At 40.3% G+C, this 144,179-nt stretch overlaps 3 protein-coding genes across 7 annotated transcripts in view; 2 read left to right on the plus strand and 1 right to left on the minus strand.

Moving 5' to 3' along the window:
- Positions 1-12,783: 12,783 nt before the first annotated feature.
- Positions 12,784-48,689, plus strand: EXPH5 (exophilin 5). The gene is made up of 6 exons (XM_074155505.1): positions 12,784-12,902; positions 32,477-32,634; positions 34,992-35,136; positions 39,645-39,693; positions 41,276-41,402; positions 43,390-48,689. The coding sequence occupies exons 1-6, from the start codon at positions 12,784-12,786 to the stop codon at positions 48,687-48,689; spliced, it is 5,898 nt and encodes a 1,965-aa protein (XP_074011606.1).
- Positions 48,690-55,315: 6,626 nt separating this feature from the next.
- Positions 55,316-70,941, plus strand: POGLUT3 (protein O-glucosyltransferase 3). The gene is made up of 8 exons (XM_074144849.1): positions 55,316-55,543; positions 61,287-61,484; positions 62,905-63,191; positions 63,610-63,826; positions 65,224-65,420; positions 66,381-66,575; positions 67,591-67,695; positions 68,550-70,941. Exons 1-8 carry the CDS (start codon positions 55,348-55,350, stop codon positions 68,673-68,675), a joined length of 1,521 nt encoding a protein of 506 aa, XP_074000950.1. The 5' UTR covers positions 55,316-55,347; the 3' UTR covers positions 68,676-70,941.
- A 25,064-nt stretch (positions 70,942-96,005) lies between these two features.
- Positions 96,006-144,179, minus strand: part of ATM (ATM serine/threonine kinase) — a 72,010-nt gene continuing 23,836 nt past the window's right edge. The window contains exons 20-62 of one of the 5 annotated variants that reach the window (XM_074162277.1): positions 143,932-144,007; positions 143,646-143,778; positions 142,152-142,273; positions 141,514-141,690; positions 140,572-140,741; positions 140,017-140,263; positions 139,387-139,505; positions 137,971-138,097; positions 136,562-136,761; positions 134,647-134,821; positions 132,516-132,680; positions 132,104-132,236; positions 129,928-130,023; positions 128,356-128,527; positions 127,801-127,942; positions 127,511-127,687; positions 126,952-127,126; positions 123,249-123,336; positions 122,729-122,884; positions 121,683-121,791; positions 121,194-121,282; positions 120,996-121,098; positions 119,774-119,922; positions 118,200-118,304; positions 117,567-117,686; positions 116,255-116,489; positions 114,130-114,297; positions 112,874-112,993; positions 111,632-111,849; positions 110,666-110,873; positions 108,458-108,571; positions 107,913-108,071; positions 106,618-106,756; positions 106,166-106,248; positions 105,221-105,361; positions 104,071-104,187; positions 102,491-102,640; positions 101,619-101,784; positions 100,151-100,237; positions 99,958-100,072; positions 98,333-98,396; positions 97,542-97,678; positions 96,006-97,412 (exon numbers count right to left, since the gene is read on the minus strand). In XM_074162277.1, coding sequence (XP_074018378.1) covers positions 97,232-97,412; positions 97,542-97,678; positions 98,333-98,396; positions 99,958-100,072; positions 100,151-100,237; positions 101,619-101,784; positions 102,491-102,640; positions 104,071-104,187; positions 105,221-105,361; positions 106,166-106,248; positions 106,618-106,756; positions 107,913-108,071; positions 108,458-108,571; positions 110,666-110,873; positions 111,632-111,849; positions 112,874-112,993; positions 114,130-114,297; positions 116,255-116,489; positions 117,567-117,686; positions 118,200-118,304; positions 119,774-119,922; positions 120,996-121,098; positions 121,194-121,282; positions 121,683-121,791; positions 122,729-122,884; positions 123,249-123,336; positions 126,952-127,126; positions 127,511-127,687; positions 127,801-127,942; positions 128,356-128,527; positions 129,928-130,023; positions 132,104-132,236; positions 132,516-132,680; positions 134,647-134,821; positions 136,562-136,761; positions 137,971-138,097; positions 139,387-139,505; positions 140,017-140,263; positions 140,572-140,741; positions 141,514-141,690; positions 142,152-142,273; positions 143,646-143,778; positions 143,932-144,007 — 6,127 coding nt within the window. In that variant the 3' untranslated portion in view covers positions 96,006-97,231. Of the gene's footprint in view, positions 97,416-97,541; positions 97,679-98,332; positions 98,397-99,957; positions 100,073-100,150; positions 100,238-101,618; positions 101,785-102,490; positions 102,641-104,070; positions 104,188-105,220; positions 105,362-106,165; positions 106,249-106,617; positions 106,757-107,912; positions 108,072-108,457; positions 108,572-110,665; positions 110,874-111,631; positions 111,850-112,873; positions 112,994-114,129; positions 114,298-116,254; positions 116,520-117,566; positions 117,687-118,199; positions 118,305-119,773; positions 119,923-120,995; positions 121,099-121,193; positions 121,283-121,682; positions 121,792-122,728; positions 122,885-123,248; positions 123,337-126,951; positions 127,127-127,510; positions 127,688-127,800; positions 127,943-128,355; positions 128,528-129,927; positions 130,024-132,103; positions 132,237-132,515; positions 132,681-134,646; positions 134,822-136,561; positions 136,762-137,970; positions 138,098-139,386; positions 139,506-140,016; positions 140,264-140,571; positions 140,742-141,513; positions 141,691-142,138; positions 142,274-143,645; positions 143,779-143,931; positions 144,008-144,179 lie in introns of all 5 variants that reach the window. The other 4 variants (XM_074162363.1, XM_074162446.1, XM_074162203.1 and 1 more) reach the window with 4 other exon arrangements.

A 144,179-nucleotide genomic window follows, 5' to 3' on the forward strand; every position in this document is an offset into this window, starting at 1 on the left:
CTTGAAGCTTCATTTTCTTGTGCATCCTGTGGTCTAGTATCAACATTAATGGTGTCCAATAATGGTTTAAATTTACTTAAAAATTAATGTCTTGGATTTACTTCATGACTTGCTTCAGCAGTAGGAGACCATTATTTAAACATAAGCATACAGTTTATTATTTTGATCACTCAACCACATCATTTTGCCTCTGCAGCATGTAAATATAGTAATAATACAAAAAAAAAAAAAGGAGAGAGAACAGATTATGACAAGAGAAGAACAAAACCCGGAAGCATTTGAGACTTTAATTTCACTACCATAATGCAGCCTTTAAAAGTAAGTTGGGAAAGTACTTTACAGCCTGTATAGTCTCCAAAAGATAGGAGGCTCCTATCAACAGCTATCAAGATAACAGTATTAAAGTAGCTTCTCCTATAGAATACAACATTAACAGTTTTTCAGTGCAGAGTACAGACGTAGGAGCTGTGTTTGTTTACATCGTATAGATATGTGTGCCTTTAGAGACCTTTCTTCTGACTCAAGGTCTGATTTTGGGACATACAAGGAGATTTGAACTGGTGACATACAAGTTCCCCTTTTCTCCCGAGTTTCAAAATAAACAAAACCAACTTTTGCTTTCTTAGAAATGGATTCTTCAAAACCAGTGGCATATGCTGGTTTGTTTCTAAATAATTTTACAAGTATTTATGCATTGATTTATTAATTTGACATTTTGGTTTTCCAAGAGCTTCCAAGTCAGGGAATAAAGTTGCACTATAATTTCTAAGATACCACTGTAGTTTTTTGCCTCATTGCTGCTTATACTATCCATAGCGTAGCTACATACTAATTGTTATATAGAAGCTCTACAGCTGTTGAAGTTACATCATTTGCAAATGTTTAAATGGATACCAGCATTGATATTACATTTAGTGAGATAAATTGATGTCATTAGTCTTCTGCAAAGGCTTCTACATGTAATAGTGACAGAGAAACAAACTCTTCCTACAGATAGACATAAACAATACCCAAAAAAAGGTCACCAGCAATTTCACTCAAAGAACACTGAATAAAGAGATTCAAATCGTCTAGAAATGCAGCATTACAGTAAAATCATAGGCAGTTGCACTGGAAATACAGGGTTTATCTTTTTATCGGGAAGACAACTTAGGAGGAGTGGGTGGAAAATAACAGTAATATTCAGGAGACTGAACAATATACAGAAGATAAGAAATATCCTCGATGGCTCCATCGCATCGTACTTTGAACAGTAGTTTCTGTTATCACCACATGATACATATGTGGTGATAACATATGCATACATAATAATACGCTACTATTATTATTAACAATGCCTCCAATTTATAGTCACTTTGCACTGGAGCAAGATCTTATTTCATAAAGTTACTAACAAATTATTGATATTAAGTGTATGGTTAAGTAGATCCGCATTTAACAAAGTTACTCAGCCAGTTTGCAAATATCTCAGTATATATAAACTGCATTTACCCTTAACCCAAGCACCTAGACAGTATTCGGGACTACTTTGTTGCATCGTTTTCACTGAAAGAAAAATACCTGTTGTCTCTCTGTCTATCCTGGCTGTGCAAATCATCGATCCAAAGTCCTGTTTCCTAACTACAGTGACAACACAGGACAGCAGGAGGGTAACTCCCAGGATTACTCCAGTAATTCAGGAGCCTGGCTCTGTTTCCAGATAGGTCCGAGTTCAGAATTTCTGATTCATGTAGAATTACAAGTACTGGATTTTACTGTTTGTTTTATTCCTCCAGTGGAATACAGGCACGAACACGAATTTGATATTTACTATTTTCTGTTAAATAAGAATTATATAATTTTATGACAGTGATAATGGAGAGTTATATGTTATTAAGTAATGTGAATGAAAAGTCCAACAGAAGATTTGAAGAAGGCTGCAAGCCAGTGACTAAGGCTTACCCCTTCTTTTGGGTTCCCCTTCAGGCCACAGTACTAGTGCTCTCCAATGCTCTTTCTAGCCTCCTGGCTGCTTCCATACAGTCACACGCTCTGATTCTCATGCAACCAAATCAACATCCTTCCCCCTCCCCATTCTCGGAGTCACTCTGGTTTGATCATTCACTAGAGTGGAGCTGAAGCCTCCCTCAACTAGGTCAATACTACTTTACCTTCATGACACCAAACGATGACCTAGTCAAAAGTATTCTCCCAGTTAGAAGTTATTCCAAATATGCTGCTGGGTCAGCTATGCACAAGGAGGCTTTGTCAGCTTAGGCATTGCCTCTCTGTGCAAGTGATCTGTGAGACTCTCCACAGCTGTCTTACCATCCTTTTCACCAGTTTCTCCTACCTTCCTAGTCTTCAGTGCTGGTGGTTTTTGGGTACGGATGCTGCAGGTTCCAATTTAGCATTTTGCTTTATCTTCAGACTCTAAACTCAGTCGGAATTTTCCTAATCTTTTACGCAATTTCTCCACACATTTGCCTTCCCCAGAGCCTGCTTTGTTCCACCTTTGGCGCTTGCTGTTGCTTCCACCATTTCGTGCACCAGCAAGGTATCGCCACAGCCCACGCTGGAGCCAAAATTAGGTTTTCCAGGTAAGAAGGTCATTTGGTAGGTCCTTTCCTTGTTTCCTCTTTTATCATTTTCTGGGCACAGAGCCAGGATGTGGGCATTTTTCCAGCACGCATGCTGCTCTCCCACCCCACCCTGGACCTCATGTCTTCTTGCCTACCTCACTTCTGGAGCCGTGCCTGGGGCCGCACCCGTCACTACACCCCTGCAGTGGAGCCACTCCTGGTCCTGGCCCAAACACCTCTGCGTCGGCCCCACCTGTGAAGCCATGATCTGGGCTGGGCTTCTCCCCACACCCTTGACCTTGTGTTTCCCTGCTGGCTTCCTCCACGTGGTTACCCAGCAGTGGAACCCAGCCTGGCTCAAATTTTGAATGCAGACGGAACATATATATAGGTACAATTATAATTTATTCTGCTTGAGAAAAGGAGAGAAAATGGGCTGTAACGGTCTGCCTCTCTCCCAGATAAGCATCAGTCAGCCATCTAGCAAGTTACAGATTTTTAGCTGATTTGTAGGTTGACATAGTGAAATGCCATCCCCAGACACATCAGGCTCCTCTCTAGGTACATCCTCCAGCACAGGTGTTCCTTTTCTCTCGTGATGACTTTTGCTGCAGCAGCAGCAGAACACGATCAGCGCTTGTCCTGGGTCTGGCTGGGAGGGAGTTCATTTTATTCGTAGCAGCCTATACCCCGCTGTGTTTTGCATTTGTGGCTACAACAGTGTTGATAATAGGAGTGTTTTGGGTGTTGCTGAGCAGGGTTTGCATAGCGTCAGGGGTTGTGTTTGCTTCCTTTCCCCACTCTGCCCCACCAGTGAGTAGGCTGGGGGTGCGCAAGAAGCTGGGAGGGGACACAACCAGGACAGCCAACCCAGACTGACCAAAGGGGTATTCCATGCCATACGACATTGTGCTCAGCAATAAAATCTCCAGGAAAGGAGGAGGAAAAGGTGATGTTTGTGGTAACCGTTACGCATGCTGAGGTCCTGCTTCCCAGGAAATGGCTGGACAGCTGCCTGCTGATGGGAAGTAGTGAATTTAATTCCTTACTTTGCTTTTCTGGCACATGCAGCTTTGTTTCACCTATGAAACCGTCTTTATCTCAACCCATGAGTTTACAGCTTTTGTTATTCCAAGTCTCTCCTGTGTCCCTCTCGGGGGAGAGTGAGGAAGAGACTGGGTAGGGGCTCAGCTGCTGGCCAGGGCCAGCCCCACCGCAGCACTCGCACTACCCTGGCCTTGGTTGACGAAGTCTTTTCTTTGTCCTGAATTAATACACATCTGTTCTTTGTCACCAGGGCTGACAGAAAGTGGGTCCAAGCGTCACCATCAGAGCATGGTGGAAGAACTGGTTTTGCCTCCTGATCTTGAATGAGGAGATGTTTGAATGAAAAAGTATCTTTGCTGCTCTGACCTAATAGCAATCATCCATGACAAGGGTTAATTGCAAAGGCGCAGAATTATTTCTGCCTCCTTTTTGAGCATCTTATGCCAAGCATCAGAGTGTCATGGAGATTAAGGAAAGAGGGGAAAAAATGGCTGTTCTGAGGAGGAGGATCCAGCTCCTCTTTAGAAACATAGACTGGTTTTTGGTTACTGTTCTTCCCATTCCCATTCCCAGGACAGCATGTCCAGCTGCTAACAGCATCATGCTTTTTAAGATTATATAAAAAGTAGCTACCATAACCACAGCTTGCCCATAGAGGGGAGAGAAGTTAAGGTTGATAGGCAGCTCCTAACTCCCTCCAGATTATTTTTCCAGCTGGGAGCCATACTACTACTTCCACTACTGCTGGCAACTGCTGTTGCTGCTGAATAACACCGTGTCACTCAGGTAATGCAACATGTTGCTTTTCAACGTGCTAAAACACTTAGGTAGTCAATCCTGCCAGATTACGGTAGTCAATCCTACCAATGCCATTTTCTATTTCCTGCGGCAGCAACTGATCTCAAAACCAGGCTGTCAGGTGTACCAGCACCACTGCTTAAGGATCCCTATAATGCAAGAGGACCAGTATCAAAGGATCTGCAGGGTAGGCAAGTTCTTGCAAATTAGTCTGTGATACTAGATAAAGTATCCGTGCTACGTGTGGCACAAAATCATTGTTGTGCAATTTTACTAATTTGGTAATGACTGTTGCCATGCTGATCACACAGCAACATTCCCACCTTCAAATCCAGCAGAGTAGATGAACATGATTGTTCACTGAACATACAAATCTCAGATAAATCCCAGCCGTTACTAAGGCTTTGCCATTTTGGTTCTGTATTTTTCATTTGCTCTTAAGAAAGCGGCTTTTATGTAGTTCATGTGAGCTGGTAAATAAAATGAGAAGCTAAAACTGAGTAAGTCATTTTGAGACCTCTTGTGCCATCAAAATGCTTTCACTAGCATTTTTGTGCTAGTAATTAAGAAAGTGAAATCCATCCTATTTTTATAGTGTTATAAAACTTGTGTGTAATTCTTTGGTCTGATGAAATAGACCTGTATAAGACAAAATTTATGGATGGTATTACAGGAAAATGAGGTCATATATAAAGTCTTCAGCGTGTCACCATACCAAAAGTTACCAGAAAATGCTGCAGTTATATCAATATATGCAGCCTCTAACACCTTCCCTGTTTATTATTGATACAATTTATCTGTTTTTCATTATTCCTCATAAAAAAAACCCTAAGTAATAAGATTACATATCACTGTCACTTTTAATGCACACAAACTTCATGTTTCTTTCGGTATGAAGTATAAAGTCTGCAAGGTAAATTAACAAAGTGATAATTTGCAGGAAAACTACAATTGTAGTTAATTCAATTGGAACAGGAAAGACTTCTTAATTCTGCATTCCTTCAGGACACAGTTTCAGTTAGCCTGCACCAAATTTTCTTAAATGCAGAGACACAATTAGAACAATTCAAGCACAAATTTATGCGGGAGGAGAGCGCCAAAGGTGCTGAAGCTACCCTACTAGCATTACATTCTATCATCCTGACCATTAAAGAGCTCTGCAGAGCACACAGTTCTCCCTTACACGCTTACACAGACCAACTATTCACAAGTGGCTGGATTTGATGCTGCAGTGAAAGGTAGCCAGGATATTGAGTGACTGAAAACTAGGGAATGGCACAGCAGAGCTACTCTACAGGAGAACTGCTTGTTTAGCAAAATTTCATGCCACAAGAATGGGGTAGGGAGAATAAAAGTATTTCATTTAGTATCATTGTTTGTTTCTAACCTCTCGAAGCTGCTTGCATTTTACTATCTAGTTAAATCCTCTTCTTTTACTACCAAGTGCACCAGAGAGTCCTTTGCCTTCAGCCACTCCCATACAGATCCAGTTCTTTTAATTTATCCCTGTTATTAATATGCAGAGTTGCTACTTCAGTTTTTAATATGTTTAAAGGAGTCCTTCCAAGCTGACCTCTCCTGCCTTCGCACCTGGGTTGTCAAACAGGGGTTGGCTGGAAAACGTGTAATGCACAGTTCATTGTGCAGAGCCAGGGAAAGGCAGCCTTCTCTCTCACACTCCTCACACAGCTCCCAGGGATGTTCTGGCTTCAGAATCTCAAACCTATATTACTCTGAAGCAGATTTGCAGATAGAAATAGAAACGGAATTAGAGAACAAAAGTTTAGAGTTTATTCTGACTCTAGAGTTTGTTAACCTCACTCAGATGCTAACTCCATCAACAGGATTCCCTCTTTCTCCTCCTTCCAGACCAGTTGCACATGCAAATCAATGAACTGTGAAGCCAGTTAGATATTTAGCATGAATTCAGCAAAGGAGAAAGAGAACACAAACCATTTGGCTTCATCTCTCCCATTAGTGCCAGCAGAGGCTCCTGGTTACATGTCTCGGTCACAGTCATGTAAGCGCATGCCTACTGTTTCCTCAGTTCCCCACACTGAAATCAGGACTGGATTACACCCCAAGCTACGCAGTAAAACTTCAGTGGTCATTTAGGTAGCCATTCATTTTCACCACCTATACTAGGCTCCTAAATTTTTTGCCAGACTTTCACACTACAACTCCATTGTACTCAACGTAAGAAGGACATGGACCTGTTGGAATGGCTCCAGTGGGGGGCCACGAAGATGATCAGAGGGATGGAGCACCTCCCCTATGAAGACAGGCTGAGAGAGTTGGGGTTGTTCAGCCTGGAGAAGAGAAGGCTACAGGGAGACCTTGTAACAACCTTCCAGTATCTGAAGGGAGCCTACGGGAGAGCCGGAGAGGGACGCTTTATCAGGGAGTGTAGCGATAGGACAAGGGGTAATGGTTTTAATTTGAAAGAGGGGAGATTTAGGCTAGATACTGGAAAGAAATTCTTTACTGTGAGTGTGTTGAGACACTGGAACAGGTTGCCCAGAGAATTTGTGGATGCCCCATCCCTGGAAGTGTTCAAGGCCAGGCTGGATGGGGCTTTGAGCAACCTGCTGTAGTGAAGGTGTCCCTGCCCATGGCAGGGGGGTTGGAACTCGATGATCTTTAAGGTCCCTTCCAACCTGAACCATTCTATGATTCTATGATTCTACTCTATGTTACAAATAGTACTATAAGCCTATTGTTATCTGAGGTCCAGCACCGAGGAGCTCTGCAAAACTGCTCTGCAAAGCAAGCTTCAGAGTCATCACTTAAAGAGAGCAATAATATCCTGCTGGACTTTGTTTAATATATTACACATATTAATTAAAGGGCTAATCATCCTGTGGAAGGAAACAACATCTGTACTTTCTGGTGTTACTTGAATTAGAATTACTAAATGCATTTATCACTAAGGATTTACCTATAGTGCTCACATATTTAATTTAAAAGATGGAAGAAAAAAACTAATTTAGAAAAAAACCCTGTTCAAAGTATAACCTGTATTTATAGAATATCCTTTCTCATTAAGCATTGGATATCTATTTCTCATTGAATTTAGTCAAGTATCCTTGATGAGAGAGTAAACAAAAATAATTGACAAGTCTCATTAAATTCCTCTTAAAACATACAGCTATTGACTTCAATGGGAGTTGAATCAAACCCTAAATTAAGAGCTGAATTGCTCAAGATTAAAACAACTTGTTTTAAAGCCTGGGGACAGTTTGTTCATTTTTATACCGTATTAGTATTCTTCTCTTATTAAGTGTACAAACAGGTGGGATGGGATTCCTGTCACCTAACTTTAGACATATACAGTGTACACTTCTAGCTTCTGGCTCGTCGTGCCAGACTCCCTTTATACTCAATGGAGAGAAAGAGCCTCTTTTAAGGCATGATTCATCTGACCTATTTTAGATGTCTACTTTAGAATGAGATAAATTGTGTACTATAAGCATTTGGTTTTCTTCATTGAAAATAAAGGTAATTAGGCAAACTCATTTAAAGGGAGCTGTCTACGCTACAAGTGTTTACATTTATTAAAATGAATACTTTCTCTGGCAGCTGAAGATATTTAGACTCGCTGTCAAGTTGTCAATGTACATAGAAGAGGATTAGCTGGTGAGTTGAACTAAAGCACGCGTGTCTTTTACCTGATCTTTCAGGTGGAACTTGCTTTCTATAAACAAAGCAAGGGTAAAATATTTTTTATTCAATAATAGTCGTTATGTTTGTTCTTCTGACATACTATATTCTTAGCTGACCAACATCAATAGCCACTTATATTTAAAAGAAGGATGTGAATGGGCTACTCCTCCAACTTTCACTGTTAGGGATATTTATGCAAATCAAGTAGAGTAAGGATTTTGCCTTATCCTAGTGATCCTCCTGCAATAAAAGCACTCTTAGAGTTAAGCGCTAAAAAGGATCACAGAATTGTCTGTGATATAATTAAGTACTAGACAATCTGCTTCTTAGCTGGAATGGAAGGCATTTTCACTCCACAATTTATATTAATTTCCATTGGTATATTCACAGAGGCATTCTGACTTTGCTATATCATAGTTGCTGTGCCTTGTCCTCCAAAACAAAAAAGTGTTGCCCTTGCACTGCTCTAAGGGAACAAGAAGTTTATTTCAGCAGAAACAACCTTGTACTGGAAAAAACTGAGGCGTTCCTATAGATGGTGTATGGGGTGGGAGGGCACTAGGACGAGGGGCAGCGGCAGCGGCAAGGAGCAGTGAGGAAATCCGCCATGTTGGTAGGGCAGAGCCTAACAGTGGGGGAAGGGAGCGGCCCACACTGGAGGGACTGGGAGGAAAAGAAAAGCAGGTGAATGAGAGGCTGGGTGAGGGGAAGTGCTTGAGGAAATTGTGAAAAGAAGCAGTCCGCAGCCACACAGGCTGCAAGATGTGACTTGTGGATGTGGTGCACCTCGAAGAGTGGCTTTCCCCGTGGGAGCCGGCCTACCGCCTGTGGCGGTTTCAGGGTGGACAACGGCTGACGCTCTGCAACCTGCTCAGCCCGGTCCCGGCTCCCTCCTTGCCCCACAAGAGGCTGCGTAGCACACAAACGGCTGTAATAACACGAGCTGCGTTTGGATGTTGACATCCAGGCAATCTTCAAAGTGCACCACTTCACAGTTAAAACGCCTAAATGAAAGTCCAAAGCCCTTTTGAAGTGGGAGTGGAGGGCCCAGTGCGAGATCCTGGAGGACACTCGTTGTTCAGTGGAAACGTCTACCTGTGGCAGTGGGAACCTTGCACCACGAGCCACTGCGTCCCCTGAAACCCAGCTGGACCTCTAGTTGTTAACTTAGTGCACATAAATCAATAATGACTATTAGACTGAACTGAGATATAAATGATGGGCTGGTTAAACAGAGGGAGAGGCACTGCTTTTGTTCTTGGATAGTATTATCAAGCTATTTTTGACCAAAGTCAGTGTTAGAAATATTTATTTCAAGTACAATAAACAAATTTAATACATTTTAAATGAAAGACGCTTCATATTTATTCTTTGCCTTGCCATGAAGACTTTTTCACTTAATACAGGGAGTTAATTAAATGAGCCCTCACTAATCTGCGTGACAATTTACACAGTAATTAGATCAACAGGAATAGACAAGACCTTACAGTTCTTCCGAGCCTGAAGGCTGATACGAGCCTCAAGGCCAATTGATACAAGATTCAACCAAGCCTCCTGCACATTCCCTCAGTTCCCTAGCTACGGATCAACTTTTAGAAACAGCCCCTCTGGCTTTCTGCAGTCCTGCACTTTGAAATCCTCCACTGAGAGCAAGTGGAGTTAACACCACCCATTAGTACAACAGCATTTGTGAAATGCAGTTTTTGAAGAATTTGCCCTATAATTAAGGTATGTGTGTCAGCATCCTCTTTAGTGGCATTAGCAATTAACATTACTAATAGACGTCTCATGTCTGCAGCCTCTCCTATGCTATTTTGGCCCTCTGTTTCAGGTTGCTAAACAAAAAAAATGCTACTTATTTGCAAGAAAATATTACTGTAGCTTCCTGGAACAGTTGTTAGCTAAAAATCATGGAAAAAATTTGAACCATGTAACCCATTTTAGGTTTGTGCAACAGAAATTAAAGTACGTAGGGTGTTAGGGAGTCTAAATACTGGAATACAGGCAGTGTTTCCTTGCCATCATCATCCATATATGAAAAAGACATAAACTTTGAAGTAAAGTGGAGTAACGAAGAGACATATGGAAAAGTGGTTATTTTTCACAAAATAAATTTCTGGCAGGAGACTCCATAGATAGCAGCTGTTTCTAGTCATGATCCAACACACATTTTGTAATGTTGATATGACATACCAAAGATGCTATGTAAAATGAAGGTCTTGTTACCACACAGGATGGCTATGCCCAAATATCTAAATGTTCTGGATAAAAGCCGTTGAAATAATAACCACTGTGATGTTTGGCAGCATCTCTCTAAAGCCACAAGTGCATGTACTTGTCACTCTTCTAAATAATCCCATCACTTTGTACAGAATGAAATATTACCTGGAAGACTATTCATTGCTCATATATTAAATGAACATCTTGTCCCTGCTCCCCTCTGCACTGAAAAAATGCTAACATACATTTTGGTGATAAAAAAAAAAAGCAATTGATCAGATTGCTAGAAACAAAGAAAAAGGATGACAGAAACCTAGAAATATGGATTCCACTCTTGACTTACATGCAGGATATGTACAATCATAGATGAAGTCACCAAATCTGGGAGCAGAAACAGCATGATGCAGTAGCACTGTGTGCAATTGCTTCCCAGGGGAGACCTTACCGCTCTCTACAACTACCTGAAAGGAAGTTGTAGCAAGGTGCGGGTCGGTCTCTTCTCCCAAGTAACAGGCAATAGAACAAGAGGAAATGGCCTCAAGTTGCACCAGGGGAGGTTTGGATTGGATACTAGGAAAAATTTCTTCACCAAAAGGGTTATCAAGCATTGGAACAGGCTGCCCAGGGAAGTGATTGAATCACCATTCCTGGAGGTATTTAAAAGACGGGTAGACGTGGTGCTTAGGGACATGGTTTAGTGGTGGTTTTGGCAGTGTTAGGTTAATGGTTGGACTTGATGATCTTAAAGGTCCCTTCCAACCTAAACAATTCTATGAGTCTGTATCCTACAGGTGCCAGGCAGAAAGGGAGAGTGATGTCTAATCCACCGCCTGGGAGAGTCCCAGGGGGAACCCTGTATGCTCAGCTTCTGCTGGTAAAGCAGTTCACTGTGCTCAGTGCAACAGAATGGGGAGGACAGGACGTTTACCATTCGGGAGAAGTTCTGGGAGCTCCTAATGCAGCAGTGATGGCTGTGGCTCTTGCACCTTTAGAAACAATGCACTTGGACTTTACCCAGAAGTATCTCCTATACCCTATTTAAAATTCCAATGTCTTTTCTCTGTGGGAGACACCTCCCCTCAACATCTTCTTAACATCATAATTCTTCATAGCTTTCATTACATTTTCATCAGTTGCCTTGTTTGGTCACCAGGAATCAGGTAGGTTCCTCTTTGGGCCAGACTAGTGATGCCAGAAGCTACATCAAAACAAGCATCTTCCTGCAACCTGTTATTCCCGCTGTCCTCTAAGGCCCTTATTTCCACTTGCACCACACAGCTTCCTAGTGGGGAAGCATTCTTCCGCGGCCTCACGTCAGCCCCCTGTGGGGTGGGAAGGTGGCTGCATGCCGCTCAGCCCCGCTCCCACTGCACACCAGTGTGTCGATGTTCCACTGACTGGCTTTTCCGTAACAATAATTGTGTTTAATTTTCTTTCTCCGTACAGCTGTGCTCACATCTGCAGTTCAGTCCTGAATAAAGCCCTTCTTTGACAGAATGTTTTCAAAGGACATTTTACTAACTATTCAACTAGTACAGTGCACTAGATAGATAGACGCATACTTTGGAAAAACACCCGTTTGTGCTGCTCCCACCAGCACCACCGCAGAGGTGAGTTGCATTGGAGCCATTAGAATGAAATCAGGATGAAATGACTTCTGAGACACGGCCATAAGGCCCAGTTCAAGAACTTCTGCTCTCTACTATTCATCATAGAATCATAGAACGGTTTGGGTTGGAAGGGACCATTAAAGGTCTCCTAGTCCAACTCCCCTGCAAAGAGTAGGGACATCTTCAACTAGATCAGGTTGCTCAGAACCCTCTCCAGCCTGACCTGGGATGTTTCCAGGGATGGGGCATCCACCATCTCTCTGGGCAACCAGTTCCAGTGTATTTCTTCGGGAAAATCTTAGAGGAAGTAAATACGAAACATCGCCCCGTCCTTCCCTCGTTGAAAAGTTATCACTTTCCAACCGCTCCGCAAGACCGCAGGCACGTCCTTCTGCATGGTCAGGACGCTGCGTGGCACGGCGGGATGCCCAGGGGCCGAGCGGAGCCGCGGTCCGGTGCCGCGGGGACCCCCTGGCCGGCGGCCTCCCGCCCCACGGCCGCGAGGGAGCCGCCGCCGCTCCGCCCGGCCGCGCCAAGGCAAACACCGCGCCAGCCGCTCGGCGAAAACTCCCGACTCAAGTGCCGGCGGGGCGCTGGCAGGGGGCGGGCGGCTGCTCCGGCCCCGGCCCCGCCGGCCCGCTCCGCCCCGCCGGGCCGAGCCGCGCTCCCTCCGGAGGGTGTTGGCCAAGGCGGGGCGGGGCGGGGCGGGGCGGGCCGGGGCGGCCGCGGCTCCGGCTCCTGCCGTCCAGAGGGGAAGCGCGTCCGGCGGGCGGCGGCGTGCGCGGTTCCTCCCGCGGCTCGGCCATGCTGGTGTGGCTCCAGGCTGCGAGGGGGTCAGCGCTGCCCGCCCGCCTCCTCCCGCCCGCCCGAAGATAAGCAAAGCCATGACCGCAGCGCCTCAGGGGCCAGATCTCAGTTTTTTAAACGAGGAGGAAGCCAGGGCGATTTTTCAGGTGCTGCAGAGGGACTCGGAGCTCCGGCGGGCTGAGAAGAAGAGAGTCAGGTACCAGGCTTAACCCCCCCCCCCCTTCCCCCGTCGCTGCCCGCCGCACCGGCCGGGCGTGGAAGGCGCGGAGCCGGGCAGCGGGGCAGCGCCCGGGCGGTGCGGGGTGGCGGCGGGGCCGGCGGCTGCTTCGCCCCGCCGAGAAGAGCGGGGAAAGGGGAAGGGGATGCGCCGGGAAAGGGGCAGCGGGGGCTGCGCGGGGAGGGAGCGCCGGGGGTGGCGGCGGCGGAGGCTGCCGTCCTGCCCGGGCTCCGGGGGGGCGCGATTCATGGGCATCTGCAGCATCGAGGTGTTTGGGAAACGCGTGTCGTGACAGAGACGGCTCTGAGTCACGGCTGCTGATCCCCTTCTTCCCCGAGGAGGAGGCCACTTCTGTCTTGCACCGTGTCGCTGGCAGGGGGTGTAGGCGGAACACTGGTACCCGGGGAGAAAACGGTGACGGGGAAGTTTCGCGGGACCTTGCAGGGAAACGTGGCAGCTCTGCCAAGCCAGGCACTCGCCTGGCCGAAAGGTTGTTCACAACCTGTTCACGCTTTCAAGTGACTTAACTGAACTCCTCCCGCATTCAGGTATGCAAGTCATAGAATCATAGAATCATAGAATGGTTAGAGTTGGAAGGGACCTTAAAGATCATCGAGTTCCAACCCCCCTGCCATGGGCAGGGACACCTCCACTACAGCAGGTTGCTCAAAGCCCCATCCAGCCTGGCCTTGAACACTTCCAGGGATGGGGCATCCACAACTTCTCTGGGCAACCTGTTCCAGTGCTTCACCACCCTCACAGGAAAGAATTTCTTTCTGGTATCTAATCTAAATCTCCCCTCTTCCAATTTAAAACCATTACCCCTTGTCCTGTCACTACATTTCCTGACAAAGAGTCCCTCTCCGGCTCTCCTGTAGGCTCCCTTCAGATACTGGAAGGCTGCTATGAGGTCTCCCCGGAGCCTTCTCTTCTCCAGGCTGAACAACCCCAGCTCTCTCAGCCTGTCTTCATAGGGGAGGTGCTCCAGCCCTCTGATCATCTTCGTGGCCCTCCGCTGGACCCGTTCCAACAGGTCCATGTCCTTGCTGTGTTGAGGACTCCAAAGCTGGACACAGTATTCCAGGTGGGGTCTCACGAGCACAGAGTAGAGGGGTAGAATCACCTCCCTTGACCTGCTGGCCACACTTCTCTTGATGCAGCCCAGGATCCGGTTTACTTTCTGGGCTGCCAGTGCGCACTGCCGGGTCATGTTGAGCTTCTCATCCACGAGCACTCCCAAATCCTTCTCCTCAGGGCTGCTCTCCAGCCATTCTCCGCCCAACCTGTATTTGTGCCTGGGATTGCCACATCCCAGGTGCAGGACCCTGCACTTGGCCTGGTTGAACTTCATGCGATTTGCACGAGCCCATCTCTCAAGTCGCAACATCTTATATGAGCCTCGACCTTGTTTCTATGATATGAAGAAATAGATCAGCCTCGACCTTGTTTCTGGCTTGTATCTCCCCTGTGTGCAATCACCACAGCTCCTTGTGTTGATAATGAAAGCAAAAGTCAAGGAATTAATAAAAGTTACACTGGAAAATGAGCTGCTTATTATTAAAGGTTATGAGGCTTGAGGTACCTCGTGGGCAGTTCGCAGGTGAGAGGCACTGTCCTCTCAGATTCACAAGCAGGCACTGTTCACAAGGAACGCGTTCGTGTAAGAAGTAGAAGGAATGTTAATGAGTAACATTTCTGTCAAGTGGATTTTTGTACTGTGTATTTTTTATTTCAGTCAAGTAGATTTTATGATGGGCATGGTTAAACATTATGTATCAACACTGACTTGCTTCCAAAACTTGTCTTAGTTTTCTGCAGCACGTGAACCCGGACTGAGTTAAGTGTGGCAGTTTCTTTCTTCCATAACTTGGCATTACCTTTCTTTGATTAATTTCTGTTCCACGTGTCCTATTATAACTCAGGGGAAAAAAAAAAAAAAAGAAGAAAGTTTTGCTGGATATGGAGAATTACATGGCTGGATAGTTGTAAGTCTGGGTAAGACTTTAAAACTGGAGCAAATGCAGTGAGACTTCCAATGCTGTAGAGGGGCTTGTGAAGCAATAGCCCGCTCTTGAACTCAAGGCTTTCACCTGCCCAAAATTTGTATTTGTTTCTCTGTTTGTGTACTTATGACTTTGTCCAGAGAAAGTGGTCACTCTTTATGGGAAAGCTGTCAAAATAAACATAGTGTAAGTGGACATTCCTGGTGATGCTTTACTGAGTTGGAGTCTACTTTAAATCTCAGTTGAAGAGGTATGCAGAAGTTGAGCAGAAGGTAGGTGAAGTGTTGATGATCAAGGCGCCATACTGAAATCTAGGTTAAACCCTGGATCTGTCAAAGGCTTTGGATGTGTCTTTGGGCAAGTTTCTTAATCTCTCTTGGGCCTAATAAAAGTACTTTCTTTCTCACTCCACTTGTCTACCTGGTCTCATTTAGACTGTAAGCTCTTCAGGCCAGGGGACTCTCATCAGGAGCAGACGGGTTCCTGTCTGTGTGGTGTTGCCCTGTGCTACTATAATCTAAGTAATAACAGTGATCACCCTGGAGGGCCAAATCTTGCAATTCATATATGACCACAGTGAGCTTCAGAGGCTCTAAACAAAATGGTATTTGCTCCTCCTGGTCCCATATGCCTGCCCTCTTGGCTTTATGTCATTCTTATTACTATTATTTTGATAATTAACTTTGTACACATTTTTTTTCAGTTCAAAAGTTTTAAAATAATGCCTGAGCACTGTGGAAGCGCACTCCTGGGATGCTTTCAAAGTGTGATTTTGAAGCTGTCCATGTAGTCAATCAAATGAGGCTTATAGGAGGGGCTGTGGAAGGGAAGGGGCAGTTTCATCAATACTACTTTTTTGCAGGAGGTCATTGAAGTGAGTTGTCCTCCAAACTGCTCTTGAGCATAGTTTTGGGAAAAGCTGGTTGGAGCTCAGCAAGGCCAAGGAACAAGTCTATAATAACCAGTGGTCTCCCTGGTCAAGTTTGTTAAGTGACCATCTTTATTTAAAATATAGCATGTCCCTGTATAGATCAACCTGGACTGGATTGGCAGAGGGAGTGAAATGTCTACTAGCAAACCACAAGTGAGGTTCTAATGACTGCACTCATCTTGTGCCTGCTGTTTGATGTCATATGAGCAAGCACACAGCTATCTGCAAATCTCTTAAAAGAGCAAGGAAAAATTGAAATCCATTCCCAGATACAATTCTGGAATCAAAAAATCAGGAACGGGCTTTTCTCTTTTTACAAGGTGCATTTGTTATATAAGCAAATGTTAATACCAGTTAATTTTGAAAGACAGCATCAGAAATAAGATCAAAAGATAAATCCTGACATCCTGCATCACTTATCTTGTCCATCAATCATGGTTTAGGGGAGTTGATTTTCACATAAACACAAGTGAATTGTAGTGCAGCGTGAAATACTGACCAGTTCCCCCTCAAATGCATTGAGCTCTCAGCTAAGTAACCATGAGTTCTCCAGATGAAAATATCTATTGTTTTTGCTTTTCTTACTGCTTACCTACACTGGAAGCTTGGTGCAACCACTGGCTGTCTCCACCCAGACAGCCCACAGCTTCGTGAAATTAAATGCATATTGGGGACATTTTGGGGGGAAAGGCTAGTTGCTTTTTACAACCCCTCTCCACCTCCCTTTCTCTTTCTCTCTGGAGCCTTTGAGTGGAGCAGGACTGTGTGACCTTTGTGAACGCTTACGCACATTTGTGTAGCTGTGGGTCCCACTTTGTGCTGTCCTTCCCTGTTCCTTCTGATGCCCCGGCATATTCTCTGGGTGCCATCAGCCCTTCCTTGGCTCCCTTGGCAAGCTTCAGACATCTGTGCCTGGCTTGGAAGAACTCTCAAGTTTTGCTTTTCCTTTTATGCAGGAATGAACTGTTGGACCTCTAGTTGTTCTTGCTGGTGACATGGAGCTGAGCTCCAGATATGCCCTGGGCTGCTGGTTCCCAGGCCTGCATTTTCTTGCCTCTTTTCTTCTTTGCAGTGCCCTCTCGTGGCTCCTCTCAGCAGTAGCTTTGACTGGCGACAGCAAACCAACCGTACCCGACTCCTGCTCCCACGAAACAGGTTAACAGAAGCAGCGACAGCCAGCTGTGGTACAACTCACGTGACTGTTCACTGTCATATACACTGAAAATAATATAGAAACTTAGTAATCACGTATTTAATAATTTAAAAGAAAAAATGCACATTAGTTTTGCACTTGGGTAACACCCAACTTCAGTACTCTTCGTAGTTCACCAAATCCAGTCTAATTCATAATACCAACTTGGAGAAAACCTCATTTATCATAAGCGTTATCATGGGAGAAAAAATGGAATATAGGGTTAGTATATCAGTCTACATGCATTCTTCTGTAATAATTGCAATGTTAAGACAGAAGTCCAACTCGGTCAAAAAAATGCTATTTTAGTAAGCCTGATTAATGAAACTGGTGATTTTCCAAATGCTTGTGGAAAACGGTTCCTCTTCCCAAGTATTTCAATATCACAGTTAGATTCCCAGGACGAGACAGGGAGGAATCCAGCATGTTCAGAGGGCAGTGTCATGTTCAGATGGCTCCCTAGCAATTCAGTTTCCATGAGGACACAGTGAATGCTTGCTGTAGGCACAGTTATTAATACCACAGGCCAGCTTTCCATACATAATGAAATAGGCCAGGAAATCATGACATAAAAACATTCCAGGTCTTATTCGACTTCTGCTTTCAAGGCTTCAGGGTGCACCCGGCTCATCTTCTCAAGCTTTGTTTTGCAGCTGCTGGGGACAGAAATTAAAAAAGAATTGGCAGCTGATATTTGCATGCAGAGCCCCAGGTCCCAAAGGCCTAACAAACCTGTAGGTGCTTCCCTTTTCTGTCCTTTCTCCAAGAAGCCGATGGGCAGGTTGACAGTGGAGGCTGGCTGCTTCCCGTCTCTTCAGGACAGCCTTTTAGAGCCTGGCAGGTAGCAGAGGGACCGGCAGTCCCCGTAGGAAGGCTCAGCAGCAAGAGGGCAAGACACTATGGGATACAGAGGTGGAGCTGCTGCCTTTTATCTGTGAGGCAGCTCCTCCCTCTGCAGAGTGTGGAGAGGCAGACGGTGCCCACGCAGGTGTCTTTCCAGTCAGCTTTGGGGCTCCGATGCCTCAGACTGATGGAGCACTGGGTGCAGAGATGCACCTCCACCGCTGAAACGAAAGCAGCTGAGACGAGGGGAGCCAGGAGACATGGAGCCATCTACTTAAAAGAGGTAGCAGGTATGGGGTTGTGGCATGGGAACAGGTAGCTGGTACCTTTGCGGGTTGTCCAAAAAATGAACAGTTGGGAGATACAGAAGAGCTACGGATAAATAGAGAATGTATTTAACAGGGCAGAAAAGTTCTGAATTCTTTAATTATTAACTTTTATTTAGGGGATTTGTCTGCTTTATATAATGCCCCTATTATGACTACATACAGTAGCCTTGTGCCATTTTAGTTTAATAATCCTTGAGAAAAAGGGAAGTACTGTTATCTTCGCTTTCAAATGAGGCACTGAAAATAACTGAGAGACTGAGCCACTGAACATAGAATTGAACCTACCTTCCTGAATAGCAGTTTACCGGCTAGATCATGTTTCGAGAATTAACTATGCCTGTATTGTGTGAGGAATATTTTCTTTTTTGGTGGAAAGAATGGGGAAAAAAATTAATTACCAGCTCCAGAACATATCTTGGGCATCAGCTGCTCTTTATGAATAGGAATAGAAAAAAAGAGGAAAAGGAAATGGAGCTTTTGAGAGAGAAGAGCACTCATTCCCTTTGCTTTATTTTGTTTTGCTTATTTCCAGGTTTGCTTATGCCTTTTATTTTATTATTTTTTATTTAGTAGTTTTATTCTCACAGATCTGTGAAATGAGAATAGATGGCAGCAAAATAGAGGTTTGTTTTAGTTTTGTCCTCAATTTTAAAGATGGAAAGCAAAATAAATTAATTGGGACATACACTCAGCACCACTCACTGCTCCTCTCAGTGACCCATTACCGGCACGTGATTCTTGTGGGAAAGATTAATCCCTTCCTTACTTTGTTCTAGACAGTCTCTACAACAAATCATTTGGACATAGTTACTTGTTACAGGAACAGAACTGTTCTTACAGCCTTAGAGCAGATCATTTACTGAGTTTGTCATTTGTTGCAAATAATTCCTTACCGTATTGTCTTGACTGACATTTGCTCTCACAGGTCTGGCAATAGGAGATGGGAATAAAACCCTGCTTAGGGAATGTATTTTTCACCTTTTTCTATACTCATAACCTTGGAAGGTATTTTTTGCAGAGGTGCTGCCATAGTGAGCACCCTCTTGGTGCTTCAATTACGTTGTCTTGCTTACAGTTTGAGGGGTCTGACATTGCAGCCTTTCTTTTTGGCTTATTTGCAGAAGTGGTCGTGTTGACCATTTTGGAACCTCTCAGAGACTAAAAATAACTTCTTGGGTGTTAGAGGTCTAGATTAGGAGCCCAACTTCTTATTATTTAAAATAATTTTTAGAATCGACCCCAAACTACCCTTAAGTTGCATGGGTGAGGAGAGCAGGCAAGGTACTAGGATAACACCACTTGCGTATATTGTTATTCCAGTGGAGCACCCTCCCTGAACAAAGCACTAATAAAGAAATTCTTTCATAAGAGATACTCCACCCGGGATGTTTCAGGGCACAAGTGCTCTATTGTTTCTTGTTTGTGGAGGAGATACTATTATTATTTACTACTGATACTGTGCCACTGGCACGTTCAGTGGTTTCTAAACACTTAGGAAAACAGGTCCTTGAAGCCCTGAAGCGCTAATATGCTAAGAAGGTGTAAATAGAAGAAAAACTGGCAAGGAAGACTGTTTACTCAGTTTGGTAAACAATTAGTGTCATAAATAATCCCACTTTGGGACTCCCCTTGTTCAAGTGGGGGCACTGTAACCAAAGGCAATTAGTTAAGTTGTGTATCAAGTTTTTTCCTTATTGCTGTTTTTCAATAATCCTATCTTGTGGTGGGGCCTGAAGTCAAGGACTGGGGCTTCATGGAGCTGAGGAAGAGCAGGTGAGCACAGCGTGTGCCGTTTTCTGTTTCGGCTTTAGCCCTGTGCACCTGGGCTAAACCAAAGTCTGTGGTGTAACTCCAGTTTACATCTACAGAGCAGGGTCCGGACGGGTATCTCTGCCAGCTCGTTGGTCTTGTCTTTTCATAGTAAACTAATTTCAGTGTTAACGCAAGGTCAACCCTTTCCTCCAAAGCTTTGCACTTCTTTGTGTTTGGGAGCAGGGGTTTTCTAGAGTCTGTGTGGTGGCAGAATGAGACCCAGAAGCACCTTTTGAGGTGTTTTATATCTGGAAGAGCCTGTCTGGTAGTGTGCACTGAATGTATTTCTTCTTTCTTCGCATAATGGGGCCACAGGGGCTCCCCACAGGGTTGGCAGGGCAGGGCCTCACCACCAGGGCCTGCCCCACCATCCCACCACCCCAGCAAGACAGCCAGGGCAGCCCCAGCCCCATCACCATGGTGGCGTGGCAGGACCAAGGCCAGGCCATGGGGCTGAGTCAGCGTCAGGATCAGGCCCGGTGAGGGTAACCAGGTCCTCCGCAGCCCAGTGATCTCAGGGCAGGGCTGTGGTGGTGGTGCAGGGCCAAGGTCAAGACCTAAAGTCACGTCAGGGTCAGGCCTGGTGACAGTGACCAGCGTCAGCCATGGCCCCAGGATGGCCGGGCAAGCCAGGATTGGGGTGGCTGGGCTGAGGCCAGGCTGGGCCCGGGGGTCAAAGCCCAGATCAGTGGGGCAGTGGCCGTGCACAGACACAGCTGAGGATGCGTCTGGGGCTGTAGCTGGGGCAAGGCCCAGCGAGACAGCCTCCATTTAAAAGCAGCTCCCAGGGGAAGGAGGGGTGGCTCCTTCAGACAGCTGAGGCCTCTGGCTGTCTTCACGGCAGCTTTCTCCCAGGCCACCAGCTCTGTTCTTTCCAAGCTGGCCCTGGGCCCAGGCGGCCAAATCCACAAGAGCGGGAAGGACATGCTCAGGGCATTTTCATCCATGCTCATTCAAACACAGGCCTTGTGCCAGAGTTCCCAGTAATGTTTGCATTCTCAAGTGACAAAATATTGTAAAAATAAAAATAATAATGATTATTATTGTTATTATTATCTACCCCACTTTCTGATGTCACTAGGGCTACCAAAAAGAAGATACTTGTTGAAACTGATGAGATTTAAGCCAAGGGTTACTGTTAAGCCTATGGGTAGGCATTTTCTAAGTCCAAACTTAATGGCGAAAGTAGAACTAATTGGGCTTTGTCTATATGGATGAATTCACCAGGCTTCAAAAGTAAATAGGTCAGGCAGAGCAGTACAAGCTAGCATTAACTACTGAGTAGACAGTCAATATGGGGAGTTATTCTGGCATAGCTGATGCAAAACAGTTTGATTTTGTTACTTTTTCTATGGAGTTTTGACCCAGTTAGGGACTTGTGCACCTTGTAGGAACCCTCTGCACTTCCCGGGTTTGACCTTTCCATAGTAATGTCTCTGTGTTCCTAACACCCTCTGTCTTTTCCACAATTCAAGTGCAGAAGTTAAAGTATAATTGACATTAGTGGGAACTGAAAATGGCCATCAGGTGGAAGAAAACAGATTACCATACTAAGCAAGCAGAGAGTCATGGAGGTGCATGGAGAAGAAAACAGTCTGAAGTGCTGAAAATATAAGCATGGTCACTCTCACTTTAGATCAGCTTCCTTATCTATGTCTATTAAAAGTTATTTGTAGTGCCAGTGGCACGAGCTGTAGAGTCACCGGGCCTCTGCAAGATGATGTCAGTGAAGTGTAACACACAATGCCTGTCATTGCTGTAAGGAAGGGAATCAGTATCAGTCCACAGTGAGCAGCCTTGGAAGGACCCCAGAAATGTTTTCAGGTGCTGACAGCTTCTACACACTGTCTGTGTCCCAACACCTTCAAGTCTCGCACATATTTCAGAAATATTAAATGGGTTATGCCCGGAAGTCAAAAAAATGTTGCACAGGAACATGTCTCACTGACGTTCAGAGTGGCTGGATATCTCTGTGTCGTGGTTTCGGCCGAATTTACCGAAACCAGACCGACAGATGGCCCTTCCCCTCCCTTCTCCCCCCCAAAAGAGGAGAGAGGAGGAGAAAGAGATAAGGAGATTCAGAAGTTTAGAATGAACTAAACTACTTTAATGAAGAATTAATATTAAAATAAAAATAAGAAAATAATGAAATAGATACAATATATACAAAACTGTATCAAGCTCCCAGGATGACAGTCACGTCACCAGCAGGCACTGGGGGAGTCCCAGGAGTCAGGAACACTCGGATCGGGATCAAAGGCAGATGAACAGACAGAGTCCTCTCTGGACATCAGCCATCGCAGGAAGGAGGCTGACCCTTTGATCCCTCAGCTTTTATACTGAGCATGGGGCAGATGGGATGGAATACCCCAGTTGGTCAGGTTTGGGTCACCTGTCCTGTCCACTCCTCCCCACCAATGTGACCCCTCCACATTGGTTCCGTTTCCGACCCTCCAAGGGGGCAAATAACGAAATGGGCTGACCTTGGTTGTCACAGCAATAAGTACAAGCAAGGGCCTCCCTGCATCCCATTCCTTGGCATGGAGCACAAACATTGGTCTTATCATTCTGAGAACGAGCAGTTTTCTCCACAATATGCCGTTAATTTCAGAGAGTTAGAGGAGGCCTAGCTAAGATGTAAAGTTACAGAACAGAGAATTGGTTTGGTTTTACTTCAAACTGGGACACTCTCCCAGTACTGACACTGCTGTGCTCCCGTGGCGTTTTCAGGTTACGGGTGTCTGGTAATTCTGTCAAAGACCGCAGCACATGCTTTCCGTGGTGAAGCCTGAAGTGCTGGAGTTTTGCTGGGTTTGGTCCTTGAGGTAGTTCAGATTCTTGGGTCCATCTAGATATGCAGCACTTGCACCTCCTGTAAACATAGCTTTTGGAGAGACCTGGCTAATGGTTGAGAGCAAAGCTTGTTGGGCTGTATGTCAAGATGTTCATTGGTTTGCATCAGATACTGTTTTGACAGCATTGGAAAAATGTTTAGCTTTGGGCACAGAGACGCCATTTTCTTCTGTGTTCCATAACTTTAACAACAGGACTATATAGACTGAGGACTAACCTCAGTTCAGCCTTTCCTGTACTTGTTTTAAATTGAAAAATGAAAATTCCCTGGAGCTGACAGTCTGAAAAGTTTCACAACTTAGAGATTTCATGTGAGAAATGTATTAAAGCAAGTAGGAAAACATTGCGAATTTTTCCTGGGGATTTGTACATCTAAATGTTCACATGAGGTGTATCTTATTATCCTTCTTTGCAGCTAGATTATTATGTTAACACTGTTAAATGTAACAAGCTGTATTTAAATGCCTGCATTTTAAACTACCAGAAACTATATTTTTTATCAATCTTGCCTCAAAAATAAACAGGTATATGTACTGGTACCATACTAACTGTGACCAAACACATCAAAACCTAGGAGTAAATGATGAAGAGTGCAGTCTGTTTGCACTTTATTGCATATAAATTACACACAGTTTAATTTGTGGTTGGAATAATCAAGAAACTCCTATAATTCTGCTTGCGATATCTGTGGATTTCTAAGTATAGGGGCCTGAACGCAACAAGCTGCAGTCAAGCAAAGCTGCAGCAGTGTGGCTGGGGGGCTCTGCAGTCTGTTTCTTTCTGCATTATAGACTTGCATGTTCTTAGATATATATTTATATGTATATAAGTATATATATAAAAAAAATACTATACATGTAAATATTATATTTTAAAGTATTATTATACTATAATATTTCTATTTCCAGTGGAAAAGTTATGATGAATTATGAGATTCTAAGCTGCTATAGCATAGGATCTGTGTCAGTATATATTATATACATATGTATAGGTATTATATTTCCAGATTAAAAATAACCACTGTGTCAACTTTTAGAACTAACGTTCCTTCTTATGACTGCTTTCTTTAATTTAAAGCAATGTAAATACAATGTTATACCAACGGGATGAGGTTTAACAAGGCCAAGTGCCAGGTCCTGCACTTCGGTCACAACAACCCCAGGCAGCGCTATAGGCTGGGGGCAGAGTGGCTGGAGAGCTGCCTGGCAGAAAAGGACCTGGGGGTGTTGGTCGACTGTCGGCTGAACATGAGCCGGCAGTGTGCCCAGGTGGCTAAGAAGGCCAACAGCATCCTGGCCTGTATCAAGAACAGTGTGGCAAGTAGGGACCGAGAGGTGATCGTCCCCCTGTACTCGGCACTGGTGAGACCCCACCTCGAGTACTGTGTCCAGTTTTGGGCCCCCTACCACAAGAGGGACATTGAGGTGCTGGAGCGGGTCCAGAGAAGGGCAACGAAGCTGGTGAGGGGTCTGGAGCACAAGTCTTATGAGGAGAGGTTGAGGGAGCTGGGGTTGTTCAGTCTGGGGAAGAGGAGACTGAGGGGAGACCTTATTGTTCTGTACAAATACCTGAAAGGAGGCTGTAGAGAGACGGGGGTCGGTCTCTTCTCCCAAGTCACAGATGATAGGACAAGGGGTAATGGCTTCAAGTTGCGCCAGGGGAAGTTCAGGTTGGATATTAGGAAACATTTCTTTACTGAAAGGGTTATCAGGCATTGGAATGGGCTGCCCAGGGAGGTGGTGGAGTCACCATCCCTGGAGGTATTTAAGAAACGTGTAGACATGGTTCTTCAGGGCATGCTCTAGTGTCCAAGATTACTGGTTTGTGGTGGGGTGCTGTGTGGGTGGGTGATGGTTTTTGGTTTGGTTGTTGTGTTGTGTGTTCAGGTGGTGGGTGGTGGTTTTGTTTGTGGTGTTTGTTTTTTTTTTTTTTGTTTTTTTGTTTTTTTTTTTTTTTACTGTTGGTTGGACTCGATGATCTCTGAGGTCCCTTCCAACCACTACGATTCTGATTCTGATTCTGATTCTGAAATGAGGCTTTTGTAGTGTTATAGTAACACATAAACTGTGTGCAGGTACGCTCTGCCCTTCTGTCTTACTTCTGTTGACCAGAATCTTGCTTCAGCTCTGTGTGAGACTCTGCACGATTATCTGAGATTGGAAAGGTTTATTTTGAGAGCCTTAGGCTCAAGCTTAGCTCTGCACAAACAAACCTCTAAGCCTGTCTGGAGCCTCTCAATTTTAGAGCTCTGTCCAGACCCATGGGCTATCATACATAAACCTGCTTGTAGAGATGGAACCTTGGTCTTCTTTTGAAATCAATTCCCCTCATTCAGAGAGTTCTCACATGGCCTGTGTCTGTTTTCTTGTCTTCCCCCTTATATTGTTCCCTAGAAAAGGTTTTGCATAAAGTCATACAGTAACATGAGGAATAGCATTTGCATTGTATGTCTTTGTAAGGCAGTTAAATTTATAATACATGGCTGAGCTGTAAATTACTTGCCTGGATGGCTGTCTCTTTGCATGCTATCAATATTTATAAAAGGTCTCACAATCAACTAGGAGCTCTACCCTGGAAGAGTAAATATGTCTGCTGTTAATCATTAGCTTCAGATGTATTGGGACACCTAAGAAGACCTGATCCCCAGCCTTCCAACCCGTCATGTGGCACACACAGTATATACATCTATATTTCCGCGTAAGATTTCCAGGACAGAAATTCGGGAGCCCGAAACTTACTCCTGTCATGCAGTGTTTTTGGATTGAGACTACATCTATCCCTGCAAACAAATGAGAATCTTTGCATGGAGAATTATATCCATTGCACCTGTTAGCATGTATTAATGCTAATAGGAATTCCTATTAATGAAGTCATCTCATTAGAGATATTAATTACTACCATTCAGAAGCTATGTGACACACTTTAAGAATGATAGGTAGCCTTCCTTTCCATTGCATCATGGATTTGCTTTGTTATTACCATATAATATTGGTAGGTAGCTTGTGGAGTATTGACATCATAATAAAGTAACACCCTTTTTTTTGACCTGTCATTTGCAGCTGGTACAGAGGGATTGTAAATCACCTGTAGAACATTCTCAGAGTGGAGTTTTCCCCTGTTTCTCACTCACTGTAGAGGAAATGGCAGAGAGTCAGCCCGAGCTGGAGTCACTGACAGTTGTGACATTACTAGCGGTATTTCACCTTGTTCACTCTTGTTGACCAGCTGCCCAAAGGACTAAAAGCTTTCATATTCTAAGTATGTATAAACTCAATTAAAAGATATATAATTACAGCCTTTTCTAGTTGTTCCAGCAGGGTTGAAATAATGTTTTCACTGTAAATTCAGGGTAGCTGCTAAAGAAATAGTTTGATGTTAAAAGTAATGTTTTGAGGCGTTGGTACAGCTTGAGATAGGTAATTAATCACCCTAGGCTCCTGTGATCTTAGTTCACAATGCTCTGTGCTTTAAAAACTTAACTTTATGAAGACAGTCATTGGAGCTCCTGATTTCTGAGCTTTAAGTGAGAACTTCTGATTCCTGAGCTGCCAGAGCAGAGAGGAGTTCTGTGGTCAGCATGAGAATGAACCTTGTCCTTGCCCTTACAACATTTCCTAGTTTTCTGTTTCAAAGGAAAGTGTCAGTCTGTGCTCTTGCCCCGGGAACAGACAAAAGCTTCAAGGAGAAATGGAGCATTGGAGGAAGGAAAACAGCAGCTAGAGTAAGTTGTCTGCAGTATATTCATTTCATATAGTTTAATATGAGACGTTAATGCTTTGGGAAAAAACAGAGGTAACTTTTAGCCACTGTACAGGGGGTACTTAAGTTAAAAAATTGTAGACACAAAAGACACCATGAGTTATAAAGTGGAAGGAAGTATTCAGTGCACAGCGGAGTCTGATGAGAATGGTTTGTGTGTGCTGATAGTCTTGCTGTCTTTGTGGATTGAGTGTAATGGATGTACCCATTGTCACCGTATTAGGCTATCTCAAAGCAGGTGATCAGTTTTAATTTCAAAGAATAAATCCGCTGAATAGAGGTAGCGCAATACTGCGCTGCATTTTTCTGTGTCTCGTGGACGTTCTGGCATCTAGATGGTGTGTGATGCTGCTGATTATGCCTCTGCTCTGAGAGTTCAGAAGCTTTGTGAAGTGTCTGAAGAATTTTACAAATATGGATATAAACACTAGTTAAAGAAACCTCAAACCAGGACATTCACTGGGTTGGATTTTGGGATTTTTCTCCTTTTAAATTAAAAAGAAAAGTGGATCTGGAAGCATTTTTCCCATAAGCAGACAAGGTAGAACTTCAGTAAGGGCAGAAAAGACATTCTGCCTTTAACTCGCATGTTCCCTGCCTGTATCCCTGACACACACGACAGGACAGAATGTGGGAATCCGATGTCCATTGTCAGAAGAGTGTTCTGGGGACTAAATTATATTTACTGTTTGCAGCTGTCTGCTTAAGTAGCCCTACTTGCTGCTTGAAAGGGTACTACGGGGTGGGGATCAAAATCATGTTCAGAAGTGCTATCTTTGTGTTTAAAGTACTTCTGCCCATTAAATGTACAGTCTGGGAGGAAAAACTAGAGAAGATTAATTGCCTTTCCAGTTTCCCCCTGCTTCTGTCTCCTGGTTTTGCACATTTACAGAATCTAAATATTTAGGTGTAATTGTGAGCTGGCAATTTGATGCGCCTGTTGAAGTGGGATTGAAAACATATCCTGTACAGTTCAGTGCTGGGCTGTGAAGTGTTTCCCCTCTCGTTCGGGTGAGTCTTCCTTGGCACTTCCAGTTACTCCTTTCCATCCAAGGGTGTCACCACTAGGTGACTCCAGCAGCCTGAACTGACAGCCTGTTCAGGGCAGTGAAAGTCCTTCCATTACGTGTGTTGGTATTTGGGTCATGGCCAGAAAGAAACACTGAACCAACATGCTCTTTGGTCTTCCTTGTTGTGGCACATCCTCTGCCCGTACACATCTTCAGTTTTATTGGTTGCATACTCAGACAAATACATTTTCAGAAGGCAACTTAGTGGGTTAGTGGGCATTATAAAATCAATACATAATAACAAAAATGACAGCAACAGTAACAATAGTGAAAAGGATGGAGACTTAGATAGAAAACTAGTATTTTGGGGAAGAGAAAATTAAATCTGGGTGGTTGATTAGCAACGACCTAGTGGGTTACATTCAAGCATTATTGCCAACAGAACATTTTGTTCATCAAATTAGAGGTGGCCTTGATTTTTCAGGGAATTACTGCAGAAATGCTTAATTTTACAAAAGCCCAAGAAAAAGTAAGTGCGTTTTCAGTTAGATCTTTTTACATTGTCTTGTAGTGTGTGCAACCAAAACACGGGAGTCAGTTTTCCTCTCTGATTCACCTACATTTGCATGATGTTTTACATGTAATAATGAAGCTGACTTGCTTTATTGTCGTTAGCCAAACAGAAAACAGTAAGAAAGAAAAATAAACAAAAGATGGTTTTAATGTGAGTAAAAATATACCAGCTACTAAGAGTAAAGACTGTGTTAGAAAATAGACCTATTGTGTGTCTGACGTGCTAGGAAAGAGTATCTTGGCTGTGTGTCATTATTTTTCTTCCTGGTAGGATTAACCTGCCACAGGAGCTTCTCTGGCACCTTGGAAACCAGAATGTTGTTGTTGTTGCCATGATATGTTTATATGAAATGGCAGATAATAATTTTTTTCAAATTACTTCAGCTGTGGTGGTCTTTGCTGTTGCCAATAATTCTTCTTTTCCCCTTTTTTTTTCAAATAAGATGACAACTTGAAAGTATGTATTTAAATTATTTTTATAAAATTAAAAGGAACTATAAGTAAGAAAATATTATTGCATATGCACCATTTTAGATCTGCCTGTGACTGTGAGCCAGAGTTTTCTAGAAGTGAACTGGCCATAGAAATGATGCACAGTTCACCATTGTGGGATAATGTATAAAGCACTGCAAAGGTGGTAAGCTGATGCAAAAAAATCAGGAAAGAACTGATTCTTCAGGCACTGTTTTTTAACATCTCTAGCCTTTTTGCATGGACAAAGTAAGGAATATAGACAGAGTAAAGACATACACTTGTTTTAGGTAACTGTTTTTGGAAATTATTTGCACTGCTGTAGTTTTTATCTAATGCTTTCGGCGATGTTTTTATCTGCAATCCTTTCAGCCTTCTCTTCTCAGGCACTGACAGTTTTGATCCAATGAGCCAATACTGGTCTGCTTATCCTGCACCTGGTGCAATTCCTCGTGCCCAGTGGTTGCTGTGTATCTGTTCTCTCATGAGGTGTGTGGTAAGAGTCCTTTAGGGCCAAATCCTGCTTCTGCTGAAATCAATAGGAATCGTAATTCCTGCTTTGGCAAAAGTGGGACTGAGTCCTCTGTCCCCTGCAAACAGCAGAGGTGTCCCCAGACATCTTATTTGGCAACCCAGTTTCTACTGCCTTACACATCTGTCTTCTGCTTTATATTCAGGATGAAGATGGTAGTGAAAATACCTTTCCTCTTACAGTAGCAATTAAAGATCCTTATAATCCTAACAGGAAGTGGCAGAGGGAGGCTGCAGCTCTTTTCACAGTATTTATGATAACCCACATGAAAGTCTAGTACATACAAACATTTTGGTTGACTTTTCCCCAGAGATGTCTGTGTAAGAAATATGGGAACATCCTTGTGCAAGGAAGAGATGTTTTTAAAAACAATGCAGGGGAACTGCTCCCGAGTGATTCATTAGTTTAGATGCTGTGTAGGATAATGGATGGGAAAAGGTAACGAGGTGTAGCGTGTGAGGTCATGTAGGATTGCTGCCTGCTCTGGTTTGTGCAGCAGTCGCCTGTAAATTGTCCTGGGAATGGAGTTACCTTTAATCCTGCAACAGCTTACAGGTACTTTTCCAAGTCACAGCGATGTTGTCTCCTCTCAGAAGGAAGTGACTCCGAGTGTCCAAAGTGGCTGTAGAGAAATGAGGAGGAAGGATGGATGGAGCAGACGGGGAAGCAGGATTAATACATTCGGTTTAGAAGGCATTAGGTGTTTTGACACTCCTACGGAGCAGTGTCTCAATATATAATTTGCAATCCAAGTAACAATAGCGCTGCCTCAAAGGCAAGTTCATTGCAATAGTGACTGCAGATACCATCTGCTGCTGTAATTGTTTCTTGAGATGTGCTTTCCTTCTAGTTCACAACCGTCGTTCATTAGTATCATGAGGGGGCATGTAGACTTGACAGAGCAGGTATATAGGGAAATGGTGTGGTTTGGCTGGCAGTCATCGCAAATGAGAAATATAGAATAGTCATGCGATATTGCAATCACATATTATCTATCATATTAATATTATTTGGTACTCACATAGCTCTCTATATAGGGGTCAGTGTATGGGCCTGCATGTGTGTGTAAATATAAATACGCACAAGCAATTTATAGGGATTATTTCCTGAGTTGGGGATGACAGCACGGTTCAAAAGCAGCACGTTCCCAGATAATGACTACAGATAATGCCAAGCACGTACCACTGAAGACTTTGCAGCGTTTAAATATTAATGTCGGTGTTTGTGCAAGATTTGTAATACATTTTTCATTGAAAGGCACGTTCGGGCAGTCCCTGATGTGGCCGAGGTTAGAGTAAGCGTGTGTGGGGGGGGGGTGTTGTAGTTTTTCTTCTCTTTGGAATGCATAAATGTAAAGCGGGTAGACGTTTATATATAAGTAGTGTGATGTTCCCCGCAGCGGGGGCGCAGGTTGCGGACCCCCCCACCCCCACCCCGGGCCGAGCCCCGGGCGGCGGCTGCCGGCGGTGCGCCGGGCTGTGGTTCTGGCCGCCGCCGCCAGGTGGCGCCCTGGCCCCACCGCGCCTGGTCCCCGGCAGCGGGCGGGCTGCGGCGGCGGGTCTCGCTGCCGGCAAAAAACAGCTCCTTCCGGCTGGTTTTTAAAAATACTGCCGGCATGGGCTGTAAGAGATGGTCTCCACCTTCGGGACTGCGGCAAAACTGCTGTGGGCTTGTTTTCCGGGCAATCGCTGTGTCTGCAGCCACTCCCAAAACGCCTCACGCCTGGCTCCCTCTGCTTTTACTCCTCCGGGTATCTTGGATCCCCTCTGCTAAGGCCACGGGAGTGAGGTCATGAAGTTGGCGCTTGAGAGCACTTTGTTCATCGCCTCCTCCTGTTTCACATTACTGCTAGGCTGTTTTCCATGCTGCAGATGGCATTTACGGTGTTTAGTCACTCCCATGGTGCGGTAATATCTGTGATGATTAACATTTTTGCCTTTGTAATAAGTTTATTCCAAATGGCTAGTACTCGTGCATGTGCCTGTGTAATCTTCTTCAAGGGATATATTCACTCATTCACCAAAAATGTCTCTCTCCTGCCCTGCTATTCTTCAGATGCCACCAGATGAACAGTAGGTGCTAGTATGGACAATATACCCTGTATCAATTCCAGATGGAAATGCATTCGTTTCCAGAGCAGATATTTAAGTGTTTTTTGTGAAGTAGTGTTGTCTCAGAGAATATGATTTTTTATTTAAATTGATAACTGAAATAATTTATGTCCTCTGAGAGCATCTGTATTCCTAGACACGGGTCTTACTACTGATTAAGGTGGAAGATTTACATGAAAGCCTTGCTAAAACATTGATATTACATCTCCGGGCTGTGCATGAAGTCTTGTTCTGCTGCCATCAGAATCAGTTGGGGCGTGAATATGCTGTGTTTGCATCTGTACGTTAGGCACTTGCGTAACATAAGTTAAAAACAAGTAACTTTGCATGTCCATTGCACTAGTCTGACTTCTTTGCAACTGTACCTTGTTCTTTTATGTCCGGATAAACAATTCATTCCTGTGACCTCTTGGTCTAAAACCTGAACTTGCTATTAAACAGCTTCTTCAGTTGCAGCCGCATGTGTGTAGCTTGTTCAAGCTTTGCCTCTGCGTGGTAGAACATTCATATTCATTATTAGTTACTTCCATATATATTAAACACAGGCGGAATCACTATGCAGCAAGGAAAGAGGAAAATGTGACAAACTCGTTGAACGTGTTGCATGAATACCTATTAGCTGAATTCACAATATATTATTCTCCTTTACATAGAAGATGTGTGGTGGGCCCCTCGCTGTCAGGGCCTCAGTGAGCTTCCTCTCAAAAATCAAAATAAACTTGTTGCTTCTGCTTAAATGAGTGAATAAATATTTCAAGAATTGCTTTGTTAGAGTATTATTTATTCTAATTCGATTATTGGCTGAACTTAATCTTACTTTCAATTAGTTTTATAATGCTTATGAATTATTACCTCATTTTTGCAAGGAAGAAGGATGCGCTTCTTCAAGGCAGAGAATAATGCAAGCATACGAGTCGTCCACTTAATCTGGTCACATAATCTCATTGTTGGAGAATTCTGCTGTCACTAAAACTTTTATATGATTTCTGTGAATGTATTATGGCCCACTATATATTTTAAAAGTCATTATATGTAGAAATATACTGTAAATACTTAAATGAACAACAGGGATAGTTCCTAGTCATGTACCTGTAATATCTAAAATGGCTTAAAAATATTTGTTTTCCTTTCTAGCAAACTTCTGAAGAGAAAGAAGTCTGAAACAGGTCTGCAGGGAGTGACTGGAGAATGGTTTGAAGAAATACAAAGAAAAAAATTTCAGAATTATACTGATGTCAACAGAATGCTAAAACCACCATTAGAGTATCAGCTAAGGAAGAGTGAAAACACCAGTGAGTTGCATTTTTCCATTTCCTTGTCTGTATGATAATGGTCATCAGACCAATGTCTTAGAGCATTTCAGAATGTAATAGCTGAGGACTTTCTGAAATTGCATTGAGTTTCTTCTCATGTCAAAGTTTTTCCAAATATATATTTTCAAAATGATGATGTTTCTTTAAGCAGATTCTGTTAAAAACACAGCTGGAAGTCACAACAGGACATCTCTGATATTTTAATCCCATAGTTAGAATCACAGAACATCCCAGGATGGAAGGACATTAGAAGATCATCTGGTCCAACCTTTCATGGGAGAGGGAGCCTGGATGAGATTATCTAACACCCTGTCCAGTCACACCTTGTAAATCTCCAGTGATGAGGAGTCCACCACCTCCCCGGGGAGGTTGTTCCAGTGATTGATTGTCCTCACTGTAAAAAATGTCTTTCTTAACCAAGATGAAGTTGCTGTAATTATAGTAAATATAGTGGTGGTTTCCCGATGAAAGCAGTAACGTTTACTTTGTACAAAAACTGTTTCAGTGTTGCCTAGTTTTCTTAAAGAAACTAGAAGCACTTAAGTGACATTTGGAATAAGTAGGTAATCTGGATTTGGGTGAGACAGGTTTGACTGTACCAGTGGAAAACTTTTCCTGGTAACACTGGGCTAAAGGCATGCCAGTGCTGATTATCAGGGCGGGTGACAAAGCCTGGAAAGTTGGGCTGACCAGGAAGGAATTTCTGGAGATCTCATTTCACAAGTTCTGTTGCCCATCCAAAATGAACATGCACAAGAAACATGGTGTGTTTATACCAAGCATGGCGTTCTGTACTGTCTTTTTCATCTTCCATCCAGATACTTTTCATGCATAATGTATGCTTTTATTCCATTCACATTTCTGCATGTTTTTCATTGAGCTCTTTCTATTTGTGCTTCATAGCAACTGGAAGCAGCATATATTTCAAAAGAAAAGTGAAACCCTAAAAATTTTCCTGAAACTACAGACCTACGCAGAAACGATCTCTGTCTTTCCTGACCATTTTTCCCCAACACCCTCTCTAGTCCACAGCTTTCTACTAGTTTTCTCTTTCAGAGATAGTCCAATTCATGTGTTAGCTAACTAAACTCTGTGTAATTGTTCTCTGGTATTTAACTTTGAAAGCTGCTGTTTCTATTTCAGATCTGAAGAAGGGGTTGTGTGCCTCAGAGGCTTATCTGGTATTTCCAACTGTATAAGTTGGTTTAATGAAAGGTACTAAGAAGGTACAAGAAGCCTTGTCCTGTCTACATCCCTAGACCATCCTGGCTATGGCACAGTGCTGTTAGGACTCTCCTGATGTCACCTTCATTGTCAAGTCAAGCAATGCCATCAAGAGGTTAGGCTCTAAAAAGGGGTAATGGATGCAGCATTTTGTAACACACGGTGGTTGTCACTGAAGTGAAAGCCGTGTATTACACACAGGATTTAAATCACATGACAGGAATTATTCACTTCATTTTGGACTAGGTCCAAAATGCTGTCCCTTGCTCTTGTTATCAGTGACACTTTGCTCCCATTTCTGGTTTTGCTTTCTCCTGCAGTCATTGCATAAGCCATTTTCAGGCTGTTGTATTGTTTCAGGCATGTGATGTTTTACATGGAAAAAAATAAAAAAAGATGCAGTGCCTTATTCCTCAGTGAAATCTTGTTTCCTCATATCCTCCAGTTTCCTGAGGCATGTTTTAATAGCAGACCCTGCAGCTTCTTTCCCTAATCTGTGAGCAATACCCATCCTGTCCATACCAATAGCCAGCTGCTTTTACAGGCAGACTGGGTTTATGTTCCATTTGAAGAAATCAAGTCATAAACTTCCCAAAGAAATCATTCATGATATTTTGCATTTAAAATATAGTACTGATATGCAGTTTGTAGCTGAAAAAATGTACTCCAGTGGCCATGGGAATCCTCCATCGTAAAGAATCGTATGATCCAGAAGACACCTTAGTCTGGATTACTGTTATGTAGTGACTAATGGTTGTGGGTGCCTCAGTTTTTAAACTTCTAATTTGCCTATATTTTGAAACAGTTCTAGTTTTCAAATAGTTGAGTGCTTATTACTTTCTGAAAATCAGCCTGATTTATCTCACGTGCATCACCGAAAACCAATACTTCTTGAAACTTTAGACCTGTTTATCTTTCTCTTAGTCTACTAGTTAGTCATTATAAACCAGCATGTCACATAGTCTGTCCAAAAATGTCAACAAAACTGGATTTTCCTGGCATAAAAGGTAAGCAAAAGAAAATTGTTTATGAAGACATAACTTTTTAATGTATATTTTAATACTGTATTTAGTAAGAACTTGAAACAAATAAATTTTTTATAATATTTTTAGATCATAAAGAATTAAAAATGTCATCTCGCACAAATACTCAAGCACAAAAGAACACTTCAGCTTCCTTTCTGGGGTTCAGATCACCTTTTGCTTGGCTTTTCTCCTTTAGAAAATCAAGGAAAAACCAGACTCAGAAGCAACCACGGTGAGCTATAATCAGAACGTATATTATTTCCAGCTTTTAAAAAGTCTATGAATTATGCTATGTTTTGCTTAGAAAACTTTGTTAAAGTTATTTTTCCAGTCTCTTGCTTTTCACTTCACTGGGAAGATGGGGATTTTGCTTGCTCATGTAATGGGAGATTATCTGTTCTGTATCAGAAGAATGAGGACGAAGTGGCAAATAATAGGTAGTCTCTTGGCTAAATCTATTTTGCTCAAGCTTTAAGCGTATGAAAGCCCCTAGACCTAGCAACGACTGTGACTTATTTCATTCCCTCTCAAGAGGACAAGGTGTAAGGCAGATGGGGATCTGGTGCCCTATGGCTGTGATATAACAGCATAGCTTTCCCAGGCCATGGCGGAGAGTACCGGCCCCGGGCAGCTCTGCTGCATCAGTTCCCACCATTTCTAGCCCAGAGGCAGCTTTGAGGCACGCCTGAAGCTTTAGCTCTAGCTGGGCAAACAGGGCAGCTCTCCAGGGCTTTTGTCTTCCGTGCTTCGTCAGGGCTTTGGTTTCAACTGGATCTGAACCAAAGATGGTCTCATACGCGGTGCTGGAGCTGCTGTTTGTAGAGCACCCTTCTCGCTTGCCATCCAGAGGCTGAAGCTGCTGTTCAGAGGGAACGTGGGGCTGCGCTCAGGCTAGTTAGGCTGACTTCTCTCCTGACTTTTGTCCTGTATGGTCCTGTCTGTCAGCAACACCTGCGTGAAATATTCCTAATTTGGTGCGCGTCTTAGGGTGGTGCTTGGGACTGGCGATCACAGGTAAAGGTGCATTGTGCTGTGCTGTGAAATCTAAGTATGAAGCTGCAAGGTCTTTGGCACGCAGAGCTGATTTTCAGTCCGTGAGTCTCAAGCTGGTATTGTGGTCCATGCCTGGGGCTCCTGCGTGGCATGACGCTAAGACAAGGAACAGCTGTAATAAACAATGGCAGGGAATGCAAGCATCTAAAGAAATGATGATTAGTCTGATACCTGCGTTTTGTAGCACAGCAGCTTGCCATTATGGAGTGCTTGTGTCAAAGCAGAAGGAGATTTAGGAGAGGTTTGAAGAGAGGCCGTGAGGTTAGCTTTGTGGAGGTTTACTGGTAACAATTCTCCTACACAGTAACACAGCATAGAAAAAAAAAAAAAATTACAAAGTTTTAACCCTGCTCCATACGTGTCATCCTCTCCCTCCTCTTTCCTGTGACATGGTAATGCCCCTTATGCTGGGACACACCAACCCCGGACCACAGCCCTCCCTGCAGAATAAAGGGGCACTTGTGTCACTGAGAATCACATTTCAAGGGCGCTTGATCCTGGTGCACGCTCAGGTAGCCAACACACAAGCGAAGGTCTAGGTTTCGCTGTAGAATCTAAGCATTGAAAGGATTTCTTAATTTAAGAAGGCAATAAAATAAACTGTGCCTACTCATTGCATCAGCTTTTCTAATATGTGTTTATCTGGCTTTTCGACAGAAAATCTATCATATCTCAGGCCCAGATGCCTTTGATTTCTTCCCGAGCACAGCTTGAAAAATAAACAAGTCAATCCTGACGTGTAACTGAGCTGATTGCTACATTTTCTAGTCACGCCTCTCTGTCGAAAACTTCCCCCACCCTCTTCTAGGTGTTGCCGTGGCATGTGGTTTGCTTTATGCATAGACAAAGCACTGAAATAATCTGCCTCTCACCAGGTAGAGTTATTTTGGAGAGCTAGTGAAATACAATAGGAGGCAGCACTGTAAATCTGTAAGTAACTCTAGCTGGCAGAAGTTTTTAAATAGCTAAATATTAATGGCTGTTTAGAGGGTCCTTTCTGTACCGGAGAGACAGTTTCATCAGCTGCGGTGGTGTTTTGCTGTGAGAATAAACTATGGATGCTGCAAAAAAGAGTATGCTTATGTGGAGATACGGAAGATGCTAATAAAAGGTTTGTAACTGTAGTCTGAAGGTAGTGAAATGTTTGATCACTTTGGGTTCAAAGGTGTTTGGTGCTCTTGAATTCATCCTTATTATTTTCTAATATGTAAGTGTGATTCATACTGGAAAAGAAATGCTGTTTGTGTTTTCAGCACATTTGAGTTATGTGGTTGTTTCTTAGCTGGCTTCTTATGTAGTACTGGTAAGAAGAGTATAGAAGAAAATGGATTAGACTCTGAAATTAGGCAACTCAGAGATGGCCTGGGGAAGACAGGTGCCTCAGTGAAAATAGTAATTCACAGCAGATTTTAATTCATGGATTTATATTGTTGTTACCAGTAGTGATAGTAAGTAGAGTCATCTTTTACTTTTCATCTTACATTTGGTTGTCATAAAAAAGATACATATGTATATAAGTGAAAATGTATAAAATACAACTTCTTGTTTTCCGTAATGAGTAGTATTTTTCTGATGGCAAATATTTCTGAACTTGAGCAGTAATTTAACTTCTTTTCTATTCAGGAATAATAGATAATGTTTACAAGTATGTGTGTATGTGCGCGGGAAATAATGTAAACATTGCTCAATATCCTTAACCAAAAAAGAAACTGAATTACTTTTTCCTAAAATTAAGCAATATTTCTGTGGAAGTAAGCAAAACTTTAATTTTGAAATGCTGAAAAACTTAAAAGAGTTGAGAAGAAATAATGAGGCAGTTAGAGAAGTGGAGGGATTGGCAGAGGGAAAAAATTAAAATAACTTTGTATAAGTTGGCAGGGAGGAAGATAAAGCAGGATGCAATGATCAGTTATTTCTGAAAGAACAGTGACAACAAAGACATGGTAGAATTTTGCCAGAGGTGCAAATGAAAAATTAATTTTTGCCTAGACTATCAGAAGACATTGCTAACTAACATGTCTACTTCATGTAGCTTCGTTGCAAGGGGCAATTAACGCAACACCAAGCACAGCACCGACCGGGGAGAACTGTAGAGCGGCTTTCCACAGTAAAGCTGAAGAAGAGAGCTTCTAACAAAGCTTTTACATTTTTATTATGCATATAATTAAAATTAAGGTAACTAGCTAAGCCACAGGATTTCTTTGAGCTTGGTTTGCAGGAAATCATTGTAAAAGCTCGGAAACTTCAGCTTCATTCTTAGTTTGTTGTAGAAGCATTAAAACTTATTCAACATTATTTTAGTTTAAAGGAAGAAGTACGTACATCTCTGAGTCCTGGTTCCGTAAACTTCTTTCAAAGGGAGCGGTAACCCACTGAATTAATGGCTGTTCAGTGCTACGAGGAAAAATTAGGAATTCCAGATTCGTATTGTCTGGCCGGATCCTTAAGCCCACTGAGGTCAACAGGCTTTGGTTTCGGTTGGATCCGATGTCAGAGAGGAATCCTGGTTTTACAGTTCACAATTACAGAAGCAAAAACAAATTGCACCTCTCAACTGTTCTTCCCTGCCTGCAAGCACATTGCAAACAAATGACAAAGCACTTCAGGAGGAAAGGCTGGGCCACAAAGAACCTGCCAACAAGCCGGTTTATACTTGCTGTTGAAGCACAATAAAGTAGTCTACCTGAGCACAAGAAGGTTTTAAAAGCCTAAGAACAAGGTCATTCAAAGAGACTTTGAGACAAACAGGACTGAGCAGAATTGTCTTTCCCTACTTCACTTTCTCTCAAGAATTAAGTTCCTGGGAAAAAAAACAGTTTCTGAGTCAAGGAAGAACTGGCAATAAGCACAAGCTGAGCAAAATTTCCTTCAGGGCTTTTGAAGGGACTGGGTTTGCTTAGTTGTAACAGAAGGACGTGCAGACTGGAATAGACTCAGTGAAGTCAAGTCCTTGTTCTTATTTCTTTATTTTGTATTTGTATGTCTGCAAGTCACCCCATAGAACAGAATACCTTTTATGTTCAGGGCTCCTCGGCTTGTTCTAACCACTGCATTACTCACAGACGCTCCAGCCAGTTCTCTGCCAAGCCCTTGCAGTCCTCGTAGCTGAGGAAAGCAGACGAGCTTTCTCCCATGTGTTAAAAATTGGTACATAAAGGCTGTTTCGTGTGAGTAGCAGCAAGTTCCAAAATTCACACCCAAAACAATCTGCTGTCTGTCTCTCCTCCTTCGCAGAGGCACAGCACAGCTCTGCCTCTGAGCAGGGTGAAATGGAAGAGAGAAACAATAGAATTACAGATGCAAACCACTTACAGATTTGCAAGTAGTTAACTTCGGCTATTTGTAGTACCTACTAAATTATTATTGTTTGGAAAAGGAAGTAATCCCATCTTATCGGATTGAAACAATTACTTTATGGCTGTTGCAGACAGCAGTGGGTTGAGTTCGTTCTTGGCTGTGCAGCTACAACATTCGCAAGATGACAAGGCCCAACTGAATGGTAGCTTTCCCCAGCATTTTTTTGTTAGCAGGATTTTTTTTTTGGGGGGGGGAGGATGGATTCTTCATAGAGCAGTCTTTTTTCAGATGTTTCTCAATAGCTGTTAAAGAGAAACTGTTGATTTTACTCCTGGTAAAATTACATCCTATTCCTTTTCAAAACCAACATTTAAATCCTTCTGCCTACAGATATGACAGTTCTCCTGGCCCATCTTCGAAAGTGGAAGAAATGGCAACGGTAAGTAGCTTATCAACTGTATTGTCGGCAATGTTTAAACTACAGGTTTTTAAAAAACTAGTCCCCTTTGTTTGGGCTGTTGATGTAACACCTGTTTAAATAGTGTTCTTGCCGTTCATGTTTTAAACATTGAGTGAAATGTCTGTGTTGTGAACCTGTTGAATACAGTAGAATGAGCTTGCTCTGTTAACTATGCAAGTCCAATGCTTTTCTAGTTCAGCTCTAAGTCTAGCTCTGATCCGGTTTCAGTTCTCTCTCTTAATGATGGAATAATTGCATGTGTAATTTCCTAGGCCAAAACCCTCACATATTTTGGCAACTGAAACCAACCTGCAAATACGTCAAAACTCACACTGAATCAATAGTCTAGTGTATTTACTTTGTTTCTTTTCACTTGTACAGGAGTGAAAAAGAGTAGTTGACTTGGGCAGGCAATAAACCAGAGCCTCTCCTGCAACATTTCCACGCGCAGAATTACTGTGTAAATGTAAATTTTGTCAGTAGGAAATTATTTTTTGGCTGAATGATCCATTCTATAAGCACAAGCTCAATTTAAGGATGAAACGACAGATTTTTTTCTAATGTAATTTAAGTGCACACTGTTGAAATAAACACATTTCCTCCAAGGATGATATTTGCTATTTTAATTGCTTTATTGCCATGTATTACTAGCATGTCTTTCCTCCTCTTCAATTGTGTGGTATAATCACAGAGGGGATTAAGAAGGTGTACAGTATATAATCAAAGGTACACAGGAGGTAAATTGGCCACCGCGGTCACCTCCCTCCTCTCATATTTCCAAAACAAAGGGATAATGTATATTAATATATGATGGAACAAATCTTATCAGAGAATCCTGCCTATTATATAAATAAACTATCACAGCTAGACAAGTAAAATATTACAAATATTGAGAACTAAAAAGTAGTAAGGGATTTTATTAGAAAAAAAAAAGAAGTCTCAGCTAAAATAAATCAGCAGTTCAGCAGTTGTCTGCACTTCTACCATCTGAGACTGTGAGCTGAGAGAAATATGGATGGGATAGGAACCTCTCCAGCTTAACATGCAAACTAAACTCAGATGGGGAATAGGATGACATTTTCTCCACTGCTAAGGTAATTTATCACAGCCCCCTAAAGTGCTGTTTTGCAATATGAAAATTGACTGTGGTGTTAAATTATTAAATCTCTGTTGGGAGGTCACTCTGTGAATTTTAAAATATGCTGGTCGAGGAAGAAGTGATTAGGAAAGCTAAATTAAGAGATACAATGCAATAAGGATGCATATGGAGAAAATAAGTAAAATAAGTATGCCCCTTATTATAAGGTCTTTATAACTTATGTATCCAAAACATGTTACAGTAGGAGGACAAACGAGCAAATGTCCTTACTACATATGTAAAAGTCTAAAATGCGTGCAACTTTACAATCCTCAGTTGCATATTTTAATAATACAGTATTTAATGGACCAACAAAGAGTTTACTGACCTCTGTGACTTGTGACATGATTTGTGATGTGACGTGAAACGTGATTTGAACCCACAGGTAGAACTAAACTCATGTTGCCTTACAATTTTTAACAGGCTGAAATTTGCAATTCCCCAATGTCAACTGAAACAAGTGGTCATTCTTTTGATGCAAACCAAAATGAAATGATGGAGAAAAGTAACCAGGAATGGAATGAACAGCTAGAGAAGGAGCTTTTCAGTGGTAAGTGTGTGTCCTTAATTTGTTCTGATATTATTGTTACCAGAAGTGACTGTGGTGACTGGTTTCAGAGAATATTCTGCAAAGGCATGGGATGTAAAGGTATGGCCCATTGTTTTCTAGCATAGGGGCTACTTTTTGCTGGCTTCGTCTGACAGCAGAATGTCTACTCTTGTCATTGACTTCAGGCATGTCTCTGGTCACTCTTAGAGTGCATTTCATCTCATACTGATCCAGATCAGAAGAATCACAGCTTAAAACCCTACATTTCTCTCTGCTGATTCTGGCAGGAACCCATACTGCATCCTTCAGATGCAGACTTACAGTTATGTGACAAAAATTTAATCCCAGTTACCTGCATGCATCATTTTGAAAGTGATGAATTGCCGGGCCTGGTTTTATGAATTGTAAAGCCTCAAACCACAGAAGCAAGAGACATGATGGCATTCAATTAGCTTTCTGGAAGCACTTATAGCACCAGTTGAAAGTTGCTAGTTCTTTTTTTCTCACTGCTGGGAAGCAAGGCAAGATCAGAGCTAGCCTGTGGAAGTACAATGGTGTTCTTCCATAAACTTTCTCAGATCTATGCAAAAAAAAATCTCCATGAATATTACTTTCTACCGCCCAGAATTACAAGAGAGCACAGGTCGAAAGCGTGATTGATCGGGAAGCAGTGGGTGAGTTGACAGTGCTGGAAGAGGAGAGCACTGCAAGGTGTACAGTGTTTCTTCTGAAACTCACATGCCTTTCACTGCTTTTGGGTGTCAGTCAGAACTGTGCACACTTGCCCACTGACAGAGAAAAACTATACATAGCTTGGATGATGTCCTCCAAATGGAAGACTTAGAAACAGTTTGTCTTTTTTCTTGTTCTAAGCTGACTCTCTCAGGAGTCTTCTCCTGTGCTGAAGAGAAATTTAGAAAAATGGAAAATTATAATACTTTTGTATCACCTTTTATTCCAACTATACATACCTAGCAATGATTTCTTAATGATTTTGTACTATTAGCACAGATCTGTAATGACTGATCAGTCAGTCTTTTTAATTTAAATGGATTAGGTAACAAAAGAGCCATATCCATTTGTGTTACAGAATCACAGAATCACAGAATCTTCTTGGTTGGAAGGGAACTTTGAGATCATCGAGTCCAACCATAAAAAAAATGTTCATATCTTATGTGTGCTATTTTCAAAATACAAAAAGAATACAATTAGCAAAGGCATAATTGTTTTTGCCAATAAAAATACTTTAAATACATTGCTGTCATTTAGTCTTATGAGTAAATATCTTGCTTAACTGAGCTATATAGTGTTTAATTCCAGTTCATGAGACTATCTATATATATATAAGTACAGCTTTGTTACTAGAAGGAATCACAGGTTCCTAACTATTTAATTACCCTTTCTATCCAGAAAATGCCATTTTCAGTGCTCATTTTAAAGTAATAAGCTACAATTTAGTGGAGAACTTCTTTTCTGAATGAAACAAACAGTGGACATGCCAGACTACTGACTATGCTTATTTGATGGTTTGCAGGATTCTGTGTTTTCTTACAGTTACATCATAACTGTGCTTTGTGAACACACAGAAAGGTCCGTGTTTGCCTTGTGAATTCTTTTCAGGGATTTTTTGTTACAAACTAGATTTGGAAAGTTTACTCACACACACACGCATATATAGCACGTGAGTAAGAATTCAGAGTTCAAATTGTTTTTCTTTTGAATAGCATAAAGACTAACATTTACATAAAGAGCAGTTTTAAGATCAGTCATGGAGCAGCGCATTTTTTAACTTGTAGTCATAATGGGTGACCGCTGAAAGGTCCAGTGGAGGAAGAACACAGGTTTGGGAAGGGTTTTGAATACTGAGAAGCTGACTCCTTTCAAAACCAGTTCTGATTATTAAGATAGTACATGAAACTTTTTAACATAAATCATCAGAAGATTATTAAAGAAAACCAAAGCAAGTATCTTTTTTTTTCCTGTGCAGTTCTAAATGATCTGGATGACCAGCTGGCCCAGGAACAAGCCCAAGACCCATTGGACAGGACAGTTTCTACTAGCAGGGCATCAAATATCCAATACAGTACTGCATTCCCTACTTCAAAGAGACAGACTGCTAGTAGGGGGCAACACAGAAATGACTGGAGTGACATGCCTAGCACATTTTTCCCCGATGGACTGAGAACAATAAGAGCCAAAGATGAACACAAGATTTTCATCAGACCAAGAAAATTACACAGTGCGTATATAAACTGGCACCAGACAGCATTTCAAGATTACAAATACGGTGATCCAGTTGATGGAAATCCTCCTCCACTAAGCAGCAGGCTGTCTTCTGTTTCTTTCGGACGGTCTTCAGAAGGTAGCTTATACCCTCCTTCTATAACACATAACAGTGGATTTAGGCACAAGAGTTGTATGAACAGGAGTACGGCCAGCAGAAGTTACTCTGTATGTTCCCTTCAGAGATGTTCATCATCAGTGTCTTCTGACCAGCTATCAGCATCTAGTTTACAACATTCGTTGGCAAGGGAGAGCAGCAATGGTTTTGTACCAAGGTTTGGTCGACAGAACCCAAAGAGAATTCCTCTGTCTTCCATTGTATGGAACAACACACCAGACTCTCCTGGACAAACACCAACTCAAGAAAAAATGTTTAGAACCCAATCACTGATGGAGGTTCATGCTACAGACCATGGTGGATATCCTAGCTCTCTGCAAGAAACGAAGAAATACGCATGTCACCACTCGAAACACCACTACAGAAGATCTATTTCAAGCAGTAATTGCTTTAGTAGAATTAGTTGCCCTGACAAAGCTACTTCTCCTTTGCCCTTTGATAACTGGGAAAATTATCCATTATACAAATCGGAAAATAATCTCTCTAGATCCTACTATAGGGATACTTCTCATGGCAAGTGGTACGCAAACCAAAAAAATTCTCATTATGGAAAAAAAGACAGCTATCCTTCTTGGGCTGATATTCCTCAGTACTACAGTGATGAAGCATTTGTTTCCCCTGATGCCAGCTTTGAAGTGATTATGGCTAATTTAAATGACCAGCAGTGGGCACATACAAAGAATGCCAAGTTTGGTTCTCAGCGCTTGCAGAACGATTTTCACATGTATTCTCCAGAAAATATGAATGTGAAAAGGATAACAAGAAGTGCAAATAGAACTTTTTCAGAATTCACTGAGGGCTGTCAGCCTTGGCTAAGTTGTAACTCTTCCGTTTCTTCATCTAGTATCAGAACTGATGACTCAGTCTTTCCTAATTTGAAGGACCAAACAAAACCTATAGGACTGAACAGGAATTCAGTCCCTGTTTCCCAAAGGTGTACTAAGGCAGACTTTACACAACTAGAAAAGATTGAAGGTATGAAGCAGCCAGATGAAGAAATGCCGTTACCGTCAGTTTCTCAACAAGCCAATACAAACTACAACACCCAGAGTTTTCCCTCTAACAGCTCTCCTTCTGCCATGCTGCAAAGCGATGCATCTCTCTTTAACACAATGAGATCAAAGAGGCAAACCCAGGTCACTGCCAGAGGAGATACTGCAAAACTACATACATCAAACGGTGATAAAAGAAATGTAAGAATGAATGAAAGCAATTGCTTCCCCAGCAGCGTGTTCCATAAGCCTCCCTGCATTTTGCCAGCTGATGAGAGCAGGAAGGAACCTTTTCTTCCAAGTCAGAAAGAATGGGAACATCTGCATTACACAACAAAAAGAGAGAGCATCAAACAGGATAATCAGAGTGCAGAAGCCATTGACCAAGCTGCTCCAAAGAGGCACTCCTCGCTGCTGAATGCTGCTTCTGCTCCACCCACTGAAAAACTGGCTAACTGTCAAGGCATGTTGTCCTGTCCTCCCGAACGTTCATCTAGCTCCTCACAAAGCTCTCCACAAGCACTTTCTCATAAAGACAATTCTAAGCGTTTAGGAACACTAACTTCAGTAAATTGCATGGTTACTGAATCTCAAGCAGAAGGTGGAAAAATAGCTCAAGCGAGCAGAATAGGTGTTACCAAAAAGATTTCACAGAAAACACCGCAAAATGCAAGCACTTTATTTACTAAGAACTGTAATGGACAGTTCACTACCAGTTCTCCACAAAATGGAAATTCTGGAAATATTTATATGCATAACTTTGATGGAGAACCCAAGACCTCTGAACATAGTTTAAGTTATTTTTGCCTTGAAAAAGAAAGGAATAATTCGCCTTGTATTGAAAGGCTTCACAAGCAAGACAGCTTGCTGAGACATACCAGTAGCTGCAGCATTACTGGCTCCCCTAGCAGAAACAGCCCCAAATCTCCTGACCCACTTGTTATTTATTACACTTTGCCTAGGAAATCAGCCAGCATTGCTGGTAGTATTATGTCAGATACGCCCATCTCTTTACCTAGAGAAGGCAGAACAGCATACAATTGCTTAAGGTCTGAAACTCCATGTAGAGCTGGTGCCTTTTGTTCTAATCAAAGAGATGTGTCTTGTTTAGGTTCAAAACATTCCTTTTATAAGTCAGCATCATTAAATGCTGCTGCAAGTAACAAAGAGAAAGATTACCCCAGTCCTTTAACCAGAAGTCCTAATGATTCAGTAAGTAGTAGTACATCAGTTGAACTGACAGACAGATGTAAACATCTAAGCAGAAGAGAATCCTCTGTGTTTTCAGATTGTAAGGAGAGGGGAAATTTTTTGCAGAAATATAAAACTACAAGCACATTTACAGTTTGTGTTGATGAAGATCATGTAAAGTATCACGAACTAGTTTCAATTTATTACACGTTACCACGGAGACATTCAAGAACATTTTGTAACCTCTTTAGAGATAATCCAGAGGATGCAGATTTACCTTGTCCCAAAGAAAATACTCAGTCACCAAGCATACGAAACAAGAAAAATGAAGGTCATCTGAGTTTAGCAAATGTTTTTTTCCCCAGTACTTTGGAAAAAGAGGTGCCTTCATATTCTTCTGACCAAGTATCTTCAGCTTTGGTCACACCTCAGGATATAGGAACTGCTGTTGATAGTGAAGCTCCTAGCTCTGAGAAGAGATGTACTTCAAAGTCAGTGAGTATGGTACATAACAGGACAGATAGCTCAGCAGATCTTTCAGTCGCAGAAAATGGGCTTTCTGACACGGTGACAAAAGAAATTTCTTTTGGTGGTCCACAATCCACTGCAGTAGTGGCTAAGTCAGGCAAGGCCATTTCTGATGCTTCAAGCAGCCAAAATACAGAAATGTGTCTAAAAGAAAAGAAGGACATTTTACAAACAGCCACACCACTACTGTCCACTTTATCAGCCCCTCCCAAGCCAGGCAGACGTTTAGAGAATCCTTTGTATTCTACTTCAACAAATAAAAATACTATACAGAAGGGAAACTCTGAAAACTGCTGTCAGCCCCCTAAAGTGAACATCAATAAAAATCTGAATAGCTCACTCCTCTACCCAGGAGAGAAGGAACCATTCCTTGGAAGGAACGGTAACACAGAGCGTGCTCACGTGCCACTTCCTCCTGCAGAAGACACATGCAGGGATAGTACCCGAGTCAACCAGAGAGTAAATTTCCTACACCAAACCACCCCTCTGTATAATAATAAGTGTAGTGGAGTGCAATTAAGGGCTGACAGTTCAAGAAAAAAAGCAAATTATTTAAACTCTTGTAGCAAAGTGCTTTCAGAGTCTCAGAAGAAAGCGTGTGAGGTAAGCACTGCTTCCAGTGCTGATCTGTTACTTCAGCTAGATGAAGCAGTTAGCACAGATACAGATGAATTAAAGAATTCAAAAACCAAAAAAGAACAAAACTCACAGAGTACTCAGAAGGGTAGAGATTGTAGCAGTTTGCAGGAATCAGAGAGGCACACTGAAGGCAGCCTGAACATTAACTGTAAAGATGAAGTTCTCAGGGTTACACAAGATCAGAAGATAACACAGAGTGCAGACGAGAACAAGCTTCTCTCTGACTGCACAAGAGACAAAGTCAAAGATATAGAAAAAAGGAAAAACAGACCTTCAATTAAAAATAAACTGGCAGCTGTTTGCAAGACAAGTCGAAAATTTTCAAGTAAAAATTTACCCCCCAAACCGCACATAAGTAACATTTTTTCACAGAATGGTGGAAATGCCACTTCTGTAGAGCTCGAGATGTCCCTTGACTCATTGATTTCAACAGATTCCCATCAGCCATTCCTGCAGTTGGACAATGAAAATCAGAATCACAGTCTGGACCCTGATAAGAATACGCCAAGAACAGCTGAGAAGGCGGCAACTGAAAATCAGAATGATCCTTTGCTTGTTAATAACACCAGTTGGAGGTCTTTTACAAGCTCATACACCCAGAAGGAAGCCATCAGTCCCAAAAAAGCTACAGTGAAAGTGGAAAATAGGCCAAGTCTTACAACCATGTTTCCAGACAAAACAGTAACCACAAGAAATAGGAATTCCCAAACACTTGATCTCAGGTTAGAAAGCAAAACCCAGCCCGTCTCTCCCAGTGCTACTGCATCGGACCCACTGGATGGTGAGAAAAGAAGAGCTAGCAGTCGTGCCTGCACTCCTCCCTTGCCACTTTTAACTGACAAAAACTCAAACACGTATGTAAATAGCTGCTTGCAGGCAGAGGTATGTCCAGAGCGAAACTTGACTTCCCAGCCGGTGCTTGGTCAGTGTCAAAACACCTCTCAGTTTGCTAGCGTAAAAAATGCCAACTTGCATGGCTATCAGTTGCGCAAGAGCCATGCCAGAAGCCAGCGTGAGCGTCACCTTTCTGAGAGTGTTTGTGCTCGAGATTCTCAGGAGACCTTTGCCTTGGGAAGCAATGTTCTACCAAAAGATGGTATACATGGGAAGAGATTTAAATCTTACTCGGAGCTGTTGTCTTGCGATGAAAATGAAAACTGGGCCTCGGATGATGAAAAAAGTTACAGCACCAGAAATTTGATGTATCCTTCTGTTGAATTTGGTATATTTGGCAAAGAACAACAGTTGGCTTTCCTGGAAAATATCAAGAGGTCACTCACAGAAGGGCGATTATGGAGACCTTGTCTTCTTAACAACCCTGGTGCTCTCAGAGATGGAGAGAGCTCTTCTATCAACAGGGCTGAGCTTTTGAGCTCAAGTTCTGCTGGGAGCAAGATGTCATCGGCTGCTTCATCCCCTCAAGAGCCAATTGATATCTATCAGGAAGACCCAGCAGCTTATTCAGATTCAGACAGTGATACCACCACCGATGATGAATACTACCTAGATGAGATCGATAAAGAATCGGAGCTATGAAGGGGCCGTGGGACTAAGATGGCAACATAGCTCGGTAGTTTCTGGGCAGGCAAAACCATGTAAAATACTTCGAGCCAGTTCTTGTGCTGCTATAAATTGGTACAACTTCATTAGTTTTAAAGAAGTTAGTATGTTACATTGGCTGAGCATTTGACTTTTGTATTAAATGAGGCTTCACCATTGTTGTTTCCCCTAGCAGGGAAAAAGAATGTTAAAAAATCTCTTCCCAACATAACAGAAAGTAAACAACTGTGGAGCTTTGGGCAGCGTAACTCCAGAGATGGCTTTCCTCTGAGTCAGCAAGCAGTGGCTTAGGCTCCTGCCAGCTATGCAGTGCTGGAATGGATAAATTCTAGCTTGAGCTACTTTTTGTTACGAGACTTAACAGAAAAACAAGAGTTTTCTTTGCTGATAAAGTTTCCTCATTTACCAGATCAAGTGTGATAATGCCAATCCATCCCACCCAACAAACATCCCCACAAAACAAAACCTGTTCAATTTTTGCGGCATATTCTGTATAAAGGTTCTTTTTCTGCATTCCTGGGAGGCGCAGCAGCAGTGTCCCTGGTGGCCTTTGTTCTGCCGTGCAGTTGAGGCGGATTCCACACCGGGATGTTTCTCCTCAGTGTTGCAAGAGCAGTGAGCAGTGTGAGTTACGGAAGTGCTGCAGTGGATGGGAAACAGCTCGGCAGAGGACACAGCACTGGAAAACCCACCACAATTCCTGAGGATGTTAAGAAACACGGCTGAGCATGGGAATCTGCTTTTCAGACATGGGAGGTTCATAACTGGCAGAGCTTTGGTTACAGTCAAGATGAATGGCCAGGTTTCTGCCTTTGACTTAGGAACAGGTTAATTTGGATTAATAATCCGACATTTTAAACCATGGAAAATGTAAAAAGATTTACTCTATGTAAACCTCATAGGTTGAATCCTAAGTTGTCCTAATATTGGGAAGACAACCCTCGCCAGTACAACTCCTTACGTCCCTGAGTTCTGCTGCTGCCTCTGTGCCGGGCCGGTCCCGGGGTGAGGCACCGGCAGCCGCTGGGCTCCTTCAGGGCAGCACCACCCGAAGCGGCCTGAGAGGACACTTGGCCAGGTCACAACTGCACCGTACAGACTGGCTGGTTTTTACATACTAAGTAAATAAAACCAGTAAGAGATGCTCTTTCCCTTTTTGATATTTTTCAGCCATTCGCGCTGTCACTGTGGTACTTTTTATCCTTCGAACTGAACAGCTGTAAACGTTTTCCAGTGGCTTTTCTTCAGCCATGCTAATAATGTAGTAGTATTACTCAGTAGCCAAAACTCATCCCTGGCCATTAAATTTATGACTAAGTTTTGATCTCTTTTTATACAAAATCAGGAGTGGCTCACTGAACCAGCAGATAGTATTTTTAAATAATTATACATTTACTTCTACTTTATTTCTAATTTCACATATGGTCTAAAATGATGATCCATATTTTTGATAAACTTTTTAATTCCATAAAATTTCTGTAGGACATAATTATATTTTTGTAACTAGAAGGACAGTATACTGGTATTTTAAAATAATATATTTTACACAAAACAAGCAATGCTTGTATCTCTGACTACTCCACAAGAAACTAAAATATGAAAATATTATAGTAGGTAACTGGTATCCTTATTTTTTTATACTGTAAACTTCGTTAAAGAAGTGGCTCTGTAGTTCAAATCTGCACCGATATATAAGTATTTTTACTGGGGTGATTTGTCTTTTGTTGTACATAGAAGGACTAACATAAACTATGTATTTATAGTCAAAATTGAGCTCTACGACATGCCTGGTTTGGAAGGATGTAAGCGTATGCTGACATATACAATGCTGGAAGGAAATCACTACCATATAATTGCAATCTTGTAAAATGCGGTATTCTAAGGAGAAAATGTGTTTCTCTGTAAATGGCTGTATTCTGTGTATTCTGGTGGCCAGCCCACCCCAAACCACAACAGCACAGGATTCTGTAGAGTGAGACAATAAAACCAGCTGAGTATCGGTGAGGAATTTCTGCTGCTGTACATTTCTGCAAAATATGTTAATCCAAAAGCTAGGAATACCAGCCTAGATAAGGTAAAGAATAATAAAATAAATGTTTACAAGGGAAGTAAATGGTCATACAGTTTCTCTTGACTAGAAGCGGATGGTTTAGAACATTTTTATTTGTAAATATTTTATACCTGTTCAACAGAAGTTGGATTAAGTTCTCACCTTGTTGGCGTAATTTTTTTTTTCATTTGCTATGCTGTGTATGTACAGGAAATCAGGTGGCTTGATTTAATGTAAGCTTTTGGTCCTAAATCAGTTGTGGAAGACTGCAGCCTATTGAGGATCTGTAAACTAATATTTACACCAAATAATGGTATTCTGTAAAACAAGCAATTGGCATGAAAACATAGGGAGAAATACCCTTTGAATAGCGATCTGCTCCATTCAGTTTAGTAGAGCCAGGTTTTGACATCTTCACTCTTCCAAGTTTTTTCTTTGGCAAAAGTGTATTCTATAAATGTTCATAATTTATAGGATTTTCATATTTAAAATTATTTGTTTGAAATAAATTCTGCATTCAAATGAAAAAAAAAAATTTACTGGCACTGTGTTTATTTTTCACTTACTGTGAATGCCGTAGATCTAAGAGGGGGCACCCAGCCGTGGTCCATCAGCAGCTGCAGGCAGGGGTCATGCCGATACTCCATGTGGGGGCCAAGGGTAGTATTTGATGAGTAATTTTACAAGGTGATGAGCTCCAGCTGGAATTAGGCCTGAGTGGGGCCTGGCTGCCACGTGCAGTGACAGGGTGTGAGATTCACCACTGTCTTTCAACCTTAATTACTACAGCCACGGTATGTGGTACCTGAGTTCAGTGATGCAGTCCCTCAGCCTGGTTTCAGAAGGAAACATGGTTTATGGACGAAGGTGGTGTTTGTGCCTATCGCTGTCCACCCATTAGGTCACTTGTGTCCCCAGATGATCTTTGACCTTTCTAACATCTCAATGACATTTGAAAAAGGGACAGGAATCTCGTGGTTTCATCACAGGGTAGCTCACACTGGGAAGGACCTCGGGAGGTTCTGCTCCAACCTCCTGCTCACAGCAGGTCAGCTCTGAGGTCAGGCCAAGTCATTCGAGGAATGAAGACTGGAGAGCCTCTCTGGGCAACCTGGCCTGACTGTCCTCATGGAAGAAATGTGTTCCAGGCTGAGCCTCTCTTTCAGCTTATGCCAGGGTTCTCTTGTCCTTCCACCCTGCACCATCTCCTCAATGATCTCCCCAGAGGCATTGGGGGCTTCTGTAAAGTCCATCCCCTCCCCGAAGCCATCCCTGCTCCAGGCTGAACAAGCCCAGCTTCCCCAGCCTCTCTTCACAGGGCCAGTGCTCCAGCCCCACCGCCTCAGTGGCCTCCCCTGCAGCTGATCCAGTTTATCCATGTCTTGTACTGGGGAGCCCAAAGCTGGATGCAGTATCTAGACCACGTGGTCTAACAAGTACTGCAGGGAGGGCGATAACGACTCCCCTCAACCTCTGGCTCTGCTCTGGTTTGTACAGCCCAGGCTGCCGTTGGCCATCATTGCTGACAGGACCTGCTGATGGCCCATGTCCTCCTCACCACCCACTGGGACCCCCAGGGCTGTTCCCTCAGAGCTGCTCCCAGTCTGTACAGTGCAGGGGTGGCTCCTCCCCGGAGACAGGGCCCCAAGAGCACCAACAGACCCTGACCCCCCTCCCCAGGGCTCCACCTGCCCTGCCCGTGGCCCAGGACACCATTTCAGCCCCGCCCCTGCGATGTTGGAGGACCTTGGTCTTCACAGCCCTGCCTGGCTGGCCATGGGCCCTGCTGAGCCTGGCCCCACCTCCAGGCTGAGGTCCTCAGGGCCGTGCAGCCACCCCAGAGCCATGCTTAACTCTGCTTCCCCTTGCAGGGCCTGATCCTGATCTGCAGATTGATGTCCCTGCTTGACCTCAGCCCTGCCCTGTCCCCACAAGCCTGCTGGGTGATGTGGCCTCTCGGCTGCCCCAGATGCTCTTGCCACGTGCAGGCCAAGCCCTGGTGAAGCCCTGCCGCCAGCCATGGTGCTGTGCTCCTCAGCCCCATTCCCCAGGGAGCAGCCCGCCCTCGCCGCTCCCTGGCACCCAAGTGCGAGACTTTCTGTTGAATTTCATGGCCCATTCCTCCACCCTGTCCAGGTCCCTCAGGATGGTAGCCCTGCCCCCAAGCGCACCGACTAGTCCCCCTGTTTGGTGTCATCTGCAAACCCAATGATGGAACTCTCCATCTCCTCATCCCAGGCTAGGTCCCTGTGGTGCTCCCATTCTTACCAGCTGCTGGGTAGAGGTGACCCATCAACCAGCCCCCTCTAAGCCCACACAACCATCCTGATGGTTTTTTTACCCATCTGGTTGTTCCCCATCCAGACCACAACATCCTAACTTGGATACAAGAGCGTTGTGGGAGACAGTGACATCTGTGCTAAATTCAAGGTAAATGCCGTTCCCTGCTCTCCCCTCATCCCCAGGGCACGTTTATCGCCAGGCATGGTTGGCCCCCGGTCAATCCACGCTGACGGCTCTCACTCACCACCTTCTCCAAATGTGCTCCCAGCTGGTGCAGAGGGAGAGGAAACCCACCCTTGCTGACCCCTGCGCTGAGAGCTGTGGCGGGGGATGTACTGCCTGGCCGAGGAACACATTCCTAACTCCAGACTAACACTACACGTTTCCTCCTGCCTGTTGGGAGCATCACACGTGGTATGTCAGTGGAGATCTGTGGTTATCTGAGGTGAGGGAGTTTGGGAGACTAAAGACAAAAGCAAGGAGGAAACCAGACTTGATAATTTCACTTTCAAGGAACCTGTTTTTCATGGTCTGTATGCACAGAGACTTGAAGTTCATGTTATTCAAACCCACGCAGCACTTATTTGTGCTGCCATTGTTTTGCATGTGAAAATCCAGGCTTGCACAGAAGCTTGTTTTAATTCTCCTACAGCCTCGTGCAGCCCCACCACCACCACCACCACCTACCAACACCCTGAAATATTTCCTAGTAGCAGCAAATGCTTCTGATAAAAAAGATACAACAACCTTAGGAGAGAAATAACTGGAGGTATTCCATCATTTTTAAATCCATGAAATTACTTCGTTGTTACATTTGCTAGAGAAAAATACCACAGGCCCTCTTTCCCCATCACCAAGCATGACCGCACTGAGGAGGGCAACCTGCAGTCCCTCACCCCCAGCCCAAGGCCTTTGGCTGTCAAAGGTGGGTGCTTGCCCATGCCGTGCCGGACCAGAGGCGTGATGCTCCCTGGTATGGGAAGGAGCGGCAGGGAAAAACCTGCCAGTACATCCCCACAGGGCCCATGCTCTGTCCTTCACTTTAAATAGTCACGGTGGGAAATCTTAGAAACAGCGAGGAGGAATTTTAAATTATGTATTATTTCTTTCTTTTACAGCAACCTCTGTCTGTACATAAGCTAATACAGGCAGTAACAATTAATACATTTTAGAGACATATGAAACGTCAAAACAAGAGAGAAATATGAAACATCAAAAGCAGCGTGGCCAGCAGGTCAAGGCAGGTGATTCTGCCCCTCTACTCTGCTCTCCTGAGACCCCACCAGGGGTACTGCATCCACCTCTGGAGCCCCCAGCATAAGAAGGACATGGACCTGCTGGAGCAGGTCCAGAGGAGGGACACAAAGATGATCAGAGGGCTGGAGCACCTCTCCTATGAGGACAGGCTGAGAGAGTTGGGGTTGTTCAGCCTGGAGAAGAGAAAGCTCCAGAGACACCATATATTACCTTTCCAGTATCTGAAGGGGGCCTACAAGAAAGCTGGAGAGGGACTTTTTACAGGGGCATGTAGTGATGGGGACAAGGGATAATGGCTTTAAACTGAAAGACAGGAGATTTAGATTAGATACCAGAAATGAATTTTTCACTTTGAGGCAGGTGAGACAGTGGAACAGGTTGCCCGGAGAAGCTGTGGATGCCCCATCCCTGGAAGTGTTTAAGGCCAGGCTGGCTGGGGCTTGGAGCAACCTGCTCTAGTGGAGGTGTCCCTGCCCATGGCAGGGGGGTTGGAACTGATGATCTTTAAGGTCCCTTCCAACCCAAGCCATTCTATGATTCCATGATTTTTCCCTCTTAGAACTCCAGACCAGCTGTTCAGATGCCAGCTGACTTGTAGCCTAACACACAGGTGAGGTGTTGTTTGGAGGAGACACACACGCATCCGCTCTTCGGTTTGGCTCAGCGCCCGTAGACGAGGGAAGGGGAACCTCCTGGGACACGAACGGGGGGGGCTCCGCCACGACAGGTGGGTCCGAGCCTCCCCCTCCCTCTCCCCGCAGCTGCACCGTCTTTTCCCCGAAAGTGCTCGGGCCCGGGACGCGGAGACCGCTCCCCTCCACGGCCCCAGCCCGGCGGGGACCGCAACGCTCGTTACTTCCCGGCCCTTCCCGCGCCTCCCCCGGCGCTGCCCGGCCCCGGCGGGGCGGGGAGCGGGCGGCGGCCGCCGGCGGGGAGCGGGCCCGGGGCCGCGCAGGCCCGGAGGAGGCCCCGGCCCCCCGCTCCCAGCGGGCGCGGCCAGCGGGGCTCGGCGGCGGCGGCGGGGCGACGGGGAGCCTCGGGGCGATGGGGAGCCGGGGGCTGCTGCCGCTGCTGCTGGTCGCCGCCTGGCCGCCGCTGCTGAGCTCGGCGGAGCCCGTTAGCCCCGAGCGGAGCCTGGCCTGGGGCCCCGGGCTGGACGCGGGGCCGGCCCTGCCCGTGCGGTACTTCTACATCCAGGCGGCCAGCGCCGCCGGACGCAACTTCTCCCGCTCGCCGCCAGGTACCGGGGGTGGGACGGGGGGGCGCGGGGTGCAGACCCTGCCCGCGGCCGCGATCCCCTCGGAGGAGCTGGTCGGAGCCGCCCACCCCTTTCCCCTTCCCCTTTCTGTCTTTCCTTCTTCCCCTTTCCCTCTTCCCCTCTTTACCTTTCCCTATTCCTCTCTTCCCCTCTTTCCTTTCCGCTCTTCCCCTTCCCCTGTTCCTTCCTTCCCCCCTCCCGAGCGCTCACTGTGCCGTCGCCGGTTCCTGGCCTCCCCCCCCGCGTCCCTCTCCGCGTCCCGCCCGGTCCCGCATCGCCCGGGACACGCAGGTCCGGTGGAGAGCGGAGCGCATGGTCGATCCCCTCCTTCCTCCTTTCCTTCCGCTCTCCCTTCCCTCTGGGGCAGCCGAGTGCCTCCCCCCGCGGGGCTCTGCCTCTCACCCACCGCCTCCTCTCAACCCTTCGTGGGTTACAGCAACAGACCAGCAAGCTCCAAACAAACCAGTGCTGCTGGAGCTAGCGGATGTACAGAAATCCCAGTACCCTGCTCAGAAGTGCTAATGGAATTATCTTGAATGCTGCACACACACCAGTTGCTTAAAATGTCTGTCTCGGTAAGCACGGCACTCCGGGCTCCGTTATCCTCCTGCTGCTTCGTTAAGAAGGAGTCTTTTTCATCTCTTGTTTGCTCAGCACAAGCACAAACCGTCCCAGGACACTTCTCCCGAGGGTGGGAACCGGGGTTCGTTCTCGCAGTCCGGCGGTACGCTGCCACTCTGCTGGTCTTTGCTGCAAGGTGATCCCACAGACTCGAGATTAAGTTCTAATTGCGAATAAAAATAACTTTTGCATCGCAGATTTCCCAATGAAGATAGCCCTGAGATAGCTGCCCAGTGGAAACCCAGTGTCGCTAATTTATACAGGGCAGGGCTACTTATTTTGCTCTGTATTATTTACTCTTCGTGGAGCTGGTACTGAGAGGACACCTACCAAGCGTGCACGGCCTCCTCGTGTCCTGTAGTTAGAAGGCTGCTGCTCGTGAAATAAAGGAGTAGGGATGTATTACACAGCTTATGTCTTCAGTCTGTCAGAACCCCAGATCCTTCAGGTCTGGGCTTTCTCCAGCTGCTGTTGCAACTCGGTGCTGGGCTGCAGCGCAGATTTGTAATTGGGCTGAAGAATGCAACTGCGCCGGCTGCCAGTGAAGTGGGGGCTGATCTCAGCCGCGCGGGGAGAGCCTTGGGTTCAACCAACGGGTTGCTAAAGTTAAAGAGTTCTGAAGCTCGATTGGATTCTCGTGCTAGTTTAAATCCTGCAAGATAAACTGATAGGACATGGGTACTGAGAACCTAGTTTTGACCTCAGTGTGTTTGTGTGTGTCTGTATTTATATTAACAAATTCAGTGACCTCGGGAATGTTTCCAGGTCCTGATGCCTTCTGGCATGGAGTGGTCTCCATTCATGCCATGACATTCCGTAGGCTCCAAACTGAGGCGGTGCTGACAGGGAAGAGCTGTTGGCTCGTCCCGTGCTGACTGCTGAGCCACGCCAAGAACTATCTAGGAGAGTGCCAAGGGTCCTTTAACAATTCAGCGGTACAGTTCATCATGTTCCAGTCCATGAGCACCGTTTAGACACGGGCCATAAATTTCAGTTCTCAAATGATTTTAAATGTTCAAATTCGATTTGTAAAATGTCAGGAAAAAATTGCAGTTAATATTATTTATTAAGGCACTGCCTTCCGATATAAACTAAATACATCTCAAAACATCCCTGCTGGGATAGCTAAATAAATCTGCATTATCACCTTCATTGCACAAACAAGAACGCAGTGATCAGAGCAGTTAAGGCTTCCCATTTGTAAAACTTGTCCTAATCTATTACTGAATTCCGTTTTGTATGGATTAGAATTTCAGTCAAGTAGGTCAGTACTTACTGGCATCCAGTGTGAAACTTATATAGGATAATTAGTAGATTTTCAATACAGATGAGTTTTCTGAGTTGCAAGTCGTATCACCAGAATGACTGCACACCACACAATCATTTCAACCTACAGGCTGTAACTTTTTGACTCATCTTTTTAGGAAGATGTCAAATTGTCATGCTTTAACCCCAGCCGGCAACTAGGACTCTGCAGCCTCTCGGTCACCACCCCCCCCCCCACCCCCCTTCAGAAGGGCAGGGAGATGAGGGAGAAAAGGAGAGGAAATGGAAAAAAAAACCCTCATGGATTGAGATAAAGAAAGTTTAATAGAGCAATAATGGAAAAGGAAAGTAACAATAATAATAATAATGGTAAAAGAATATACAAGACACAAGTCACTCTCACCGCCCAGTGAATTAGTTGCCCAGCTTGACCTGAGCAGAGATCGCAGATTCCCCCCTCCCCCAGCCAACCCCCACTTATATACTGAGCATGACATCTATGGTATGGAATATTCCATTGGCCATTCCATTGCTCTGTCTATGCTCCTTCTCAGCTTCTATGGGAAGCTGAAAAACATCCTTGAATAGTACAAACATCACTTAGCAGCAATTAAAACAATAGGCATTATTGTTTTATTATTCCTTTCATACCAACTCTGAAAACACAGCAACCACTTGGAAGAAAATTAACTATCTCAGCTGAAGCCAGGACACAAATGCTGTGGAATTCGCTCTCACTAGAAACAATGCTCCAAAGGGTAAAAAAAATCACTGCTGAAAATTCAGTACTTATTTTTAAAATAAACTGCATATTTTTTTCTTTGGATACTTGGATCCCCTTATCCTTCTGCTAGGTTTTCCCCTAGCTTTAACAACCTACAGGTTATTTAGTTGAAGAAGGAACAGAAATTGTTACTCAGCTTTGGAGAAATCTGTCTTTCCTCTTACTTGGACTACAGCTCCACAGTGTCCTCATGCAAAAGACCATTTATGAGGAAACCAACTCCCTGATGTTTTCTTCTCAAGCCTTTCAAAAGACTTAACCACAGTCTTAGTGTTTGTGCTGGCACTACGTTCAGCCTTCACAGTCTCTGAAGCCTCTTCCTTCTGGTAGAGTGAAAACCAGATAAGCATCACATCTGCATGTCTTTTTGAATACCTCCAGGGATGGTGATTCAACCACTTCCCCGGGCAGCCTGTTCCAATGCTCGACAACCGTTTCTGTGAAGAAATTTTTCCTCATATCCAATCCAAACCTCCCCTGGTGCAACTTGAGGCCTTTCCTCTGTCCTATGATCATACAGCCATTCTTATATTATCAGTGTAGTTCTACTTTATGTCGTCTTGAAAGGTAATCGGTAGCAAAATGTCAAAAATATATGAAGGGGGAAAAACTCTACTTTTCTGCCTCTTCTCTGATGGTGACTCTGCTTGCAGATAAACCAAAACAAGTTGAGGAGCTCCCAAACTGGGAGCCAATCTGAATCAGTTCTACTCACATAGATCCAAGCTGTAGAGATCCAAAGCTGTGACGGTCTTGGATCTAAACCAATGTACCATCCGTAGAAACTGTTCTGGAGTTTAAGCCTATTAGCATTGCTTGAGCTACACTTGTACTTGCCCAAGGAAATGTCACACTGTCTAACTGTACTGCTAACGTGTCCTCAGGCTACCACCTAAGCAAGCGGGGAGGTGTCCACTCATTCGTCTGAAAAGGAAGTACCATGTATCTGGAGCAACCTTAACATTCCTCTACTTCTGAGAAGTCAGAAGTGCACTTCTGGAAATCATTCTGGAGTGATACTTAGTCAAATGAGGCCTTCTCATGACAGATCTGCTAGCTACCAAAGACAATATTCTGCATTCTTTAGTCAGTGGGAGTGCTGCTCGCCACACTGGCATTCCAAGAAGGAATGAACACTTACTTTGGTTTATTTCTTCAGTATGTTGTCAAATTAAGATATTCTGCCTGGCTTCATGGTATCTTTAGCTGGCATGGGCTTTGAATAGTAAGAAAACTGAGGGCTGATTACAAATAATCTACATTTTATATTCTTGCACTGGAAAACAAAGCAGAAGAGAGGATGCATTCAGCCTTGAGAGATTCTTCTGCTCACAGACATTGACCATATCACAGAATCATAGAATGGTTTGGGTTGGAAGGGACCTTGAAGATCATCAGTTCCAACCCCCCTGCCATGGGCAGGGACACCTCCACTAGACCAGGTTGCTCAAAGCCCCATCCAGCCTGGCCTTGAACACTTCTAGGGATGGGGCATCCACAGCTTCTCTGGGCAACCTGTTCCACTGTCTCACCACCCTCACAGGAAAGAATCTCTTCCTGATACCTAATCTAAATCTACCTTCTCTCAGTTTAAAACCATTCCCCCTCATCCTATCACTACACTCCCTGATAAAGAGTTCCTCCCCATCTCTCCTGTGCCCCTTTTAGGTACTGGAAGGCTGCTGTAAGGTCTCCCTGGAGCCTTCTCTTCTCCAGGCTGAACAGCCTCAACTCTCTCAGCCTGTCTTCATAGGAGAGGTGCTCCAGCCCTCCGATCATCTTCGTGGCCTTCCACTGGACTTACTCGGACAGGTCCATGTCCTTCTTATGCTGGGGGCCCCAGAGGTGGATGCAGTACCCCAGGTGGGGTACACGAGAGCATGTTTATTTATAGAGGGATCCACTCTGACAACAATATCTGGAAGAATCTGAGTTACTCAGTGTAACTGCTGTCTCTGTGAAGAGGCATGACATCTGTTGTCAGAAAATAGAATTCTGCCTAATTTAATCTGAAGATGCTTGCACAGTAATTGACTTGAATCCAATTTCAAGATGCACTGCTCTAAGGAAGACATGATTGACCATTAAATGACCATTGTACTTATATACCACATTGCCTGTTCATGGATGCAAAGTATGTTAAGATATGGATTATATAGAAATAACTAATATCTCGGTCTCTTAGTGCTGTTTGAACACATTCATACTTTAGTACCATCTTGATTTTATCTGGATTTTTTCAGTTGTATTTCCTTCTGAATACTATTTTGTGGTAACACTCATTACATTTGTTTGGTTTGCCGTGGTTAGACTGTAACATTTTGTGAATAATCTGTTCCTCTCTTTTTTGAAGAATAAAGCTGACAATTACCACTTGTGACAGAAGGGAATATAACAGATTTATGTTTATGCATACTTGTGTGCACAAAATATTCCATGCCCAGTTAGTAAGTCTCAGTGCATTGATGATGAAGGGCTGGTGATCTTTAAGCACAGGTCAGACAGATGTCCAGGAAACATCTCTCCTCTCATTCTCTTATCCCTGCTTTTCAATAGCTGGGACTTTAAATTTGCAGGACAGTCAGCTGCAGCCCAAAGGTGAGCAGTTTGTATCTGACTCCTGGGTGCTGCAGCTGCCTTTCCACAAGCTGGCAAGTATTCTTTTCTCCTGTTACTTTAACTTGGTTTCCTCTCTTACTCTAGAGGAAATGATTGTTCCTTAGAGCACTACCTTGAAAACTTAGTATTAAACCTAATCTTTGCTTCAGAATACTGTCAGCCTTTCCTTCAGTGTTGCAATCGTTATTTAACTTTTTATCTCCGTCTACAGGTTTACCATTTATTAGGTATGTGATGATCAAGAAAATTTGGTAGGATGATCTTCCATAACTGGAAATTAATTTTACCAGCTTGGTATAATCAAAACATTTCCAGTGCAAAGTTAAACTAAATTCCATGGACATAATCCAGTAGAGTTTGCTCTCACCTTTATTTTATATATGTGATTCTAATAGCTTAAAGTGCTCATATCTGTTTTTATTTTCCTCTTTCCAGGAAGAACACAGTTTAAAGTGGTAATTAAGGCACTTTCTCCAAAGGAAGGCACCAGAATTTACACCCCTCGCCCTTTGGATAGAAATGATGGCACATTTCTTATGCGGTATCGAATGTATGGGAGTGTCAGAAAAGGGTTAAAAATTGAGATACTTTATGGTGATCAGCATGTAGCGCAATCTCCTTACATTTTGAAAGGTAAGGGTATTTTTTTTTTATTTAATGTAGTGCATGATGGTAGCTACAGAAATGCTACAGACTAATTTACTGCTAGAGGAGGAGGTGGGAAATTAGAGGCTGGTTCCCCCTTGTTCATGTGCTCTCCTCACAGGTGTTCTCCTTATACAGAGAAGTAAGCGGTGACAATCTCCAGGCATTGCTAAATTACAGGACCTAGATGCACAAGCATGTAGATTATGGCCTCTGACATTAAGGTGATGTGTCCGGACATCTCCTCTTCCCTCTTGCATAAGGAAATGGATCTCTTCAGATTTTCTTGGGAATAAGAGAGAAACCTTCTAGTTTTATTGTTTTCAAGCAGGTATTCACTTAAACATTGTGGTATTTTTATCTAAAGTAGAAAATATTACCTGCAAAAGCAAGGAGTTTGTGTTGTTCCCAGTGCTTTACAATTCAAATGTCTGTGATTTCTAAGAAGTGTGATCCTTCAGAACAACAAACACTGTATTTCGTTAACCAGACAATATTTTACTTTCTTTCTGTTGGCAGAGATTAATTCAGTGCAGGTCTGTACTATGGAAGAACTATTTAAAAGCAGGACAAACAAGGCAAATTATACTCTCATTCCAGATCTTCTTCTTTAACTTCCTTTTCTTGCTCCCAAATGGACAGTTGTTTAGCAAAGAAAAGGATAATATAAAATTACTTCTCTGGAGTCTTGTTTCATTTCACCACTGCTTCTAACCGGAATTTGGTCACGGGGCTTTTTGATAAAATTTCCTAAATACAAACTTAGAAATGTCTTCAAACTGAGATGAAGTTGTTCTGAGTCCTCAGGGTAGTAGTATGCCTTCTTTTTGCTGGTGCATGTTTGCCAGCAGCCATGAAACTATGACACAGGACAGAACCTGTTTTGATAGAAGTCCATGAAATAAGGGCGCTTTTTTCACGCTTTACGAGGCTCTTACTTACACCTAAGCTCTCTGCTTCGAAAGGACAGAAAGAATAATTGACTGTACATAAAAGAAAACACCTTATGCCAGACGTGAAGCCTACTGTATCAAAGATCTAAATTAGGCAAAAATTGAAACTGTTAATACCCAAGCTTTGGTAGTTACAGACAGAACAATTGTGAATACCCTCTGTGGTTGGCAGGCAGCACAATAATGGAGCTTCATTTTGCAGGTGAATTTTACCCTGATAATAAAAAGTCTAGTATTTTGATTTCTGAAAAGAGAAGAATGTTGCTGTTTTCTCAGTTACACTGCTAAACCCCAGAAATGTTACAGGGCAGATGATTTCCCAAGAAAACATTAGAAAACTTGGAATAAAAAATGTCAAGTCACTGTAAAGTCTACATTTATATACTCATGTGTTTGAGGAATTATGATTGATGTAGCATCACACATACAGACTCTCAGTGCTTTGCTTCCTGCAGGACCAATTTATCATGAATATTGTGACTGTCCTGAAGAAGACCCTGAGATCTGGCAGAGCGCTATGTCTTGTCCGTCCCAAGAACCTCAGATTACAAAGGACTTCATTTCTTTTCCCACCATTGACCTTCAGCGAATGCTTAAGGAAATCCCAGCGAAGTTCAGTCAAACAAGAGGTGCTATCGTTCATTACACCATTCTCAACAATCACATCTACCGTCGCTCCTTAGGGAAGTATACAGACTTCAAAATGTTCTCCGATGAAATGTTCCTGTCACTGGCAAGAAAGGTATCGGTTTTGACCATTTAAGACTATTAAGTCACGTTCTAATAGGGCAATACTGCATTTGTTGTTTTATCTTCAGGTTTGTAATTCCTGAAGTAAGATTTGACTTTTGTTTTTTCATCAAGATGACAGTGTATCTTAGGGCTAATGTCTGGGGGCTGAGCCTGACAGTAATGAAATTACTGGGGAAGCTGCAGGGGCTAAGGCCCGACTCTGCAAGCCTTTTCCTGGCCTCTGTGAGTGTTCCTTTCATTCTTGCTTGTGGGACAGAAACTTGAAGTTCATACCTTAACCTCAGCTAAATCTATTAACCGTCTAGCAGGTTTATTGATTCTGCATGACATAAGAGAACTGAGGAATATGTGCAAGAGTGACAAACAGCTGTCTTTGTGTTATTATCCTTTCTTGGGTATACATTTAGGTTCGTCTTCCTGATGTGGAGTTTTATCTTAATGTTGGAGATTGGCCAGTTGAGTATCGGAAAGCTAATGATACACCTGGTCCCATACCTGTCATTTCATGGTGTGGCTCCGTGGATTCCAGAGATATAGTCCTTCCAACGTATGATGTAACCCACTCGACTCTTGAAACCCTGCGTGGAGTCACGAACGATCTCCTTTCTATTCAAGGAAATACAGGTAAATTATACATCGTGGATTTAAAAAAAAGAATTTGAAAATTCCATCAAAGCAGCAAGTTGCATTCAGATAATATGTTCAAGTCTTTAGTTCACAAGCGCCTTAGGACGTCTCTTCATACAAGCAGGTTAGTCTTTACAGACTGTAAACACTTTCAACACTGCTACTAAGCAGGTATTTAATAAAGATTTAGAGCCAAAAGTTAAGTCCAGTTTACAAGAATGGTTAATTTTAACTTAAAGGTATCCAGAAGATAGCTACTGTGACCTGTCAGAAGAAAAGTCAATATAATTAAAAGGCCTTTCTCCTCAGTGAAAGACTTGAATGTGTTCCTTCTAATCAAATAGCAATCCTTTTCCTGACAGTGATGTGGCCCAATGTTCTTTTTACATAAAAATGAATTTGAATCCTGAAAGAAGTAAGCTAGTACTATGCTGCAGCTTCTTTCAAATAAGAAAATATTGTCTCTCTATATACATGTATAAAAAAATATAAGTATGGGTATAGGTATAGGTATAAAAAAAACACCTCAGAGTGGGATCTTCTGAATTGTTATTCTAGCTTTGAAGGAAGAGTCAGTTTTACTGACAGGTATCTTCCCCCACCCCCAAAATTAATGAATACTTGGGGATCAGACAAATGGCATGAACCATACCTCAGGAGTAAAACTTTCTTTTGATTTGATTAGTTCACAGTTTCTCTTTTCTTTATTAGTTTTTAAATTAAGTATTTTAATGAAATTATCCATTTGAAGCACTCTGGTTACTGATTTAGCACAGCTGCTTTTCCAATTAGGACATGGTAAAATCCTACTCCACTTTAGCAGGTCCTTTAAGGAATGTCCAGCAGAAGGATGAGGAAGGACATACTATGTTTTTAAAAGCGAGCAGTAAGCAAAGATGAAGTCTATCAGGCTCTTGCTAAGTATCTTGAGGACACAGTAGCCTTTTTTTTTCCTTTTTAAGTCATCATTAAGTGATTCTTGAAAGACTGGGTAACAGAAGTGTATTTTACTAAAGAAATTTCGGTTGTTGCGGCAGGCTTTATGGATGGAGTATTACTTTAATTATTAGTATTTTACTTACATAATTTGATTATAATCCCTTGTATAGCTTTCAAGATATTTCAAGTTATTTAAATATAAAATTGTTGAGTAGAAAAGCAATTACTTGCTTTTCCTTTTGCAAGTGGCTAAGTTTCTAATCCCACAATTCAAGCCAGAACTGGGAGTTAAACCCCTGTGACTAATAAGTGATTATGGATTCATGAGAAATCATGCCTGTTCTACCATGTCTCTGGGTGTAATGCCACTGTCACAGCAAGTTCCTTATTTGCACTAAACACAAAATGAACGTTTCCTTACTGTTTGCTTTTATCTTATCACTCAATGTTCATAGGCCCGTCCTGGGAAAACAAAACCAAGCAAGCCTTATTTAGAGGTCGAGACAGCCGAGAAGAACGTCTCCATCTTGTCAAGTTATCCAAGGAAAATCCAGATCTACTAGATGCTGGAATAACAGGATATTTCTTCTTCAGAGAAAAAGAAAAAGAGCTGGGAAAAGTTCCGCTGATGGGCTTCTTTGACTTCTTTAAGGTAACAAGGAAATTACAGTCTTGGATTAATTTTGCTGTCAAGTTCTTATCAACTGAAAAGACAAGGCTTACTTTTGCTAATACCATTCAGTAAACACAACAATTACGCTACTCTGGGAACACTGGTCTATTTGGGGTAGAAAGGCCACCTGTAATCAAAGTCATAGTATGACACACTTCTAAAGAAAGCCACTATACTTTTCTTGTGGAGTCCCTTAGAGAGTTCTCAGAGATTTATTTTGTGTTTTAAATAGATGGAGAAATTTGATTTCCTACCATCAGGATTTCTTCTATTTGGGGTAAATATGAAAACAATGGACACAACTTGTGTCCATTGCAAGTGCGTTATGGATGTCAGAAAGAGTCCTTGTAGTAACAACTTAGAAAAATAGATGGGTGTTTTTCTTGCACTTTAACACACAAATTCCACTGCAACAGAGGTATAAAAAGTAAAGGGGACAGAGTCCTGTGAAAAGCAATTATAATATATGGCAATTGAAGTTCTGTTCCAGAGAATGTATCAGAAATGCCGTAACACCCAAGAGCTTCTGCCAGAGCAGTACATTCATGGTTACTTTGAGTATAATGTTTCAGATTATTCTACATAATAATACAATTTTAAGTCAGAACAAATTTACTCTTTTTTAATTTAAGTACAGATTAGTTTTCTTTCTTTCCCAGCTCTACACCTTGCTCTATCCCAGGGCACTTTAACAGAATACCCATCACACAGTTCACGTGACACAAAGGTTCTTGACTGCCAGTCTTGGGTTGAAAACAAATCCTTTTTCCATTCTGTTATACAGAACACCATGAAACTACACCTGCTTAGCACTAAAACAGGTTTGAAGATAAGAATTAGTAAATACAATTATGTCTTGCTTGTGAAAATAATCTTTTATACAGTGTGTGTTCTGATTTGTAACATTTCACCTTTTTTTCCTCTGTCTTCATATTGTAGTACAAATACCAAGTGAATGTAGACGGGACCGTAGCAGCTTACAGGTTTCCATACCTCTTGCTGGGTGACAGCCTAGTATTGAAGCAAGATTCCCAGTACTATGAACACTTTTATATTGGATTAAAACCTTGGAAACATTATGTTCCAGTTAAGAGAAACCTAGAGGACTTGCTAGAGAAAATAAAATGGGCTAAGGTAAGTTCCATTACTAACTCAAGTTTAAAGTGATAAACAAACATGGAAACAATTTATCTTAATACTGTCTTCTTTTTGTATTTCCATATACATATTTTACATCAACTTTATTGAGATCCTGGGATAAAGGAAGTACATGTTGTTGTTAGTATAAGATGGGAAGGCCTTAATTCAAGTAACCATCTCTATTCAGGGAAATACTTAAGAATTCATTTTAGGTATGCGCACAAGTGTTTCATGAGTCAGAGCCTTAGTGTACTGACTAATGCAGGTAATTGTCAAAGAAACACCTAGAATCCTAGATACTACTTAACTAATTCTATTGGGTTTTTTAGGTCTTGCCTAGAAGTCATTGCATGTTCTATTTGAATGTACAAAAAAATCGCTGCTCTATAACATGCTCAGAATGAGAGGCTGGAATTCTGTAACCAAAAACCTGATAAAATTGTGTGATTTAAGCACCATTTGTGCTTTAAGTTTAGATATGAGGTTAAAAAACATAGGAAAAGTTTCTGTTCTGAGGGTACTGTAGTTCTTCATGACAAATCAGATGAGAATACTATACGCTTTGAAATATAGACCTAAAAAACTTGAGAGTAAGTACATGAATTCAAGCAGTTATTTTTAAAAGGAAGACATTGAATTCAGTCGTACAGGAGAGGACAGCTGCTGTGGCTTTGTCCTCTGTAAAACTGCGTGGGAGATGTCAGACCTGATTTTGAAGAGGTCTGTGGTTTGGACAAAACACTAGAGCAGTAATCAACTGAGTTTTCAAAATTGTACAATTATCCATGAAAGTTGTTATTGATAGCCCTAAGGTACCAGTTGTGGCCATAAAAGCAATCCAGTATTTTTAAAAAATCTGCAATTTAAAGAGTGCCTTTGCAATCTACCAGTAATTGCACATAAGGTTGCAGATATGAACAGCACCTTTAATAAAACTTCTAATGCCAGCCAGGCTTTGAGTAACTCACAGATTGCTCTATTATTCATTTGTTTCATCTCAATTTTCCAGGAAAATGATGAAGAAGCAAGAAAAATTGCTAAAGAAGGACAATTAACGGCAAGAGAATTACTTCAGCCTCACAAGTTTTACTGCTACTATTATAAAGTGCTCCAGGTTAGTAGAATAGATCACTTTATTACTTTCCCCCAGCTGCTACTGCTACCAATGCTACAAATGTCGGCCCTACTTACATCAATAGCAGACACGGTTCATATTATTCACAGGAGATCACTGTGAAGAGCTGTGCTAAAACTTGCTTCGGTGTTGCAGAGGCAACTTGACGTAATAGTTGTTTTACAGAATCAGATATTTTAAACTTTTTTTGCCCCCAAATGCCACCGTCAGACCTGTTTTCAGTGTCACTTGGTATGTGGTTTCTAGTGGACTTAGGAGATAGTTTGTACACAACTTTCTTCCTTTTTCCCTTCATACTTACCCCTCCTGAGCTACTTTGCTGTATTACAAAACAATGAGTACGTGGAAAAGAAATTCCAGAAGTATGGCTAGTAGAGTAGTAAGGGGTGAAGCAGGCCAAATAGTCATTGCTTCCCTAGGAGATGCAAATCTCTCGTGAAAGAAGTCTCTGAAAGTACTAATTTCTTTTTCCTGTTTTGCCATGCAGAGTTAGATCTCAGCTTCAGCAGCCACAGGTTGACACAAGGTTTGGAACTGTTCAGTGTACAAAAACGACAGCATTATCTGCATAAAGTAGTTAAAGACACAAATAATGACAATATTCAAATTACCATTAATAATAGGACAGGGGAAAACATTAAAGGAGGTTTTCAGAGGCAATGTAGCCTATTAGTAGGTGTTTTATAAAGACACCTTGTAAACAGGTTGTAAACAATGACATAAGAAGCCTGAATAAAGGCAAGCTTGTGAGTGGAAGGGAGGAGGAAAATTCATGTTTCATGAATTATACGTTGGTGCTTATAGCATTCTTAAATGTTGTTTACATATTTCAGAAATATGCCAAACGCCAAGCCAGCAAACCTGAAATACGGGATGGAATGGAACTTGTACCTCAGCCTGATGACAGAGACTCAGTGTGCAGCTGCCACAGGAAAAAGCCTTTAAGGGAAGATCTATAACTGTACCGGATGGAGAAAATCACCCACTTACAATGCAAGAATTTAAATAGGAATTAAGCTGTGAAATCTAAGACACTTAATGCTCTAGCAAACATTCTTAGTTATGTATTCTTCTTGCATTTACATACTCTTTTTCACACTGACTCTGGTCTACGTTGGTTCCCACAATTTTGTCTCCATGGCCACACCAGACAGATACCGAGCCTGTAATGGGGAGCGTTTAGGGGATCTGTTTGATGTACTGCATCAGCAGGAAGAAGAGCACAGTGCTGCTCATGTTCCAGCTGGGACCAAGTTACCAAAGTTTTATCAGGAACCAATCATGCACAAAAGATCTTCTGTGAGTCAGTGCAAGTTATTCTGAAGGAGCATTTGCAACATACTAAAACAGTGTTATGATTTCTTCATAACGTTTACCTCAGTGTTAGATTGTTTCTTGTATACAAAACAATTTTCTAACTAGACAAAGAAAATGAATATTTGAGATTTACAGATAAAAAAATCTGGTGTTGCTTTGAGATTTTTTTTTGGCCTATGACAGATAACAGAATAGAGAATATAGTATTTTTCAATTTCAGAAGAAAATGGAGAGGAGGGGAGAGATCTGATTAATGTTTTTATAAGCACCACAGCTGTGAATTACCAAAGTTAAATGCTGCTTTAAAGCAGACTGTGTAGCTATCACAATCACAGTGCTTTGAGTGCCAAGACACCACTCAGAAGACCTGTTCCCTGCCAATAACTACATCTGTGAATACAGCCACAGATCCACAAAAGGACTTAGTAACCTCAGATGAGCACAGGTGAAATACTGGTGTCTTAGTTCAACAATACAGTCTACAGTATCCCTGGCTATTTGAATATTCACACATCTGAAATTTGTTAGTAGAGTTTTAGACTGCCTAGGTTTTACTTCTGTGTAGAGCTGAGGATGCCACCATCTTTTTCACTTGGGTTCATGAACTACTTTTCCTGTGCTTAAGTCCTCAGAGGGATCTTAGCCCTGTTTTCTGAATGTAGATCATACCTGACCTTACTGAGATTAGACAGCAAATCAGACTTCATTGTTTTGGTTCAAACATATGACAGAAAAACCTATGGTGCACTTTCTATATCATAGTCTAGGGGTTAAGGACCATACTAAACAATGGGGAAGCCAGTTGTCCTCCTTGGTTTGATTTGAAGCCATTTTTCCAGAGAGTGCCTTAGCTCCAGACTGGAGAAGAGGTCTTCCACTCAAGTTGTGCAGCCATGAAGATGACAATACAAAATTCACACGGCCAGAAGGAGCTGGTCAAACCATAAAGTGTGCTTTCGGGTGGGGTGGGGTCATAATCCTAGTCCTGGATGTGGCTTCCAATAGCTCTGTTGATTTTACCGAAGTTCGTCTACTTCAAAATGCATAAACAATCCTGGAAGGAGACACCAATGCCAATACCGAGACCAATGCCCACAAGCACCCATTTCTGTCCTCTGCATTTCCATCTCAGCTAATGTAGCCTGCCTGAGCAACTTCCCACTCTGCTCTACTCGGATAATGTCTTCTGTGGATACCAAATTCTCCCTATGCAAAAAGGAATGGAAACGTCTTAAGATTGTGGACTTGTTTAATTGCTTAGGTGCTCAAGGTTTAGTGCTTTACACCTCATGCAGGCTTCATTCTCGGTTCTACACTGCAAGTTACTCTCAAAAAATACATAAAACAAAATTTCTGCCCTAGAACAGGAAGAAAGACTAGATTTTTCAGTATGCTAAATAAGGAAAGAACTTCAAGTTTCTAAAGAGGTTCATGCAACTGTCGGTCAGTCATTTATTGCATTATGCCAGCTAAGAAAAAACCTGGAACATGTTGCTCTACCCATCATCCTCTTTGTTCTGGTTCTAACACTAATATATATAGTCGTATTTTTATTTAGCATGACAGTCAGTCCTATAACTTCAGACTATAAATACACCTTCAGCTCATCTGACATAAAATTTTCTACATCAAAATTCAGGAACAGGGTTCCATTGCTGAAGCTGACACTTAGAACTGAGTATGTGCTCCTCTTTCCTTCTGTGTGGACAGTCATTTTTACTGTATGATAAGATCTTATTTTGTGATATTATCCATTATACCACGTGCATTTTATATTTACCAGTACTTATGGAAGTGGCATGCTCAGCAAAGGCAATTAAGCATACCAGGTTGTTGAAGCAACAAAGTTTTCCACCTCTCACACACATATTTCAAACCAAAAGTCCAAAAATGATCTGGTTATATTTTAAAAAATGGGAGGGAACAGGGGGAGTTATGATGCATACTTTGGGTTCTTTGGAAATATCTGTGTAGGAAAACTTGCCTGGCTTGAAACAGAAGTCTTTCAAACTGGAAGAAGAATCAGATAAAATTTAAATGGTCATGAATATAAACAAATGTGAATATTTAATCCCTCCTGTCTTCCCTCATAAAAAGGAAAAAAAAAAAAAAAAACATTCTGAATTCTTCTCTGCCAAAAAACTCCTTGCTTTTGTAATAAGCATCCCTTCAAAGCAAAGACTAGTTTGTCACAGAATGCCTTACAGGTGCTTTTATACCTTAGAGGCAAGAAATATCCTGAAAAATATGAATACATACATCTTCCTGCCAAAATTAAAAAACAGTAGAGACATGGTAGAGCCTTCATTAAAACTGCTTAGTCATTTTGAGAAAGTCTGGTTCAATTTATAACTACAGATCTTCCAAAGATAAAAGAAGGTAAGACAAAGCCTCTCTTATTTCCATTGGTGGTACTATATGCAATTTAAATTGTAATGAAGAGCAATCGTAACAATTGCCCCTCCAGGCCAGAGAAGATGTCAGATCTATTTTAGTTTGATGACAGGATGATACTCATTGGCCTGGTGTGTTACAGGAATTGCTAAATATTCAGTAAAACCTGTTTGTACAAAGTGTAATACATTATGCAGTATTTTTAAGCAACATACATACACTACAGCTTCTATTATTCTATAGTAGTTCTTGAACAGCAACTGAGTAAATCTCTTGTACGTCTCCCAGTTGGTGGTAATTTAAAAAAATAGTCACCATACCACAGTACTGAATTTTGCTACAGTAATTTCAGCTTTTAACGTACAACATAGGATTTAATACAGGGAGTTAAATTTGTCCTGTTTTCAACAATGGTAGTCATTTTTAACACACTGTATAACTCATCACTGATGACAGAGACAGAGTTATTTGTTTGAAATAGTATGTCCTGAAGTCCATGGCTAATATTTTCAAACACAGGAATCTAAATAGAAGTAGTCTGACTTCCAAAAATGTTGGTCATGTAGAGCCTTTACTTAAGATTCCTTATTTTCAGATCCCTTTAACCTTAAAAGTAGTTTCGTACAGTGAACACTCCAGAAAATCAGTCCTTTTGTGTTATGTGATACCTACGTCCTAAAATATCTAGGCACCCACATTTGGAAATACTCACCCAACCTCAATTTCATCTTGAAATATGAGCTGGTATATCTGTTGAACACAAAGGAGATATAAATTCATTTTTAGACTGTATTTTTTGAGATTTACCTCTAATATACTAGTTTCATGACAGTATTGTGCCAGGTCTGCCTTGTAGATTTGTAATTAAAAAAACCCTATAATCAAAGCTTGCCTGATGGAATGTTAGATTCAAGCATACTGGGAAGCATACGCCCGACATTTATTACATTAGAAAGTAAATTATTTAGTTAGGGAGGAGAGCTGACAGGGAAAACATACATCACCTGTTTGAGCACGTTTAAGAAGCTTGCAAAGAAATGATAATAAGGAAAAGAAGCATTACATAAACCTAGGATTTTATCAGCTCTTTTACCGCTTCAGTTTTTCAAAAGTGTTCTCTTGTAAGGAGAGTGATGAAGTGCAAGATTTTATATAAATAAATTACTGTTTAAGTTCACAGGATTTAACCATAAGAATCTTCTTGTCTGTGAATACTTTTATAGCATTTTAATGAGGCTATATGAGTAGTAATGCTTGGCCTTTGTTTTGAGGTGTTAATAATGTAAGAAAATCTATACTGTAGCGAGTTATGCCACTAATTTTGTATTTTGCTGTAAGAATAAGGGGAAAAGGATTATTTTGCATGTCTGTTGAAGACATTTGAGATATCTGTAGCCCATATCTTAATTGAGTCCCATCACGTGAGTGGTGATAAGCAAGAGGTGTATTAGCAAGAATGTGGCCAGCAGGTCAAGGGAGATGTTTCTTCCCTCCCATTTGGCACCTGTGAGACTGCAACTGGAGTATTGTACTCAAGTGTGGGCTCCCCTGTACAAGAAATACACTGACATAGCAGAGCAGATCCAGCTGAGGACCACCAAGGTGATAAAGGGATTGGGGCACGTGAAGTACAAGGAGAAGCTGGGTGAGCAGGGTCAGAAGGCAAGAGAAAGATTACCTTGTTGAACTCCAAAGGGAGAGTGTAGAAAAGATGAAGCCAGCCTTCTCAGAGGAAGACAGCAGAAGGCCTATGCACAACAGACACAAGCTGCAAGACAGGAAATTCCAATTAGATAAGGGAAAAAGAAATCTTCACACTGATATCTCCAAGGAGATGAAGCTCGGTCTACATGACCTCCAGATGTTCATTATTCTATGAACTACATTTCGGTCATACAACAAGCATTTATCTAGTCACATAGCAGAAGGATAAAAACATCCAGCTCTTGAGTGTCTCCAAGAGGCAATGTAACCTTTCTGTGCTGACACGTTTGACACTACTCATGTTTATGTCTCCCTTGATAATACTGACTAAGTTTTGCAGATACTTTAATGTTGGCTTACAAGGCTATAAAATTATATATTGATATTATGTATTATTACTATATATTTTCACAATATACCGTAGTCATGCAGTACATAGAGGACTGAACAGAAAGAGGATACCTTGATTTGGCATTATATGCTTGGACTGATTCAAAGTGCAAGACCTGCTCTTTCAAGAAGCTGAATATACACTTCACATGTATGAGATAACAGATTTTGAGTACAGTTATGAACCGAAGTAATTAATTTTAAGCAGTCAATGTATAACTTTATAAGTTATACATATACTTAAATGCTATCATACTCTGTAGGCCACTGGTGAGTGAGCATGACATATTCCCATCCCACTCCCAACACTAAAAAAGTCAGTTAGGATCCATCTGTACAACAGATTTGCAGTATAGCATAGAGGTACTCAAGACAGCGGAACACCAGAATCATAGAATCGTAGGATCATAGAATGGTTTGGGTTGGAAGGGACCTTAAGGGTCATCGAGTTCCAACCCCCCTGCCATGGGCAGGGACACCTCCCACTAGAGCAGGTTGCTCAAAGCCCCATCCAGCCTGGCCTTGAACACTTCCAGGGATGGGGCATCCACAACTTCCCTGGGCAACCTGTTCCAGTGTCTCGCCACCCTCACAGGAAAGGATTTCTTCCTGATATCTAATCTAAATCTCCCCTCTTTTAGTTTAAAACCGTTCCCCCTTGTCCTATCACTCCTCTCCTTGATAAAGAGTCCCTCCCCATCTCTCCTGTGCCCCCTTTAGTTACTGGAAGGCTGTTATAAGGTCTCCCTGGAGCCTCCTCTTCTCCAGGCTGAACAGCCCCAATTCTCTCAGCCTGTCCATGTCCTTCCTGTGCCGAGGACTTCAGAGCTGGACACCGTACTCCAGCTAGGGTCTCACCCGAGTGGAGTAGAGGGGGAGAATCACCTCCCTTGACCTGCTGGTCACACTTCTTTTGATGCATCCCAGGATGCCGTTGGCTTTCTCGGCTGCAAAGAAGGGCCTACCTGAACTAGGACAGAGCTTCACACATTTACCTTCCCGCTGAAAGCCCGTGTAATACATTATTCTGGATGGAACCTGTCTTAAAAGCCAATCAGTTCAAGCTATACTTGTGAGACTGTAATTTCCACTACAGCTTATGCAACTCAGAAAGGTTGTTAAGCATTAGGAGATGTTGTTGCTTACCTTTGGGTCAACAGTAAACACACTTCCAGCTACTCTTTTTCTCCCAAAATGTCCAGCCAAGCTACCACTCCAACTGTAGAGGTATGCCACCTTTTCATCTCTCTGACATAACTCAAGCAAAATCCTATACTCATTCTGGCAGATGTTTGTAAGATAGTTTACTTATGCTGTTTGGTAAGATGAGTTATTTAAAAAATGTCAGAAATGTGTGTTGCTGACAGAAGCTGCACCTCTGCCAATAAATTCTGCTGTCTTCTGCCCTATGAAGAAAGCTACTTTAATGTAGACTAACCCCTGCTGACCAACTCCAGCGTGCCTTTTCCCACTACAGCCATCTTATTTACAGACTTTGGCATCCTTCTATTCCCTGAAAGATTCACTTGTGTCTGTAAGATAATCAACAGTCACACTGATCCAAAACTGCCTGCAACTGAACATGAAAGTAGGTGTAAGTTTGAAATATCTGATTTGTACTTAATGATGATAATCTTTTCACTCTTTAAAAAAAACACGCATTTAAAGGTGGTACAGATCACGCAGATATGACTTCATAACATACGGTAAATATTTGGCAATACTTAAATGCAAGTAGTGCATATACAAGATGCAGAATAATTCTGAGCATTTCTCATGAAATAGTTTCTAAATTCTGATTATGTGCAGGAAAAAAAAAATTCCTGTGATAAAATATTGCATCAAATAAAAAAGATTCCCAAGGATCCAGGACTTTTTCCTGACTATTAATAATTATATATAGTGAATTGCTGACTGGAATTAAGACCATGGCTATTGCTGTTTACTCTTTTGCAAGATAATATATTTCACTCATCACAGTTCTGTTCCAGTCACAGAAACACACACTAGCAATTGGATCTTTTATTTCAAAATGAGCAGAGACACAGGAAAATTGGCTTTTCCCTGTAAAACCTGAACTGAGCAACTCAAAATGGGCAATCTGTGCACTGGAAGATGCCAATTTGAATCAGGTCTCCTTTAGGGACAGTTACTATCATATGTCTGTTCATGAAGTAAATCATAGAATCATAGAATGGTTAGAGTTGGAAGGGACCTTAAAGATCATCGAGTTCCAACCCCCCTGCCATGGGCAGGGACACCTCCACTAGAGGAGGTTGCTCAAAGCCCCATCCAGCCTGGCCTTAAACACTTCCAGGGATGGGGCATCCACAAGTTCCCTGGGCAACCTGTTCCAGTGCTTCACTACCCTCACAGTAAAGAATTTCCTCCTAATATCTAATCTAAATCTCCCCTCTTCCAATTTAAAACCATTACCCCTTGTCCTGTCACTACACTTCCTGACAAAGAGTCCTTCTCCAGCACTCCTGTAGGCTCCCTTCAGATACTGGAAGGCTGCTATGAGGTCTCCCCGGAGCCTTCTCTTCTCCAGGCTGAACAACCTCAGCTCTCTCAGCCTGTCTTCATAGGAGAGGTGCTCCATCCCTCTGATCATCTTCATGGCCCTCCGCTGGACCCGCTCCAACAGGTCCATGTCCTTCCTGTGTTGAGGACTCCAAAGCTGGACACAGTATTCCAGGTGGGGTCTCACGAGCACAGAGTAGAAGGGTAGAATCACCTCCCGCGACCTGCTGGCCACACTTCTCTTGATGCAGCCCAGGATCCAGTTGGCTTTCTGGGCTGCCAGTGCGCACTGCTGGCTCATGTTGAGCTTCTCATCCACGAGCACCCCCAAGTCCTTCTCCTCAGGGCTGCTCTCCAGCCATTCTCCGCCCAACCTGTATTTGTGCCTGGGATTGCCACATCCCAGGTGCAGGACCCTGCACTTGGCCTGGTTGAACTTCACGAGGGGCAATGGTTTTAAGCTGGAGAAGGGGAGATTTAGATTGGATATTAGGAAAAAATTCTTTACCATGAGGGTGGTGGAACACTGGAACAGGTTGCCCAGGGAGGTGGTTGAGGCCCCTTCCCTTGAGATATTCAAGGTGAAGCTCGACGAGGCCCTGGGCAACCTGGTCTAGTTGGGGGTGTCCCTGCTGACTGCGGGGAGGTCGGACTAGGTGACCTTTGGAGGTCCCTTCCGGCCTGGACCAATCTATGAATCTATGAATCTATGTCATGCGGGACAGTGTCAAATGCTTTGCGTAAGTCCAGGTAGGTGACGTCTGTTGCTCTGCCCTTGTCCACCAAGCCTGCGGCAGTATTGTAAAAGGCCACCAAATTTGTCAGGCACGATTTGCCCTTGGTGAAGCCAAATGAAATAAAATCTTTGGGAAGTCCTTCATGAACACACAGCTCAAGTACCATTAGCAAACAAATCCAAGCATTTACTTGAATCTGATGATCGAACTACCCTCATAAGCAGTAGGTGTTTTCTTCCTTCCAGTCACAAGAGGTTATTACTCCAAAGCCAAACAATTCTTCTGCCCATAAGTTATCATCTTCAACCTTCTCAAGCAACTACGGTCCACTATCAAATGTGCTTGCTAGATTAATTTAATATTAAGTTACACCCTGCTTTGATGACATGCAGTAATGTGTAATAGTTGTCAGACTGGATCTGTTAAGTAGGTTACTAGGTGCAGTTGTCGTCAGTTCCTTGATGGATTATCTTGTTAAGGAAGCCATTATCAACTCACTTCTGATGGGGAATACAAATGATATTCACATAGAAAGGCCAAATTTTGGTCCCACTAGAGTAAATGGCATAGGATTTTTGCTGAGTGCATTCATATTTGTAGTAAAAAATAAGGTCTAGAAGGTTACCTAATCCAATGAAAAAATTAAGTGAGGGAAAAGTATCTACTCTTCATAGGCAAATGAAAAATTAGCTTTAATATCTTTGGGTATGGGACACAGGACATCTTCTAAGACTAGCTAAGCAGTTTCCTATTTCTAAGGACTTAATACCTTGACAAGTTTACCCCTAAGTCAATTCCCTTTAATCACTCCATCATTTGACAAGACTAGCCAAAAACCTAAAGCAAGTAAGAAATGATATACAAAACTATCAAAGTTACAGAGAAGAAACTTTTATGGCTTGCCAGTTAGGTCTATTTCTTACTGTTACATCATCAAGTAAAATTTTAACAATCTATGCCCAGATATGATAAGCCTAATGAATATGGCTGATAAACTATATAATTTTCAGGGCAACAGCAGCAACTCTCACCGAACTCATAAAATTGACCCTTGAAAATTACATCATATCAGATTTTAATCTCCTACATGTTTCTGAATTCTACAGAAAAAAGAGAAAATATGTGATGATACTGGTCACCTAAGTAACTCAATTTAATAAGTAAGTGAATAAATTCAGACATTTTCTGGGGCTTCTCGCTTAAAATGGTTTGGCTTTTACTGCAAAACTGTGTTAATTAACCATTTTATTAATTTTGGACTTTTTGAAGTGGATCACTATGTTACATTGTCCTAAATTAATAAACGGTTAAAATCCCTTTCCCATAACTCAGAAATTTAATGGGAAATAAATATTTTCTGATTAAATAAATACATTCCAATAGTGCTCAAAGATTACGTGGGTTACCTGAGAAAGGAGACAGAAAGAACTAAGTTAAGGCTATCTTTCACATAAGAAATATTGTGTATTGGGTTGAATCAAAACCTATAAAGTTTCTCCTCCTTCCCTTCTGGAAAAATCATTAATTCATGAAGAATCAATTGTTCATTGACTGCTCAGACAGACTTTCCTTTGGGAAAGAAAACAAGCAAAGAAAACAAAATCCTGAGTGTCAAAACTACTGCTGTGACTTCACAGGAACACTTGCTCCTGGCATGGAGCTGGCAGATTCTCCCTCAGTTAGCATCTCAAGATCTGAGAGCCGTGACACCTCTCCTGGCATTTCCCTATTACCAAGCAGAATTCACTCCCAGTAGAGAAACTAGCCCCTGTGTTTTCAGTTGTATTGGCACTCATGACAGGGTCCTCTCTTGTTCTTCCAACTAACCATGTCATGTATTTATCTTTATGGCTACCTATTTGTATAATAATGTACATACATTTGTATTCTTCCTATATTGTCAAACTGACACTTGTCTGGATTTAGCTTTGCATTTTAATTTCATATGAAAATACATGCAATTACTTTCTGTAATAAATTTTAATTTGGAGTGCTGATGAAGATGAAGGCCTCTGGCAAGATCTGGCTTTTAAAACTGGCCTGAGCACTTTTCAAGAGCTATCTTGTGAGTTAGCATAGTTGGGCCTACTTTCAAACAGAATTCATATTACTTACACAGCTTTTTGACTGCTGTTTCAAAGTCTTTGTCTTTGAAAACAAGTTGCAACGTCATCAGTAAATCTAGGGTGGGTTTCTCCTTGTGCTTTATGTCCTCTTTTTCATTCAAGAATTTTAAATCTTGTTGTTACACACAAGGCAAAAGTTTTGTTCAAACAGTATCTCCTGGCTTAATCAGTACAGGCAGTCTTTGCTTCTCTTTTTTTATCTATTTGATTTTGTCTATCTAGCTGATCTAACAGCATTAACCATATTTAAAAGCCTTATTTTTTGCACTTGATAAAATACATAATATAGGATAAAATGGATTAATAAATCAAAATGAAATAAAAGTCTCTTCTTTCTCTGATTAATTTAAAAATTCCCATTACCTGGGACTGGATCGACAGTGTGAATATGAAAGTCATCTATCAGGTCTTCACATTATTGACAAAGAAAGTCAAAGTAGTACACATGCTGCTACAATATCTAGCAGATCACAGGACAGTTTAGGCTATCCAGAAATAAAGGGTTGGATTAGGTATCTAGTAATCTCCTATTTAAGAAACAGAGATCACTTAACAAAGTGATGGATATTGCATAAAAATACACAGGGGCATACATATCCATTTAAAAAGGAATTAATCAAGAGATTCAATTGCATGTCTTCAACTGTCATTAAAATCAGTGACAAAGCTTAACTTTGTTGACAATTGGGTATTATTTCCCTCTTCTTATAATATTCTCTAAGAAATGAGGTATTCTGACAGGGAGGATACTCACCAGTATTCTCCTTCCTGAATGTTCATGATTCAGTGATAATTTAAACTCTTAAACTATGCAGTAATAGAAGTACCATACTAAAGAAATATCAAAATTAAAAAAAACCCCAACCCCAAACACCATCTTTTTGCTGCTTTTGTTGAGAGAAGTCAACAGAGTAAACAAAAGCCCTAAACACTATCCTCTCACTTTGGTACATGCTGAAAAACTAGCAAGGGAGGGAGAACCGTCTGTTTTGCCCCCTGCAGTACCCAGTAGTGTTCAGCAGCACACCGATTTCTTTGCAGTCTGTCTTTTCAAGGGCTATAAACAAACAGCAGTTACATTTCATAGAATCATAGAATTGTCTAGGTTGAAAGGGACCTTTCAGATCATCTAGTCCAACCATCAACTTAACACTGACAAAACCATCACTAAACCATGTCCCTCAGCACTACGCGTACCCACCTTTTAAATACCTCCAGGGATGGTGACTGAACCACTTCCCTGGGCAGCCTGTTCCAATGTTTGACAACACTTCCGGTGAACTATTTTTTCTTAATACCCAATCTAAACCTCCCCCAGTGCAACTTGAGGCCATTTCCTCTTCTCCTATTGCTTGTTACCTGGAAGAAGAGACCGACCCCCACCTCGCTACAACCTCCTTTCAGGTAGTTGTAGAGAGTGATTAAGTCTCCCCTCAGCCTCCTTTTCTCCAGGTTAAACAACCCCAGCTCCCTCAGCCTGCCTTCATAAGACTTATTCTCCAGATGCCTCACCAGCTTCATTGCCCTTCTCTGGACCCGCTCCAGCACCTCAATGTCTTTCCTCTAGTGAGGAGGGGCCCAAAACTGGATGCAGTGCTTGAGGTGGCGCCTCACCAGTGCCAAGTACAGGGGCCGGTCACTTCCCCACTCCTGCTGGCCATGCTATTCCTGATATAGGCCAGGATGCTGCTGGCCTTGATTTTGCAGTGTTTCCTTTTCTGAAATAGTTGTCTTTACTATTAGCTCTCTTTACTCGCATAGCTCTCTGGTGAAGAAATTCCTTGCGTCTCTTTTAATTTTCCTCCTCTTCAAGGTGTCTACCATGCCCTTGACCTCAGGTTCTGGCAGCCTGGGAGGACTGAGCTCCCTCCAGCAGCTCTGGCCACTCCAGCCAGGGACCTGTTGTGTTGCTACAGGGCACTGCCCGCTCCTCAGACACCCGCTTCTCCCCACCCAGAGTTGCCCACCCCGGCAGCCATCAAGCCCATGGCAGCCTGGAGTGGGCTGGTTTGCTGTGGAAGTGCCAGCGCCTGGAACACCCTCTGCTCTGTTCTTGCAGCTCAAGAAAAAAAGGCAGGTTTCTCCTCTCATCTCCTGCATATTGCTCCATGGGACACCACTCCTCCCTTAACACAAGCTCGGCCTTAAACTTGGAGCGGACCAACAAAGCTCTTACCTCCTCTGCTGGAAACCGCCGTTCCCGCAGGCAGCCCGTAAGGGGCGGGAGAGGGGGGATAGCGACGCGAACACGCCGCGTTTACCCTGGATTTGAACGCTTATTTAAACCAGCCTTTTCCCGGAGAGGCAGCCAGCCTTCCCCTCACCAGCGGAGGGCCGCCGGGTGCCCCAGAGCCGCCTGGCCCGGGGACGGCGGCTCCTCAGGGAGGAGAAGGCCCGGCCCGGCCCGGCCGCAGGGCGCCCAGCCTGTGGGCTGTTCTAACCGCCCCTCCCGCGGCCGCCCTGCCTTTCCCCGCCGGTGGTGTTCCCCGCGAGGGGAGGGCGGCGAGGCGCGGCCCGCCTGGCTGAGGAGGCCAAGGCGGGCAGGGGCCTCCGGAGCCCCCAGCCCGACCCGCTGGCGGCGGCCGGCCCGGGTGTCATGATATGTCGTGACAGGAATTTCAGCCGGTGAAGATACCTGTCTGCCAGAGTAAGGACGGGGAAATAGCACCGTGGGGAGAGCAGTGAATCCAGAGAAGTGACTCCAGTTCACCTCTCCCTTGAGTCCAGGCTGAGAGAGCTGGGGTTGTTCAGCTTGGAGAAGAGAAGGCTCTGGAGAGACCTTATAGCAACCTTCCAGTACCTAAAGGGGGCCTACAGCAGAGATGGGGAGGGACCTTTTATCAGGGAGTGGAGTGATAGGATGAGGGGTAATTGTTTTACTTTGAAAGAGGGGAATTTAGATTAGATACTAGAAAGAAATTCTTTACTATGAGGGTGGTGAAGCACTGGAACAGGTTGCCCAGGGAAGTTGTGGATGCCCCATCTCTGGAAGTGTTTAAGGCCAGGCTGGATGGGGCTTTGAGCAACCTCCTCTAGTGGAGGTGTCCCTGCCCATGGCAGGGGGGTTGGAACTAGATGATCTTTAAGGTCCCTTCTAACTCTAACCATTCTATGATTCTAAATGTAAAATGGAGTTTGTTTCATCTTTCAGGCATGGGGGATAGCTTTTCCTGGTCTTCATGAAAGCTGTTAAGATTTTTTTCAAAGAAGCACCGTGTTTGATAAACAAGGGTGAGGGAGTGGACAACCCTGGAATTTTTCAGTAAATTTTGAATTTTTAATACAGTACAAATATTTTTAAAAGCACCACCTCTTGCATACTCAAAACTATAGACCAAACTGAGAGGTGGGAGCCATGGATCTTAATTAACCAGCTTTCTTAAACCAATATGTTTTGTGAAGTAAAGTGTTTTATAGATGAAATGGGTTTATTTTTGTATATGGTAGAGTTGCAGTCACTTTTTAACAAAGAAAGAAGAAAAATGAGTATGAAGGTAAAGTAAATCTGTTGGCCAGAAATACTCCCTGAAGGCAGATACTCAGATGGATGGTGACAGGCAATGTCTTTAGCCAGAAGGACTAAGCGTAGTAATTAGCAACAAGAAATGCTGACTTAGCAAGCACGCCATCTCATTAGCATTTTGGATAATTTTCTGCATTTAATTTTCTAATGTTTTGTTGCAGAGATGATTCCACACTATAGAAAATCTTGTGTCTTTCCTCACATAAACCCATGTTCTTTTTTTTCTCCCTCTGGTCATGATGTTTGTGTAGGTATCATCACTGGCAGGGCTGTTCTCTTGCTGAAAATGTGTAATCTCATTAGCAATAATGGAAATCGAGTTTATGCATCAAAAAAAAGAAAAGAACATTAGTAATTTAATCACTGCCTGTGATTAATCCTGCTGAAGCAGAAACATTGATAGCTTTTTCTTTTATCCAGCAGGTGTATCTTTTGTATTGCTCCAGAGATAATAGAAAGTATATTCTGAGGATCAGAATCACAGTATTTAGACATCTAAAAGTCCCTTTAGGTCATGCTTTTTGTGCCACTGATAATGCAGATTTGTTCATTACTAGATATTTTTCCCAGCCTAATGCTTAAGTCTTCCAGGAACTATGCTTCATTTTCAGTTTGGGTTTTGTTCTTGCTTCTTAGCTATATTGCTGGTTTCAACAATAATTTTTATTTGTCTTAAGTAGTTCTCTACCTCCCTGTGCTAAGAAAGGAGTATCCCATTTATCTTTTCAAGAACTCAAGATTTTATTCTGCAAATCTTGATGTTAGTTTGAATCATTTCTTCTGCTTTTTGGAAAAGATGCACTCCTGCTCTGATTAGTTTGTGTGATACAAGCCTCAGTCACCAAAAGCGGCCATAGGCAGGAACAGCACTGTCTCCAGCTCTGTTTGTCCCAAGTCAGATTTGGTGAAAATGTGTGATAGGATTTTGTATTCCTCCAGCCATGTTACTTTCCTTGGCTTTTGCTTGCAGGATTCTTCAATGCCAGCTTGATCTCTGAAAAAAGGTTCATAGGAGTGGTTTGCAAAGGCATAACTTCAAGTCATATGCACAGCCAAACTACCATGTAGTCGTGGTGGGTGACCATGGGAATGATCTGCTTGCAGTTACCAATGACCTTTAAAAATGAGGTCTTTTATCCCACTTTGTATCACCTTCTAACAGTTACACGTACAGGAGGCATTAGAACAGCATAGCTGACAAGGGGTTCATGTGGATATAAAAAAAAAAAAAAAGGTCTGTAATATGTAATTAAAGACCATATCATTATATACAAAAGAAAACAGGTTGAATTAACATTGGATGAGAAATTCCGTGTATCCCAACCTTAAGGATTATCACAGAATTATTCCCAAGTCCTACTGGTTTCCTACTTGGCCTCAGGTCCACCTCTCATCTCCTTTCTGCTGTCTAATGATACCTAAGTCTGTTTTCTGGATCAGCTCTAGTGATAAGGCCTCTCACAGATCTCCTCCCTCCTGCTTTGCCTTCTGATATCCCTGATTGTTTCCTTCCATGAACTTCTGTGTATATCTTATTTTTTTTTTCTTCAGGATCATGTACTTACAGAGGTCATTCTTCCATAAGGTCCTACATGCCTGCTTGTCCAACAATAGCTATAATCCATCGATTTCACATGTATCCTCTATTATTACTTAGAAAGCTGCATTCCCTGTCTGCAGTGTCAATCTCAGTTTGTTGTCTTTGGGTTATTGGTCGTTATGAGACAGAATACACGTAGCAGATGTCCTATTGAAAACTGTCTGGAGTCATCTACTCTACCTTTTGCTTAGCATCTTTGAGTTTACCATCAATTTTTAACCTACTTTCCCTCCCATGGCAGATCTCAAGGTTAAAAGTTTATTTTTAGGAGTAGCTCTGTAAATCTAAGCTGGAGAAAAAGTTCTGAGTTTTACTTGTTTTTTTCAGGAGAAATAAATTGAGGGATATAGATGCTCTATTGCAACATCCTTTCAAGTAATGAATGTGGGACTGTACTTTATACCAATACATATTTCTCTCTAAAAGCTCTTTCACTATTAGCTTTTTCTAATATAAAAATAAACTGTTATCTTCTAACAATGTGTCAATTTCTCTTACACGAATGTAATCTATTAGACCATTTCAAAGACTGTGATTCTTAAATTCCGTAAGGTTGGACATGGGAGAATCAGTTTGCAGCTTTCTTCCAAAACTGTAAAATACAAGACTATGGCTTTTTTGGTGTATTTGCACTTTTTTACAAGATGTGCATATATTTCACTACAGCAAAGAACTTGCAAGTTTTAGAGGAACAGATCCTCCTCTTCTGGTGAAGAGCGTTTGCCCTCAGGAGATAAGGGCTGTACAGGTTACCCAGTACAAAGTCAGGTACTTAACGTTCTGCTAGTGGCTTGTCTCACTGTTTTCTCTTTGTGGCATAGTGGTGTAAAACAAGGCTCATTACTGTAATGTAAATCAAAAAGTATTTTTGGTTGCCCCCAGCCTTTTCTGGGTCCCATAGTTACGGATGCATGGTGAGGTTGAAAACAGCTGAAACTATGATCCAAAGGAAAACAAGGCTGAACATCAAAGAGAAACAAAACAAAACTGAAGAAAGGAAGAAACTAAGTACAGAGAAGGCAGCTGTCTTTTAGAATTAATTATAATGGACTGGAACTCGTTTCTTACAAGCCACTTGAAAGCTGCTTGATAATTATAAAAATATTTATAGGCCAAGTTGACTTCCTTTGCTTATTCCCGGGAGACTGTAGATGGTGTATTCTTTAAGCCACTTTGTCTGCTTGCTAGAAACCTCATGATGTTTTGCATGTTTTCTAGTTTCTCTAGTAAATGACCTAAACCTGATCAAGAGCCTGCTTCTGCAAATACTACCAAGTAATTGAAACAGAGTATTAATGGCAGTACACTGTTTCTGACTTTTAATTTCTCAGTAGGATGTGAGCATCGTAGATTATTATTTTTGTACTTTCAGGTGCAGTTGCTAAGTGTTGCAGGAGGTGCTTTCATCAAATTCAGACTAGATGCTCTAAGTATCATTTTTACAGTATGTGATATTCACTGTGGTATTCATTCTGGATGCAAAAAATTGCCACTGCATGGAAATATCAAGTATATTTGCATACATTAAATGTATTCAACTAAGCAAGTCAAGGTGGATAAAACTAGATTCCTAAATCCACGATCTCTGCAGTCCTAAGCACTTGTTAATCTTATTGACCCAGAGATATGTGGGTGGTCTGCTCCTACTAAGAGCACAGCTTTTTTAATTTCAGTCTTAGTTTTTCTGTTGGTTTCAGTTGAACGTGTTTTTTATGGCAGACTTTTAGTGGCCAGATGTATTCCACCTGTCTTTGGTCACTTAGAGGAGATACATCAGCAAGGAGCAGAGTTGTTCAAAGTCCCTGTGTAGTCAACAGAAAGAAATTCTTATCTCTGTATGGCAATTAGTATCTTAGCTGTTGTAAAATTGCTCTGGGGAAGTACCTTTCTGGCTCTGGTAGCTACAGAGTGAGCTTACGATGCGTAGGCTTCTGACTTAGATACTACTGATACTACTGAGATTTGAAAAATAGTATGAAATGCTTAAATATTCTTTTACTCGAAATGTCTTGGTACATGCATCTGCTTCAATTTAGGCATACTTGCCTCTTGATTTTTGATATTTAAATAACTTGAAATATCATAGTCCTATTTAAATGTCTCATGCTTTTAAGTTATTTAATAAAGAACTAATAATTATGGCTACAACACCTGAAATTGCTGGAAAGAAGTTAATTTATTGCCAAAATTATTGCCCAGCTGTCTGACATTTTTACTAAATTTCTGCTTTTCTTCCATAATTATTTGGTTTCTGTTCCAAACCTCCTCCTCCGTATTTAACTTTGCCTTATGAACAAAACATCATTAGTATACCTCACATCAATTATACATGAGGCTAGTGAAGCATGAGACACTACTTAGACTGCTGTTCAAGTTGCAGTATAGAGACGGGGTGGGGAGTTAATTTATTTTTAGCAAGACGATCCCCTTCAGTAAGAGTTAGCATGAGGTAAGGAAAGAGTATGTAGGTAGGAATTACAAAACTATTTCATAAATTTCTGGAGAAAAAAAAATACACGTAGCATCTGTGCAGTGAGTTAGAACTCACTGAGATGAAAGTACTTAGGAAAAGCAAATATTTTTTGCCAGATTTGTCATTGCCAATCATGATTTAGAATTTGTTTCTAAAGTTCAGTCATTGTCACTCCAGACGCAGGTTATGTTCATTTTTGAGAAAATAAGCAAATACTAGTCACTCTTACCATGTAGTTTGACACTACCTAAAGAAGCTGTCTTTCCACAGTGAAGTATCACATACAATTATTGTCACGAACCCTCCTCTATAGCATTATGTAGCAAGGCAATCAGTCAGCGGGATCCAAAGCCTTAACAGGCCATTAAAGCATGGTTTGAAATACTCAACTGTTGCAGTCATCAAGGTTTCTGTGTACTTCATCTATACTTTATACATTACTCTAAGGATTAACTAGTTTTATTGTCTTTTATTGTTGGCGTATGGTTTTGTTAATCAAGGTTGTAATACAACTGCACATGTACTTAATGTATTTCAGAATTAAGTTAATTTTGTTCTTGACTGTACTTTTTGAAGAGAAATAGCCTCATAGAGGCAAATGTGGTTCTTTGCAGCACTTTCTGTCTATTTAGCAATTCCATTATTAGGAAATATGTTTCTTTTTTGCACATAACAAAAAATGTCACAAAGCCAGACATCAATACATGGGAGTGATCTCATCAATCTTTCAGGAAAAACAGCTGGTTCATATTAATCCACAAGGATAAAGCACTCTCAGACCATTACAAAATTGAGCACTTTACAAAAGGAAGCCCCGATTTTATTCTTAGTGAATGATAAAGCATTTTTCAGTAAATTCTTAGTTCATAGAGAGATTTGGAAGACCAATATCAAAATAGTGAGTTATTCATAAATTGGATATGTTAAATGCATTGTGTCAGCCAGCATTTAAAGTAAATCACTTATTTTATATACAGAACATGTTGTAACAGTCTCCTCCTCCAGCTAAGAAATCCATTAAACTCCTTGGTGTATAGCCAATTGGATCACTTGCTTTTTGAGACATTCATATTTCTAATAAAGAGTAATTGGACAATGCAATAGGATAGAAATGTAAAAAGAATTCTTATTTTTATACCATCAGATTAATTTATTAAAATGGTTTTACAGACATGCGATTTCTTAAAGCATTATTTAACTTTAAAAGCTTCAAGCATGCCTGTAATTAAGTGATGAGTAGTTCTTTCACAGCAACAAACTATAAAAAGACCCCTCAGCTACATCTGTGATGCAGGTGCTGTAATGAGAAGAGGAAACGATGAGTGAAGTACTGGAGAGACAGGCTGAAGGCTGCATCCAGTAAGGGCTTTTGGAATCAAAAAAGAGGATACTTGGAAACCATTAGAACCAAAACTCAAAAAATGGTGTAGGAGCGAGAAAGAAAGTGGTTGAGAAGGACAGTGGGAACGGTGCGTTCAGGGGACCCACAAGCTTACTTCCATATTTTGCATAAGGTAAAGCTGGTAATTTGGAACTGAATGATGATGGAACACTTCTGCTTTAAGCAATGGTCGTACATCCTGAGGAGAGCCACAGTCTCAAAGGTCTGTGTTTATCTTTCCCTGTATAATGTCTACTTTAACACAATACCTAACGTATTGTCATTGATTTATGAGCCCTTGTGTGTAAATGACAGAATTAAGATAAACAGATAAGAGATAATTATAAACAGATGTGTGTCACATGGAGGTTTGCACCCACGGTGGTTTGCACAGACCTAAATAAATTGATTTAAAACTGGTTTTAATTACACCGGTAGGACTGCTGTGTGCTGATAGGGCATCAGTTAGGCCTCAGTTTCTGTGTTTTGACATAGCCAAGGGGCTTCTAGTGTGTATGATCTACTTACATATTATGCAATGTATAGGTGTGTTAACATACATTGTCGACTGGTTAAGGTAGTGAGGCAAGTCAAAGATCCAAAACAAAATCATATAAAGAGCCAGATTATCTTCTCATTTACACTTACATCATTGAAATTGTTTGATGTAATTTAGGACTTACACTGCTGTCTGGAAAAAAAATTGGTCAACGAACTGATTTTGTGAGAAATAGTATCTTTTTAACAACCAAGCAATATTAAGGAGAAAATATTAAGTAAAATTCCAGAGCATTGGTATCAGGTTATGTCTCATAATTACAGAAACTAGCTTGTTAGATGTGCAGTCTTAGGGAAAGATAATTCTCTTTTGTCTCCATTTCTGTGACACAAACAACTGTCTCTAGCTTTGATATTGTATATATTTTTTTTTTTTAGTTTTAAGTTAGTGTTATAAGGATACGTAGCAGGTAAAGGTACTGTAATTTTAAAGATCTAAATTCTATCTTTACTTGCATTTTCACTCTTGTTTAGACTTCCAGTTTCTTAAGTCACAGCGTGATCCATATGAATTGTCTCAGGTTCCACACCGTAACTTAGAAAGAACAGGAACCCTTACTCGCTTACATGAAAGAGAAGCAGGCTCCATATCAGGACCAGAGGTAACACCAGCTAGTTCGCCTTTTCTCTGAGGAAGACATTTTTCCAATGAATACCTAAACGGTAGTTTTGCTGATATTTGTTCATATTTTGCTCTACTCCGTTGTGATGTGAAGTAGAGTTGTAATTTCAGCAGCAGAAGCTGACTGAACGAGCGCTGCCTGACTCAAAAAGCAAATGTCAGCTGCTTTACACTGGACTCTGCTGTTTCTAAACACAACTGGCAATGCAATTCAGCTCTGCGATTCTAAATCACATTTGCGATACCCTTTTCAGAATGCATTTCTTCACACAGCATAAGGCTTCTGCACAGTAGATTGCTGAATTAATGCACAAACTTTATACTGAAAGCTGAAATACCTTTTGCAGTGCACTGGTAAACTGTGATTATTCTGGCTCTCTGTCCAAGGTCATTTGCTTACGTCTGCAGTTGATGGAACACAGCAGCACTGCCCAGGAAAGGATACTATAAGGGGCTATTTGTTGCAGTCTGTGTGGCTTTTAGGGAAGATGAAGCCTAACCACAGAGCCTGTCTAAGCGTTAGCTCTAAGCCCCAAAGAACCGTGTCATTCACCTTGGATTTTACTTAACTAAAGTCTTTGTCTGTGCTGGACAGGGGAAGGGGCTAGGAAGCCTGCTTGAGGGCCATGGTTCAAGCAAGCAGGATCCCTGATTCTCCATGCTGCTTAATAATCATCTCGTTCCTGGGCTGTGCTTGGGACAGCACCGGTTGACTCTTTCTGAGCAACACTTGGCTTTAGTTTGACAGAGAGTTCTTGCCAGGAACAGGGTCCAAAAGGGACCGTGGATAACACTGCATGAGGTTTGGCTCCTCACAACCACACACTGTCCCAACAGGCTTTATCTCCTCGAACACTCCCAGATAATCTCACATTACATCCCATTCATGCAACACAGGAGTCGAGTCGGCATAATCCTAAAACAGCAGCTGCAGATTGGTCTGTAACAGAGAGATGGTTCAGAAGCTGACCCAAAATCTCCTCCTAAGTCAATAATGTACATGGTGCCCAAAAGAGCCCCAGAGAGGGATCCATCCTTGGTGTGGGCACAGTCAGATAGTCTGCTAGACAAAAAGGAAACACAAACCAATGTGAAGGCAAGCAGAGTGACAGATACTGACAAGATTGGTTAGATATTGCTTCATTTTTTATGTCTAATTAGAGTAATTGACTTCATTTTTAAATTTTAATTGACTAAGCTGATGTTACTTGCAAATTAAAGATTTGCATAATGTTAGAGTTATTTCAGATATCTTGGCAAACTTTACAGAATGAAAATCTTAGGAGTACTGGTCTAATCCTGAAGTGCCAACCTCTTGAACATGGGTCAGGAGCGCTCTAAGAGTCTCTCCCCCACAAAAGCATTTGGTTTGGAAACTGTCCACGGGAAATACTCATTTGAGGAAAGAGTCTCCTGTTGACAAGTGTTATCTACAACTTCCATGGCATGCTGGGGGGCTGGAAGCAGGGACACAGACTTGAGGACTGAAACGGTAACTCTGTATCGAACCATGATGGTGTTGATAAATTTTATGGTGTACTACCTTGCTGGTAAGAAGTTAAATTCCCTTAAAAACAGGACAGTGGGGATGGAAGATATGTTGTAGAACGTGCATACCACAAGCGTCAGGTATTGTACGACTACGTATATTCAGACTGTCTTTTGGCTGACTGACTGTATGTATGTTTAATTATTGATGGGCTAAAATCCAATGGCAGTGTTCAGTCAAAGGCAAGCTCGGGTACAATGACTGGAAGGTTTCTGGAAATTCATAGAATCATAGAATCGTTCTGGTTGAAAGAGTAAATCATTCCAGGTAAGTCATGAGGGATGAAGTACAACTACCTTAATTGTTTCAGGGACTCATAGAATGGTTTAGGTTGGAAGGAAGCTTAAAGATCATCTAGTTTGTTTTACTATAGTCTGAATTCTGTATGGAGCACTTCTAGATAGGGTTTCCAAAGCCAACATTCTCTCTGCAGTGGCTGTAGAGACCCCAGAGGCCACAGAAACACCTACAACTAAATGTTTTGTCTTCTATCTTTCATGTGAAATCTGAAGAACTCTCTATCACAGATGCAGGTAGGTTGGGGAAAGTATGTGTGGAGGCAAAGCTGGTTTTTGTATGGAAGTCTCAACACCTTTGGTGAGATCCTTATCTAGATGGGAAGAAAATCACATAAAAGCAGGAAAATACTCTCCCTTTATTGAGGTTATATACTGTATAAAAATACTATAATCATTAATAAAAAGTGGGAAGCATAATGCTATGTGTTCATATGAGGGACTGGTGAGAACTGAAAAGATTAAAGTTTTTTGGTGGAATTAGATCTTTTTTTTTTCAGATGGAAGTATTTTAAGTAGACACTTCAGTGGTACATATATGCTTATATAATGGATGTGGAAAAACTACCCAAGTGTCCCTTGTTTAATGATGCATCAAAATCACAACTGTCTGCACTTCACTCAGCTTAAGGAACTGCCACTTTGGCACTTTAGGTGCTGACATCTCACACAGCATACAGGAATTTTTCCAAATACTAAGAAATTAATCCTGCCCACCAGAAAAATCTATCCTATAATGCTGATGAAGGCATCACAGGCTGAAGAAATTTTTATGCTTGACAGCTGTCCAGCTTCCTATCAAACAAGTTCTAGCAGCACTATGTTTTAAGAAATGGCTTCATTCCTGCTATGCCACTTGTTGAATTTCCAGAACACAAAATTGCCAATCCGTAAGCTCAATTTTCTCTGCTTTTGTGAAAGCAAACTTTGAGCAACCTGGTCTAGTGGGATGTGTCCCTGCCCACGGCAGGGGGGTTGGAACTGTAGGTCCCTTCCAACCCAAACCATTCTATGATTCTGTGATTTTATGGTGTGTGGGGGTGCAAAACAGGCTTTGGGTGAACAGATCAAGATACTAAAAAAAATTCCTACAAGTCAAATACGTGTTCTTTATGGCGAGGTTTTCCTGCACTTGAGGAACAGTACCCTGGGGTCAGCGAGGGGAGCAGTAACTAGCATTAAGGAAACTGGTTATAACCCAGAGGTGCAGTCAAACAGCTTGTGCCCTGTGACAGGAGACTTGAAAACTTTATTTTGCCATAGTTAGAAAAGCATGTAGAGTCTCTCTCCTTCTCTCCCTCCACCCCTTCCTTCTCTCACTCTCACATTCTTGATGCATGAGCATGTGAAGAGCATGTCCAGCACCGTTTAAGTGGTTTTAATCACAGAGAAAACCCCAAACTTGTCTCTGAAGAAAAATAGTACATGGTCAAATTCTGCTAGTTAGCAGCCAATCTTCGAGAAACACCCACGTTCTAACACAGCTTCACTCCAGAAGCTGCAGGGAAGACTCAGTGCAACATGGCTGAGGAATTTTTAAAAGAGTGGAGAACTTCACAACTCTATCCAAGACGAGAAGTTCCTTCAAAGGGAAAAACCTTCTTTAGGTAGTTGCATCTTCTTATAATCCTTTCTGTTTTGCATCCAGCATAGGTGGTACACAGCGACCGAGGCAACCAAATGAGCTCAGACCTGTTGAATGCTGTGTATTTGGCAAAATGGGTGTGGAGAGAAGGAGGACCAGCTACGGATGCTGCAGCAGGAACTCTCCAGGGCAGGCGAGGCTGCAGTCACTTTGCACCACATTTTTTTGTGGATGCATGTACAGTAGTGAGGAAAGACTGAGGGAGCAGGGAAAGCAGAAGCTGTGTGCGCCCTTAGAGATGGCACTGACATTATTCACTCTGCAGCTCTGAAAGCTGAAGTACAGGTGTACCTGCAGTGTTAAGTGCAGGATAGATGACAAGAGCATGTGTTATGGGAACAACACGTTAGTCTTCTCATATAATGAGGGTACATGTAAGACCTTGAAACGTGGTGGGGAGAGAACCTAAACCCTCCCTTGCAGATTTCCCAGCTTTCTTGCTGTGGTTTCACTCTTCAGCCTACCTGCTGAAATGAACAGTTTTATTTAATGTTAATATTTAAGTGTCATCATTAAGGGCTCGCATTAGGTAATCTCTCCCTGGGGGCGGTTTCAGGCTCTCTACAGGTTCCACAGGACACCACCGCTGCCTTACTTTAGCTTTAAATTCACAGAGATGAAAGTAGCAGTAAAAAACGTATAGTGTCCTCACTTACCAATCACACAACCAAATTCCCCAGAGAGACTTTGGAATCACCTCTTTACAAAGGTATCTTTATTGGCCCTTTTTTGTTGAAGCATTATCACTTGTGCAGGTATGGAATAACAGCACTCATGAAAAGTACAGTAATAACAATATATAATAGAGTGCATTATCCCCTGAAAATATGAAGCCTAACACTGTAGTGCCTTCAAAAATATTTAGTAATAGTGAATACTTTTAAAAAAAGTGTTTCATATTAACAGAATAGTGACCTAATTAATTCATAGTTACTAAGAAAATGATTTTCGGGTGGTTTTATCTGTAAGAACAACAGAAGTTTTCATATTTGCACTCATGCAGACTGACATCCTTGTTTTGTTTAAATGGGATGTACCTCACCAGGTGGCCAGTTTAATCTGATGCCATTCACGGGACAGAATTCCTTGCTGATGGAGAAGTTCTGATAAAGTTCAATGTAATTCAAATTGGTTTACCTGCTAACACTTTACATTTTTACAGTTCATACACCTGAGGACATTTCTCCAACAGACATTTCACCAGAAAAAGCTAATTTCAAATAAATATGTTGATGTTTAAAAACTCTTCCCCGTCATACCAAATCACAGGCTCATTTTTCTTAAAATTATCTTTTCTAAATGCAAATGTTTAAAATTACTAAGATGCATTCCAAGAAAAAAGAAATGCTGGAGGCAACATCACTCTCATGTCTCACATACTGACTCTCATATGTCTCGCATTATTTCTAGCTTACTAATACAGTAAATATATTTGAGCCTCTCAAACACTAATCCACCTCACTGTCAGTAGTAGCATTTGTGACAAAACCACTCTTCAGAATGAAACAGCATTTCCATCCAGGTTTAATTTTTCTATTCTTATACTAGGAAAGTGTGCGTCTATAGATGATTCATTTTTGCAAACCACTGACTTTCTAATTTTGACTTTTAAAAATTAAGGCATTACTGGAACAAAAAGAAAGCGCAGTCTCTGATGGTTACTGTTTGGCTACATGAGGCTTTGCAGGGATGACAATTATCTCAAGAATGTTAGATTGGTTGAACTCAGATCTCATAGGAACAGGATTGTGTCACATCATTGATTTTGACTGTTTTGGAGACTCTAAGGTTTGTTAATAATTCAAACTGTTTTCATGTGTTTGTCAGCAAACTGCTGTTCACTGCTACAGGAGCTTACAATAACGCAAGCAGCTTTCAATTACATCGACTATATTCATATGCATTTTATTTGCATTTTCGTTCAGCTTAAACCATGAAAATGTATAACTTTAAAAATATAGGCACTGAACACCAAATTAACAGCATTGCAGAGAAATAATTATTTCCTCTGAAGTTAAACTTTCCTGAGATAATATTATTATTAATGTTTCACTGTTTGCTCTAAGTAAAAAACCTAAACTGCAGCCCAGCATGATGAAAATATTCCTTTTCAAGTAACTCATGAAGGAAGGACAGGATGTGCCAAGTGCTTTTATGCAATATTCACTTATATGACAGCTAGAGTTTTAGTATTAAATAACCCAAAACATGCCTTAAGAAATTCCTCTATAAGAAGCATGAGAAAATTTTCAAGAAAGACCAACAGCTTTTTTTAAATCTGTGCTTAAAAATTCTTTAAGTGCTTTTCACAGAATCACAGAATCATCAGAGTTGGAAGGGACCTCTAGAGATCATCTAGTCCAACTCCCTGCTAAAGCAGGACTGCCCAGAGCACATTACTCAGGACTGCATCAAGGCGGGTCTTGAAAATCTCCAGAGAAGGGGACTCCACAACCTCCCTGGGCAGCCTGTTCCAGGGCTCTGTCACCCTCACCGTAAAGAAGTTTTTCCTCGTATTTGAATGGAATTTCCTATGTTCCAGCTTGTGCCCATTGCCCCTTGTCCTATTGCTGGAAACCACTGAAAAGAGTCCAGCTCCATCATCCTTCAACCCACCCTTTAGGTACTTGTAAACATAGCTAAGGTCTCCCCTCAGCCTTCTCTTCTCCAGGCTTTCCTCATGCTCTAATCCCTTAATCATCTTCGTTGTCCTATGTTGGACTCTCTCCAGTAGTTCCCTGCCTCTCTTGAACTGGGGAGCCCAGAACTGGACACAGTGTTCCAGTTGTGGCCTCACCAGTGCAGAGTAGAGGGGGAGAATGACCTCCCTCGACCTACTGGCCACACTCTTCCCTATGCAGCCCAGGATCCCATTGGCCCTCTTGGCAACAAGGGCACATTGCTGGCTCATGGACAGTTTGCTATCCACCAGGACTCCCAGATCCTTCTCCTCAGTAGTACTTTCCAGCAGGTCCATCCCTAACCTATATTGGTGCCTGAGGTTCTTCCTCCCCAGGTGCAGGACCCTCCATTTGCTTTTGTTGAACCTCATTAGGTTCTTCTCTGCCCAGCTCTCCAGCCTGTTGAGGTCACGCTGGATGGCGGCACAGCCCTCTGGAGTGTCGGCCAGCCCTCCCAGTTTGGTATCATCAGCGAACTTGCTGAGGATACACTCTGTCCCCTTGTCCAAGTCATTGATGAATATGTTGAACAGGACTGGGCCGAGTATTGACCCCTGGGGGACACCGCTCATTACAGGCCTTTTTGTTCAGTCCTTTCCTACCTGCCATTCTGGAATTGCTTGGTAGGACTTTTTTTTCCCTTTCCTAAGTGCCATTTAAAATTTACACACAGAGTGCATGCTCTGTCAGTTAAGTTTCCTTTTCGGAGAACAAATCACTTCATCCCTGGATGAGAGTTTTTCCCCACAGAAAAGCCAGGATGCGTTTTTGGTTCCAAGGATCAACAGAAATTTATGTTGCTTCATAAAAACATAATACAAAAGACTCATCTCGCTATGCTGATATCAGCTTATAAAACAAAGATACAGCATAAAAATTGTGGGAACACTGTACAAATAAAAAAATCAGTGAAATGCTAATTAGAACAGCAATTCTTCACTTATACTGCTGTAAAAATGCATAAAGTGTAAAATAAGATAATGTGAGAGCGCATCAAATTTTACTCATATTTTTAAATACAAAGATGATTCGAGAAGGTTTATTAAATACATCGGTGACAGTGTCATTTGAGCGGATTCTCCTAATATTCATGTTCACTGACTACCCCATTACAGTAGGTCTTTTTATTTAAGAAGGAGCAATGTCTTCTATAAAACCGTGTGCAATCAGAATGAGATTTTTGTGCTCAAAATACAACTGAAATGTTTCCGACAGGTGTTTATTCCAGACACAGAATGACTGTTTGCTTTAGAGGTGCATCTGGTATGTTAAGCTTCATTGTACAGTCAGTCTATTTTATCAAGAAAGTCTGAGCTACAAAAGCTAAATATTTCTTATTGTTTTATACTATTAAAGTAATGGTATAAAGTACTAACATAATTTCATTTACAACAGGAAAAAAAGCAGCCATATTATACTCGGCTCAAAGTCCATATCTTGTGTCCTTTTAACTTAGCTGAAAAAAAAACCAACCCCGAGAACCCTCAGTTCGTTAAACACGAGGCTCTCCAGATTTCTTCTATATTCACTGTAGTAGCGTTATCTTTAAAGTGTAACCCCCTTTTGAAATGCACTTTAGCTAGTTATGACTCCTGGTTTTCAGATCATCCATTCTACATGGTCACATGACCGTACAGAATTATTATATACAAGACTCTGGCTATTTAACATATACACAGAAGTGATGAATCTCAGGCGTTAAGAAACTAACGCATCCAGTATGCCCAAGCAGAGTCCTTGCAAGCCACAAGGAACACCAAAGGACTGGCTGGTGTTTTATACTGTACAGTGAACATAAGTGGACAAAAAAATGTTTTCTTGGTAACAGAGTATTGAAAAAAAACCCCAAACAAAACATCCACCGAATACTAATACAGATAAGCCTTCACAGTTGCTCTTGATACAAGTTTCAATTGTGAAATACCAATTTGAAATGTTTAAGACATTCGCTGCATAAAAACGTGTTTCTTCTAAAAACGTGCTGGATCCTTCCAAGTCAGACCCAAGCTTTCCATCCAGGAAAGAGTCGGCTCAGATTTTTAGGGTCCATGGCCTGCTGTATGAGGAGGTTCACCTGCCCTCCCACGCTGAGCACGGTTCCCTCCTCAACTCCTTTCAGCTTCTCCTGAAGCCTCATCAGAACACGCTCGGCCACTTTGTTGAAACTCTGGTCATCGCTGCTGACAGAATAAGAACAGAAAAACGGGCGCTCTAGATGTGGATCCTGAACAACGTGCGCAACATTCAGTAAGAAAACCGTACAGCACGGCAACAGTGCAGGAGGGGGTAAGGGAAAAATCTCACACCTGGCTTTTCTTTTACATTCTTGTGGATCAGTGTTGAGCGAAGAGCTGATGTCAGCCTCGTCCTCCGGTCTCTGCTGCAAATACAAAGCTTTCAAGGGGTTCATGGTCCAGTCAAAAAGAGGATCATAGAGCAGCACCTACACAGAAAATAAACCTCTGTTTAAATTAAACTGTTAATCTCAGCTAGTCCAGTGTCCTGGCAGGAAGGGAAGCACTTGGTTGGTAATGCTCACGATAACCACAATATTAGGAGGTTTGGTGGTTTTTTAAATCCAATAGAATTGGGCTAAATTGCTTAGTAGACAATGCAACAATAACACTGCATCTGATCATTTGCAGGTATTTGATTTGTTCATACTTGACTGAGTACCATCTCAGCTGGGAAGAGGTCATTTTTAAATACACTTCTAGGCACATAATTATCTTTTAATGCATAGTATAAGCTGCTTTTAGAAGTCAGTTTAATTCTCATCTTTGTGACTTATGCAGAGAGAATTTAATCCAATCGGCACTACTCACGCTAGGAAAGTTGCGCTACAGCTAGAAGCGTTTAGATACTGAAGAGGGGAAACTGCATATGCCTGAAATCAGTATTTCCCATACAAAATGCAAACTGGTCTTGATTTTATTGAAGATTACATGAATTAACTAATCTGACCAACACTGCTAAACTAAAATTGAACAAAAAACCCCTACATGAATATTTGGTATAGTAACACATACAACGACAAAGACAAGCAACTGAAGATATTCTGGGAGGTTACTATCAGAAAGAACAAAAAAATGCTCACCTCTACAATAGTCAGCAAAGCTTCTTGAGAATTTCTCATAACAGCCATTGTTTTCTCACAGCACCTAGAAAACATTTCACTGTATTTTTAGGTCCTTTTCAGTAAAATGGGATGGTATTTTCATCATTTAAATAATAAATATTTGTACCCTTCTTAAAAGCCAATTTCTAACAGCTGAGTAACTTCTCTGATGCTTCCATTTTGGAAAAAATAAATGGAGAGATTTAGAAATGTAAGACCAGAAGGAGACTGGATAGTTCACTGATTATATTCCCTATGGGAAAGAGATTACCCCTTTCACTGTCTGAAATGTTTCTGTATGCAGAATTAACCACTGGTTGTTGACTGCCACGATGGCAGAATTGCTTGGCCAGATGGAAAGGCGCGTGCCAGAGGCGCTCGGCAACACTTCGGAGAATCTTGGTAGGGTTCCTGAACATGAAAAGAGCAGATCCAGTAGCCAGAGACGTTAAGCTATTTCTGAAATCTCCCCAATGAGTTTAGAAGCAGAAATGGCTACCTACATTCACTCCCAAGTGAACTGAGCTCATGGAAGGAATATGAAACTTTCCTTATGGGCCGGGTACTCCAGTGAGAGAGGGATTAAGGCTCCTGTCTACTTCAGGATGAGAACACACACAACATGTTCACACCCAGTCTTGAGATGACTTGTTTATGCTCTTACACCTATACTCTTAATTACAAGCCAGTCTGGCTGAGGCAGAAACAGTATCTGCACCAGGTGCCTTTTATACTGCATTTACTTCAGCCGAAGCCAAATGATTCATGTTTTTCTGTATCATGGGACAAAAGTTTCAGAAGTAACACAAAACTGTGAATTTGTCAGCATCGTGTTCAGAACAGAAATGGGAGTGACTGTTCCTTCAAAGGACAAAGGTATATTAGGAACTACTTATTAATGTTAATTGCTACCTTACAAAGACAACACTTACACTATGTACTTTTTTAAAGACCAAATGTGGGGTTTGCAAGCACTATGTTAACGAATGTCATGAAAGTCTTGAGTGAGAGAAGCATCCTGTTTTTTAGGGCTCTCTTGGGTCACTCACAGGAGATAGGATGGAGGTTGACAGAAACTCAGCCCTTTTGGGATTTTTTTTGTTTTGCAGCTCAATTCTGTTGTGGGGTTTATATTTTGCACTTCCAAATATACCCAAAAGAGGAAAAAGATTTCAAATTACTTATATAAAACTGAACAGAAATAAAAGAACAAAATGGTTTGAAGAAACTTAATAGCTCCAAATATATAGTATAGCTCTGAAAGAAACACATAGTTCTGAAGGGAAAAAAATCTAGCAGTCTAAATCAAGGGATGAAATTCAGCTGTGGAGCCTCTGGAAGCTGAGCCATCCCGGAATTCCACAAGAGGGTGACAATAACCCATGAATTAGTAAAGAGTATGAAAAGCTGGGCAACGACAATGAACTTGTAACTAGTTATATAAACAACAGCGTATGAGTTAGAGGACAGCATTTATGTTTGGATATTATCAGCAGAAATCTGAGTCTCCTCTCAAGCATCAAAACTATTTAACATACAACAATCATAACGCATAAGTAACCCCCTGCTGCCTCCTTACCCCCGTGCAGTACAGGAGCACTTACCTTCTGAAGACTCCTTCCACACCAGTGATACCCATTCCGTCCACAATGTCCCTGGTTAATCTAAACGGAACAGTCTCTGGTGTGGGAAGGATTTTTCCTTGCTCAAAAGCAACCCCTAAATGGAAGGATAATAAATGTTTTAAAAAATGTTAAAGTAAAGAAAAATTAAGGTTCTCTTGCCTGTTCCACTTACCCAGATCTATATGCACTAGTTCCGCAGTTTGTTCATCTATCAAGATATTCTGAACGTGCCTGTCTCCGAGCCCAAGAATGTAGCCAACTAAAACAAAAAGGTAAGTGCTGAAACCATATTTACATGCCATAAAACCCAGGAAAAAATAACGAAGAGAAGATTATTAGAATCAGTGTAACGTGCAAACAAATTAGAAGTGAGAATATTTCTTCCTCCATGTATGCACATTACTCCAATAAAGAGTAAATGCTGTTCCACGAATCCAAAACCAAAAGGTTAACTGAACGCAATTGCAAAAAGGTTATTCTCATACAAACATGTATTGTTTTATTGACTCCACAGACTTCTTGTCCATTTTTCTCTGTAGACAGGTTAAGCAAACAATTTCACAGCTTTCCAAAAAAAAAAAAAAAAAAAAAAAGATAAAAAGCAAGTGCATAATAAAATTAGGGTTTGTTATTACTACTATTTTAAAAATAACCTTTTAACTCACAGTATCATATAATCCAGAAAACAGAACTGGACATAATTCAGTCCATAATTCAGTTGGGGCAGCTCAACTATACCCAAGTAGTTCCTCAGTGATTCTTCTCTAGTCAGTTTTAAAAATCTCCAGTGATACAAATTATAAGATCTTTCATGGAAGCCTATTTCAGTGCTTTACTGCCTTTAAATGCAGAAAACCTCCAAACTAAATCTCCCTTGCCTCAATTTACACCTGTTGCTGTTTTTCCATTAGCTGATGGACATGGATAGTAGTATACCTACAAAAATCCTTCATCTGAATTCTGCTAAACCGTAGATTTGCTACTCCTTTTTTTATTTCATGCAAAAAAGGGAGTGTCTAAACAACATGTTCATAACATGGCAGGGGCGTTGACCATTCTACGATTCTATGATCTAAAATAGGATCTACTGCAATGTAGACAACCTACTATCAAATATCTCCCAGGGATTCAATACAGAACTGAGTTATCCAAAGAAAATCCACAATCCAAGTACATGTATTTCCTTAGTAAGAAAGAAAAATCAAAGGAAAAATGCCAGAGTTTAAATAACCATTTCAGCCATGGCTAATGATGCCACTACAAAGAAAGTAAAAGATTAAGCTTTTCAACTCAGTTAAAACATTTGAGGCTACAGATGAAATGAATAAATGTTGAATCAAAACAACCGAATTAGTCAGAAACTTTAAAAAAACCACCAGAACCTAAAAATACAAACCATTATATAAAACAAAGAAACACAGAATTTCATTCTATCTTTCTACCACAGAAAGGGGGATGGGGAGGAATGAATCAGAAATCTTAATTACAAAATTAATGCTGGTGTTCTTGCTGGCAGTTTTTGCCCCCTACTCCCCCTTTTCTGACATGTGACAAAAGCGGAATTGCCATTATGTCTGATATGGTATAAACTCTTTGTTTACATGATCTAAAAAGCCAGTGTTAATAATCCAATATAATACCTATAGAAGATGTAGCCACACTGCGAGTGTATGCCAATCGTTTTTCAAACCACACAGCTGGATCCAGGAATTTTTCCATGCAGAAATAACGAAACACAGGTTGAAAATTCTCGCAGACTTTCATGAATATGTTGTATTTTTCTTCAAAGTGTTTCTTTTGTGCATCCTTAAAACACATAAGAAATGTTTTCCCCATGACTGACTGCTTTGGAAAGAAATTACCTCTTCCTTTAAGGAAATACATCCCTCCTTTCTACTGCCCCTCCCCATCAAATACTGTTCTCACTCCTTTCTCTCTCTGAGCTATGAATTAATGTATTTTTCACAGCAATCATTAATGCACCTATTTATCTGTTTTACTAAACAATTCTATTTTCATACACAACTCATGAGTTACATGAAAAAACCCACACTCCCATTCCCATTTCTTTGGTTCAGCAGGTGTATGTATTTTATATCCGTGTACAGGTAAATGCATCTTGTTGGGAGACACTTCCCCTTCCGCCCTGTTCTGGTGCCTTTGCTTATCTGATGGCTTCGTGTCACTGTCAGAAAGTCATTCTCACTCATTCACATGCCAAAGCTGCACAAAGCCAAAACTAAATATACTTTTATCCTGTTAATACTATACAGATTTAAAAGGAAATAATTTCTTGCACAGTCATGGCTATATAAAGTAACAGGTAAACCTGCGTGCAATTTTCTAAACGTAGGGTGAGGTGGTTTGTGGAACTAAACTAAACTAAAAGCCTGAAGATCTGCTAATTCTATGGCACTGGTTATATTCATTATTATATACTAAAAGTATAGTATATATATCATTCTCTGTAAATTTGAGCCAGCTATTTTTTGTTTTAGTTATTTTGACTCACCATCATTATTTTCTGACAGTCATAACTGGAGTAGTCTTTTGGCCTGTATCTCTTGTGAGCTCCCTCTTCGGCATTCACAAGGAACTCCCCGATGGGAGTTGTTCCCGAGCACCACTCCAGAACGCCGCTTCTCTGAGAAAGGGGAACCACCTGTAAAAACAAAACCAGCGCTGCCTGGGGGAAGGTGATACACACACAGCTATGAATAAGCACCCCGCAGATCCCTGATGCCTGTTTGTGTTTGTTTAAAAAAACAAAAGACCAGACCTTCCAGCTGACCACAATATATATTTTAAATACACATTTATACATACATAAAATGCACTCCAGGGTTTTCTACCAAATACTTGCAACTTTTTCCCTAGTCCAGAGAACCTTCCAATACGTACTTCAGTACAACTTCATGATTCTACTCAATGTGCATGCTGTGTCGCTATTCTAGGTGACCTGTGACTGCCAACAGCTTGCTATGCTTGAAGGGGATAATACAAGCATTGTGCGAATTGCACATAAAAGTAAAATCTGGACCAAAGACGTGGTAGCTGCGTGAATATATTAGGCTTGTCTTGGTCTGCTTCCCACCTTAGGGAACAGTGCTCACTTCGAAACTGGCAGTAATAGTTATCTCAATTACTGTAGCAGCCCGAACTGGCAGAATGAATGATCTCCTGTCCTCAGAGAAATAGCTACTGCCTGTTTCTTTCAATTTCCTTTCCTTACGAAAGTCTCTTTATCTCATAATACAACCCCTATTCTCTTTTTCCCTGCTCTCATTCATTTTTACACACGTAAGAACCTGAGTCTTCATTGAAAATTATTCAAAAAATGTGACTAACTCCACCTGTGAATTGTTAAAACTATGCTAGCAATTCAGATAAGCTCCTTTAGAGATTCTGGAGTGCACATTTCTCATTTGTCAAAGAGAAGAACTTTTACTTAGAGAGTACTTATTCAGAGATCACCTTCACAGTTATTATTATAATCCCAAACACATAAAAGGGGAGGAGGGGAGAGTTCCTGTTCAAATACATTTTCTGCATTCGCAGTAAGAATTTATTGTTGAATATTCCCAATTCCAACAAAAACAGTTCTGCAATTCAAATTCAGCACGAACCGACCCCAGATGGGACTTTTGGATACAACTATAAGGAACACTGCAAGACTAAAATTAATTCTTAATTAATTAAGGAATATCAGTAGACTAAAATTAATGAGAATTCATAAACAAAATTGTATGGTCAAGTTTGATGACTAGCAACTTACAATTCAAGTACAGTGCATGACTTAATTTTTTTTCAGTTGTAAGTTCATATAAAGAAATCTTTGAAGAGCATTTAAATATATATTGGGTATCAGAATTTTTTTAAGGATTTGGAAAAAATTTAATTGCAATAATTGTTGTAATTGTAATAATTAAATTGTATTAATTGTTCATTCCATACCTTAAGGAGAAGTGATTATTTTAAGAACACATAAATAAATACACTTTTATATAGTCTTTGGCTTAAAAAGAGGAGAATGCGGAAATACGCTTTATCGGCAGCATTTACTCCTCTGCTGCAGCAGCTCTTCAGGGTTACCTTGTATCTTCGGATAGTTAGTTTTCTCTTCCGTGTTTCAGTGTTTTGCTGGAGCAATGTATTGCACATCTGGAAAACCTGCTGCATAACAGCATCTTGTCTCAGGTCATCACGCCCCTTTAGCATAAACAGGAAAAGCAGTTAAAGAACGCTTTCCAGCATCCAACTTCTCGATGGCACAATAGAGTTAAGCACAGAAGGGACACCTCTCTACCTGCTGGTCACACTCTTCCTGATGCACCCCAGGATGCCATTGGCCTTCTTGGCCACAAGGGCATATTGTCGGCTCATGGTCATCCTATTGTCTACCAGGACTCCTAGGTCTTTCTCCTCAGAGCTGCTCTCCAGCAAGTCAGCCCCCAACCTGTACTGGTGCGTGGGGTTATTCCTCCCCAGGTGCAGCACCCTACACTTGCCTTTGTTGAAGTTCATCAGGTTTCTCTCTGCCCAACTCTCCAGCCTGTCCAGGTCTCGCTGTATGGCAGCACAGCCCTCCGGCGTGTCAATGACCCCTCCCAGTTTTGTATCGTTAGCAAACTTGCTGAGGGTACACTCCATCCCCTCATCCAGGTCATTGATGAATATATTGAAGAGGACTGGACCCAGTACTGACCCCTGGGGGACTCCACTTGTTACAGACCTCCAACTGGACTCTGTGCCATTGGTCATGACCCTCTGAGCTCTGTCTTTCACCCAGTTTTCAATCCACCTTAGTGTCCATTCATCCAACCCACACTTCCTAAGCTTACCTATGAGGATGCTGTGGGAGACTGTGTCAAAAGCCTTGCTGAAGTCAAGGTAGACAACATCCACCACCCTCCCCTCATCTATCCATCCAGTCGTGCCATCATAGAAGGCTATCAGGTTAGTCAGACATGACTTCCTCTTGGTGAATCTGTGTTGACTACTTCTGATAGCTTTCTTTTCCTCCGTATGCTTTGAGATGACGCCCAGAATGAGTAATAAGAATTACTTATTATTACTTTGTAATTTCCTTTATTAAAACATTCCTGAACAGAGAAAACTTACACTGAACTGCGAGAAGTCTGCTATGGTACAGAAGTGATAAATGAGAAAACTGATGTGAGAACTTAAAAAAAATTCCAACATGCCAAGTCTCTGAGACGTCATTACAACTGACAGAACCCACCTTAACCAGCTGCCTCCTTTCTTTACCATCTGATCCTACACAATCTATTATTTTAGGCAGATTCAGGCCTCCCGCTAAGCGAAATTCTGGCTTAAAAGACTTTATTGTCACCAAATTTTCATATTGTCCTGTAGGATCCACCTGAAATTATAAGTAAGTTTAAAATTAATATAAATATTACCTCCTAAATATTACTTCACTCAGAGAAAGTGGTAATGAGTTGTTTGCAAACCTTGTTAGCAGGCTATATGCCGAATATTAATATGAGCATTCCATCATCTGCAAGGATAATACCTACAAAGGCTACACAAATAAGGTGAGCAAAGGAGTGAGCGTGATTCCTCCTTGTTCACCTCACTGGCAGAGGGACCGTGGTGCTGCAGACTTCCACTAAACAAGCTCTGACACCATTTCAGCCTCTCCCAACGAACATCTAAGAATGAGTGCCTATGCACCCATCCAGTCAACCACTCACGCTAATGGGAATGGATCATTCACCTTTACTGAATGGTAAAAACATATAAGCTGGCCATTTAGGAAGAGCAGAAGAGGCATATCTATTACTTCTCACATTTTTACGGACAGTTTCTCCCTGAAACTCTGAGATAGCACCTACAAAATAGGAGATTCAGATTCCCAAATCCTGTCTGTGATTTAGGTAGCTCATCACCCCCTTTGATAATGAAAGATTAGTCAGTGGTAACAGTGGCAAAGCCATCTGCATACAGTGAGCCACTACCTGGCAAATGTAAGACTTGGAGTCAAGGTCTTCTAAGGCCTAAGGAAGCCATCTCACCCTGCATCTCCCACCTGACAGGAAAGTACCCCTGGTAGGCTGGCCTGTAAAGAACATGGAACGTGATGAAGAGACATATGCCCTGACTGCAAATTTGAAGTTGATTCTATGAGTTGATACTATAGTGCATATTTATTTTAACTTGTTACCTTAATTTCCATGGTGGGAACAACAACATCCTCAAAGTTCTTCAGTTTAATAATTGGCTGGTCAGCTGGAATACTTATTCCTTCTGTAATTAAAATGAATTAATATTTTTAAATTCAGAACCATAAACATACATTGAAATTCACAAAAAACAGCTTACATTGCTTTTCGGGCCCAAAACCTCACTGCACACTTCTGCAGAGCTGATGAAGATGACCACAGGACAACTGGAGTTTTCTGGAGTTTCATGCTCAGAAAGTCTGAACCTTACATTGCAAGTTAATTACTATGACTTTTAATCCAGACTCAGTTCTACATTTATCAAAAATAGGACACAGTGCTAGCACAGTGTCTACTTTAACTGAATATTAATATTTAGAAATATACTTTTTCATCCAAGAAAATAAAATATATCTTCACTATTAAAAACAAAAATAATTTTCCCAAGACTTACTTCTTTTAGATTTCCATGGATTAGCATCTAGATTTGCTAATGTGATGTAAGCATCACAAAGTGCTTCAACATTTCTAACCATATGAGCTCTCCTTTTTCTTACGATACTGATTATGTTGCGAGCAGCCTTCATTCTGTCCTAAAAAACTCCAACACAATACAAATATCAGATCTTGCAAACTACACCTTGTAAGATTAAAGATGCAGCATAACATGCAGTCAAACAAGTACAATTGAGACAAATCCTATGAAAACAGAGAAAATTGCAGTAATGGACAGCCCTTTGTGATATGAACAGAAATAATTTGAAAAAAAGTTCTGCATTGTCTAACCTGAGATAAAGAGTAAAGTAAAATATTATTGGGGATGGAGAGGGAGCAAATCTGTCCAGGCAAAGTGCAAAAATTCTTCAGAAAAAGAAGGGACAGGCAGTTTTGGATGTTCTTCCGCCACCCTCCTGCTTCCATTATTTCCTCCCAACTGAAGAAAAAGCCTTTATGCAAAAGGCAAAAATCTGACCATGTGTCCCTTCCGTGCCCAACTCTGAGAGACTCAGCTGAGTTGAGCATAATCCTACTCCTAACGGTGGGACCACAAAAGAAGTACCAATCTGAGAGAAAGGCGAAAAAAAGCCACATAAAAATGTGGTGAAAAATTGTATCAGTGTTGGGGGTGGGAGGGTAATGACAAAGAACTATGCCGGGTCCATAGCGATGGGGGAAAGAAGGGGCGCTCACCCAGATGTGAGATGATTCCAAAGACAGGTTCCAATAAAAATTAAGCAATAACAACATTAACATGAAGCCACAGTTCAGTATTACCCATCATCATGGCTTCTAACATATAAAGGTCATATAAAGGAACAAAAGATATACCGCACAAGGCTAAATACTTAGATAGAACAGATGTTATCGCTCAAAGCAGAAAAAATACTCAAATCAGTACGTACTTTTAACAAAAAAACCCCACTCAAGTCTTTGTTGCATCTAAAATGCCTTTTACAGAATCACACATCAAGGACATTTATTACAAAACTCTCCACAATAATTAGGGCTATTTGTTGCAGGAAATGTTAACTATGTTTTGTTCAACCCCGTAATTACTTCTTTCAATAATAATTACCAATGTATAGACAGAAGAAGTCTTTTTTAATATTAAAACCCCTTTTTTCTCTCCTACTCTTTCTTAACAGAAGTCAGCTGATGAGCTCTACATTAATATACCCTTTGACATAATTTTTTTTCACTTTTAAACAAAATTATTATGATTAATAGAATAGAATTTTTTGTAGTCACCTCATCAAGCTGGGAGATTTCTTTCGGTGCATTTTTAATTAATGTATTTCTTCTTATTGCGTCTGGTTTTGTGAGGAGTTCATCTTTGTTAGCATTTGCCAAAGCTAATATTATAAACAAAGTATGATGCGGATGATCCAGTGAAATTCTAGACATTAGCTGTGAGGAAAAACAAAAAGATCCCATCATTGAAAACTGTAGAGAAGAAAAAAAAAATGTCCGTAATTATCATTATTAATTCTATTGAACTTCTAAGGTTCCTAATAAGAAATAAAAAGCAATGCTTTGGTAGTATTTCCACAACTGAAATACATTCAAAGTGTATTCCTACGCCTGCATAAGACTATTCTTATACAACAAGAAAATCCATTAAGTAGCAAGGAAAAAAGTCCCTAGTCTTCTCCCCCTCTCCCCCCCCCCCACTGATTTTGCATCACTCATTTAACTCATTTAGCTATAACTGCACAAAGGAAGATACATATTGTTAAGAAGTATGCACTACTAAGCCACTCTAGATATCTTTAGATACGAAAAACATAAATTACATTATTCAGAACTTCATGAAATCCTAAACCACCCATCATCTTGGTTCCCATCCGAGCAGCCAGCTGGTACATCAGAGGCAGAAACTTGTACGAAGGGATCTTCTCTGCATTTTTCTGTAGCAGAGAAAATTCAGTTAGAAAGCTGTCCTAAACACGAAAAAAAAAATTTAATCATAAAATACCAGGTACTACCTTACCAGGTAAGGGCTTGCAATTTTGGTTTTGTATTTTTTTTAAAACTGAGAGTAATCATTGCTATGTGATCAAATGGCAATCCACTGACTATAACATCATCTTGGTCCAAGCCTCTGGAATGCTACAAGTCCTTCATAAGAAAACTACTATTCTCTATTCTACTAGAGCAGAGCTCGAATATATTGATTCAGAATTCATTTCTAGATTCTTTGGCAAGAGACAATCCTAATCAAAAAAAAATTAAAATCTAGGTAAGACAAGAAACAATTGCATGTTAAAAATAAGAGTAAAGGAACACCTTCTATTTTTCAACGCTAATTATAACACAAAGTGAAGAATTAAATTATACAGATCTCTGTTATAAACAGATAATTCAGGTAAGAATTAACAGATGTCCTGCACGATTCTAGAACTGATAGAACCAGCCTGAGAATGAGAATTTTACTGGTCCCTGGCTACTGTGTTATACAGACAATCTAAAAGCATATCCTTTCACCTAGAAGTATATATAATATAAACTAGAATAACATACTAAAGGATGCTGGAAGAACAGATGTCATCTACCTGGACTTATGCAAATAACACTGTCCCGCATGACATCCTAGTCTCAAAATTGGAGAAACATGGATTTGAAGGATGGACCACTTGGTGGATAAGGAACTGGCTGGAGGGCCGCACTCAAAGGGTTGCGGTCAACAGCTCAAGGTCCAAGTGGAAGCCAGTGACAAGCGGTGTTCCTCAGGGGTCAGTACTGGGACCAGTGCTGTTCAACATCTTTGTCAGCGACATGGACAGTGGGATCAGGTGTACCCTCAGAAAGTTTGCCGACGACACCAAGCCATGTGGTGCAGTTGACACATTGGAGGGAAGGGATGACATCCAAGAGGGACCTGGACAGGCTTGAGAAGTGAGCCTGTGTGAACCTCATGAAGTTCAACCAAGCCAAGTGCAAGGTCCTGCACCTGTGTCACAGCAATCCCAGGCACAAATACAGGCTGGGCAGAGAATGGCTGGAGAGCAGCCCTGAGGAGAAGGATGTGGGGATGTTAGTGGATGAGAAGCTCAACATGAGTCGGCAATGTGCACTGGCAGCAGAAAGCCAAATGTATCTTGGGCTGCATCAAAAGAAGCGTAACCAGCAGGTCAAGGGAGGAGATTCTATCCCTCTACTCTGCTCTCATGAGACTCCACCCAGGAGTACTGCATCCACCTCTGGAGTCCTCAGCACAGGAAGGACATGGACCTGTTGGAACAGGTCCAGCAGAGGGCCACAAAGATGATCAGAGGGCCGAAGCACCTCTCCTATGAAGACAGGCTGAGAGCTGGGGTTGTTCAGCCTGGAGAAGAGAAGGCTCTGGGGAGACGTTATAGCGGCTTTCCAGTACCTTATGGGGACCTACAGGAGAGATGGGGAGGGACTCTTTATCAGGGAGTGGAGCGATAGGACGAGGGGTAATGGTTTTAAACGGAAAGAGGGGAGATAAAGATTAGATATTAAGAAGAAATTCTTTACAGTGAGGGTGGTGAAGCATTGGAACAGGTTGCCCAGGGAAGTTGTGGATGCCCCATCCCTGGAAGTGTTCAAGGCCAGGCTGGATGGGGCTTTGAGCAACCTGCTCTAAGTGGAGGTGTCCCTGCCCATGGCAGGGGGGTTGGAACTCGGTGATCTTTAAGGTCCCTTCCAAGCTGTGATTCTATGGCTAGTATCCAAGGTATATGAAGAACAAGGTGACAACAGTGAAAGATCATGAGATATGCTTAATCATACAGATTTGTCAAATTAAAACACTAAGTTAAATTAAAATGCATTGAGAATTACAGTGGTCTGATGAAAAACTAACTAATGGGCAATGATGACTGAAAAAAGCAAGTTTTGAGGTAAAAATTAAGGAGATATATAAGAAAGCATATTTCACAGCATGATAATTCATCTTCTAGAAATAGGAGAAGGAAGAGAAGAAAGATGGGTAATTTAATGTCAAAGCGTAAGGAAAAGCAACAGCAGGCATATACCTTCATAATTTCATTGACTTTGTCAACTCCAGAATTTTCAAGCCATAGGGAACAGAGTCGGAAGATCCACATATCATGTTCTTCTCCACTTAGTAAGCAGCTGATATAGTTTTCCACTGCTTTACACAGGAAACGTTTGCGATCCTCAGTTAGGGCATGTATGGCACATTCATCCAGTTCCAGTTCTCGCTGAACCTTCACTGTATATCTATGCAAACAGACATTATTTTTAAACAACAAATTATCTCTTAATGAACTTACAGCAAGGCCATCCCTACTTCTCTTACTAATTTAACATTCTTTTAACCTGTTTTGTATGCAGAAGCACAGTAAAATAAACAATTGAGAAACCAAATCGTGGGAGCTATTCCTTTGGTCTATGTCCACACAGACCTGCCACTCTAAAGTAAATTTTCAGTCCACGTCTTTCTTCTTTTTAATGATTTAATCTCAATACTGGTGTAAATGTGAATATCCAGTATAGATAATTTGTGCAAAGACTTCAGTTTCAACAGTTGAAGTTCAATTTTTTCCACTCACTCGCAATTGCTTTTACTAAATCTTTAAGAATTCTTTATTAAGATGAATTCTGCTCTTTCACCAAATCTGTAATGGAGAAAAATCTCAAACTCATTTATTTTGACTCTGTAATGTTTTCTGTGTCAAATAACCTAAACAAAAGCAGAGAATAAATGTGAATTCTGGCCCATGATCATCCATACTGTTTAACTGTTGCAACACACCTTGGCTTAGTTTTGGCCCACATGACCTAGCACTCTCCCAGGCCACATTCAGGCACAGTTCAGAAACTATTTGTAATAAGCACTACAGATTTGGCCACTGTTTTGTGGAGAAGGCAAAATTCAGCTGCGGAGATGTGACAGAGCTGTAACCTTTCCCAGAGAATTAGCAAAGATGGAGCCTTTGATAGCCCCACAGTAACCATCTCTCCATCTGAATGCTCACCTGTTTGTCTGAACTTTACGCTCCCTGATGAGGCCGACCTCCTCCTTGGCCTTCTTCAGTAATGCCTGCTTATTTTCAAACTCTGAGGATTTCATGTAATTCTCAATTCGCTGGTACTGATTATCTGAGAAACGAGCCAAAGACAGGAAAGCCTTCATCTTTCCTTTCTTCAGCTCATCACTGCTGTCTTCACCGTGGCTTGCAGCAATTTCCACAGCCTAAAAGGGAAGTTACAATAATTATGAGACTAACAGTCAGATTAATAGTGCTGCATAATACTCGATTAAACTATTATCACAGAAAAACTGAATGGTTGAGGTTGGAAGGGACCTCTGGAGGTCCTCTTGTCCAACCCTGCTACTCAAGCAGGATCATCCACTTGAACAGGTTTTTTAATGTTGCCTATGATGGAATATATATGCATACAAAATAAAACCTACCAGGCTGAATATCTTTCTCCTAAGTGAATTCAATTTTTGAGGAGTGTTTCAGTGCAAGCAGTCAAAAAGATTATCCTGCATGAAAGAGCTGTAATAACCATACAGGAGTCTCCTACAGCTGTCTATCTTTCAGAGTAACTAACCATGAATTTTTACAATCTTGTATCGTAAGATGGTGAGAAAAAAATAGAAGACAGTCCAAAAAGTGCCCAAAAGAAAAGGAAATGATATGTGAGTCATTGATTCAAATCACCTGAGTGAAGAAAGCATGTAGAGAGTAACAGAGAAAAGCAACTATGTACAGTGTCACAAATTAGCATGAAATATAGAAATGCAGAGTGGACAAATATTAATAAAAATATTTCTACTACTGACTAAGAGTTAAAAAAAACCCAAAACAGTACTTTGAAACAATAGAACAAGACTTTCCAACACCTGAAAAGAGAATATTACAAATACAATGCCCATACTGAAAAACATGGTAAGTGAATGATCTGTCCTGAGAAGGAAAGGATGGGAATGGAGTGGAATAGGAAAGGGAAACTGGACTAGTAGTTGTAATCACTGCACTTCTAAGCCAATCTTATACACAAGTTTCACTGTGAATTCTGTAAAGCCATATTCAGAATATTTTCTAAGATTACAGCATTACGCAATACTATGTGGAACTATATTTTTATAAGAAACCATGTTTTCTACCCAGAAAAATAAAGGCTGCATTGAAAAATTTACATGACATTTTAACATCATATTTTAGCACATCATTATCTCAAAGACTGCACATTTCAGAGACTGGATGCACCTTTTCTAAGTACTTCTGCATGATGACTGTAGGGTTTTCCAAGCATGTTTCTGCTAACCAGGTTCCGCATAGCCTCAGGCACTCTGTATACATCAACTTCAGGTGAGGATCATTCTCAACCTTTGAGAAAGCAAGTTTTGGGAAAAAAAAAAAAAAAAGAGACAGAGGCATCAAATAAAAATACCTTTTACATATGAGATAAACAATTTATAAAGCTTTTAAACCCTGAAAAAAATTCAATCACTTGGGTGTATTAGATGTGATGTATCTACAGAGACATTTACCATCCACATCTACAGTAGTCAATAACCTTAAATCACATTCACATGCTATGTTAGACTAAAGGACAGTGCATATTTTTAAATACCTGAGAGTCTGAACAATGACAAGCAGAATAAAACAATCAGAAAATGTAATAAAATTAAAAATTAAATAAATTCACAGTACATTTCCAGAATTGGAATATCCCCACTTAGTCTGAAGTACCATAATACACTCCGCAGGAAACATTCAGGAATTGCGGTAACTGTGTGCGATCGTTAAATTTTTAAGACAGACCCCTACATGGAAACTTAGTTAAAAGTGCTCTGGGAAGATGATGGAGGAGGTTTCCAAAGGACTTGCCTCCAGATTGGAAGCTCAGCTTTAACTGTATAGTAGGACAAACTTCCAAAGTACTTCCAGTATAGGGTACATATTAAAGACCACCTGATCAAGATGGCAACGCTGACCGTGAAATACGGAAGGATCTCATATCACAGGCTGCGAAAATACAAAACCTCCTTATGTGGACAGGTTAAACACAACACTGGAAGGTGAGAAGGTTTCCAACCTAACTGATTCTACGACTCTCTGCCTAAACAATCCTGTTTGGCCGTTAGGTTTTTCAACTACTGGCACAGAACAATATGTTCACACACACCTCTATGTAACAGGTTTTTTTAAAATAAATTAATTTTTTATGAAGGGAAATAATTTCTCATTTTAGAAAGCTATATATTTCACAGTGGTGGCACTGGAGGCAAAATAACGAATAACGAATTCTAACATTTGCCACTCTCACAGATTCACTTTGAAAACCTGATAAGATTTGCTAATACAGATTTTTTTGCTTTCAGACATTTTGAGAGTACAAAACAGATTTAGTAATATTGCAGACAGCCTTTCAATTTTCTTCCAAGAGAAAGCTTCTAAAAGTGGAAATCGGATCTTAAATAATTTAATTCCCATAAGTTTATACATTATATAACATATACCTGAAACCAATCTGCATCTAACTTTTTTATCATTCTTTTAAGAATATTCAGTGCAAGACTCTCTTCCTTTTTAGCCCAGAAAACCTGAGCTTCTTCTAGTTGCCATTCAGAAACTCCATGTCCCATTGGACTGTATTGTTTGATCTGAAACATAGCTCTTTCTGGAATCTGAAATAGAAAAAAACTTTTATAAGTTTTTTTTATAAGTTTTATAAAACTTTTAATTCTGTAAGTCACACATACATGTATCTCACAGCAAGTTTTGTTTTTAAACTGCATCTTCATTTGCTCTACTTGTGCAGCATATTCTGCCTATCCAATGCTAAGAATTTATTTGCAGCAAAGAGATTAAGTTATTTTTCTATAGACTTGCAGAAAAGCCTGATTTGCAATAAAAACAGACTATGGAATTAAACTTCACAAACACCCAAATAAGTATCAATGTTTAACATTTTAAATTACTTGCAGGTATAAAGTATAGAAATTCTACAATCAATACCTACTGAAACAACGGATTTGTAATTTTTGCTTACTGATTATTATTTCATCCTAAGAGACCTAAGAGACCAAGAGAAAAAATAGTAAGAAAAATGGCACCACCATACCCTATGCCTACTTCTTAACTCCTATCACTGGTGAAGTAATATCCTCATTATTTAGCAATCTAATATCATTATGACAGCACAAAGAGAAAACTCTTTTTAACAATGTCAAATGTCGAGACTAAAGTGTATTTTCACAAGCTGTCCAACCAATAACCAAATCAATCAAACTTTTAAATATGCAAGGTAGACAATTAAAATGTAAGAATGCCTGGAAACGCCAAGGTAAGTTTGAGTACTTCGATTAGTGGTGAGTGTGGTCATTCTGTATGGCATTTGTCCTTCCCCTGATGGATGGCAGTGGCACTAAAGAGGAAGAAAAGCCTTTAGTCGCTTCCTCAAAGACTTTCCTCCATCCAGCCACTTAGTGTTGTCAACTAACTGTGTGCCAAAAGGAAAGGGTTATCATCCCATGGTTTGAATGACTGATAAGGTTGCCCCAAAGGTTGCACATGACCTACAACGCTGAAGGGGCTGAAACGATAGCGTTTTCAGAAACACACTGGCTCAGTCCTTTCAGAACCTTCTAATCCTTCCAAAATACGGCACCTCAATTTCAATCTTTTTCTGTAACTGAAAATCAAAGTGAAAAAATAACTTCTGTTGAGGTTCTTATAGGACACTTATCACCATAGTGTTAGTGGCTGGGCAGGCACGAGATAAAAAATTCATGAGGAAGTAATTCTCCCAAACAATTCTGGAGGCACAGAGTAAACCTTGCAAATTTATGAAATCAAAGACAGCTGCTTACTGATTTCATCATTATTCACAAACAGAGTTAGAACGTTCCTGAAATCAAAGTTTAATACAGGTTTGCACATATGTGAACTGTTAAATATCTTTCCAGGTTATATATTTAGCTGGAACTATTTTCTGCGGAGGTTCTTAGAGGATATTGTTGCTCTATAAATTCTTGTTGAGTTACTCCTCCAGATGCACTAGCCAGAACAAACCAAGGCTGATTCTGGACCTTAAATGCATTAGGAGCTGCAGAAACCACTGATACTGCGAGTCCCATTACTCACAGAGAGAGATTTACCCCAGTGCAATGGTGCTTTGAGAGTATAAAGCCTTGAAGACAACACTTAATATACAGATGCAATGGAGTTCTTTCTCAGTTTTACTCTGGAACACTGCAACAATGTGATACAAATGAAAGCTGGGTATATAAAACTGCACGAAAATAAAGTAACATAGCTGTAAGAGCATTCTTCACTAAAAATTTCATTTTTATATTATCTACCTCATAGAGTAGCTTACAGTTATGAACACAATTCAGAAAACATGCCCATAAATACAATTTATGAGTAAGGTCTACATAGTTTATGTCTCCAACTAATTGATTCATTGAATAAATTTAAAATACAGTTAATCTTTACTTAATGTTAAAAAATGAAGTTCTTTCACTGAATTTCACTGAATTTTTAGAGTTGGAAGGGACCATAAAGATCATCTAGTCCAACAAGTTTTTTATAAACTAAAAAACTAAACATCCATCATTGATCTTTCTGGGAATTTGTTACCTGTGTGTTTTTAGCAGTTCTTGCCAGTCTAGAGAGATCCACTAGATGTTTGGTCAGGATGTCTTTAATACATTCTCTTTTGGCATTTTCATTCTCCTTTTCAAGCAATATCTCCAAAATTACAGTGCGCAGAGCCATGATAGGTTCCTGGAAACGGAAGTCACTGTCCTTGAGAAGCTGGGACTGTCTCTGCCATTTCAAATAAATATCATTCAGTTGTTGAGTAGTAACAGATCTGCAATTGTTAGCAAAAGAAGAAAGAACTCTTATTAATTCTCGCTAAGTATTAGTGAAATGCAAGATGAGTAACAAAAGCCAACTACCGAGGCAGTTCACAGTCTACAGTTCAAAACCAAGAAACAGTCCATAAAACCCTACAATGATTAATATGCAGAATAATTTATCAGGCTTCCAGTTTTGACAAACATGAAGAACAAGAGATCAACGTTAATAAGGTGAACAAGTCCACTGTAAACATTCTTGATTAAGCACCAAAAAATGTTGTGTTAAAGGTCCATCAGCAAAGGGATCATATTCAATCACAGGGGTACTTAAAAGATTAGAGACCAAGACTCCTACCATATTATGTAGGTCATATATGGATTAATATAAGAATAAATTCCAAACTGTGACACTGTAGCCATGTAGGTTATCATTATTTATATTATCTTCTTAGGCAATTCATCAACTGCAAATACCAATGGTTCATAAGGTCCTGGACATGCTAAATGACCGTAGTATGACTATAAACTACCAAACTGATACAACTATAGCAGAAAAAAGATCAGTGTCAATAGCACGACAGAGATAAATACGTCCCTATAATCAAAAAGCAATGTTAGGAATTCAGGCAAAATACCGATGGTAATAATGGTCCATGAAGAAAGTGATCCAAACTGAAACAACTTTCAATAGATCTATGGGTATTATCAAGGAAATGGAAAATATTTTTAGAAAGGAAACTAGAAGAGGATGACTCAGTTACTTTAGTAAACTGAAGGCTAGGAGATATGACTGCTAACTTGGAGTGTACCAGGGAACTCAAAACAGGGGAAAGAAAACAATTATTTAAAATACAATTCTGGCACAATATCAAATAATTAAAACTAGACCACGAATAAATCTAGTCTGGAATAAAGAGAATCTAGATTTGTCTTCACATAGTAAAGCTAAAATCCATATAATTTTTAAGACAAAGTTTTAGATATTCATTAATAAAATTCGTTAAGGTCATTTTATTTTTGTGCTAGACTTGATTACCAAAAATCCTGAAAACTAAGAAAGGAGTAAGAAACAAGCTTAAAAAAAATACCTGGAGAACAGCAGACCTATATTTTCCAACTCTCCAATTAGCTGTAGTCTGCAAAGCGTTGGATATAAAGAATAAACAGACTCAAGGCTGCCTTTGCACAGCTCTTCTACTTCATTCACTCTATGGATTTAACAAAGAAATAGTAAGTTGGTTTTTTTTTTTAATATCCACAAATAATTCCAAAGTTTCATAACATAATTTCCATACAGGGAACAGAACTTAAACAGCAAAACTATTCATTCTAGAATTATTTTGTACTACCATTAAAGTTCAAAAAACTAAGTTTGTCAATAAATGAAAACACAGTAAGAATATATAAACTCCAAAGCCTATATCATAGCTCAGCTAAAGAAGAGTAGTCAGAGTTCACATCCACTCAAGCGGATCGCAAAGGCATGTATACTACAGGAAACGGATCTTCAATTAGCACACAAATTGTACACGTACAAAAGATAAATTTAAGTTTAAAAACTTAGAAATTAAGTTGCAGTCCAGAAGTAGTAATTTTATTCTATGCATAAGTCTTTATTTAAGCCCATAAAACCCCAGTGTAGTCTTTTATACGTAACTTGTGACTACAAACACACACACACACACACTCTCTCTAACAGGAGAATATTCACATACAGTTACCTGGCATCTTTAAGACTGTCATAGAAAGCAGAGAATTCCTTATCTCGTAAAGACTGAAGAGCATCATACAATGATTCATGGTACCCTGGTCTTCCTGTCTCATCTCTTAATAATAAGATAAAAGTAACATAAAATAAAAGGCAAATTATATTTCTCTACAAAGAAATCAATTTTATCTTTATGACAAGTATTTTTAGTAGTACATTTTCTGCAGTTGGATGGATTGCTGTTTTGCATGATAAATAATGCAACCCTTAAATTTTAAATTAATGTAGTGTTTTATAAATTCAAGCTATTCTTTTAAAACAAAGAAAAAATAGTAACGGCCAAAATGTTTGGAATATGGAGAATATTTTCAAGGTTGTATCAAAAATACAACACAAAACTGACTGCACAATAACAATTTAATCATAACACATTTCTCAGTATTATGCTGAAAGATATATATTACAAAATGTATACAAATTCCATTCAGAACCAACAATTTTTTAAATTTACCTTCTGAAATATTTTTAAAAGGGAAAAAACAAAGAAAATCAGAAGGCTGAAAAAAAAGTTTTCAATTTAATTTTCTCTTCTTTGCCCTTTTCACTTTTCTTTATTCTTCTCCTTGACCCTCCTCTCTCCTGCGATCTCATTCACTCTCTTTTCATCTTACATATTGCTTTTCTGCTCCTGTATTGAAGCTGAATATTTTATTTGCCTATGAGACTTATAACCAAAGAGGTTTATACAAACCCTAACCCAGGGACAAAGACAGCCCACGTATATGAAGTTTATTCTGATTGTGGCATGACATATGCCCTTCAACAGGATATGTCTGTGAAGTCCTTCAGGTGCTTCTAAACAATGATCTTAAGACAGTGCAGGAGAAGAGAACACACCAAGAGTATGTCCCCCAGACCCATCTCTCGGTAAGAGTCTAAGGAGAAATCCTCCATTCTCCTGACCACTAGAAGTTAATGTAGGAGGAATTACTGAAGACCCCATCATGTAACTTCTGCTTTTGCCAAAATGTAGTGAATCTATTCTGTATTCCTCCTAAAACATGCAATGGTGCAGCTGTACTAGGAAGGGACAGAGTTCAGACTATAACCTGGCCAGTCATATGAAATAACTAGTGCCAGGCATCCAATTTTACACAAGGGAGGAGATGACTCCTTTTGAGGGAGTAGCCATGAATCAACACTGGTGTTTGCTTATCCAGGTCTTGAAAACCTCTTGTGGCTTACTGAGTAACATTTTCCCCATCTGCTTATAAATTAAACATTAAAAACTATCTATCCCCTATATGTACTGAAGACACATCTATCTACTATCAGTAAAAATGGAAAATTTCAGTTTATATATATGAACAATCAAAATGAAGAATCACTGTGTACAGTTTCCCAGGAAAATGAAAAGTGATGTAGATACAAAATAGATCCAAGTGACAAAGACTGCTTTTCAATTCAATGATTAAGATAAATCAGGTGACTTGCTTCATAGAAATTATATTCTAATGACATTTTTTTGCTTGGAACTGAAGCCACTGCCTTTCACTTAAAGAACTAGCATAAAATAAGTTGGTTTACTTGACAGAAGAGATGTGGCCCCACTGCATATTCCTCCATGCTGCCTGGTAGCGTATTTCCTGTAGTTCCGCACACCACTCGGTGTTTTCATGTTCCAGTCCTTTTAAATACACGGAAAGAGTGTGGCAAAGCCCAAAATTTTGCAAAGCCTGGAATTAACAAAATTACTGAAAGTTGGTTTTCCTCCTTTAATAAACTGAATTGGTTTTTTTTAAAGGCTTTGTTTTACCTTGGGAAACAAAGAAGCCTCTGTGGGTAAGGCCAAATCATTAGTATTTCTAAAGCCAGTACTATATAGGATGAAACTTTTTAAATAAGACTACTAATCACACTATTGATACCTGCAATCCCGGAAAAACAAGTTTCATTACCGCTGTGGCTGGTAGTCTTTGAAATAAATTGCTCTGTTGTGTTTCAAATGAACTACCTGCTCCCATTTCTCCATCCCATCATTCCTGGGTAGTAAGCCAAAACCGGGTTTACCTCTTAATAAACTGTTTTTCCTGGTGAGCATTTGAAGAAGTTTCCTATGACTCCTAAAGTCCTATCTGCTTGAAGACCATAATGACTTTGTAATTGTGACCACTTATCCAGGTTATGTGTGCAGACATTATGAAAGAGAAACACAATGGAATTTTAACAATGATACTAAATAATTTGGGGTAGGAAAAGTACTATAGGAAAATTAAAAGAGGTGAAACACAGATATACCTGTGATATGTTATTACAGAACTGGTGTAAACATTTTTAGGCTAAAAAAGAAAAATATTTTTAAGGGATCAAAATAAGACAACATCAATTCTATTTATTTATTTTATCAGAAATGCCACAGTTTCAGTAAGATAGTTGCTATAATGGAGAGGTTTAAAGAATGAGAAGGCAAAAATAACCAATTGCATTACTTTTTATATCCTGACATTTTAGGAGCTGGCCAAATTCTGTATAAAATTAAATACATTTATTTTAAAATATTTCACAACATTCATTACCCAAGATAGGGAATACTGGTGAGGAAGAGGAGGACTAGAAGCCTTAATGTTTTCCAGGACAAATATTAAGTTATCTTACATTATACAGTTTGTGTGTCTATGACAGTGAGCTGGACTTGATGACCAAAGAGATCTCTTTTAAGTCCTAGAACAACTTTGCACTTACTAGAAATGACTCTCAGTACGATGGATATCAATTCCAACATTCATTTCCTATTATAAAATAAAATTACCTCTATTATTCCTGCCTGGCGAGTAGATGGAGAAAGGCTTGCCTCAAGGTCGTATGTTACAAGGGCTTTCTCCCAGACAGCTTCATGCTCATATGTTCTAATCCTGTTTTAAGTTAACAAGAAGTTTTAAATTGCAGTTCCTTACTAATAAATGAAAGCAATGAATTTAAAGGACAAAAGAACATTAATAAATTATACCGTGCTAATGGCTGCAACATTCTTCCTCCACCACAGCCGTAGAGACTGTCAGGTTCTCCGATGCTTCTATATATGTCCATGAGAAGGTCCTAGAACATGCGCCATAAAACAAAGAATCACCTCTTTTGGAAACAGCTCAAGTGAGTTTCATACATATCAATGGGAGTTTATAAATACAAGTCCTTCCACGTAACATGCTGTTACCATTGCTTAAGTTTTCCTTAAACTTCACAGGAAGAAAAGCAGTCCAGCAAAACTTTTCAGGACTAACTAACTTCTCTGTTAAGTTATTAAAAAAACAGGGCTGGGCCTTAGGTGGACTGCTTGAAAAGCAAAAGGCAGTTGAGTTCATTTTGAATTAGAGCATGAGGACAACTTTCAAACACAGTTTTTGAAGTTCAACTAAATCTGCCTTCAGCTCAGATGAAACTTACTGTTAATTGTAATTATATGAGGTTTTCTTTCAGAATACAAAGCACACGCAGGTACCTGTAAACTTATGCCAGTTTCTTCTTTACTTTTTTCATTCAAAATTGTAATAGTTGTTCTTTGACTTTCTTCTTCAAATGTCAAACTCTTAGCTGCTTTAAAGGATGACCTAGAAGAAATATTTCAACCGGCAAAGTTAAATGGCATTTCATACAAAGAACTAAAGAAATTCTGAAACAACACGTAAGAAGTAAGAAGCACAAACATCAAATGCAAGATCAGGCCTGTCATATCCCCAGGTTATTCAAAATGGCTTTCCACCAAAATGACAAAGCGATCAGCTGAACTGAGAACATCAACATCAAGGCATTTCAATGTCAAGGTGGTTTTTCAGAGAAAAAAACCCCCGCCCTTGTAACGTCTAATCTTTTATTAAATCAAATTGCTTTTGTGAATGCCTGAAGAATGCTCTCTTCTGGGAAAGAATAAAAGCAAAATATCTACCACGTACATGATATATATGCTTATAACCATACTTTTGTTATACGTTTTTGTATATTTGTCACCAAAACAAAGCTAGTGAACTGTATTTTGATCTTGCTAGACAGGAAGACAGAGATAATTGTCTATCATAGAAGAAAAATCCTTCTAACAAGGATCATTCAGCTCTACCCACATGATTCTGGTCATCGCTCTGTGGTTTCTTTCTCCCCTTGATTCATTTCTGGCTGTAATTTAACCACTAACATATTATTAATTATGAGAAATAGAATCTCAAAAGTGTTCAATTTAGAAAGAGAGATTAAATACATTTTAGTATTCAAAAGTACTAGCTTTAGTGAAGTTTGTCCAGAACACACACTACTAAGAATACATTCTGGTTAGAAGTCAAAATGACACTATTTTGAGTGTGTCCCAGCTAGAAAACTAGCAAGGCTGGGCTCACAATCGAGGACTGGTAGAAATATTTTCCAGGTCAATACACACACCTAAGGGATTTTTTAAAGTTTCCTTGACTTTTCATATAACAAAACACTACTGGGACACAAAAACCATGATCCATTTTACCAGAAATGTGAACAAACTGCTTTTCTCAAGCCTTGTACCTTTCTTGCTGTTTGTCTCTATTTATCTTGTCTGCGTAGATTTCTGCGTAGAGCAAGGCTGTGAAGTGAGCAGCACAAGACTGTGCTGCTATAGCAACCTCAAGATAATTCAGATCTAGCCAGAAGCTGTCGTCAAAAACTGTACCTGAAACAGATCTGATTAAATACAGACTTTAATATTGCTGTAACAGATCCCATCTCTAACATTAAGCAAAGTAAATCCAACCTACCTATAAAGCCTTCCAAAGGTTAATTTTATCTTAGCTCCCCCCAGACCCATACCACAAAAAGTTTAACAGACAAAAAGATTTTAGAAAACTCATTCAGCATAGGTAGAAGGCTGTAAGGCTTGTAAGGCTGGCCATATCACTTCTGTAACAAATGCAAGGTCACTACTAGATCTTAATTCTTTTAACTGACATGTTCTCTACCACATCTTTGTTTCTTAATCAAGAGCATCGGCAGATACTAGAACAATCATAATTAAATTAAAACAACATTTTGGAAAGCTGTAATTCACCTCTTTTGTCTTCTTAAGTAATCAACAACAGCAAGCATGGCTCGTCGAGATACTTTATCCAAACTTCTAAAATTATGGGTTTCTTGCTCTGGGATGTATATTTCAACAAAAAGAACAAAATTAACTTTTGTTATAACATATCCATTTAAAAAATAAAAAGGTGTATTTTGTACTCAAGAAAATAACTAAAAACTTCCTCGGATGGCATTTCCAAAGTTAAATTAATAGCTTGTCATAAAACGTATTCCCCCTCCTTATATGATGTTAGTGACATTACAGTAGTTTATACTGCAATTTTCTTTACCAAATTATCTCTGCATTAGTAATTTATGGATTCTTTTTCTTCTCATAGAATTCAGAGATGATCCAATGTCATTGCAAAAAGCTCCAAAACAGACCTCTTCCCTTAGGACTGAGCCATATAAGGTTATTCCAAAGCCACAGAAATACTTATTAGTAGCTATATTGTAGATTTTATACAAAAACCACTATCTACCAAACATACTTTTAAAGAGTTTGTATTTCCACGCCTTGTTTCTGGATTAAAAAAAAAAAATAAATCAGATAGCTATAGGTTGTGTTCTGGTCATTAGGTTAATAATTTTTTTCATTTTTCTGGGCATTTTAAATTTATAAATTGCAAGAAGCAAGAAATAGGGAAAGCATAAGCAAAGGTTTGATTACTACTACACTACAGTAAGATGCAGAATTTGAAACTTCCCCTGAAGAAAACAAGAGCCACATTAAAAAAAAAAAAAAAAAGCATCTGAGAGCATTTGGTGTGTTCCAACAGACAGAAATGAAGAACGTTTACTTTCCACTGCTACCAAACACCCTACAGAAGGAACACCAACTCCTCTCTGTGAGTCATCTCCCACATGCTTAACTTTCAAAGACATCCAGTAGAGCCATCTGACTCTCAGTTCCTAACGGTCCATGACATTTTGCTCTCCAGATCCATCCCCACGTGCTGCGCTACTTGCAAATGCAGACCTAGCGCCTCACGGGCAGGATCCATTCTGCTAGCGCCGTACAGCCAACGCCGCAGAGAGACTGCTGCTTCCTCTTTGAACATGTAATCACACGAATAACTGAAAATTTCTGAATGAAAAAAATTTGGACTAGATGATCTTTAAGGTCCCTTCCAACCCAACCCATTCTATGAATTATATTTGGGTACCAGAAACTATTAATGAGTCAGGGGAAGGAAAAGGCACTGGCCAAAGTGAGAAGAAAAAGGTTGTTCTTCAGGATGTGTTGAACAACAGACCAAATGGGTATAATGGTAACTATAAGCCGTCAGCACGGTGTTCACACCCACTTGCAAACACGAAGCTTACAGACAAAAAACGAAAATGGAGTCTGTTTTTTCATGGTATGAGACAGAAAACTGAACATGACAGATTCATTAAAAAAAAAAATTACATCTCTTCTGCAAATTAATAGATTCAACTGACATATAATTCCGGCCAGACTCACAGGCACTAAGTCCAAAATATTCATCATTTTTATTTTGGTGGGTTTGAATCTTGTCAAGCAGTTGGCAATTTAGGATCAGGTTTGGTTTCTCAGGCAGAGCAGTGATTGGCATGATGTTCACACTATTTATGCTTTTAAGTTGCCAGGATTAACAGGCAATTCCTAGAACTTGCATGTCAAAATGGATCAACAGGAGGACTCTTGTTCAGATGCACTCAATTCGCTCATGTCTCACTGCTTGGTCTTTGCCACAGTTTGGATCCTGATGGATTGGAATGAAATTTATGTAGGGTTTCTAGGAAGTTTTTTCTCCTTGTTTTGATAGGGTAAGCGTTTCTCCTTGAAGCAACTGGTAGCCAGACATCAGATGTTTAAATTTTTGTTTTGAATACTGCTGACCTCCTATAACTCCAGCTTTGGAAGTAACATATCTTTGCTCTGTTGGCTAGTGCCCCTTCAGTTTAGCTGTAAACAACTACGTAGACAATGAGCTGTGTGCTACTTTATGTATTTTTGTTGGTACCAGGACAGTTTTTCATCTGAAGAACACCATTTAAAGCTTTCGCGTGTCCTTTATTTTGCTCTTATTGCCTCAGTAAGATCCCTTGCATAGAATCACAATGTTTGAAGAGGCCTGTATCATTTGCTCATTGGTGTCACTGAACTAACTGCAAGCTTACAAAACTTAGAAAAATCAGTTCATATTTATCATAGAACATTTTGGGTTACTCTGTATATCTGAGCATAAGTCTGTGCAGTAGTTTCCCTGACTGCTCACAGGAAGGAAACGGGAAATTGTTAATCCTTTTCTCTCTTACAAAATAGGACAATGATAAAAATCCAGATTGTGGGAACATCTTCATAGAATCATAGAATGGTTAAAGTTGGAAGGGACCTTAAAGATCATCGAGTTCCAAGCCCCCTGCCATGGGCAGGGACACCTCCACTAGACCAGGTTGCTCAAAGCGCCATCCAGCCTGGCCTTAAACACTTCCAGGGATGGGGCATCCACAACTTCCCTGGGCAACCTGTTCCAGTGCTTCACTACCCTCACAGGAAAGAATTTCTTCCTAATATCTAATCTAAATCTCCCCTCTTCCAATTTAAAACCATTACCCCTTGTCTTGTCACTACAGTTCCTGACAAAGAGTCCCTCTCCGGCTCTCCCGTAGGCTCCCTTCAGATATTGGAAGGCTGACTTGTTACCTGACTTTAAAAATGTGAAAGAATACTGCTCTAGTCTTTCTGGCCAGCCTAGTCAGCATCTATGAAAAGTACCTTAAAATACACCTAGTATCATTAGGCTTATTTACACCACTCTTAGCAGAAACTGCAATACTAAGGGTTCCTTTACCTCTCTGGCAACCTGAAGCTTGCATGACTTGCCTGTAAAGAGACTGGAAGACATGGTACAGACTCATTCCTTTGGTGATTTGTCACTGAAGAAGGGAGTTGGAAGACATAGCAGAGTAGCTACTGCACAAAACTATCTTAACCTGAAGTTATTTGTGTTGAGCAAGGGACATGCACAAATAAAAGAAAGACATTATTTCAGCTCTTGAAATAAATGCATGTACCATGCCCATAGCCTGATAACAAAGATCTTACTTTTTACACAGAATTCTGCTAACTTCAACCACAATCTAATTGGAAAGGACACCAGCCAGCTTGATTAGAAGATGCTTTGTTTTTAGTGGACCTTACTGCATTACTCACACTCTACTGCAGTTCTTTTGGTTACAACTTCCTTTCATTCTGCTGGAATGGAACAGGTCTTTTGAATGTACAGGGAGACCATTATCAGTACTAGTCAGAAGCTAATGCAAGGTTAGTCTTTTTTCCAAGGGGAAAATCCAGGTGAAAACTGCCTTTAATCACTCTTGTTTGAGTATGAGAGGAATTTAACTGCCAATTAGTCATTTTAAGAGACAGTCCAAGATTCAGTCTTGCTGCACACAACATTGGATCACATCTAAATTCAGCAAGTAATAAACTTCATCCAGTTGTGAATAAGGAAAAAGCTATACAGAAGAAACTACTTGGGTGCTGCCAATGAACAGCTTCAAAATTGCTGGTAGCTCCACTGAAAAAGATCAAACATTTGGACAGAAGCATCTAAAATTCTGTGTGCCTAAAAGTGCGCATTGTAAGTTTGATGTGGGAAAATAATTTTTTCACAACCAGAATCCCTCTTTTGGCTGAAGCAAAAATATTACGTTATTACCAGCATCAGAATTTGGAGGTGTAGTAGATCTACTAGATGAGGCAAATCTGCAACAGGCTGTAAAAAACTTCTGGATATGAACTGACAAAAGACTTCTCCAAGATTCATCTGAGTCGTGAAGAAGGATATCATGAATCAGGTATGGAAGCAAAGCTTGACACAAGTCTGTTTTCACCTAGAAAACAATCACGCACAGCAGTTGCTAAAAAAAAGAACCAGTTTTCTTTCTCAGGTTATAACCAAACTGACAACTACTCAAACATGTAATGCCCGAGAAAGAACATGTAATATAAAAAATGTAAACCACTCAATAGGGCTATGCTGCCATTCAGTTACAGTAGTCATATAAAGTTCATCTATGTTTACAATTATCTAACGAATCCTGTCTTTCTAGAGTGTATTTTGTGGGTATCTGCAATATCTGACTACAAAGGATCCGAACTAATGTTAAGAAAAAGTATTAACTTAATAGAAATTACTATTTGCTATCAAGATGAGTAATCATATATTTCTGTGCATTATAGCGCACATACATATACATACTTATAATTTAGCTCACCTCACATAGTGGCTTCATTAACTGGAGAACTTCATTTTGCACACCTCCACTGTCCAGTATTGAACTAGTCAGGTGCTTGATCCAGGTCTCATGACTTTCCCCCAGAGGAATCCACAGGCTTGTGTCATTCAAAGTTTCTAGAGGAGCCTCCGTATCATTAGCAGGTACTACAAAAAACTAGAAGGAATATATATATGTATTGCAAATATAAACAGTTCTATGGCATTTAAAAAAACCATACTGCAATCTGCACAGATTAAAACATATTAAATATTAACTATCAGGAGTACCTTTTTCCTAGATGTTCTGAAAGGCTGTAGATAGATTAACATGGGATCAGCTTTATTTTTATAAACTTCCCAAAATTCACTGCCAGACTTGGTGGCTAATACGTTTTTCAAACAGGAAACAGCAGCAGCTCTAACATCAATACTGAAAGATTAACATACACAACATTATTCTTATTAATTTCATTCAGATGTGTTTTTTTTTTTTTCAAAATCACCTTTATAAACATACAAGACAACTAATTCCACAATCTGACAATGTGTGCATCAAATCAGAAAATTCTGGAGGAGGATATGCCATTGCATATTTTGTTATAAAGCAAAGCCTCAGTATTTTTTCCACAGCACTGCTATACGCTACAGCTCAGAAGAGACTTGCTGGCTTGAGTCCAACTAGAGAACTTCCAGGGAACATCTAAGCTTGACTGGGTAAGTAACCTGAGCCTTGAAGAAGCACACGGTTGGACATTAACAGGTGTTACTAACGCTTTCAGAGTGTTACTCAGGTGATTTGAAGAACGTGTGAACTAATGAAATTAAATAAATAAGCATACTCACCAATTATCTGTTAAAGCAGTATTTATTTGAGTTAACATTATGAAGACCCACTGAAGTTTTCTGTCTTCAAGTAAGTCCACAGCTTTAGAATCCAGTGCATTTTCAGCGGGCTGAAGAGCTATAGTGGAGAAATCCATGGGACCTATTTCTCCCAAGCAACTTCCAACAGCCTCTGCAAATGAAGGTAATTTTATAGTCTTATGCAGGCTAAAACAGGTCTCAAACTAAAAAGTTGCAATTAATATAAACTACTATTAGAACTGAAATCAATACGGAGTAAAAAGCTGGAAAGATTTATAAATAATCACTTGAGGAGCTTCATGATTAAAATTACATGTATACAAATTTTGCAGCTTAAGATTCATAAATAATACAGTTGTGCTTTTTAACTCAATTTTCTAGGAGTGCTTATGGCTCTGGATTTTGCAGTTTAAATCAGATATGGATTTTATTTTTGCTTGTGTCAGAAAGAGGTAAGTGCTAAGGGTCAGAATCACAGCCACTAAGAGACACCCATTTTCATTCCCTAAGGGTATAATAAATAACAAGTAGCCCGTGAGCACAAACAGTAGCCTGTAATCTCTGTAAGAATTAACCTACATTTTACGCAAAATGATGTATCAATGTGTTCATTTGCTTTCCAGACAAAATATTTCATAAAAACGCATGACTACGTACAAGAAACAACAAAACAAAATTGACCTCGAAAATAGTTTTTAAAAAGGGATGTTAATGTTTGTCAGAAAGAAACCAAAATCTATTGCCCTGCTTTTTCCTTTATACTGGGCATGTGTCTTGAAAACGTTTCCATTTTCTACAAGGTTGTTTTAACCACCAGAGTAAATAAAGAGAAGACTGAACATATACTAAACTTAACAAATCATCTAAGGAAACACAATGCAGAAAAGACTGAAACTTACAGCTTACAGAGGTGCTGAAGGATGTATCATACTGCAGTCAATGTGAGCTTCAATTGCTCAGAGTTTGTAATTATCAGTTACTAGTCTTTTACACAAAATATATGTTAAGGCAAACGTTCCCATTACCTGTGTTTCTGTTAGACATCTCATTTCAGTAAACATCATCTTCATGGAGGTACTCCCCACTTAGGGAAGAGGGGATTTGGATTTTAGCTTTGGTACTTTAGATCAAACATTAATCAGGTGCTCAATGTAAATGGTGACAATAATTTTAATAATACAGATGAGGCTTTAGATTCAGAACAACTATTTTGATTTCCACTACAACATACCTTTCAAATTTTCAGATAAATTATCTTCAATTTTGCTTACTATTTTTCAACCAAATAAAGTGACCCATAAAACAGCAGATGACTCTTTATTAAGTACAGAAGAGGCCAGGGTCTAAACTGATGACAATTTAAGTTATCAGCCAGAGCTGTAAAATACAGTGACTGAAAAGAAGATGTATCACCCATTTTAACATTCCTGATGGCTACCTCTGGCAGAAAATGCAAAATAGCAGTGGAAATTAACACTGAGAACGGCAAAGGTTCCAGCCTGGGGTTTGCAGTGACAGCCCCTAGGATGCCTGTGGGACTAATTAACTCACCCAGCACTGCTTTTTCCCCTGTACGGTTAACGGCCATCTTGGACAGCTGCAGTAAGCTCACCACCAATTTCACCACTACAGAATCTTCTGGCTTTTCTGTCATTCAGAAAGAAAAATAAACCCCAAAAATGTCATTGTGTATTTGTAATGTCAACATATTAGAAGAAAACACTGCTTTAGTATATTTTATCTACAAATGTCAACAAGCGTTATTAACGTTGAAGCAAGTTGGTATTAAACAGTACATCAAAAAAATTATTCATCATGTCTTGAAAAAATATCTATGCATTTGACTATGCCAAAGAATGCCCAAAACTAGAATATACAAATGTTATTATTTTCAGTGTTTTGATGCAGAAATAATTAAATACATGAAATATTATCATAAGTTAGCATAAGAATACTATTTGAAACAGTGACATCATACTGTGTGACTCCACTGAAAGCACTTAAGCTAATATCATCATTCTGTTTTAAATCCAAATACAAGGAATATCCCAAAATAAGGCTTTCTGCCAGGAATTTCACACAATTTGACTAGCTTTCAATTGCTTAATTAACTTTGCCAAATTATAAACTCTCGAGATGGATATTTCCTTACATATTTTTTTAAAATAAACACTCCAGACAAAATGGTTTTGCCACTTCCAGGAACAAGGTCTAGGAAAAAAAAATTATAATTTACCAATGTAAAAAAAGAAAAGCAGCATTTTCTTTAAAAAAATCCTGCTGTCTTGTTTATTGGAATGGAAACCTGGAATCGGGCTTTATGTTTGTTGACATTTTTATAAAAATGAATACACATGTGGCCAAACTACTATTTTTTGTTATTTCTTAAATCTTATTTTTCAGCATACAGTTTTATAGCCTAAAGGCTATAAATCGATAACTCATTTTTGCTACTTTTTAAAATCTACAATAATTCTACTAATAAAGTAATCTGAGAGCACTTAATAGACTTTCCGTATGAGACAAAATCAAGGCAACAGGCCCATCAAGCCTGCTAGCCCACCTCCAACAGAGCAAGAATAAGTATTTCTTCTCAGTTTTTGCCAGTCAGCAGACTGGGGATTTCTGAGCAGATCTTCATACCTAATAATCTCTCTGAGATATGTCTAACTCCTTTTAAGGTCCATTATGCTTCTATCTCCACAGTAAGTGGCAGTAAGTTCCATGCTGTATGTATTTCCTTTGAAAAAAAATATATGTTTTCTCTTGTATAACTGCTGCCAGATAATTTAATCTGTCCCTGTACTGTGATAAAAGTGGTAAGTGCTCCCCACTCGGCTTCCCCATACCATTCACCAGTTCATACACCTCTCTGTTTTCCTATTCAATCTCGTTTCCAAGCTCCCAAGGCTCTTCTCTGATGGAAGATGTTCCACACAAGCTTGTTGCCCTTTTACTATCTCTCTTCTCAAGCAGAATTTTGAGACTAAAACTGCAAATGATATTCAAGATGTGGGAACATAATGCCCTTACACCATGGCCTTATGACAGGCTACTATTCTTCCTCAAATTTCACTTTGTACTTATTTACAATGAGCTCTTTTTATCTTCCCGCCATGCACACAAGCTGATGAAGACTTGATGTAGAGGAGAAAAGTGAAATGGTCTGGCACAAGCATCTGAAAACCAAAATAGGGAGGAACTGGGTCTGGACTGAGGGCTGAAACAGAATGCTGGGATGTGGAAAGGTTCAACTAAACTAAATCCTGCCATTTTAAAACTTCTGTGAGCTTTACTTTCTAATTTTTTCTAACTTTTTAACTTTTTCTAATATGCATAAAATCTAGCTTAATTACATTTAAAAGAGTAGGAAAATTCACATACAAGAAAACTCATTAAGCAGCAATGTACTCATATTAGACGTTACTCTGGTCATTCACAATCATAAGTTCCCCATGCCAAAAGCTAGAAGGGCATTTTATCCTCTCTGCCATGTAACACCTCATATAATATTTATAATACACTCTGCTAAAGATACTTCAGATTTTTGCATGAATAATAAATGCCATTCTACCCTGTATGTGAAATTATAATAAGGTCACATTGTTGAACATACAAAAAACAAGATACAAAATAAAACATTCAGTGTCAAAATAGTTACACACCTAAAACCAGAAACAAAAGAAATAAAATACATAATCATTATGTATTTCATATATGTCATTACCCTGGAAATTTTTCAGGAGATCCTTTGTCTGATCTTTATATTGTTCCAGTTGTTTGCGTAAATCATACAGTCCTTCAAGTCGTGTTAAGGGCAGTGAATCACAAACACCAACTGAGAGAAAGTGATTAATTTCCTGCAAAACAACATTTTGTATTAAGCACATATAGCACACAAATAAAAGCTCCAAGTAAAGAAGTGGCTCTCAGCAGCCCACAATGTGGATATTAATAGAAGCAAAATAAGAATGGAGATCTTACAAATATCTCAGTGTCTGAAGCTGGCAATAAAAATAATCCACGTGCCTAATTTAAATCTTTCTCAACCACACCTATCGCTAAAAAATTGTTTTTCTTTTGAAAGTTTGCATTACAAAAAACACTATGCCATGAGATATATTTTAAAATATAATCACCTCCAAAAGAGAGTATGGTCCTTTACTGTATTTTATTTTCTGTTGAGTTGCTCGCAAATCTTTAAAAGCAGGATATTCAGGAAAAGGATCTAAGCATTTGATTGCTTGGTACAGATTTTCATTATCCTTATTATCTATCACCAGATACTTCAACAAGCCTAGGACCTGGAACATAAAAAGTAAATGAAAACAAAAAAAGATAGAGAAACATTTTTGAGCTGTATATTTCTTATTCAGGTTATAAAGTTTGTATTTCTCTAAGTCCCATTAAATTGACAACTCTATAAAAAAATAGTAAGATAATTTATTTACACTGTTAAAATTAGAAAATGTTTAGAGGCTTGGGGAAATCACAGATACATTCTAAAATAGTTAGGCATTTTCGCTAGTCCCCCTCCCAAACAGACATCCAGGCTTTTATTATCACAGGCTGCAGTTTCATCCTGTCTTTTGATGAAGCTGATTTCAAATACTGGCCAATACAATCATTAGAATATTGGCAATGATTTAGCAACACAGGGCACCCAAGCAGTCCTTTTGATGATAGTAGGACTTCACTACTCTTACTAACTAAAGTGCTGGCAATGTGAAATCTGGACAAATGCCTAAATAACATAATTTACTGCCCATATCACTGGACTCCGGCAGAATTGGTTTTTTAACAGTCCTACAATTTGAATAAATGCTTGCTAAAGGGGTACCATACTTTCTTGGCAAAAACGCTGCTTTTATGCTTTACTTACAAATCAATGCAACTGGATATTTGATGCAGGCAGTTTTGAGGAGTCTACAATCTAAACGATGAGGTTTCTATTTGGAGACTTGTATTTACCTGAAAATTATTAACTAGCCCCTTTTCAATGCTAAAAGAAAAATAAAGAGAATAAACTGAAAAGCGATCAGTGAGGAAGGACTTCCTTGCAGCAGTATGATTTGAGAAGGTTTCATATTTGATATCTGTTCCAATTTGGAGAAATTTCTGCCCTCCCCACTTTGTTTCTGCCCAGAGATGCTCTGACAATGTTGCCTTTGCAGTTAGTTGTGCATGTACAACTGTTTGCACAGACATATTACAAATCTGATCACGATCATTAAGCTAAGAAAAGGATTGCCAGGTTATTTCAGTTGGATCAGCACAGTACAAGGATGAAGACAAGGATGTAAGGCTACATTGCAAACATGAAGGTGCACCGTGGGATCAGATTAAGCCAGAAGGCAACCATGAGGACCGAAGTGCAACAGGCATACTCTTCTCACCTTCAGCTATTTATTATATGTCTCTGAATCTAAGCATATTTCCACCTCCAGTAGAATGCACACACAAGTCACTACCAGACGGAAAAAAAGGCTTGCCACACAACAGAAACAGCTTCATTTCACTTTTAAGGCCTCTGTGCTACATTTATTTTCAATGATGATTTGTTAAGTACATATCTGAACTACTGAAATCTGTTCTTTGCACATATTTCCTCTTTGTCTTCTAGACACACCTTCCCCTTCCAAAGGTCTTCCTTGTATTTCCTGTGAAATCATGCGTGTAGCTTTGCAGGTAACTGCTTGGCTACTCGATGTGTTTGCACTGATTTAGCTTGCCATCACCAGCAGTTTAGCAATGCCTGTGTTCTCTCTATCTTCTCCTTAGCCGCATCACTGATTTGGTGTCTCTACTCAACCAAGGTAACAATTTTTCTGAAATTTAACCTGAGGGTTTTAAGCCTCTTTCAGATTTGGCTAAAAAAGGCACACAGATTCAAAGCAGAGATAAAAGACATTACAACAGCATTATATCTCCTTAAGAAATCTGATTTTTTTATAGGCTAAGTAAATAGAGAATTAGAAAGTAGGTGATACGGTAATCTCAGCAATTATGATAGAAATACATCTCAATTGCTGTTTAAACCTGTAGGAGTTAAACAGGTGACAGAACATTTATCAAAACAGAAGTACCAAAAGTAAAGATACTTTTATTTAAAAAATTAAAGTGTTACATCCCAAGTATTATTCTTTATATAACCTACAAAGCACAGAAAAAAGGAATTAAAATTGAACATGAGTACAGATATAGCTTTAGCGACAGTGAACATGAACTAAAAAGCGAAGAGATAAGGAATAGGAAGCAACTCAAAACTACCTGTTCCTGAATCTCAGGCTGCTCCACGGCAAGAGGTATTACGGTTCCTACAATAACATGAAGGTGGCTCTCAAGAGCATCATTGCAACACGTAACCGCTGTGTGGCAAACGTGATGAAGAAGATCACAACAGAGTGAAAAGCTGCGCATGGATATGTCTCTGCTAATGACAGGTCTGTTACAGGAAACAAAAGAGTGAAATTAAAGAAATACAAATTGTCTCAATTTCTTTTATACAACAGGGATGAATAGGGGAAAAGTGGAAATATAAATAAACTTTATAGGAGGAACTGACTCTAAAATTTAAAATATACCAACTCGATTAGCTATAGGGATTTTTAGATCAGGAGACATAGGAGAACTAAAACACAGCGAATTTGACTGATCGCTTTTTACAAAGAGTAAACAAGCTGGGGATTATCTAGTCCAGCTTCCTGCCTGAAGCAGGGTCATCTTCAAAGTCAGATCAGGTTATAAAGTTTGTTTCAGGGTTTTGTTGAGCTGAACTCTGTCACATTCCTTGGATGGAGAATCAATGGCCTCTCTGAGCAACCTGCTCCAGTATTTGACCATTCTCACTGCGAAAAACTTTTCCCTTAAGTCCAACCAGAATTTCCCACATTGCATCTTGGTGGGTGGTACCTCTTGTCTTTTCACTCTGCACTTCTAGAAAAATCTGGCTCTTCCTTCCTCTACAAGATATCTTTCCCTCCAGAAACCGGAGAAGAGAAATTAGATCAACTCCACTTTTCCCCTTGGGGATCTTCCAGTCAACTCATTCCAGTTTATCATTATCTCTCACGTCCTGGCTGGAGTGGCCCCACACCGGTCCTACTGCAGCTTCACAAGACTCGGAAGGGAATGACTACTTCCCTCAATGTGCTGGCTATGCTCTTGCTAGCACAGTCCAGCACACAGCCAGCTTTCAGTGACGAAAGGTACCTGCTGACTCATCTGGCTTGTCCTCCAGGACTCCTGGGTCCTCTTCTGCAAGGCTGCTTTCTAGCCAGTCAGCTCCCAAGCCTGCACTCACGCATGGGATTACTCCATCCCAGGTGAAAAACTTAGGGGTTGTCTTTGTTCATCTTCACAATGTAACTGTTGTTCCACTCCGACAACCAGAGGAGGTCCCTCTGAATGGCAGCCTTGCCCTCCAGTGCATCAACTGCCTCCACCCCAGGTCAGTGTTGATCACAAGAACTCATCTCATAATAACAACATTTACCATAAAATCCACGCTTCTTTTCCATTTTCCAGGATATGAAATGCTTCCAACAAGCAAAGCAATCAATTTGCACTTAAACTCAATGACGTTTAGATGAAGAACCGTCTTGGAAATCCAAAGCTAAACCTCAAATAAGAAAATATCTCTAGTCCTTATGAAAGGTAAGAATCTATTTAAATCTTAAGCCTGGAGTACCAGTTTTCTCAATCTGAAGATAAGCGAAGATAATGTGTACCGATTCTCACCCATTTTGTTAGCTACTTATTGCTGAGAATGTAAATGTCAATACTCTTTAATAACTCAATAAGCACATTTTGACATGTGCTTACTTCGCACTTAACTCCACAATTTGAATTTTATTCCCATACCCCTTAAATTCCCAAACACCCTTTCTGCCATCAAAATCTTCCAACACTTCTTATTTCTACAATTTGATAGCCTATTATAGATACAAAATTCTGCAGTATAGCAAACATTTAAATACAAGGATAGCACAAAACATTCCAAATTTTAGTAATAGTTCTAAATTTAAATTCCGAAATTATCAAAGAAAGGCAATTTAATTTTTTCTTTCAGCAAATTTCAATTATTTCTACAAACAAATTAACATGCACTAGCGATACTGAAATGTAAGGCTACAAGAACAAGGGAGCTCAGCCAGGAAGAACAAGATATATTTACCATATTTACCTGCTATTGATGTGGTGAATCAGGGTGTAAATTACATCTCTGAGGACAAAGGCCCATGCTCCTCCTAAACCATCTTTTATCTCTTTAAGTAACAGACTCACAAACAAGTGATAAATGATAAGAACTCTGTGTTTCTTGTAAATGTTGTTTGTGTCTGATGCATGCTTACAAAGGGCTAGAAGAATTTTCTGGAACGAATCCTAAAAATGAATAAACTTGAGTAAAAAACTAATTCATAATGCCAATACAGATATACTTTATACACAGAAAAAACTTAAGTGATTTTTCTTTTTTCTGAAGGACATGGACAAAAAGGCTTTTTTGTTTCTACTGCTTTAAACAAACAAAAGACCTACACAGAAAACAATTCTCCAAGCAGGACTATAAGCCCCATACCTGCTTATTTTCTTTTTTGCCTTTTTTTTTCCCCTCACATGAGAAAGGTTATGCACATTTTTCAGAAAACCAAACAGTTATGGCAGTTTTCACCAACAGGAGAAACATCAAATAAAAACCATTATGTTCATGCATAAAAATGCATTATTTCATAGGATATGTCAATACAGATTGTAACTGTTAAAAATGTAAACTTAAAAAAAAAAAAAGCAATTATCTTAAAATACTAGGCAGGTTGTATTATAGTCTAAAGAATGTATTCCACTGTCTGGCAATTATTAACTTTTACACTCAAAAGATTTCAACAAACATGGTCCAGAAAAAGTTTTTTTTCTTATTTTTAGATTGTTTATGGATAGGCAAAGTAATTTGTTGACAACAAATGCAATAAAATAGCAAAAAACTTTGAAACGATATGTTTCTAAAGAATGATGTTACAAGACAGTAATATGTTTATGATTTCTTGCAAGGGCTGCATAATTTTATAAGCCTTCATATTTGCCTTTAACAACTGAAAATCAAATGTCTAAAGATTGATCACAGATTATAACACTTCACACTGTTAGTACAGGAAGCAAACGGTAATATCTTAATCGTAGATAGTATTTAGACAAAATTGTCCAAATGTAATTATTTTGAAATTTTCTTCAGACATATGCCGAAGAAATAAATTGTATCTAAATTGTGCCAGATTTCCGCAACCTTTAAAATAGTCCTCTCTGTTTATATATTATCTATAATAATATATTTTATATATATATATAATATATATATTATATATATGTATTATATAATGCATGTAATAGGTCAAGCACGTAATTTTTGTAAGGTTACCGTGTCCCTGAACTTAGGACTTCTTCCATTTTAGAAGGTAAACAAAAGAACAGAAAGGTTTCTAAGGATGTATTTTTTTCCTCATATATACATGACAAAAATGTCTAATTAAACCAAAATGTACCCATAAAAGAAATTTTATATTATACAGAAAAAGAAAATCATCATTACATACTTACAGGGCTTTTAGAAAGAACTGCTACAAGACTTTTTAATTTGCTTTTATGACAATTGCTAATATAGTCCAAGGTTGCCTTAATCACATAAGATGGAAAATGAGGAGGATTAGGAGCAGGATCCAGTTCCCTAAATGAATAAAAAAGATATTATTTTTTTTCCCAAAATCAAACCTCATGTATTAAATAAAATAAGTCTCATTAAATAAACATGTAACTCCTAGGAAATCTTTCCTGCTTTCAGTAAGTAAGAAGCACCAAAAGCATCGAGCAGAGTGACATACATCTTATTTTTAGCTGTCTGTTGTCCCTCTACGGTACCTAAGTTGTACTTTCTTAATATTATTATTTTTTGAAAGATCATATTGCTAAAAACGCACACATTCTTCTCATCTAAGGTACTTCATAGGAAAATCTAATTTCAAGTCATGGATAAAGGTTCTGTGTTTTGTACTTATGTACAATTTGGTTAAGAAAAAAGTAGCCATGGATCTCCCCATTATTAGAAAAAAGGGGCAGTGAACTTTTCTGGGACCTCAAAAAGAAAATAAAAGCATCATGATAGTAATAAAACAGCAAAATCTAAGTTTCATCACTCTTATTCTTAGCATCCCCTTCTTAGAAAGAAAACCTTTGGTTACAAGCAGACACTACAGTCTGTTAATAAACTCACTGAAACAAGTTTCTTTTATGAAGTTCTGAAATCATCAGCCCTTTAACTTTTGGCAGATTTTCACAGAAATGTTTTGGTTTCTTTCAACTTTATATTCCTATAATAAAAATATCTTCAATAACTTCAGAAAGTGTAATGTTTTTCCAAATAGTTTGTATCTAAACACAAAAATCTGGAGAGTTATGTCCAGATGTAATTGTGCAAATAGTGATATTTTTAAGACAACAACCAAGACTGAAAAGCTCATAAAAATAAAGATATTTATGGCATTAGAATATTTATATTACTTAGGAATTCATTTAGTTGGCATTGCTTAAGCATTGAGCTTACCAAAGGCAGGAGCTGCCACTACAAGAACTGTTAAGAAACGGTTCACTTCACTTCTCAGTGACTTCTAAAGACCTAAAGAATCCCTAAAACCTGACCGACTTTACAGAGAGGGCAGTCCATCCAAATTTGAACTAACCCAAGTGGGCAGTGCCATAGTCCAGCTGACCAAGATACAACAGCATTCTCTTGCCTTCCCATTCATTCTTTGTGTTGACTGAAGTATTAGAGAGGTTCTCCTTACTGGTACTGGGGAACAGCTAGGTGAGAAAGAGTGCCTATGACACATCATTACTAATGACAACAAAATCCTTTAATTTTTAGCTTCCAGGATACCTCTTCTTATGCCTGAGGAGCATGTTTTAATGCACAGTATTACACAAATAGACTCAGCATTTAGAAAATCTACAAACACGTACCTTATATATTTACTTGGATAAGCTCCATCTTCTACCGTGGTATCAGGTGGTTCATGGAAGGTCATCAACAGTTCAACCACAATCTCTGGTAAGTTATTATGAGATAAATTGTCAATTTGCTGGAAGAAGAAAAATAACATTGTAATAAAAAAAAAATCTTAGCTAAAATAATTTAACATTTCCTTCTGAGAAAACCCATTATTTCCAAATTACTTTCCTACACTACCTGGAAAAAAAATTATGTTTAATTTTACTACTAGTTCTGAATATAGAGTCTGCCTCTGAGGAAGATGGCTCCTCATAAACCACTAACAAAATACTTTAAGAGGAAAACATGACTGACTTAAACAGACACCTGACAGGGAAATTCAGGGATGCAGAATGAATGGTGAAATATATTTTTATTACATCCTGAAACAAATTATACTTCAAGTCAACTGTCTGCCTGAAAGGTTCTACTGAATAGCTACTTGAAAACCTTGGGATAAAAATCTGCCTAGTTTGGCTTTATTAAAATAATAATTTTGTATCTACAAACTTGAACTGTTTACATTTTTACAGAATATATAAAAATTTCTTTCAGGTCTGTTAAATGCCGTAGAACTCAATTTACACATTCAAAACAGCTACCTGTTTTCCTAAGCAGTTTTCATCCTTAAGCATGTCGTAGACTTTAGAAGCCGTATCTCTTTGCTCTGCTACTTCACTCTTTCCATGGCTTTGATAGGCAAAATAAGGGAGGATATTCACAAGTATCTTTGGAAAACAGTCTGCTAGAACCTGCCTCCAGTCTTTTTCAATCTTGTTGGCAAGTGATTTCACATCTTCAAATTGGCTTCTAATCACCAGGTGTGGAACCAAAACCTTGTAACAAGACCTACAAATAGTAAATAAATATCCAGAATGTCCTTGAATTGGATTTTTTTAAAACATCTCAAGCATAATACAGCAAATACCATTCCTCTACTCTGTAACTAAACTTGTAATTATTGTTTAGCTACTGCTATACAAAAAATATCTTACCAGCATAAATATGATACATAAGATACTTCGAATACATTTTAAAAGCTCTCAAAACGTTATCTTACAACAAAATCCCAATGCATTACTACATTTAGGAATTTGAAACCCTGTGTCATAATTGTAAATAAATCTAAATAAACTGCTTTCATATAGGAAACGTACCTGTAGAATTCCTCAAGGCTAGTATAGTTCAGAAGAACATAAGGAAAAGCAGACAGGGTATACCCACTGTCATTTATTTTCAGCCACTCCATCACCAAATAGTCTAAATGTGATGTCATGAAGTCTTCTATGCTTTTATAGCCAAAAACATCAGATATTTTTTTCAAAACCTGTGCATGAAATAAGATTGCAGAAATAGCATACAGAGTACACAATACTATGGCAAACTGACAGCACTACACCTCCATGTCCATCTGTCCCCCAGCCTTTTAATGAGTATTTGTATAACCCAGCTCCTGTTTAGCATAGGCACATTTTAATTATTTGTATTTCTGTATCTCAAAAGAGTGCAACCAAGGAACTACAACTACCCCATATGAGGTGGTATGCAAAGAAAGGACAGCCAGTACACATTTTGAGGGGTAGAAACCGTGTGTGAAAACAAGAGGCAACAAATAGAAAGATAAAAAAGAGAGAATACGCACACTAAAAAAACGACTGGCATGAAAGGCTGCAGTATAAAGATCGATGACTTCAGTATGCCCTTGTGAACTTCAAATTAAAAGTACACAAGACAAATACCATCTTCCAATACTTTGCATTTATTTTAAATATTTTCCACATAGGAAAATTCACTTCTACTGGGTAGAAAGATTTTTTAAAATCAGATCTGCAATTTTCAATGTATAAAAATCTACTTGTATTTCAGATCTGTGCTTTTACCATACAAGATTTACCATCAAAATTGCCTTTTATGATATCATTATTTCTATGTGGGTCATTAAATATAATAACAAATTCATTTAGATATTTAAGTCCTACATTAGTCACACTCTTACAAAATCTAAGAACTTTCAAAATTGACAAAAGCATTTTATACCATCCCAGTTTTAACCTAACCTTAGTTTATAATCTAAATATAAAATGGAATTTTATATTTGCCTTTTTCACAAGCTGAGGATCTAATCCATTCTCTTTCACAGACTGGCAAATAGCAAACAGAGCTTGCTTTTCACAGACCGGACTGCAGCACAGAACCATGGTTATAAGCATCAGCAAAACTGCTTTTCCATTACACTGTTTGTCCAGAAGATCTTCAGGACTTGCATCACCCCTCACCTTCAATAAGAAATAATGAAGAACTCATACAACCATTCTGTTAAAGCAATCTCCTAATTAATAAATGAGCATAAATAATTTAAAATTAAGGGCACTATATAAACACATAATTTGAATTTACATTGCCTCTTATTCACTGTTTATATGTTGTCTATGATATCAAGGCTACATTTTATTTTGATTCCTAAGCGTCATGGTACCGAAACCCAGAACAACAAATAGTATGATACAGAAGAGCAGTTGGAAACATACAGTGAAAAAGTTTACAAACTTCTAATGTGGGCAAAACAGTGACTCACTGGATGTGTAAGGACTTTCCTGACTACCACCTTGTTTCACCACCTCAGATTATCAGAAGTGCAGAAGAATTAACGCTCTTAGAGGAGTAAACATGATCATTTTGAAAGTCATCTTATTCATAAAATGAAAACCAGGCAAAATAAATCACTGGATGCTGGTACCAGATTTCTCATTCCTTCCTGAACTCTGAGATACACATTCTCAAAAGCCTTTTGCTGGAGCTTCAAGGGAAGAGGTTTTGACATTCCAGAAGAATCTCTCTGTTTCACATCCTGAAACAAACTTCAAAAAAAGAACAATAATTATTAGCATAACATTTAGTCTACAAAATTACTACATATTGTGCATATCAAATAATAAGATTCCAATCTTTGGAATATCATTATTTTCTTCTTAACTTTCTTGTACAGCAGTCTTTCCTTCCTCTCCCTCAAACACTACCAATAACACTAAGAGAATCTGTTGGGGTGAAATGGCAGGGAATAGCCTGGAAACACATAAAAGTTTCCCAACCTCTGCCAGTGCAGGAAGCCAAACTTCAGTTGTCCATCATAATGGAGCATTTCATGTCATGAAGTACTTTGGGAATATATTTATTGAACAGATGTATATGTAAAAAGAGTTTCTCAAAGAATTTATTTTTTTTAGATAAAGCCCAACCCACTTTGCTCTTTGTAACAAAATAGGAGCACCACAGTGGATTAGACCAAATGGTACTCCAGCCGTTTCTAAGTTACTATTAGCAGATACCTAAGAAAAATCACCATGTGCTTGCCTTGTACACATCAGAATTCCTTGAATATATTATGACCACAGGTGACCTAGGCAGATTATGACTTAAAAGAGGTGACCATATTTAATGTCCTTCAATGATTTCGTCTTTTGTGAATCTGTTGCTTTTTGAACCACTCTGAACATCCAGACAACCTTCAACCTCCAGTTGAAGATAGTAGAATAATACTCGGAATAATTGAATGTTGTTTGAAGAAGTAAACACTATTTTCTTAGAATCCTGAACCTGTTAGCTTTGCTTGATGTCCCCTAGTCTTTAAATTGGGAAAGACTGCCCATCTTCACTTTGTTTGGCTTCAGATTTGTAGAATTATGTTGTATCTCCTGCAATTCAGCTCCTTTTGTGCTGAAGGGCTTCAGTTTATGCAATCAATAGCCGTGCATAAAGCGCCTCATCCTTTTGACCATCCCTCCTCTACCCCTATTCCAGCTCAATTACATCCTTTTTGATGTATGGAGAAAGAACTATATACAGTATTCAAAATACAAGATCCTTTGAAAAAGTTTTTACACTACACAATGTACCCAAACTATTTTTAGAGTATAAAAAACTATTTCTTATTCAAGTTTTGCATAATAAATTTAGTGCAAAATTTGCTCTCATATATAGTTTTTGACACATATATTGTTTATCTCTCTCTCTCTCTCTATATATATATATATCTCTACCTCACATCACAGAATAATTGGAACATAGACAAAGTTTGAACACCTTAACCAAAGTAACTTGGTAGGCTTTTCTACTCTGTCAAGAATAAATCCCCAGAAGTACTGAAAAGAGCAGCTATACAGTAGCAGAAGTAACACCCAGGTAAGTGAAATGAAGCGTTATTCTTATAAACAGAAAAAAGATCTACATTATCACCTGGTAATTGACTTTGCAGCAAGAATACGAACTTGATGGTGACTATCTGCGAGAAAATGTGGGAAAGCATCGCTCACAGGTAGATCTTCATTTATCACATTAAGGATCGCCCACTTACAATGAGGATCAGCCTGAAGAAAATTAATATTGTGGTTTAAAATATATAGAAAACCTACGATGGAATACACACTGATACATCCAAAAGATCTTTAGATACTGTTTTTAAGCACTGTTTTTAAGCATATACTTAACATGCTAATGGATGTCAAAAAATCTGGGATTACCTCAAGCAGGGCTTTCATGCAGTTTAAAAGGGCGACTCTCACTGGTGCTGTGCATTTCCCTCCTTGAGCTAAATGCCTAAAATAAGGAAGATTTGAATAAAGGAAAAAGATGCCGACAATTTTGAGAAAAAGTCTAACTAGTTAGTTTCTCTGCTGCTCAATGGTTTATTGTTTTGTGGTCAACAGGCTTGTTTGGGAGGATTTGATGTTTTTATTGCTAATCTACAACTGTAAAAAATATTAATCTT

The sequence above is a fragment of the Numenius arquata genome, chromosome 1 (genome assembly GCF_964106895.1).
Source record: "Numenius arquata chromosome 1, bNumArq3.hap1.1, whole genome shotgun sequence".
NCBI classification, from domain to species: Eukaryota; Metazoa; Chordata; class Aves; order Charadriiformes; family Scolopacidae; genus Numenius; species Numenius arquata.

Excerpts from the sequence above, each read along its gene's own strand:
- POGLUT3 (XM_074144849.1), top strand. The coding sequence starts at position 55,348 with ATGGGGAGCCGGGGGCTGCTGCCGCTGCTGCTGGTCGCCGCCTGGCCG. Across the intron at positions 63,192-63,609 it reads TCCTGTCACTGGCAAGAAAG|GTTCGTCTTCCTGATGTGGA; the intron begins GTATCGGTTTTG and ends GTATACATTTAG. Across the intron at positions 66,576-67,590 it reads AGAAAATAAAATGGGCTAAG|GAAAATGATGAAGAAGCAAG; the intron begins GTAAGTTCCATT and ends TCAATTTTCCAG.
- EXPH5 (XM_074155505.1), top strand. The coding sequence starts at position 12,784 with ATGACCGCAGCGCCTCAGGGGCCAGATCTCAGTTTTTTAAACGAGGAG. Across the intron at positions 12,903-32,476 it reads GCTGAGAAGAAGAGAGTCAG|CAAACTTCTGAAGAGAAAGA; the intron begins GTACCAGGCTTA and ends TTTCCTTTCTAG. Across the intron at positions 32,635-34,991 it reads AAGGAAGAGTGAAAACACCA|ATCATAAAGAATTAAAAATG; the intron begins GTGAGTTGCATT and ends TAATATTTTTAG.